The 144179-nt window shown below is 37.9% G+C and overlaps 2 protein-coding genes, 1 non-coding gene and 1 pseudogene across 6 annotated transcripts; 3 read left to right on the plus strand and 1 right to left on the minus strand.

Annotated features, from left to right (window-relative positions):
* The first annotated feature begins 3973 nt into the window (after positions 1-3973).
* Positions 3974-41675, plus strand: Usp14 (ubiquitin specific peptidase 14). 3 transcript variants are annotated; one of them, XM_026388020.2, is made up of 16 exons: positions 3981-4240; positions 9837-9982; positions 12632-12664; positions 17290-17394; positions 18754-18857; positions 21705-21763; positions 24930-25060; positions 26155-26235; positions 26654-26739; positions 27771-27885; positions 30032-30097; positions 30247-30339; positions 31647-31775; positions 37568-37628; positions 37964-38071; positions 38706-41675. In XM_026388020.2, exons 1-16 carry the CDS (start codon positions 4225-4227, stop codon positions 38855-38857), a joined length of 1485 nt encoding a protein of 494 aa, XP_026243805.1. In that variant the 5' UTR covers positions 3981-4224; the 3' UTR covers positions 38858-41675. The 3 variants fall into 3 exon arrangements, with proteins under 3 accessions (XP_077648287.1, XP_026243805.1, XP_026243806.1); XM_026388021.2 differs by lacking the exon at positions 17290-17394 and having other exon boundaries at positions 3983-4240; positions 38706-41674; XM_077792161.1 differs by lacking the exons at positions 37568-37628; positions 37964-38071; positions 38706-41675 and adding an exon at positions 31853-31921 and having other exon boundaries at positions 3974-4240.
* Positions 26796-26902, plus strand: LOC113182261 (U6 spliceosomal RNA). Its single transcript, XR_003300704.2, has one exon. It is a non-coding gene; the product is annotated as a U6 spliceosomal RNA (small nuclear RNA).
* Positions 40761-89216, minus strand: Thoc1 (THO complex subunit 1). Of its 2 annotated transcripts, none has more exons than XM_077792160.1 (21): positions 89135-89216; positions 86823-86896; positions 86671-86731; positions 85394-85460; positions 81642-81760; positions 81163-81211; positions 80548-80643; positions 78821-78903; positions 77295-77368; positions 72303-72411; positions 70081-70212; positions 55475-55575; positions 54248-54314; positions 53999-54049; positions 53835-53905; positions 53201-53296; positions 52420-52485; positions 46608-46691; positions 43608-43755; positions 42602-42626; positions 40761-42026 (listed from the first exon to the last, which is right to left on the minus strand). In XM_077792160.1, exons 1-21 carry the CDS (start codon positions 89186-89188, stop codon positions 41731-41733), a joined length of 1923 nt encoding a protein of 640 aa, XP_077648286.1. In that variant the 5' UTR covers positions 89189-89216; the 3' UTR covers positions 40761-41730. The 2 variants fall into 2 exon arrangements, with proteins under 2 accessions (XP_077648286.1, XP_026243804.1); XM_026388019.2 differs by having other exon boundaries at positions 42551-42626.
* A 53574-nt stretch (positions 89217-142790) lies between these two features.
* On the plus strand, positions 142791-143388 carry LOC113182229 (SREBP regulating gene protein pseudogene; annotated as a pseudogene).
* The last annotated feature ends 791 nt before the right edge of the window (positions 143389-144179 follow it).

The following is a 144179-nucleotide window of genomic DNA, read 5'->3' on the forward strand; positions in this document are numbered from 1 at the left end:
TATTGTTCTAGGCCATCTCCCTCTCCCCCCTTCATGTATATACGTGTGTATATATGTATACACACAAATATGGAGGATCCTAAATTACTTAAGGCTGGGCTTTTTTTTCCTAGAAAGACATAACTTAATAGACAGCAACATCAGAACATTAGAATGATACATGATAAAAAAGTCTAGTGGATGTTTACTATTTTTATTTATGATTGTCTCTAGTAGACAGAATAATACTTCTGAAAATACACCCATGTCCTAATCTCTTGAACCTGTGAATGTTACCTTCCAAAAGAGACTTGGTGATGTGGTTAAGATGAGAAGATTATCTTGGATTATCCAGGTGGGACCGATGTAATTACAAGGGACCTTATAAAGAGAGAGGCAGTGGTCAGAGAAGTAACTGCTGAAGTTGGAGAGATGGCATTGCAGGGACAGAGTTGAAGATATAGACAGCTTCTGGAGTCTGGAGAAGGTAAGGGACAGATTCTCTAGAGCCTCCACAAAGGCTATAGACTCAACCCATTAAGGTTAAGACCATTCTTGGATGTCTCTTCACCAAAGCTGTAGGATGATAAATTTGTACTGTTTTAAGCCACTAAGTTTATGGTAGCTGGTTATAGTAGCCAGGGAAAATTAATACATGGCCTTTTTTTTCTTCTCCATTTGAATAGTCCATGCCCCATCCCTCAATGTGTCTGGATGGGAAGCTGAGCCTGAAATTCATTTCATTATAGGCTTAGAGGGTAAGGGAACATTGGCCAATTACATATTCTTTCTCAGGGCACAATGTTGAGGGAGTGATATAAACACAAGATTCGAAATGTTCCAGGGTGACTGGAGTGGGCAGGCTATTTGTATGACATGATCTTGCCTTTGCTCCCTGCTGTCCAACTCTCTTGATTCCTAATCCATTTTTTCTGTGCTGCTTTCCTGGTTTTCTTGTTGATGATGATATCTACCCTACATAATTTTCGTATGTGTGTGTGTGTGTGTGTGTGTGTGTGTGAATGTGTGTATGTTGTTGCTGGGATTGACTGTACAGTGCTCTACCACCAAGTACATTCCCAACCCTTTAAAAAAAATTTTTAAGTTGTAGATGGACACAATACTTGTATTTTTATGTGGTGTTGAAGATCAAACCCTGGGCCTCACAAGTGCCAGGCAAGTGCTCTACCACCGAGCTATAACCCCAGCCCTCTTTTAAAAAATTTGAGACAGGGTCTTGCTAAAATAACCCAGGCTGGCCTTGAACTTGTGATTCTTCTGCCTCAGCCTCTTGAGTGGCTGAGATCACAGGTGTGTGCTATCATGCTGGGCTGCTACACTATATTATACCAACCAATTATCTAGTTTCTCCTGTTTCCAGTTAGGTGCTCCAATTAAGGAAAAAAGTTATGGAGCTAATATGTGCATGTTTTAACATTCCTATACATACTTTGTTCTATTTGGACGAGACCTTTATTTAATTCATTTTGCACCCATAACTTCTATTTTACATGTCCGGGTCACTACATGCTAGTTGAATAAAAGAAGAAAATAGCTAATAATGTAAGACTATTTGATAGGCAGGAAGGGGCAATCATGGGAGTAGGCTTCAAGTTTTATCTGAAAGATTTAGCAATAAACAGAGACTTTAAAGTTGGACAGAATTTCTTTTAGCAAGATGAGCACAGGGTATTCTAATCAATAAACCACAGGTAGTTAGTTCACTATATATTTTAATAGCCTTGTTTATTTATTCATAAACATGCTTGTTGAGATCTTACCAATATATTCATTATTTAAAGAAGTCCACCTTACAAAGAGGAGTCTATCCATTAAATATAGGTAGAACAGGGCTTATTGCGGCTATCTACAACCCTCTTTGACACAATGGAAGGCTAATTCTGCAAATTTCCTTTTTTTTTTTTTTTTTTGGTACCAAGGATTGAACCGAGAGGGGCTTAACCACTGAGCCACATCCCCAGCCCTTTTTTTATTTTTTATTTTGATACAGTGTCTTGCTAAGTTCCTTAGGGCCTTACTAAATTGCTGAGGCTGGCCTGGAACTAGCTATCCTCCTGCCTTAGCCTCTTAACCCCCTGGGATTACAGGCATACATCAAGGCACTTAGCTCTGCAAATTTCCTTTTATGCTCCCTTTCAGTTGCTAGAATGGTTTCACAGCTCCTATCTATTTTAAATTTAGCTCAACAGATCACCAGAGAGGCTGAAAGAAGTTAGCTATACCAAAGGAGACATTGTGGTGCTGAAAACAAACTTGATCTAGAAGGTCATGTATAGAAAAACTGAGCTTAAAGTGAAGCCAGAATTAGACAAGCAGTCTGTATAGATAGGTAAATCAAGTCAGGTTGGATCAAGGAGGCCAATTTGAGTGAGTTCAGAAAATTGGAGAGGGATTGAAATGCTAATGCCTTCAGCGCCCTTCCTCCACCCTTATCCAGATAACCTGCCCCTGCTCCAACCAGTTGCTATGATAACCTGTCCAAGGGATTGTCCCTCCTCACCTGCCAAGATCATGCCACCTTGGCCCCTCTGGCCCATTTGCTTCTCACCTTTTGGTGATCTCACTGAGCATCTCCTGGGCAGGAAAGAGACAGATAAGGGAAGAGAGCAGGAGAACAAAGGAAGCCTAAGACATATAAAAAGGCAGGTCACCCTCACTTCTTGAGATACCAGGATACCAGCCATGGCCCTCTACTCCCTCCCAGGAGAAGTCTATGTTACCCCTTTCAAATAAACCCTGCTTTATATGTTTGCCTCAGTGTGCTTCTCTAATGTTATAATTCAACATGTGAGGAAGCAGGACTTGTCACTGGTAATGGGTGGTATCTAAAGTATGTTGCTTTCATATCCAATTCTCATAGCATCAAATAATGCCCAAGTACCTAACAGCCAAGATTCATGTCTATAATGATGAGGAAAACCACATTGAGAAGTGTGATCAGAGTTACTAAGGGAACATTTGGGTGCAATGGGAGTGCAGTTTAGAGAATGATTTGCACTTGCACCCTTACATCTTTAGGTCTCCCTATCAACTTCAACAAGTGGCAGCAAAGACTTTTCCATAAATGACCTATGCAGTATATATTCCACGTCATTCCCCACAACCTTAGGGGCTAAATCCCGGGACCCCTACTGCTGAGCTCCATCCCTAGCCCTTTTCATTTTTATTTTGAGACAGTCACTACCTAAGTTGCCCAGGCTGGCCTTGAACTTACATTCTCCTGCTTTAGCCTCCTGAGTAGCTGGGATTACAGGCCTGCACCACCACTCCAGACATATGCACTGTTTTTAAAGATCTATTTTAGAGAACTATATTACCAGACATTTGCAAAACAGGCAATAAAGCTACCCATAGCCTGCTTCTGTAACCATGCCCTACGAACCCCCTTGCAAGTCTTTACTGTTATAATAACAACTATACATTATCTAATAAGTGATATAATAGTTATTATTTATTTCATACTGTGCTAAGTACCTTCTTTACATAACCTAATTTAATCTCCAAAACAATCAGAATGTAGACACTATCATTTCCATTATATAGATAAACTATGGCTCTGAGTCCTACAGCTAGTAAGAGCTGGGATTTAGAATAAGTCCTTGTATGATCACTAATTTTATGTAGGTACAATCACGATGCTCAATACATTTTAATCCCCTTAATAAATGTGACATAGAGCAAGGCCCCTCAACTCCCAGCTCCCTAGCTGGGTACGTGAAAAACAAAAAATCTCTGGTTGCAATGACCCACCATTTTTGAAAACAGGGAAAAGTCCCTTTTTAAAATCAGACAGCCAGGGGTAAGGCAGGTTCCCATTCAACCAGCGGGGCGGGCGGGGCCTCGTGGACCACGCGGTCAGTCAGCCCGAGCGGGCGTCCAGTGCGCAGGCGCGCACCTGTTCCGGCGGCTGGGGCCGCGTGCCCACGGCCCGCCCCTGCCTCGCTCCGCCTGTCCGTCTCCCGCCTCCGCCCGGCTCCAGCCACCCTGCAGGCTCCGCCCCTGCCCTCTTGGCCGCGTCTCCTCCCTGCAGTCTCTCTCTGTGGGCGAACTGCGTGCTGCTGCGTCATCGCCAGTGGCCGGTTTGAATGAGACTCGTCGCACCCGAGCCGCCACCACCGTGCTTCCACCTCGGCCGCCTCCACAAGCTTCTTCTGGTCCCTTTCCCTGCGCGGTCTTTGCCAGGACCAGCCTTCCTACGCCACCACCTCCCTGCGCACCCCCGCCATGCCACTGTACTCCGGTGAGCTCCCTCCTCGCCTCTTATCTCTCTCGGGGCGGACGCTTAGGCCTCCACGTAGGCCTAGCCTGCAGAGGCGGGCGCGGGGCATGGACTGGGGGAGCGCCAGGGTGGGGTGCGCTGGGTGGCTGCAGAGCGGGGACGACCCTGGCACTTTCCCCTCCCTGTTGCGACGGAGACTTGCCACGCGTGGGAGCCGCCTGCTGGGTGGGATGGGAGCCGGAGTAGAGATGGGGAAGCTGCTCCGAGTCATGACTCTGCAGAATAGTTTGTCGCTGTCCTAGTGTGCTGTGGAAGGTGAGGGTGTGTCCTGGGGTGCCAGGGACCAGGCTGCAGGTGCAGTGCTAGTCCTTTGGGCTTCTTGGTGGCAGCTGCGGAAGGAAGTGGGGAAAGAGGGTAGGGATGGAGGGACTCAGGGGTGTTAAGAGTGGCCTTCATCCTCCTTGGGGTTGATAGCTGCCCTTTGCTGCCTTTTGGCTCAGCTGCCCCCTTTATGCCCATTTCAGTTCTATTCCGAGGCAGATTGAAAAACCTGTGTATTTACTTATTCGTTTTCATTTCATCATATATTGTATTGGACTTCTGTAACCAAAGTGTTGTGTTAGCTTTGAGAGGTAGACGAATGTAAATATCCGCCAGCGTGTTTTTTTTAATATATATACTTATTTTCTAGCTTTAGGTGGACACAACATCTTTATTTTATTTTTATGTGGTGCGGAGGATCGAACCCAGCGCCCCACGCATGCCAGAGGAGCGCTACTACTTGAGCCATATTCCTAGCCCTCCGCCCTCGTTTTTGTTTGGCATTTGACAGGACTGGTTTGCTTTATGGCTGCCTAACATGTTTGTTGACCAGGAATCACATTTTTATTTACTTAATGGACCTACTGTTTTCCAGTCTTATTCAAAATGGCACCTAACATGTGTATAATGGCCCTAATTAGGTATGGATATGTGATTTATTGACTGTCCCTTACCCGACTGTGTCATATTTCCTTTAAGGTTCAGGATTTTCAGTGAATCAAGAGTACTGTTTAATCTCTAGCTGGATTCTTGATGGTCTAGAATTTTGAATCCAAGCTTTAATAATAATTACCCAACCCTTTTCTAAAGCCACAGCTTGAAATATCCTATCTTGAAATGGGATATGCAGTATTAAATTGAGGGGGCATTAATTAAATAATGGTTGATAAAGAAGACTACCTACTAACACATTGGTAGGTTTATAAACATACAACAAAACCAATCTTTCTCTTTATTCTTGCAAAAAATGCCACAATAGATTCTAACTTAAAAATTTAGTTCTGTGTTAAATATTTAATCAGATCTTTTTCTCATTCCCAACATGTAGGTATTGAAGTAAATTTCAAAGGTCCCTTCCATTGACATCTCCATGTTGAGAGTCTGTATTTTCAAGATCAGCAAAAAGCCTTATATTAAAATGAAGAGAACATTTTAAGTACCATTTCTTAAGTTTTACTATCTAGATTCTTAAATGATTAAAGATAAGTATGATAAAGATTATTGAACACCCAATGTAAGCTGGATTTTTTTTTTTTTTTTTTTTTTTTTTGTACCCAGGGATTGAACCCAGGGGCACTCAAACACTGAGCCATATCCCCAGACCTTTTTTTAAAAAAATTTATTTAGAGACAGGGTTTCATTAAGTTGGTTAGGACCTTTCTAAGTTAAAAAAAAAAAAATATATATATATATATATATATACATATATATATATATATATATATATATATATATATATATATATATAAAATTTAGTTTTAGGTGGACACAATATCTTTATTTTATGTGGTGCTGAGGATCGAACCCAGTGCCTCACACATGCCAGGTGAGCGCGCTACCACTTGAGACACATCCCGAGCCCCCTTTCTAAGTTTTTGAGGTTGGCTTCTGAGCTGCTGGGATTACAGGCATGGGCCACAGTGCCACGCCATGTGAGCTGGGGTTTTATATGCTTTGCCTTGTTTTAATCTTTAACATAATCCTGTGTTACTGGTATGATTTTTCCTTTTTGGATAAGCAAAAAGTTTAAGAAGGCCATCCATGGCTGGTGACACAGCTAAATAAATTTTAAATAGGTTTCTCTGGTTCGTCCCTCTCTATGTCAACTGTCTCTCAACTAGGCAAGCACTCTGCCATTGAGCTAAACCTTCAGCACTTTTTTTTTTTTTTTTTTTCCTGGCCTGGCCTGGAACTTGAGATCCTCTTGCCTCAGCTTACAGGCATGTGCTGTAGGACTGGCAATTTCTAATATTATTTTGATTTAATCTTATATCATCTTTAGCTTGGCTTATTTTTATACCCTCCCTCCTCGCCAACTGAACCCAGGGCTAGGGAAGTGTTCCACTACTAAACTACGTCCCCAGCCCTTTCTTTTAGACAGAGTCTTGCTAAATTACCTGGTCTGGCCTCAAACTTGAATCCTTCTGCTTCAGCTTCCCACGTATCTTGGGATTATAGGCATGTACCACTGCATCTGACTGTATGTTTCTTAATTTTTTTTTTTCTGTTGTTAGGGAACAAACCCAGGGCCCAGAACATCCTAAGCAGGCTCTCCAATTCAGAGCTACATCTCTAGCCCCCTATTATTGTATTTCTATTTTCTTAGTGATTACAGTTATACCACCTGCAAATTGATTTTACCTGCTACTGCTAAAGTAATCCAATACTATTCAAAACCAGACCAAGATATCCTTTATGAAAGTCTTTCAGGGATTACACATAGCCTACAACATAGAACTCACATGTGTGTTCTAGTTTGACTTACATATCTTCCTGACTTGATCCTTAGCTTCAGTTTGATTTGCTATTTCCCCTTCACTTTGGGGATTTTTTACATTTTGGAAAGCACCATATTGTTCTATGCTATTGAATATTTATCTCATCTTTTTTTTTAATGTTTATTTTTTAGTTTTAAGTGGACACAATATATTTTTTTTATGTGGTGCTGAGAATCAAACCCAGTGCCTCACGCATGCTAGGTGAGCGCGCTACCACTTGAGCCACATCCGCAGCCCCTATCTCATCTTTTAGCAAAACTTTTTTATTCTTTGGCTAGCTCTGAATTTTTTTCTGATGGCCAGCCAGTTATGGTGGCATATACCTGTATCCCAGAGACTCTGGATGCTAGGCAGGAGGATCATGAGTTCAAAGTCAGCCTTAGCAACTTATCAAGGCTGGGGATGTGGCTCAGTGTGGTTAAGTGCCCCTGGGTTCAATCCCCAGTAACAAAAACAACAACAAAAACAACAACAACAACAACAACAAAAGTTGATGGTCATAATTCCAAAGTTAGCAGTTCTTATAAAAAAATCCTTTCTTGTTCATGAAGCATTCCTCTGTATTCCATACCTTTATAATATATAATAACATTATTGTGTAATTTATATAGTAAGTATATATAGGTTCTGTGCTTGTCAATTAAAGTGAGTGCTTGATATAGTCAATTAACTGATGGTAGAACTGGAAGCAGGTTTTCAAATTCTGATTTCAGAAGTTTGAAATCAGAGAACTATTAGTTGTGAGATTCTCATTTTTAAAGATATAAAATTTTCAATGGAAACAATGTGTATCCTTGAGTTTATTATTACTTGTTTTAAAAGTTAGCTGTTTTATGAGGCTGACCAAGATTATATATATATTTTAGTTATGTCTTTATTTTACTTTATGTGGTGCTGAGGATCAAACCCTGACCAAGATATTTTTATTGGAGTAAAATATATGTAACAAAATTTACCATCTTAACTGGCTGTTGCCCTTCTCTGACAGCTTCGTAAGTTGCCAAGACTACAGGCATCAGCCACAGCACCCAGCAACTGTCTTAACTGTTTTTTTATGAATAGTTTGATATCAGTATATTCACATTTTTCTACAACCATTGTTATTGTCTCTCTCTAGAAATTTTATATTCTAAAAGTGAAATTCTGTACCCATTAAATAAAACTCCCCATTTCTTCTTACCCTACTTGATGACAGGGGATGTTCTCTTCTTGTCTTTATGAATTTGATTACTCAGGGTACCTCATATATGTGGAACCATATAGTATTTGTCTTTTTAAAAAAATATTTATTTTTTAGTTGTAGTTGGACACAATACCTTTATTTTATTTATTTATTTTTATGTGGTGCTGAGGATAGAACCCAGAGCCTTGCATGAGCTTAGCTAGTGCTCTACTGCTGAGCCACAACCCCAGCCCAGTTTTGTCTTTTTAGGACTAGCTTATTTCACATAACACAGTGTCTCCAAGATTAATCCATGTTGTAGTATATGTAAAAATTTCATAAGGCTGAATACTGTTCCATTGTGGGTTGTTGTGAATAATGCTGCTATGAACATGTTGAATATCTTAATTCTGAGTTTATTTTTTTTGAAGAAATGCCAGATTGTTTCCCACAGTGGCTGCCATTTTATATTTACATTAGCAGTGTACATGCGTTCCAGTTTTTTCCATACACTCATTAGCACTTGTTCTGTTTTTTAAACAAACAATTTTTAAAAAACCAGTAGTACTAGCCATCCTAATAAATGTGATATGGGATTTTTATATATTTTTTTTAGTGATTAGGTATATCTATAGATTCTTAATATTTGAGCATTTCTTGCTCAGGAACAACACCTATAATCCTTGGCCTATTCTCAGTATACTTTATTCCAAGATTTTCTTGTCTCCTGATAAACTGTATAACCTTTCTCTCCTCCTTTTGTTCCAACAGTATGTATTGATTCAAATAATTCTTTGGATAAACACTTCACGAAGGCTGTGAACCTCTTTATTCTGGGAAATTGTTCAGTTTGAGTGTGATGAGAAATCCACTTCAGTCTGCAGAGATTTCTGGAGTAGGATTTAGAAGACTTTGATATTTCTTGTAGTTGTTGCTGCAGAATTGAGTATTGAACCTAAGGGTGCCCTAGCACTGAGCTACATCCCCAACCCTTATTTTTTATTTTGAGACAAGATCTCCCTAAGTCTCCCAGGTAGGCCTTGAACATGGGATCTTTCTGATTCAGCCTGTCAAGCAGCCAAGATTACAGTCATGTGCTATTGCTGTTGTGCCTGGCAAAACTTGTATATTAATTAATTAATAATTAACTAATTTTGTGATATTAGTCAATTCAAGTCTCATGTTCCAATATTTATATAATGAATGAGAAGTTAGAGTCAGTAAAATTTTATTCAGGTCAGACTGCGTGCATATATTTCTTGATCAGGTAGATATTATGAGCATAAAAAGATGAAAGGGCATAGTTTGACTTTCAAGAACTAGCTCAGTGGGTGATCCCAGAGGGTTTTCTAAATCTGAAATCTTTTGTTTTTGGTACCAGGGATTGAACTCAGGGGTGTGTAACCACTGAACCAAGTCCCCAGACCCCTTCCTCCCTTTAAAAAAAATATTTTATTTAGAGGTGGGTTCCCCCTGAGTTGCTTAGGGTTTTGCTTAAATGCTGAGGCAGGATTTGAACTCAAGATTCTCCTTCCTCAGCCTCCCGAGCTGCTGGGATCACAGGCGTGTGCCACTGCAACTGGCTTAAATCTGAAATCTTATAAATGAAAAAGAATTTTTTTTTTTTAATTTACAGTTACTGTAAAATGGGGAAAGGAGAAATTTGAAGGTGTGGAATTGAATACTGATGAACCTCCAATGGTGTTCAAAGCTCAGCTTTTTGCACTGACTGGAGTCCAGCCAGCCAGACAGAAAGTTATGGTGAAAGGAGGAACCTTGAAGGTAAAATTTAGTTGAGATTTTCTTTATATAATTAGTGAAAATAATTAATACTAAGAAATCTGTTTAGTGTTAATATACCATTTATAGTACTTTTTTACTCACTGAAAATATATAATTTTATGGGTTTAAAGTTCTGTTCGTATTTATGTTGCGTATGGGAGGAACGTTGTGCCTATTTCAAAACATAAAAGTATCACTTTAGATTTTATTTTGCAATTAGATGTCTTTGAATGTTAGGGGAGTGGGATATTTTATAATTATTGGTATTAGTATTATTCGACTTGCTTTCCTATGAATACTTATTAAAAGTATTTAATTTTGTTTGACCAATATAAAATTTATTTCTGTAGTAATTTTAAGTTAATAGAGATGGAAAATTTTCTCTCTTAAAAACATGCAACAATATGATTAGATTTGTTTTCTTTTTAAAATAGTAAAAAATGTATTGTACATGAACTTAAATGTTAAAATTTAAAGTTCTTAAACATCTCTTCCAAAACTCTGATTCTGGAATACTAGAAGCTTAAAATTTTTTTCCCTTTTTTCTTTTTTATGTCTTACACATTGAAGAAAAGCCTTTTGTCTCTTGAGCAATTGCTATCACCTATCTAAAAGATGAGAGTCAAATTTTTCAAAAAGCAAGGGGACCTAAGTTTTCATTTAATTTCTTTGGCATGATCACAGTGACTCTAGCATATATCTGCTTCATTGATGAAGGGCCACAAAAAAGATGAGAAAGTATTTTTTTTTTTTTTAAATAAGCAATCGTGTATGGCTCAGTGGCAAAGTGCTTGCCTAGCATGCACAAGATCTTGGATTCAGTCCCCAAAATGTACCATTTCTTATGATTAAAGGCAATAGTTCTTAACTGAAAAAGACCTTTAGGAAGTTATTGTTCCAGTTTTAAACAAGAGTGTCCAAAGAGATGATTAGTCATACTGATGAAGGGGAGACACATATTGAATATCTGCTACCGTCTGTGAAAAGAAGAGTGGGCTGTAAATATAGGTCAGTGGTAGAATCCTTGCCTGGCACATGAGGCCCTGGGTTTGATCCCCAGCACCATAAAATTTTTAAAAAACTAAAAAGGAAAAGGAGTAATGTGGGACTGACTTAATCTTATGAGGGGAAGGGCTTAGCTGTAGTAAGTTACTACATCTGTGGAACAGGGATGGCATTAAAAAAACAAAATCTTGCTTTAACACATGAAGCAAAAGTTTTTGTAAATTGCTTCATAGATGTGAGATTTAGGACTCAAAACATTTGTGGACATGCAGATACTGCTGAGAGTTTGTCTTGATCAGTTTGGTTCACTTTCCTAGTATATTTTTAGTTGTTTTGTTTTTTGTTTTGATGGGAATTGAATGCCAGAGCCTTGTTCATACTATGCAATTTCTTTATCACTGAGCTACATCCCCAGCTCCCTCCTTGTATAATTTATTTTATAATTTTAAAACTTATTGTTTGTTGAGGTACTAGGGATTAAAACTAGGGCCTTACATGTGCTAGGCTAGTAACAATTGATTACCTCTTTGTCTCTTTTTATTTTTTATTTTGAGACAAGTTCTCATTACGTTGCCCAGGCTGGCTTTGAACCTGTGATTCTTATGCCTTAGCATTCTGAATAGCTGGGATTATAGGTGGGTGCCATCACTCCTGGCCTGGTATCATTTTTTTTTTAATATTTATTTTTTAAGTGTAGATGGACACAACACAATGTCTTTTTTAAGAGAGAGAGGAGAGAGAGAATTTTTAAAAATATTTATTTTTCAGTTTTCGGTGGACACAACATCTTTATTTTATTTTTATGTGGTGCTGAGGATGGAACCCAGCGGCCTGCGCATGCCAGGCGAGCGCATTACCGCTTGGGGCACATCCCCAGCCCCAACATATAATGTCTTTATTTTTATGTGGTGCTGAGGATCGAACCTGGGTCCCGCCTGTGCTAGGTGAGTGCTCTTCCACTGAGCCACAATCCCAGCCCCTGGTATAATTTTTAATAGCACTTATGTTCTCAAGAGCCTCCTGGTTTGGATGATAAATTATATGGTCACATTAGTTACCTATGCCTTATTTTATAAATTAGTCTTCATATTCTTGTCATATAACCTAGTTACTAATTCGCTCTCTTGCTTCTAAACTTGCAAAACATTAGGATCTGTCATTTGTCATCAAATATTTAGTACTTGCTAAGTATACTTAAATGTGTTTTAGTTCTTGGTGCTGTCCTGTACTTAGATTGTGTCACTGTATGCAATTTAAGCAATTGTTAGACTTCCTGGCTTTTAGGTTGTATGTGTTTTGAAACCTTTTTTTTTTTGGTTACAAGGGATTCAACCCGGTTACTTTACCACTGAGCCATATCCCCAACCCCTATTTATATTTTATTTAGAACAGGGTTTTGCTGAGTTGTTAAGGGCATTGCTAAGTACTAAGGCTAGCTTTGAGCTTGTGATCCTCATGCCTTAACCTCTTGAGCTGCTGGGATTACAGATGTGTGCCACAGTGTCCGGCTCCAAATATTTTTTTTTTGATTGAATTAATTTTGAATAGAATCCATAAGCAGGATAAATTTTATTTGAGGAAGCTTTTAAAACTTAGTACTTGTGCAGAGATGGTTAAATTTTCTTTTGTTTGTCTTTGAAACAGGATGATGATTGGGGAAACATCAAAATAAAAAATGTAAGTATTAAGAACACTTCCTACAATGCAATATCATAATTATTACACCAAAAATAAATTCCAAATAACTTTTTTTTTATAATGTATATCCATGTGTTCCAGTACCATTTATTGAATACTTTTCTTTTTCCATTGAATTGTGTTAGTTTTTCTTGAAAATCAATTGTCGGTCTAATTTTGGATTGTTGTTTCATTGATCTAGTTGATTAAAGTTATACTACTACCACATGGTCTTGATTATTAAAGCTTTATATTAAAAGTCTTAAAAATTTCCAACTTTTTCTCCTTTTAAAAGACGACTTTAGCTCTTATGTATTTGCTTATAATTTTAGAATAAGTATGTTAATTTATTTTTTTTTATAATTTTTTAAAAATACTTTTCTCTTAGCTGTTGATAGATCTTTATTTTATTTATTTATACATAGTGCTGAGACTTGAACCCAGTGCCTCACACATGCAAGGCAAGTGCACTACCACTGAGCCACAGTCCCAGCCCAAGTATGTTAATTTCTACAAATTGACTACTAGGATTTTGCTTGAAACTTCATCAAATCTAAACTCAATTTTGGGAGAATTTAATGTCTATTAAAATCCTTAAATAGTCGGATGTGGTGGCACACACCTATAATCCCAGCAATTTGGGAGGCTGAGGTAGGAGGATTGCAAGTTCAAGGCCAACCTCAGTAACTTAGGATGATCTTGTCTCAAAATAAATCAAAAGGCCTGGATATGTAGCTCAGTGGTAAACCACCCTTGGGTTCAGTCTCTAGCACCAAAAAATAAGTAAATGAATAAATAAATAAATTCTTAAGTTTATTTAGGTCTTTATTTTGTCTTTGGGTTGTAGGTTTTTCGTTTAGAATCTTTTATGGTTGTTGTTAGATTCTTAGAACAAGGTTTCTTTGCTGTTGAATGATATTTTATAAAATGTGTTTTTCAGCATTTATTGCTAGAATGTAAAAAAATATGATTGATTTTCCTAAGTTTGTTTTCATCCTGAGATCTCATAATTAATTCATTTAATAGTTCCAATAACTTTTTGGATTTAGATTTGATGTTTTCTGTGTACATAGGCATATTATCTGAAAATAATGAGTTTTACTTTTTCCTTTCTTTTTTACTTCTTTTTAAAATTATTGTTGACATAATTGATAAACAAATGACTTCTAATTTCATTTTCTTTTATAACTTCTTGCTAGGACTTCTAATACATTAATATTGAATAGAAAGTGATGAGAGTAGACATCTTTTCCTACTTCACTAAGATTTAAATTATGAATGGCTATTGAATGAAGCACTTTTTCTGCTTCTGGTTAAAATGATCACATGATTTTTCTTTTGGTAATTTGGTTATCCCCCATATACCCTTTTACACTGGGGTCTTATCCCAGGGCTGGTGCCTGCTAGGCAAGCACTTCAAACTGGGTTCAAATGATCCTCATGCCTCAGCCTCCTGAATAGCTGGTATTATAGGTGTGTGTCATTGGGCCCAGCAATTTTTAATTGGTAAACCTTTGCATTTCTGGAATGTGCAGTTCTCAAACCCCTTTGCATACTTTATGGATCGAAAACTCCAAAGAGTTTTGTATATATCCATTGATATTTATCATATTAGATGTTAAAGCTGATACATTTTAAAATATTCATTCATTTAAAAATAGTAACGGGACTGTGGATACAGCTCAGTGGTAGAATGTGTCCTTAATATCTGCAAGGCCTGGGGTTCAATCTACAGCACCATAAGTAAGTACATACATATATCTAAAACTGAATTAACAAACTAAACATCTAAAACCTAATATAATCAATGGATTGTTCATTTCATATTTAAAAAATATTTTTCAACACAAAAATGTAGTAAAGGAACTGGCATTGTTATAAATATTTGCAAATCGTGTGTGTGTGTGTGTGTGTGTGTGTGTGCGCGCGTGCGCGCGGGGGGCATTTTAGGAATTTCACCTGAGGCACTCTACCATTGAGCTACACTTCCATTTCTTGATTATTTTTATTTTGAGACAGGCAGGTTGTTGAGGCTGGCCATGAAATTGTGATACTCTTGCCTCGGAGTCCTGAGTTGCTGGGATTATAGGTGTGCGCCACTGTGCCAGGCAATTTTTGACTTGTTTCATAGAAAACAGTTAAATTCTGTACTTTCTTTTATATTGAATCTGTTGTGATGTGTTGCTTTAGTTTATGCCTCACGTAGTCATACAGGTGGAAAATGAAGTGTCTTTTCAGAAAAAATTATAGGTATCCTTTCACAGAATACCAAAATTCAACACATAGTAGTTTATTTAAAAAAATTTTTTTGAAGATGGAGTCTTGTTATGTTGCCACTGAGCTATATTCCCAGTCTTTTTTATTTTTGTTTTTGAGACAAAAAAATGCCCTGGCAGACCTCAAATTTGTGATCCTCCTGCTTAGCCTCCCAAGTAAGTGAGATTATCACCATGCCTATAAATGAGATGTTTTTGCTTGTTGTGTTTTGATCAGTGTGCTAAGGATTTATCAGTAAACCTTTCCAGTTCTTGATTTTGTTGATTTATATTATTGCCCAATTGATATCTACTCTGAAAACTATTTTTTCCTAAGATTTAAATTTATTAACTTCTCTTCTAGTTGCATACATAAGTTTTTTATATATTGTATTTTTATTATCATATAGCAAAGAACATTTTCTAATTTACCTTATGATTTCCTTTTTGTCCCTTGGGTTGTTTAGAATCAGGTTAATTTCCAGTCATTTGAAACTTTTCCTAGATATGTGCTATTGATTTCTAATTTCTTGTGGTCAGATAACATGCCCACTGTTATTATAGTCTTCTAAAGTTTATTGTTACTTGTTTATATCTAATTATTTGTATGTGTTCTCGGTTGTCAGATAAAATGTTCTATAAACTATAAATGTCAGTTAGGTCCTGTTGGTTTATATTGTTCAAGTCCTCTATATCGTTATTGCTTTTTTTTGTTTGTTTACTTGTTTTGTCTACTTGTTTAGCAAGTGCATTCAAATCTCCAGCTATAATTGTGGATTTGATTATTTCTCCTTTTAGTTCTGTCACCTTTTGCTTCATAGATTTTGATATTTTCTTATTAGATACACAACATAGGATTGTTATGTCTTCATGAACTGATCTTATTTAATTATGAAATGTTCTTTATTTCTGCTAAATTTCTTGTTCTGAGATTTACTTTGTCTTTTTTTTATATGACCACTAACTGTTTTTTAAATCATTGTTTTCATTTTCCTTTTGCTTTTAGTCTGTTTCTTTATATTTAAAGTTAATTTTTAAAATATAGCATCTAGTTGGGTCTGGCTTTTTTATTCAATCTAGAATCTTTTCCTTTTAATTGGAGTATTAGATCATTTATGTTCAATGTAATTATTGATATGTTTGGGTTTACGATTACCATCTTGCTATTTTTTTTTTTTGCTGCTGTTGTTTTTTTGTTGTTTCAGAGATTGAACCTAGGGGCACTTAACCACTGAGCAGCATCCCCAGCCCCTTTTTATATTTTATTAGAGACAGGGTCTTGCTGAGTTGCCTCACTAATTTTCTGAGGTTGGCTTAGAACTTGCAATCCTCCTGCCTCAGCCTCCTGAGCCACTGGGATTATAGGTGTGCACCACCGCATCCAACTTAAATGTGTTCTTTAAGTTAACATTAAGTGGGTAGAGTATATTTAAATGAATAAATAAATGAATAAATTTCTCAGGTTTAATTTTTTAAAAAATATATTTATTTTTTAGTTTTAGATCGATACAATATCTTTATTTTACATTCTTGTGGTGCTGAGGATCGAGCCCAGTGCCTCGTTTATGCTTTGCGAGCACTCTACCACTGAGCCACATCCCCAGCCCTCAGGTTTAATTTTTTTTTTAGAGAGAGGGAGAGAGAGATAATTTTTTAATATTTATTTTTTTAGTTTTCGGTGGACACAACATCTTTATTTTATTTTTATGTGATGCTGAGAATTGAACCCAGCGCCCCGCACATGCCAGGCAAGCGCACTACTGCTTGAGCCACATCCCAATCCCAGGTTTAATTTTTAATGTGATAAATATTGATAGATAAAATCCACATAACCAAAGCTCTTTGAAATCTTTTTATTACTTCACAGTGAAGCAGGGATCATCGAATTATGAATTGCAGTCTAGAAATGTCCTGTAGCCTATTTTTTTCATTCTGAAAGTTAAGAATGGGTTTTTGAATTTCAAACAATTGGGAAAAATAACAAGAATATGCAACTGTGTGACTCACCAAGTCTCAAATATGTATCATATAGTCCTACTGGGGAAAGTTTGTTAATTCCTGATATTGAGCGGTCTTAAACAGTATCTTCAAATTGTTACTATAAGGGTGGGTGTGTGTGTGTGTGTGTGTGTGTGTGTGTGTGTGTGTATCTTCAAATAACAAATGACTTTGGTCTGTTATAAACTATTTTACTACATAATCAACAGATTTTATGCTAAATTTTTTGCAAAAAATGTGAGATAATTGCTGGGACGCCTGTAATCAGTCAGTAGAATAATTTAATATGTGTTCTTTTGTTTCTTTTTACTGGATGTAAACATTACCAACTTTTAGGCTTTTCATGAAATTATTATTATTTTTTTTAAATAGGGAATTACTCTACTAATGATGGGGTCAGCAGATGCTCTTCCGGAGGAACCCTCATCTAAAACTGTCTTCGTAGAAGACATGACAGAAGAGCAGTTAGCATCTGCTGTAAGATATGATCACATTTTGCATTTCTTCACTACTTTTGGAAAGACAATTATTAAAATGTCTTTCAGAAAGTAGCACCTAAACAATTTAATCATTAATATCAAGATGTGATTTTGGCAGTAAATAAGAGTTATTATTATTATTAAATATTTATTTTTTAGTTATAGGTAGACACAATGTCTTTTACTTTATGTTGTGCTGAGGATTGAACCCGGTGCCTCATGCATGCTAGGTGCACGCTCTACCTCTTAAGCCACAACCCCAGCCCAAGAATGTTGTTATTTTTGAAATTAGCTTATAATAAATCATACAATTAGATTTTTTAAAAATACTTATTTTGTAGTTATAGGTGGCCACAATATCTTTTGAAATAGTCATTACACCTTGATTGTTATTGCTTTCTTTTTTTAAAATTTTTTTGGTAGTTGTAGATGGACATCATGCCTTTATTTTATTTGTTTATTTTTTTATGTGGTGCTAAAGTTTGAACCCAGTATTTCACATGTGGTAGGCAAGCGCTCTGCCACTGAGCTACAGCCTCAGCCCTGTTATTGCCTTTCTAACTTGCAAATGAATTTATTTAGGCTTTACTTCCATTTAACTTTAAAAATAAAGTTAATAAGTTAGGGCTTATGCTTGTAAGCCTCAAAACTATGAGGTTTTAAGGACTGTAACTTTACAGATAAGAGTTGTAGGATGTACATAAAGTTATAAAGTAAATTAATATCTGCAATAAATATCTGGCAGATAGCACTGTTTAAATACTGTTTACTATTATCTTAATGAGAAAACAGATTCAGAGAGTACTTTAAATGCTAGGGTCTTTAAATTCTCAAGTGCTCCACCATGTTAAATTATCTAATTACCCTGAAGCTTCTTTTTTTTTTCATTTACAGTGCTGGGAATCAAACCCAGTGCTTTGCTTGCTTTTTGTGCTCTACCAGTGAGCTATGACCCAGCCCATATCTTGAATATAAATGCAGAATTAGTGTAAAACTGGCCAATACATATGAGTCAATATTTTTTTTAACATGTACCATTTAGTCACATCATTCTTTTTTTTGTTGTTGTTGTTAGTTTTTTGGGTGTTTTTGCATTGCTTTTATGCATATTTTGCTTCCCTAGTCTGTTTATAAGCTTGCAAAGGAGGTAGGACGGATATGGTAGTTCGTATTCTCAAGAAAGGAATTAAAACAGAATTAATGCCAGCATGATGCAAATAAAATTTCTTTGTTGGTTGAAGGTGCAATATAAGTTGTTAGGCACTGGTAAATGGTACTTGATTTGATGTGTGAACTTTAGTGATTTATATATGCCATGTCATTTTATAAATATGAATTAATTCTCTTTTAAAATCAGATGGAATTACCATGTGGGTTGACAAATCTTGGTAACACTTGTTACATGAATGCTACAGTTCAATGTATTCGATCTGTGCCTGAACTCAAAGATGCCCTTAAGAGGTAAGACTAAAGAGAAATGGTTTAAATTCTGGATGAGGAAGGTTCACATTTGGGTGGATAGTAGTATTATTTTGTTTTTTAGCATCTTTATTGAGATATTCATTTATCATACCAATGCTTTTTTCAAGTGTTCAGTGGTTTTTATTATATTTATAAGGTTGTGCAGCTCACTGCAGTCTAATTTTAGAATCCATCCCTCCAAAAGGAAACTTATTACTTGTTGCCAATTACTTCTTAATATTCTTCCACCCACCTCTAGTGCCAGGTGACCATTAATCCACTTTCTGTCTTATGAATTTGCCCATTCTGGGCATTTCTTTCTTTCTTTCTTTTTAGTTTTTTTTTTTAGTTGTAGGTGGACACAATACCTTTATTTTTAATTTATTCATATGTGGTGCTGAGGATTGAACTCGGCACCTCACATGCACTAGGTAGGCACTATACCACTGAGCAACAGCCTTAGTCCTGGGCATTTCTTACATGTAAATGGAATCATACACTGTGTGGCTTTTGGAACCAGCTTCTTTTTCACTTAGCATAATAATTTCAAGGTTTATTCATGTTGTAGGATATGTCAACATGTCATTCCTTTTAAAATATTTTATTGTATATGTTTATAAAATTTTGTTTACCCATTTGTTTTGTTGATGGGCATTTGGATTGTGTCTACTTCTGGGCTGTTGTGAGTAGTGTTGCTATGAACAGATATTTATAAATTTTTGCGTGGACAAATTGTTTTCATTTCTCTTGGTTATATACCAGAGTGGATTGCTCAGACGTATGTTAACTCTGTTTAACATTTTGAGGAACTGTCAAACTATTAAGTAGCTGCACCATTGTACATTCTCACTAGAAATATAAGAATGTTATAATTTCTACACATCTATACCAATAGTTATTGTCATGATAAATAAGCAGTGGGGAAAAAAAAAACCTGACATACAAATCAGTAAAATGTTGAGGCATTCTCCAGGGCACAATATATAAATCTTTCTTGAAAACATGGAGAAAAAATTAGACATGAAATATAGTTCTAGAGGGCTGGGGCTGTGGCTCAGTGGTAGAGCACTCACCTAGCACATGCGAGGCCCTGGGTTCCATCCTCAGCACCCCATAAGAATAAATAAATAAAATAAAGATATTGTGTCCAACTAAAAAATAAATATTAAAAAAATATAGTTCTAGAAATGTTAATATTTATAGTATAAGAAGTAGCTAGTCTTGTGTGCATACGGCCCTGGGTTCAATCCCCAGCACACCAAAAAAAAGAAGTAGCTAGATAGAGGACAGGTAATATCTAAAAGTTTCCAATGAGTACTAGGATAAGTTAAAAGAAACCCCATGCTTATATTTTTAGAAAATTTTGAAAAACAAAAATAGCCCTAAAAACTACAAACAGGGGCTTTGGGGTTGTGGTTCAGTGATAGAGTGCTTGCCTAGCACTTGTGGAGGCACTGGGTTTGATCCCTACTACCACGTTAAAACAAACAAAATAAAACAAAAAAACTAAATAAAACTACTAACAGAAAAGAATCAGAATCAAGACTGATATAGGTCCTCATCAGTGAGCATAAACACATGAAATTAGTGGAAAAATACCTATGAACCACCAAGGAAAAATAACTGTCAACGGGTTTTGTTGTTGTTGCTGATGTTCTTGTTCTTTTTCTCCCCCCTCTCCTCCTCCTCTTCCCTCTCCTCTTCCTCCTCCTCCTCCCCCCACTCTATTCTCTCTTTGGTTGTAAATCCTGCTTTCATTTCTCTGAAATTTGGAAGTATTCTTACTTTTTTTTTTTTTTCTATTTGATCCTTTAAGTGCAGAATGCTTTGCATTTTTTTTAAATCATGGCAGTTTCAAAAGGATGTAAACAAACATGAAAATAAAAAACACTTCAGTTGGATATAGTTTAACATATTTTTTTTCTGTGATCTCTTTCATTCTACTTATGTTAGCACAGAGTTTTGCTTTTTTAAAATTGAGACATAACAGATCTAGAGAAATGTATATACCTTAAGTACTCAGTGTGGCCAGTTTTTTTGTTCTTTGAGTTTTACATTTGCTCTGTAATCTGTTTCCTATCAGAATATAGAACATTTCAGGCATCCTAGAAAGTTTTCTTATGCTTTTTTTCAGTGAATCCTCATCCTTTCTACTCACCTTTAGCAACTTTTGATTTCATTTTATTCTGCACATTCTGGAAATTAAAATAAATGGAATCATACAGGTTGTACTTTTTTTTTTTTAAGTCTGACTTGTTTCAGCAAAAAGTTTTTGAGATTTGTTCACATCATTGATTGTATTAGTAGTTTGTCCATTCTTATCAGCGTTGGGTTTTATTGATCTTTTTCCTTTTAGTCTCTATAGTGGTGTGTAGCACATAAGCATGGTTTTCATCACCGTGAATGTATGGTTGCTCTCCTTCCTCGGTGTTTGTTATGAATGATAGTTTCTGATCCTTTGTTATAAGATACTATATGAATAATGATTGGTTTATTTCCTTTGGATGATTATTCTATTGTACTATTGTAAATTAACTTGGCATCATAAATCTGAAAAATGAATTTAAAATTCCTTTAATAGAAACTCTTTATTGATGAGCAAACTGACTTGAAACTTAAATGACATCTTTAATATTATATAGGAAGTTAATGCTGAATGTAGTCATATGATTTTTTGACTTAAGCATTTTTTTAACCATATAATGCTTAAATGAGCGAGACAAGAAGAGAAAAAATACTCTTGAGAATCAGTTGAAGGGTGTCATCAGTTCTTTTAATTGATTTCTTCTCATTTGAGTTTCAAGATGAGTTTCATCTTATTGTTTAATTCTGTCATAACTTTCCTAGGTATGCAGGTGCCTTGAGAGCTTCAGGGGAAATGGCTTCAGCACAGTATATTACTGCAGGTCAGTATGATAAATAGACTACTTATAATATTCAATCAATGTTACTTTTCTCTTATTTTTCAGCTACCTTTTCAATTTACAAAATGTATTTTGTACATTACTTCATTAAAATTTGGAGTACTTTTATATTTCACATTAAATAACTTGAAACTTATTAAACAAATTATAAACCAGTGATTTTTTTTTTAAAATAATATTTGGATCTTTTTGGATTGAATTATTATTTTGATTTCAGGTTCTATTAGATACATTTATGTTTGGGAATGACTTTGGGGATAGCCAGAAATAAGTTTTATCATGGTTGATGTGATCATTATGAAAGTCTTAGTGGTTGTTAGTATAAAGAAGTTATGTGTATGAAGAGAAATAGAAAAGAAAAAATTTTAATTTTATTTTTTTTGGTCGTGCTAGGGATAGAATCAAAGGGCTTCATGTGTGTTGAGCATGAACTCTACCATTGAGCTATACAGCCCTAGAAATTCTTAAAGGGTAGAAATACCTTGTTTCTTTTTTATATGAGAATAATTTTGGATCTTTTTATACGTGAGTACTCTCTGAAATAATTGGAATAGATTGATAGGGTTTTGCAGCCATGCTTTTTTCCCCCAACACCTTTATTGCAATATAATTCACATACCATACATTCACCCATTGAAGTGTACTATTCATTATTTTCTAATATATTCACAGTATTGTCTGAATGTCACCACAGATAATTTTATAACATTTTTATTACTTCAAGATAAACAAACCCCTCTGTAATGCAATTCCATAACACTGAGCAGTCATCTTCCCCCCTCTAATCTGCTTTTAGTCTTACAGATTTGCCTATTCTGGACATTTTCTGTAAATTATATAGACTATTGCAGTGTAATCTTTTCCTTTAGTTCATATGATGTTGTCAAAGATAATCCACATTGTAGCATTTATCAGTACTTCATTCTTTTTATTGCTAAATAAGCTTCTATTGTATGGACATGTCACATTTCATTTATTCATCATCTGTGGACATTTGGATTGTTTCTCCTTTTTGACTTATGAATATGGCTAATGTTGGTGTGTTAATATTTGTGTGAATACGTGTTTTCATTTATCCTGGGTATATAAATAGGAGTGGGATTTGTGGATCATAAGGTAACTTAATATTTAACCTTTTGAGGAAACTGCCAGACTGTTCCCCAAAGGATCTGTACCGTTTTACATGCCCTGTAGTGATATAGTAGGGTTTTGATTTTTCCACATCCTTGTGAACATTTAGTATTATGACTTTTTTACTTTAGCCATCCCAGGGGTGCAAGGTGGTGTCTCATTGTTGTCAACCATTAATTTTTAGTACTATAAACAGTAGGGTTTTTTTGCATCATTTCGAGTTAAATTTTAACCTGAACTTCTATATTTGTTTTATTTCTTAAGTTTTCAGTGACAAAGTTGATCATTTATATCTAGTTCATTTGATTTTTTTCTTTTTGTATATTTAATAAGAGTAATTCAGAATTTCAGCAACTTGTCCTGCATCTTATAGTAGGTTTATAGTATTGGTGGGTGAAAGTACTATTTTTTACATTTTTGCTTGTGTGTGTGTGTGTGTGAGTGTGTGTGTGTGTGTGATAGAGCATCCCGAGTTCAATCCCCACTATCACTGAGCTCCCAGACCCCCTGTCTTTTTAAAATTAGGGTCTTGTTAAGTTGCCAAGGTTGGCCTTGAACTTGAAGTTTTCCTACCTTCCAAATATTTTTGCTTTTTGCCTTTAAAATTTTTATTTTGAAATTTAAATTTACAGAATTTAAGTATATATGAATTTTCCAGTTACTTTTTATCACATCTATTTAGTTTCTTGTTTCTCTGTACTGCTTGCAGTTTTCTTCTGACTCATTTTAGAATAAGGTACCAGACATGTCTTTTATTCTTGAATATTAATTATTTCCTAAGAATAAGGATGTTATTTATAACTGTAAAATAGTGATCCATTTTCAGAATCTGGGAGTTTAACACTTTACTGTTCGATGTTTAAAAATACAGACTTCACTCATTGCCACTGTCCCACTGTTTTTCATTACAATGTTTTTATCAGCTTCAGGATCACACATTGCATTTAGTTACTGTTGTCATTTACTGCCATACACCTTGAATGTGCCAGTCTCATCTGGCCTTGGAAGTTTTGTTGTCATGTCTTATTAGTCTTTCAATCTGTGTTGTGTGGTTTTTTTTCTTTCTTTTTTTTTTTTGGTAGTCCTGGGAATTGAACCACCCAGGGACATTTTTCCACTGAACTGTACCCTCTGCCCTTTTTATTTTGAAACAGGTTTGCTAAGTGGCTGAGGCTCGCCTTCAACTTACAATGCTGCCTTAGCCTCCTGAGTTGCTGGGTAATCCCAGAATGCCTATCTTCTTAATATTTTAGTTTAATATTTTTTAAACATCCAGTTTAATTTTTTTATTCAAGAACAATTTATTGAGCCTCTGCAATTATGACAGATGAATGACATTTTACATCTTAGATGTTAATAAAACAATACAAGATAAAATTGGTCCGAGTTTTGCAATACATGAAGAAAAGGTGAGGTGTGATAGATATGAAGTCAGCAGAGGAAAGGTATTCTGAATTAGCATAGCTAATTTCAAGACTGAGGTTTAAGGCTGGTAGGTGAGGATTAGTGGGGAAAGGTTTTGAAGAAGGTTTTGGTTCTTAGATGTTTGATGGAGTAAAGAAATGTATAAGGATTCATATTTCAATATTCAAGAGTTCATTAGATAGGAACCAACTGTGTGTTTAAAGGAAGGTAATTTGAAAGTGGTGATCTCATGGCCTAATAATGGCAGAATGGCAGAACAGTGATGATATGCTTGTTTGATTCTTAGACAGAGGTTATGTGTTCTCTGTATTGAGTTAATACACCCTGCTTTGTTTGGGGAAGACAAAGGCTGGCAAGGAGAAAGAGCAGCAGGGCTCAGAAGTTGTTTATAGCTAGTGATTGCATTGTAAAGACATCTGGTGAATTCTTCAAGATTTAAAAATGAGTATCTTAGTAGTAGTACAACAATTATGAAAGAATAGATATACTTAAATATAGTTGAGCAGGGTTTTTTAAATTTAAGAATTAAGAATTTATTAAATATGTATTAAATATGTTATTATACTAAGGCAATATTTGCTTTGTTTTTAAGCCCTTAGAGATTTGTTTGATTCCATGGATAAAACTTCTTCTAGTATTCCACCTATTATTCTACTGCAGTTTTTGCACATGGCTTTCCCACAGTTTGCGGAGAAGGGTGAACAAGGACAATATCTTCAACAGGTAATTAGGGCAAAATTTTTTTCATTAAATGTAAACTTAGGTTTCCTATATTTATTACTTAATATATTTGGAAATACAAATATCAGTCTGCTCTTTTTTTATAAAGGTTTTTTTTTAAAGATGGACACAATATCTTTATTTATTTATGTATGTATGTATGTATGTATGTATGTGGTGCGGATCGAACCCAGTACCTCACAGGTGCGAGGCAAGTGCTCTACCGCTGAGCTATAACCCCAGCCCTTCAGTCTGCTCTTATTCATAACAAAATATTCTCTTGCCTAGAGTTGGGTAGTAGCCTGTCAGTTCTCACCTTGCTTGTGCTTTTGCTCCTGGTGGTGTTTTTCCATATAGCTCCTAGTCCTTATAAAAATGTAAATAGGACTGGGGATTTGGGTCAGTGGCAGAGCACGTGCATATCATAGGTAAGGCCCTGAGTTCTGTCCCCAGCACAAACTCAAAAAGAATAGATTCCTGTTGGGTCTTTATTTAGTACCCGGTAATGATTTTTCTACCATAGTCCTAAATCACACTAGCTTCCTGCTGCCTCTCTGAGCTTATCAGTACTACTCCTTTCCTTGCTTAACCTCTCTCCAGCCAAATGACTTCATTGGCCTTCTTTAAACCCTTCTCTTCCAGTAGTGTCTTTTTTTCTTGTTCCCTTTGCTGACAGATGTGTGTGTGCCTGGCCCCCTCAGGTCTCACACCTGGAGTGTCTTAACATTCTAACGTCCTTCCCTTCCCACAGTCACTTTCTGCTCCCATACTGCTTTTTTTTTTTTTCCTCATAGACCTTGTTTCTACCTGAATTATATTTTGTGTATCTGTGATTGCCACTGGGACTACTACTTCTTCTTCTTCTTCTTCTTCACTATGTATTTTAGATATCTATAATAGTAGCACAAGTACCAGCAAGTAGGAGCTCAATAAATATTTGCTGAATGAATAACCATTCTGGAACTTTTTTTTAAAGATCTTATCAAATTTTTAAGAAATCACTTTTCCCCTTTGGAAATAGTAATTATTTTGGAAGGATTTATTGACCAACCACTGTCACTGCTTGGATTACTGTGTTGTTTCTTTAAAAATTACAGGATGCTAATGAATGTTGGATACAAATGATGCGAGTATTACAACAAAAATTGGAAGCCATAGATGATGATTCTGTTAAAGAGGTACTTAATGCATTTGTGATTATAGACTTTCATTATATCATTCACTGTTGGTTTTTATTTTATCCCCCAAAAGATTAAAAATAAATTTATCTTAATAAGTAGATATGCATTTGAATGCTTTTAGATGGTCAACCTGTGGTTGATAGATTGAATCTGATATTTAATTTAGTGCATTTTTATTAAGCTTAATTTATTAATATTGATGTAATGTTAATATTGTATTATATTGTAATCTTAATTTTAATATTGTATCTGTAATCTTTTGGTAATATTTGTGAATCAGAAGGAGTTTACAGAATTGGACTACATTTAAAAACATCTTAAATATGTATTGCTAAACTGGCTTGTGTAAAAGGAAAAATACATTAATATCTATACAAAGTAAAACTGGAATTTTAATTTCATTTTAATTTTGCAGTCAGATTCTTCATCTGCATCAGCAGTGACACCTTCTAAAAAGAAAAGTTTAATTGATCAGTTCTTCGGTGTTGAATTTGAAACAACGTATCCTTATGAGCCAAGATTTGTATAGACTATAACTTAAGAAAAAGTAAATTGGTATGTTTGCTTAGGTAGCATATAAACTAAAATTGGAACCATACAGAGACAATTAGCATAGCCCCTACACAAGAATAACATGCAAATTTGTGAAGTGTCCCATATTTTCTTTGAAATATTTTAATTTATTAATAGTCCATAGTTACTATCTTATGAAAATATATTTTGCTACATTTTTTTAAATAAAAAGGTAAATTGACATAAATAGCATAGTTGGTTGATTGGTATGGTGGATAGCATAGAAAAAAATTCTTCAGAGGTTTTCTTTTTTTTTTCCTTTTTAAATAAATTTTTAAAAATATATATTTATTTTTATGTGGTGTTGAGGATCAAACCCAGTGCCTCACACATGATAGGCAAGTACTCTACCACTGAGCTACAGCTACAACCCCCTTCAGAGGTTTTCATGCCTAAAAAATACAATGGAAATAAGAAATTTATAAAAATATATATATATTAGAGTGATCTTGAAGTTTAGATAAATGTATTTACTGTAATAATAGGACTTTTCCCTAAGAGCATCTTGAACATCTTTTCTAGAATCTCCATCATTATCTCATAGAGAATTTTTAATGTATGAAATGAAGTGTTTTAATTACATTATGTAAACAAGATGGATCCAGTTTATAAACATGAATTCAAGAAAGGATTATTTTCTAGTTTATGGGTAGAAACTTAGAAAAGATTTGTTTATTTTTGGGTTATTAAGGCCATTTTAAGATCATAGTAAATACCAACATATTTGTTGATTTTATTGCAATTTATATTTAATATAATCATTACTTATAAAGTCATTGGTAGGCTTATGAACATTTGAAGTATAGTGAAGTGAAACTATTGGGAGACCAATACCTTTTAAATGATTATTAATTTAATCAGTGAATGATTATTAATTTAATAGCATTAGGATAATTTAGTATATTTAAGATTAAAACAAATCGAATACCTTTTGGCATTCCTTATCTTATTTTGCAAAGCATGAAATGTACAGAATCTGACGAAGAAGAAGTTACCAAAGGAAAGGAAAATCAACTTCAGCTTAGCTGTTTTATCAATCAGGAAGTCAAGTACCTTTTTACAGGACTTAAATTGGTAAGAACAGTCAAGGTCAATTCTCATTCTTTACAGATTCTGTGTTTGTAAAAATGCCTGCTTGCTAAAATTTATTTGTAACCCCAAAGACAATACTCATTGTGCTTAATAATGACTTGCAGACACACTGTAGAACAACACAAATTTTCAGTTGCCTGACACATTCAGTCCCAGCCAAGGTCTAACAAGGAAATATTCTGCCTTCATTTTTCAATTTGCATACTATATGCAAGTATCCTTTTTTTAATAATAATTTTTTTGGTGATTTCAATGTCTAATATGATCTCTAAGCATAGTGCTGAAGTGCTGTCTGTGTCTTAAATGTGGGATGGCTGTGATGTACTGGAGAAAATACATATATTAGAGGAGTATCATTTGCACGTTAGTTATGTTGCAGTTGGCTATAAGTTCAGTGTTAATTGAATTGACGCTATATATGAAATAAGGTGTCTTTAAACTCAGTTGCACATAAAACAAGGTTATGTGTTGATTGATTGATGGAAAGATTGTGACCAGAGGCTTGCAGGAACCTAACTGAGTTTTTGCTAGGGACAGTGGTTTGGTATTTACAATTTAGTGCTTATGGTGACAGTGTAAACATGAGCACTGTGAATAACAAGAATCAATGGTAAATTCAGAAATCAAACCCTCAGGATTTCATTTCACAGGCAAAAGCACTATTGACATGGTTGCTTAAATCATGACATACAAGTTCAGGGCATCAAATAATGAAATACAAGTGTTAATTTGAGAGTTCGGAATGTAATGCTTGGACAAGGACTCTTCAAGATGACATTTTCTTCATAATTTTGTAAAATTATAGAAAAATACACTTGGAAGTTCTGTAGGAAGGCTGGTTGGTGATAATAGGTTAGCTTGATTGATGATTGTCAACACACCAGCAATGCTATCTTGAAAAACATGTATTTTTGAGGTGTATTTATTTATAATTTTTAAGGTTTTTGTCATTAAAGTGATTAATAATTTTTAAAAATAAAACTTAAAAAAATTAATACATATATCATGCTTAAGTATAAGTTGTGTTTTAAAAATATTTATTTATTTACTTTTTTAGTTATAGTTGGACACAATACCTTTATTCCATTCATTTATTTTTATGTGGTGCTGAGGATCAAACCCAGGGCCCCGTGCATGCTAGGTGAGCGCTCTACCACTGAGCCACAATCCCAGCCCCAAGTATAAGTTGTTTTTAATTCAGATTTCTTTTTTTGTTTAGTAGTGCTAAATTTTACTACAAATTATTGAGGCTAAGTTTTTAATTTATAACATTGGAAGTAATAGCTGATCCTTATTGAATATATAGTATATGCCAAGAAGTTTCCCAGGTTTTCTGTGTGTACTAACTTGTGTACTTCTAACAGCAGCACTATAATGTGTTTCATTATTACCTTTAACAAGTGATAACCCAGAGGGGATTAATATCTTGCCTAAAGTTACATAGGCTGTCAAAAGTGGAAAGGTGATTGTGCTAGTTGAAATATGCATAGTGGCTAAAACTTCCTCACATCCTATAGATTAACAGAGATTTCTGTGTTATTCTCAGATTCAGAAATACACGATTGATGTTGGAAGGTTTTGTATATAAAGCATAAAGAACAAGGATTCCTACAGTCTCTTAATTTTTCTGAGTTTTTTGATAATAATAGAGGAATGACAGAAGACTTTGTTATATAAAATATAATATTCTCTGAAACTGAGCAATATTTGGATCATAAGTTAAAAACTTGAAACATTTTATATTCAGGAGTTCTCAACAGTATAAATTATTTGAAGCCTTAAACAATATCTAAATGTCTTCTATCACATTGTTTTTTCTAATGATGTAAATTCATTGACATACTATGTTGTCTATTAAGTAATGCTATTTTTTATTTAAATTTTTTTTAATTGTAGACGGACACAACATCTTTATTTATCTATCTATCTATCTATCTATCTATCTATTTATTTATTTATTTGTATGCGGTGCTGAGGATTGAACCCAGTGCCTCATACATGCTAAGCAAGCACTCTACCATGGAACCACAACCCCAGCCCCCTAGTGCTGTTTTTTTAAAAAAAAGAATTAAAGATGTGATTCTATGTTGCAGATAGAAGTCATTTTAAAACTTTTTTTTTTTTATAGCGGCTTCAGGAAGAAATCACCAAACAGTCTCCGACATTGCAAAGAAATGCTTTATATATCAAATCTGTAAGTTGTACATTTCCTTTTGAAATTGAATTTCATTTTATTGAGAAGTTTCCAGTTTTACCCAATCTTTGTTTCTACCACCAAAGAGTTAAAAACTTGTATGGTATTCATCTATATAAAGGATTTCTTTCTATTTTTTTTCTCCTCAGTCCAAGATCAGCCGGCTACCTGCTTACTTAACTATTCAGATGGTTCGATTTTTTTATAAAGAGAAAGAATCTGTGAATGCCAAAGTTCTTAAGGTTAGTAGTGAACTTTAGTTTTGCTATAAAACAAAATTCTTTGAAGGTAACTCCTAACTTATAATAGGCTTATTTTTTTCTTTAGGGATAGGTGAGCTTTTTTTTTGAAACATTTAGGGGAGTTATTAACATTAGACATGTGGTTCTAAACAAAGAATGTGTATTAGAATTTTCTTTTGTCCTTTTTATTTTTTTTATTTATTTATTCAATTTTTTTTGGTCCCAGGGGCTCTCAACCATTGAGCCATATCCCCAACCCTTTTTTTCTTTTTCTTTTGAGACAGGGTCTTACTAAGTTGGTGAGGCTGGCTTTAAATTTGCAATCCTCTGGCGTCAGCCTCCCAAACTGCTGGAATTACAGGCATGTGCCATGGTGCTCAGTCCCTGTCTTTTTTATTCTTAATTATATAAATAACTGGCTTCTCCCTCTAGCCCCAAACATCTAATTTAAATTTTGGGTGAAACCTGGGTCTTATATTTATCAAAAGAGTCACAGATAATTCTGATGGATCTCCTGTATTCCCCAGAATCAGATCAGATCTTTCTTTCACTTTTTAGGTACCAATTCAGTAGGTTTGGGATGAGAGTGAGAAAGGAGACCGTAAAGCACACTGCATTATGTTTTAGGTAGTTCCTTTCCTTCAGGTAAAAGGAAAGCAAAATCACTAGTGCTGAAAGAATATTTAAATGATAATCTCATGCTTCTGGAGCCAGCCTTATGATTTCACTGTGTTGAACTGTGGCTCTGCTACAAGTCCACAGAATTCCTGCTCCTTCTGAGAGGTATATAATTCTAGCCTTTTGAGCTGAAAACAGTACATTTTCTTCTTAGCCTTAGTGTTATAAGAGGTTAAATGTAGGTTAAGTATCTAGTGTTTGTCAATATATTTTAATGTAAGTCATTGAACTAACTATTAGTATTGTTTCTAGGTAAAATTGTTTTCAAATTTAAAGAAAGCTGTGATTTAACTCCAGTGTTGGAGATCCATTATTTTCCCAGCAACTAGTCTAATAATTAATTGTGAATTGCTGCTTCTGTCATGAATTTTGGTACCTCTTCTGTGGTCAGTTTCATAAGCTAGCATGTCATGATAAGACATACTTGGAAAGTTTTACCTTAAAGTTAGAAACCGATGGAGAATAAATTCTAAGAGGCCTTATTCAACTGCAGAGTCTTCTGTATGATTTTTACAGATTTCATTTGTAGCTTTATTGAAATTATGAAAACATGACTTTGTTCTTTTAAATATCTATTATATTTTCAGTCTATTTATGTCTTTAATTTTTTTTTTGTTGTTGGTATATAGGATGTTAAATTTCCTCTTATGTTGGATGTATATGAACTGTGTACACCAGAACTTCAAGAGAAAATGATCTCTTTTCGATCAAAATTCAAGGATCTAGAAGATAAAAAAGTGAATCAACAGCCAAATACAGTAGGTTCTTATTGCTGAATTTCTTTCTTTCTTTTTTTTTTTTAAAGAGAGAGAGAATTTTAATATTTATTTTTTAGTTTTCAGTGGACACAACATTTGTTTGTATGTGGTGCTGAGGATCGAACCCGGGCCGCACGCATGCCAGGCGAGTGCGCCACTGCTTGAGCCACATCCCCAGCCCTATTGCTGAATTTCTAATGTTATTATTTTAATCTTAAATCACTGCTCAGCAGTTATTATTTGGACTATTAACCTATAATAAAAATGGAATGAACCTACTTTTCACTTATGACATACATACATTCTACATGTAGTGGTGTAAGCTTTGAAGTTTTTTAAAGATATATTTTAGTTATACATGGACATAATATCTGTATTTTGTTCATGCACCCCAGCCCTCCTTTGAAATTTTTTTTTTTTAAAGAGAGAGAGAGGAGAGAGAGAGAGAGAGAGAGAGAGAGAGAGAGAGAGAGAGAGAGAGAATTTTTTTAATATTTATTTTTTAGTTCTCGGCGGACACAACATCTTTGTTGGTATGTGGTGCTGAGGATCGAACCCAGGCCACACGCATGCCAGGCGAGCGCGCTACCGCTTGAGCCACATCCCCAGCCCCCTGAAATTTTAAGTGTAAAAATAACACTGGCATAAGAAACAGGAACCCTACCTCTGGTAAACCAGTCCTTTGGGGTAGAATAAGCTTTTTCCTTTATAATGTGCAGCTTCTTTCCTTTTATATTTATCTCCTCATGGCACTTCACATAAAATTTTACTTAGAATTTTTGGTATAATTATTTTCCATATAAGATAAATATCCTTTTTTCTTTTTTAGATGGAATGAGAGGTGCACAATATTGGTTTATAGATATGCACTGATAACTAAGTCAATTTTTAGTAGATGGTACTGGTTTGCCTGGAAATACTAAAATAATTTTGAGGCCAGCCTCAGAAACAGTGAGACCTTGTCTCAAAAAAAAAAAAAAAAAAAGTTATAGCTCAGTGGTAAAGTGCTCCTGGGTTCAATCCCAAGTACCAAAAAAAAAAAAAAAAAAAAGTGGTATGAATGAAATCAGAACTTACATTTTTAAATGTAATCTTTGGGATTGATTTTTCTCAGTACAAGTCTCTGGAGATTGATACAGGTTGTTGTGTATATCAGTAGTTCTTTTTTTTTACTCCCAAGTAATATTTCTCTATGTGATAAACGCATAGTTTTGCTTAACTACTTACCTATTAAAGGATGTTGGGGTTGTTTCCATTTTTTGTCTGTTATGAAGAAAGCTGGTACTAACGTTCATGTATAGATTTTATTGTGAACATAGTCTTTTATTTTCCTGGAATGAATGCCCAGGAGTGCAAGGTAGTTACACATGTAGTTTTTCAAGAAATTGCCAGATGTTTTGTAGAGCAGCTATCCCATTTTATATTCCCATTAACAGTAAGTGAGACTCACCCAGTTTTCCACAAATACATTGTTTGGTGGTGTCACTGTTTTTATTCTAGTGAATGGATAGCTTTGTGGTGATGTCTTGTGTTATCTTTGTCTTTCTCTAGTGGCTAGTGATATTGAACATATCTTTATGTGTTTATTTGCTGAAATGACTCTTTGTTTTCTAATTGGGTTGGTTATATTTTTACTCTTGGGTTTTGAGACTTCTTTTTTATTCTAGATACTATTTTGTAAATATTTTGTCCAAGTCTGTAGTTTGCTTTTCACCCCCTTAACATAGAAATCTTTTGCAGGAAAAGTTTTCAAAAATTTTGATGAAATTAGATTCATTTTTTTTTTAATAGTTGCTTGTGCCTTTGGTATCTCATCTAAGAAACCAATATGTTATTCAACCATGAAAGTTATACCCATGATTTCTTTAAAGTGTTTTTTAGTTTTGAGTTCTTCCATTAGGTATTGGTCTAGTCTGGATTGATTTACATGGTGTGATGTTCAGATTCAATCTTTTACGTGTCTCATCATCTCAGCTCCTATTTATTAGTCTGTGTCCAATGAATGATCTTAGCACCTTTATAGAGAATTGGTTGACCATAGATGCATGAGTTTTTTCTGGACTCTTGAGTTTATTTCATGGTCTGTCATCATTATGAAGTGTGACCCTTCAAAAGTTGTAATTTTTGCAAATTGTTTGAGGTGTTTTTTGTTTTTGTATTTTTTTTGGTACCTAGGTTTGAACCTAGGGGCACTTAATCCCACTGAGCCACATCCTCATTCCATTTTATATTTTATTTGAAGACAGGGTCTCACTAAGTTGCTTAGGGACTTGCTAAGTTGCTGAGGCAGGCTTTGAATTTGCACTCCTCCTGCCTCAGCCTCTGAGTCACTGGGATTACATGCATATTCCAGCTGTTTTGAGTCCCTTATATTCCCAAGTGTATTTACAGTTACTTTTTTTCATTTCTTCAAAAAAAAAAAAAAAGTTGGAATTTAGGTAGGGATCACATGGACTCTGCAAATTTGAGAATATTGCCATCTCAATATAGTATTTGATACTGATAATGATTTTGTATATAATAGGTCTTAATTTTTTTCAAAATTGTTTTATAATTTTCACTGTACAAGTCTTACATATCTTTGGTTAAGTTTATTCCTAAATATTCTTTTTTTTTCATTTTTTTATTTTTTTGTAGTTGTAGATGGACAGCATGCCTTTTGTTTATCTTTATGTGGTGCTGAGGATCGAACCCAGTGCCTCATGCGTGCAAGGCAAGTGTTCTGCCACTGAGCTGTAGCCCCAGCCCTAGTCCCAGTATTGTATTCTTTTTGAGGTGCTCTCCCTCTGTCCCTCCTTTGTCTCACTATGTTGCCCAAACAGGTTCATAAATTCCTGGGCTCAAGTGATCTTCTTGTCTCAGTCTCCTGAGTAGCTGAGATTACAAACATATACCAATGTGCCTGGCTTGCTTTCTTAATTTTATTGTCAAATGTTTCTAGCTAGTATATAGAAATATAATCAATTTTTGTATATTGAGCTTATACCTCAACTTTGCTGACTTCATTTATTATCTCATTTCCCCCTTACACTTATTTTTTGAAAGAGTTTGTCTAGAATTTGTGTTAATGGTATAATTGTTAAAATCCATGTCTGCAGATTTCTTTTTCAAGAGTTTATAAATCACAGACTTAATATAATCATAGTTCTATGGTTAGTCAAATGATGTATTTCATGTTAGGTTTGTTTTGGTAGGTTTTGTTTTTATAGAATTGATCAATTTCATTCAGCTTATCAAATCTGTCTACAAAGTTGTTCCTGTTATTTATTTATTTAGTTTTGGGTATTGGGAATTGAATTCAGGGGAGTTCTACCACTGAGCTACATCCCAGCCTTTTTTATTTTTCATTTCTGAGACAGGGAGAGTCTCACTAAGTTGCCAGGCTGGTCTTGAACTTGAGATCCTCTTGCTTCAGTCTCTCAAGGAGCTGGGATTATAGGTTTGCACCACTATATCTGGCCCTGGTATTTTTACTGTCCTTTTAATTTCTGCAGGGTGTGCAGTGATCTAACCTGTTTCATTCCTAATATTATTAATTTGTGTAATTTTTTTCCCCAATTGAGCATTGCTAATTTCATTGATCTTTCAAAAAGCTGGCTCTGTTTTGCTGATTTTCTGTTTTTTTTTTAATCTGATTTTTTTCAGCCCTTTTTTCTTTTCTTCACCTTGCTTTATTTTATTTTTTTTTTACATTTTTCAGGTGGTGACCTACATTATTAATTTTAAACTTTCCATCAAAAAATCACACCCACTTTGTACTATGTATCTTTTAACAGTGGTTTCACTGTGTCCCACAAATTTCAATTTCATTTAAATTATCTTTCTTGTATTTTCAAAAATTATCTCAAGTCTTACTCTTTGATCATGGATTATTTAGAAATGTCTCAGAAGATCTGGGGCTGTAGCTTAGTGGTAGAGCGCTTGCCTAGCATGTGTGAGTCACTGAGTTTGATCTTAGTATCACATAACAATAAATAAATAAAGGCATTATGTCCATCTACAACAACAAAAGGAAATGTCTGAGAAATTTTCCTGTTATGTCTTGTTGATTCTAGTTTTCCACTGTGTAAGAGAACACAGGTGATTTAGATTCTGTTAAATTCTGTTGGTATAGTTAGATCATTTACATTTCATGCAGCTGTTGCCTCTTTTGATGTTAGGATTTAAATCTATTTTGTTTTTGCTGTTTTTCTTTTTTTGCTTTCTTTTGGGTTACTTAAACAATTTTAGAATTCTGTTTTATCTACAATGTTTTTAAATGTATTTTTTAAAAATTACCATTAATTTTATATTTTGTAAAAGACAAGCTTACATAAAGATTTCTAAAATAAATTCTGAGCACTAAAATATGTACTTTTATGAAATATAGAATTAAAACAAAAAGAACTTTCACTTTACTGAAAAAAGGATAATAAACTGTCATCATTAAGAAAAGCAGTTCATAAGGGAGAGTATTGAGCTAGAAACTTGAAATAAATATTAAGAAATGTCAAGTCTGGTTTAACAGTGGAAAGAGAAAATAACAGATTTTTCTACATAAGAAGTCTATGATTTGGGGATTTCAAAATGTGCATTTCACATGTTACAAGAAGCAAGGACCTTTGTTCCTCATTAAATCATATTTAAGTACATTTGTTAAAAATATAAAAAATTAAAATGTAGGTTATAAGGTGACAGAAAATAGAAAAATTAATTATTAAATAAAGATAACACAATTGGAAAAAAAAAAAAACGATAAGCAGTTCAGTTCTGATCTGCACAGAAAATGCACAGTGGTTCCAAATTGTGAATCAGTATGCTGTCTTATCTTAAATTGAATGTATACTTTTTTTTTTTTTTTAAAGAGAGAGAATTTTAATATTTATTTTTTAGTTTTCGGCAGACACAACATCTTTGTATGTGGTGCTGAGGATCGAACCCGGGCCTCATGCATGCCAGGCGAGCTTGCTACCGCTTGAGCCACATCCCCAGCCCTGAATGTATTCTTGTATAGCTTTTTTAGTGGTTATTCTTGGTTGGTATTTGCTCTAAAAAAGGATTAGGTGACCTAATTGCCATTTTTTTGGTTGTGGGATCCCTTGAATTCTAGCCACTCTGTCTTATAGTTCAAGAACTTATAGTTTTATAAGTTCCCATTATATGTGTTATATATAACACATTATATGTGTTTCATTATATGTCTTAGTTTCCATTATAGTTTTCAAGAACTTTGTTAACTAGGCCTGGATAGATTAATTTCTTTCATACACTAAAATGAGTCGAGGCAGTGAGTTCCCACTAAAGCACCTTGCTTATATAGTAATCATAACTCTTTTAGCATAGGTAAATTTTTGATCAGTAAATATTTAAGTTAATCTGAACTAAAGTGGAAGGTAGCCATGGCTTAGTAGACTTCATCTAAGTTGCAGTAATTTGAATTTGTTTGTGTGTTTTCAGGTAGTTCTCTACCCCCTCCCTCTCCATATGGTTTGATAGTATTTTGGGGGAAATTACAGAATTGGGTTTTCCTTTTCTACCCTAGAACAGTGTTTAAGTACACTGCTAGATTTACTGGAATGTTCTAGCATTAGTGGCTAACCACTGGTCAGAAATTCAGGGAGTCTGTTATTGTATTTTAACAAGATTATATATTGTTAACAACAGGACCTCTGGCTTTAACAGCTGTATATTAACTGTAGTTATATTAGTAGTTTGTAAGGTAAACCATCATTTTGTCTTAGTGAACACTGAACAAGAGTTTAAGCTTTTATTTCCAAATGATTTTATCTGAAACATTTTTTTTCCACCTTCAGGGTGACAAGAAGAGTAGTCCTCATAAAGAAGTTAAATATGAACCCTTTTCATTTGCGGATGGTAAGTGAAATTTCATTTTAATTGTGTGTATTTATGTTTTAAGGTAAAATTATTTGTCTTGCCATATGTGTTCAATTTTTTTAAGCCAGGTTTCTTAAAGAATAATTTGCCTTCATATGACAGTAAAATCACTTTTTTAGTGTATACTTGTGGGTGATACACTTTTTAAAACATCACTAATGAAGTCTCAACTCTGGACAGTGACATTTACTGGGTTCTAATAAAGTAGTACTTCTTTAATCTGAACTTGAGTTATTGTTGAATTATTATAACCTTGCTTGAGAAAAGCACATGTCTGTTCATTGTTTGATAATACTGGATTCATCTCTCTTTAGATATTGGCTCCAATAATTGTGGATACTATGACTTACAAGCAGTGCTAACGCATCAGGGAAGGTCTAGTTCTTCAGGTCATTATGTGTCATGGGTGAAAAGGAAACAAGGTAAAAAGTCTATTGTTTCTTCAACTGTTGAATACTACTTTGCTTATTATAAGTTTTATAGCACTGTGGGGTTCTCTTTTGGGTTTTTTTTTTTTTTTTTTTTAGTCTTTTTTTACATTTGTAACTGTAGAAGCCCTGGACTTTTGTTTATGAGGTTTTACCTATTCATATTTTCAACATTAGCAATTAAAGCTGAGAAATTTAAAATTGACAGTAATAAACCCACTTCATATTAATAGAAATAACGTTGTAATACCGACATTTTCCAAAACAAAGAAATGTTATTTATAGTTTTTGTCTGTCTGCTGTCTTAATAGAAGACACTGGATTCTCACCTAGTTCTACATTCAGTCTTCTCTTGCACTATCACACATCATGTGGCCTCTGGAAACTCCAAAGTACACTTGAGAGAATGAGGATGGAAAAGGGAAATAATGCATTAGTGGTAGTATTAAAATAGTTGTGACATCATGGAATCCCTCAAGTAGTCTTGATCCTGGGTGGTCCCTGGACACTTGAGGGAGGTGTTGGCAGGCGGGGAGAGTACTGCTATGCATCAGGTTGGTACTATTTTTGCAGTGGGATGCTGAAGAGAATTGGGTATGATACTATTTTTCTTTTTCTTGTTATTTAGATGAATGGATTAAATTTGATGATGATAAAGTCAGCATTGTAACACCAGAAGATATCTTGCGGCTTTCTGGTGGTGGAGACTGGCATATTGCTTATGTTTTACTCTACGGGCCTCGCAGAGTTGAAATAATGGAAGAGGAAAGTGAACAGTAATCTTCAGTTTAGCTATTTATGCCTAGGTGTGAAATAAATGTTTTTTGTTGATCATTTCTATAATCCAGAGCTTTAGCAGAAGACATTTAGGTGGTTTTATCTGTTCCCCCTTCATGTGGAATAAGAGGGGGCAGAAACAGACCACTTGTGCATCAACCTAAAATTACAGAAAAGAAAATTACCCTTGGATTGTGCTGCCCTGTGTAAAGGTGGCTGGAAGACATTCTTTAAAAGTTATTTCTTGCATTAATTAAAAAAAAAATTATTAGTTGAAATGCCTTTCACCCATTACCTCCTGCAGTTTTTCTTCTTGCTCTCTCAGCCCAAGATTGAACAATTTATTGCACACCCATTACCTATTCTTTGTTGTTCTTGCATGGTTCATATCGCCATTCAGTAGCTGCCCATCCTTTGCCTTATCTAACAAACATTTTTCCAGGAAGGTGGAAAAGGAAGTGTTGCTCTCATTGTGTAACTCAGTGCTGCTGTCCACGTCCCATGGAAACATGGGTGCAATCAAGTATTGTCCAGCCTGACTGTTGCTGGCTTTTCATAACTTTAAAATAAATTGTGATCAATAATAGTACATTTGATTATACATTTATTATTGTGTCTCTCTCTGATGTACTATGGTTTGTACATTTAACTTTGCAATGGTTTTGTAGTAATCAACCTTAAAAAAAATGTTGACAAGCTCTGGTTGCTTATTTTTAGAAAATGAGGATATTTAATAAAAAAAAAAAGGAGGGATTAACAGCTTTTGACCTCAAGTCTTTTGTCCTTTGAGTATTGGGAGTTTGGCTGAAGATTCAAATGTTTAATAATATATAATTTCTGAAAATGGTTAATATTCCTGTGCTGTTAAGCATCCATTTAAAGTACTTTTCTTGGGCTGAGGATGTAGCTTAGTGGTAGAACACTTGTCTAGCATGTGCTACCCCAAACCAAATAAGACTTTGCCCATATTCCCTTTAAAAAGCAATACAAAGTTATAAGAGTAATGGAATTCTTTGCATGCTGAATGCAATGATGTTACCAGATTCATTCCTTGGCTCATTGGTATTTGTTTTTAACTCTCATTAATTCCCAAAGTCTTAATGTCCTTCTTGAAATTTAACATTAGTGATTTTTTAAGTTAATGGAAGAAAACACCAAGAGTATGGGGTATTTGAAGATCAGTTTCTTAAATTTTAATAGTTTAATTAGTTTCAGGAATCTTGATTGACTGCTAAGGAAATGATAAAGGATAGAATATGAACATAATCGTCTGATTTTGAGTCAGATATTTATAATAAAGTTTGAGGATTATCATGATCTCTCATTTTTTGCCTATGTTGTTTTAATGCTCTGCAGGGCAGAACATTGGTAACCATTAAGGTTCCTAGAGCATAATGGCCATTTTTCTCAAATCTGAGCAATGTGATGTAACCTAATACTAGGGTACAAAATAAGCATTTCAGGGATACTTATTTGTAGTTTCCTCACCTAACTTCTTGACTATTGGCAATCAATACCTTCTATTTTGGCTGGGGGAGGGGTGGTGAAGAATAAGGGTGAGGATCTTAAGAATTGTTATGTTGTATGATGCCTGTGACTTTGAAGTTTTTTTTAAAATTCACTGTCGCATTTGGTCAGAACAAATTTGGAAAGAATAAATTTAATGGTTATAATTAAAATTTCTCACCTGTTGGATACTGAAACTACTAGACCAGGTGAGGTAGATTTACCTTGTATAGATAGTTTTTAAAATTCTAATACATTCTATGTCCTTGTTATTATAAAAAGCTTGATTGCATTTTATTTGATCTAAAAAAGCATAATTCCAAAAGTATTCTTTAAGTAGGAATTGAATTCATACCAATGTTGATTTGTTTTAACTAGTAAGACTATTTTAGAATTCTGCCTTGCACATAAGGGAGAGTGTGGAAAAAATTATCTTGTTTCTTGAATGTGCCTTATTTTCTATGCCACTGTAACACGGAGGCCATTTCACTATTAGAGCTGTGCTTGAATAGCTAATGGAGGCTCAAGTAATAGCATTTCCAGGAGTCTGCGCTCAGTAGCCCTTCTTTAGAATCAACAGTGATGACCTGATCTTGGAGCCCTCAAGAGATGCTTATGTGGGAATAGTAAAAACAGATGTAGTAAAAACATCTTTAGCCATTACTACCTAGTGCTTTCACATACATCTCATTTGAACTCACAGTAATCCTTCAGATAATATAAAGACTTAAGAGGTCAAATGATTTTTGTAAGGGCAAAAGAGTAAAGTTTTAGACTTCATTTATTTTAAAGTTGGGGGCTTGCAAGCATTTTCTCTAATAGGTCAGATAGTAAATACTATAGGCTTTGCAGGCCAGAAGCTGTCTGTTGCAACTACTATGCTGTTGTAGTGTGACAAGTGCCACAGACACTAGAAGTGAGCATGGCTGGACACCAATAAAATTCCAGTTATAACGCTTAGTGAGCAGACCATTGTTTGCTGATCCTCTGCTTTAAAATAAATATGATAAATGAAAATAAGGAGGGTCTTGAAATTGTCATCCTGGGATTTTAGAATAACTAAATTTTATAACTACTAGCATGCAGGAAACTAATTTCACTTCATTATATTTACCCTAACAAAAAAGAGTTTGTGATCCAGAATTCTGTCCATTTTCCCATCCCTCCCTTCCATCCTTCCCATCCTTCCCCTCACTTCAAGCCCTGAGCCAATGTGTGTGCTATTGATATTGGAGCACCAGCCAACTGTACAACAACTGTTATAAAAATGTTTATTGTTTACCAAAAACAGTGGACCTCTTATCAAATGCTGCTTGGTAACAAAATCTTATCACAGTTTTAATAAAAAAGAAAAGAAAAGAAGAAAGAAGCTAACTATTTGTCTCATTGTCATTAGTTAGACTTTCGGCAAGGTCACTTAATCCAGACTTGTTCAATGCATTAATCAGGTTATCAGGTGTTGCATGTATTCCCTCTTGATCTTGCCAGGCAACCAGGAGCTGCTTAGCTCTCATCTTCATGTCTTCACTGTCACACTCAATCTGCCTAATTTCTGAGTCTTTCATTTCCAAGTAGGGAGCCAGAATCTTCCATTGCTCACCCAGCTTATTGGCAAATACCTCTATTTGTTCTCCTGTTACAGGTTTATCTCGCCGAACATCAGGACCTAGAAAACACAGAAAATATAAACTATGTACAAAGTACAATGACATGTGCAATACTAAATATATAAAAGAACTGGAAAGCTCAGGGGTCACTGAGTTATTACCTTTAGTAAGCTTTACTTTAAAATGATAATTTTTAAATTTTTTCCATGGGTTGAATACCCATTACAATCATGATCATTTGATCAATAATCAAATCTGAAGCTGTTACCTCTATTGTAATGATGACTTTCTTTGAAATAACTGCTGCTCTCCTTCAGTTCTTAAGGAGGTATGGTTTTGCTTGAAATGTAAGTATTTTGCCTTAAAATGTTAAGAATCTTCTGTCCCTTAAAAAATCACTTCCAAAACTTATTGCATAAAATTATTTTAAAGTAAGTGATATTTTAAATTCCTTACTAAAGTCAGAAGCAGAGCTAACTTTGTAAAAGTTGAGAAGTAGATCAAATCAAATAACGTACCTCTCAACCAAGAACCCCAATCTTTTCCAATTTTGTAAAATTAGCCAAGAAAATTCAATTCTTACTTTCATTTTCCTTCAGTAAAGCATCATTATCTTCCTCATCTTCATCCTCACCTGTTTTTATTTCTTCAGAAGGTGGCTAAAAATGAGAAAGAAGAACATTTAAAAGAATGCCAACTTCTGAAGTAAGTACAGATGCTTTGGGTAAAAGTGGTTGTGAGAATTAAGAATACTGGGCTTCAAAGCCTTCCTCCTGAGAAAGCATTAAATGTGAATGTCAGGTAAGTTCAGTGGGACATTCCTCACCTGCAGAAGGAGTGAACTCAGGCAAAAACCTAATAGTTGGAAAAGGGATCCCCTAACCCCCGTTTTCAATGTGGGCAGAAGGGAAGTGGTGCAAAGCATGGTAAGCTGATCTGAAAATACCTGAGGTTTAGTAAGTGTGGAGCAACAACTGTCCTTGACATTGAGTAATTTTATTAAATTATAGGCACACAGTATCATTATTACTGTATTTATTGTAATAATCCATTAGAAAACTATATAGAAAAGAGAACAGATCAGAAAGATAGGCCAAGTTATTTATTTATTTGGTATTGGGGATTAAACTCAGGGGCACCTGACCACTGAGCCGTAATCCCCCAGCCCTGTTTTGTATTTTATTTAGAGACAGGGTCTCACTGAGTTTCTCAGCACCTTGCCATTGTTGAGGCTGGCTTTGAACTCAGATCCTCCTGTCTCCGTCTCCCGAGCTGCATGTGCCACCACACCTGGCAAGGCTAAGTTCTAAGTTCCCTACTGCTACTCCCTGGATCCTGTCTTTGATAAAAGAGAATAGGCTGGAAAACAGGAGAAATTCATATCTGAGTTTACAGTTGAATAAAGTTTATCCAAAGTATTAAGAAATTGCTTTAAATTACATGCTGCACAGAAAATTATGAGTTTATGTATTTCCAGTAAACATGTATACTCTTGCATTTTTATTTCATTCTAAATTAAATAGTTTGTGGATCAAAATTTTTATCATATGATAAATTTAGTTCTTTGCTCAAATAGAGAGTTTTAAAAGAAGATAATGTCAACTAAGAGGTATGCAAAGAAAATGATCCATGTTACTTACTGGTAATTCCTTGGCTAGCTTTATTACCATGTTTTCAAGATATTCTGGCAAACTTTTAAACTGCTGATTGGTTGGCTGGAAAAAGTGAGGGCTTCTCCGTGCTAGTAGTCTCAGGGCTCTCCAACCATAATTCGAATTATTCACAGCTCTATAAAAAGAGATGTCATTTCTATAATTTATAGCTTTTTTATTTCTGTATTCCCTTCTACTTAACTCTTAAGTAATGCTCAAAGTATCATTCTTTTCATTCTAAAGGACCTCTTAGTGTACATTACACATATAAATAACAAACTAACAATCTGGAGAGGCAGGCTCATGGGCAACAAACAGATTTTCAAAGTTTACATACATTTTACTTTTTAAAAAGAAGTCTGAGTGACTTGTTGGGTACCCAATACTGGCTAGGTTATGGGTTGGACAGGACAGGAATTATCCCTAAGTTATTTGGAAAAAAAGTAAATTTATAATAGGTAAAGTCACCTACAGATGCAAGTTTAGAATATTTTCTAAAATCAACACTGAGTTTTGATGTTGATTTAGCTAATACAGGTTGAAACGCCCCAAATCTGAAAATTTTCAAGTGCCTCAAAAGATTAAACTGGTAAAGTGTATTCCAATTTTGAAAAACTCTGAAACCTGAAGCACTACTAGAAGGTCTCAAATGTTTTGGATAAAGGATACTCGAGCTAGATTTGTTTTTTTTTAATTTATGTAACAACTAAACTTCTAATTCACATATTGCCCACCTCAATAAATAAAAATGGCTCAAAATACTAAAAAAGAGAAATAACCAGTAGCTAACAAAATAAGTAATGACATAAAAATCATGAACCGCTTCCCAATGAATCAGCAAGAAGTGGTTCACAATGAGGTAAGAAACAGAAACCTCTAAGAAATTCTAAAGTAAATGCTCCAGAAATGGGCAAAGCTACTGAAAAATCGAAAGCACAAATTCCCTTTGAGTTTTTGGAAGTCTTCCCTCCCCCATCTCCTAACTTCACAGATTAGCAATCTGGTTATTTGGTCATCTTTTATGAATGAACCTTTGGGATGTTCTTATCACTGAAGACTGGCAAAACTACCCCTAGATGGTGCACTCTTCCCAGGTTAACACCAATTATGCTTTGCCTTCCTCTGACACACCTGTTAAGCCATTTGATTCTTTTAAGTACTTTCAAAATTCCTTGTGAATTATACACAAAAGTTTCATTTTTTTCTCCACAATCTAACCATTCAAGTTCTTAAGTCAATCCTAGAGAACTACCTGCCACTTTAAGAATGAATATGCTTCATCCTATATAAATAGATATTCTTTTTTAAAAAATTTTTTTAGTTATTGATAGACCTTTATTTATTTATTAATTTATATGTGGTGCTAAGAATCAAACCCAGTGCCTCACACATGCTAGGCAAGCACTCTACCTCTGAGCCACAACCTCAGCCCTTAAATTAATATTCTTTTAATCAACAAATCCTTATTGAGCCAGGTACTCAGGAGCTGTGGAGACAGGTCATTTGTGTGTATCCTGAGTACTTGGGCAGAATAACACTGTAGAGAAGAGCAGGACCTGGATACCAGAATGACTTCCTTGGTTCTGCCTTTCACTAGCTGAGAACTTCAATAAAAAAATTTACCTTCAGAGCCTTAGGCAGTTACTTAGCACCTGCACACAGAAATGTGGGATGTGTTGGCAAGCATATTATTCATAAACACATAAAGTATAGGACAATTTTAGATAGAGATGAGGATGGGAAACAAAGAGGAGAAGGAGAATTTTGGAGAGTGGTTTAAGTGCTGTGAACTTAACATGGGAATGCCAACAGGGACACTGTTAAGGAGGTGTACCTCTGTGAGCTGCTGTTGAGGAAAAGAGGTTCAAGCAAACAAGATGGTAGGTATATGCAAAGTCCAAAGGGAAAGACCTTAGAGGTGAAGAAGAGACAGGGCTGGTGTGGTTAAAAGCAGAGGAAAAAAGGAACAAAGATACAGTTGGAGAGGCAGGTATGAGGCAGATCAAGGAGGCCTAAAGGCCAGGAAAGGAGTTTGGTTAAGATCTTAAACATGAGATTGAAGTGGTGAACTTATTTAAAAGATCACTGATGCATGGAGAACTCACTACAAACCAGTTAAGTGGTCATAGTAACTAAAAAAATTATCACAAGGTCACAGCAGTTATGAATTTTGAGTGCTAAGTACATGCCATACATGGTTCAAAGTGAAAATATAATCCTAAGAATAAACCTGTGAAATGAGGACTATTACTACTTAACTGAAAGGAGGATAAAGGTTATTAAATTTACCTCAAGTTGTCTAAGCAGCCAGGGACAGAGGGGATGGGAACCTACACATTCTGACAAGAGGGCCCTGGCCCTTAAATCACAACTCTACAACACTCAGACCATGTGGACCCGAAGTTATTCCAATGGAAAAAGAGCCAGCAATGGAGACTGAGGTGGAGGGGCAGTGAGATAAAAGTAGCAGACTGGTTTCCTGGATGCCCCAAGACGGAAACAGCTGAGGCAGGTCTAATGGCAGCTGCTGCTGAGAGAGCAAACAGAGAAGAGGTGACCCTGATGGGAGTATTTCAGTGGTGTGACTGGGAAGACAGCCCTGTTGGAGTGACCAGAGAACAGGCGGTGAGGCAGTGAAGGCAAGAATTACATCAGCTGCTGGAACAGAGATGGCAGCTGGAGGGACACATGGGATTGGGCTAGATTTCTAATATTTTGTAACAAGGGTGGTTCCAAATCATGTTTGATGGTCAACAGGAATAATCCTTGGCTGGAGGTACAGCCCAGTGGTAGAGCATTTGCCTGTGAGGCTCTGGGTTCAATCCCCAGGACCCCCCACAGAACAATCCTTAAAATAAGGATGAGTAGTCATGTGAAACTGGCACATTAATTCACCTAACAGAGAAAGTGTTACTCTATAGATTAATAAAGCTTCTAAGAAAAAAATTTATAGGAAATTAAAATTAGCTGATGAGAATCATTACTTACTTATATTCATTTTCAACCATATTTTCAGGGTCTGCTTGTTCAATGGCTTCTTCAAAGAACTCCTCCAAAGTTGGCATGTATTCCCTGGGCATTACAATGTAACTAGTGAGGACCATGCATTAATAATACTAATAAAATGGTGGCAATAAAAGATTCTAAAAGAATATGTTATAGTTATGAACTGAAATTTAGGGACTCCGATTTTTTTTTAAAAAACAATGCTGCTGAATGATTTTTTTTTTTAATCTTTATATATTTATATATTTATTTATTTTTATGTGGTGCTGAGGATCGAACCCAGGGCATCACACATGCTAGGCAAGGGCTCTACCACTGAGCCACAACGCCACCCCAGGACTCAAATTTTTAAGGAGGTAAAAAAGACTCAAAATTTAACTCTCAGAGGGGACAATAAAGGGATGGTCTGATAACTATACAATATTTCATATTACTATGTATTATAAATGATAAAACATAGAATATATTATACACTAACATTAATATGCTGCTATTCTGAGGGTGGACAGGGTAGCATTTAGATTTTGCCAGCAAATACCATATTTTCCTATCACGTGCTCATTCACTGATAATTTATCCTTTAAAAATTTCAAGAGTTTGAGCTCTTATTTCAAAAGTTACCATGGTGAAATGGTGATTTTTAATTACCTTTCTTGAGTTTGTTTTTAGAAATAACATTTTTTAAAAAATATTTATTTTTTTAGTAATAGCTGCACACAATATCTTTAATTTATTTTTTTATGTGGGGCTGAGGATCAAACCCAGTGCCTCACACATGCGAGGTGAGCACTCTCCTTCTGAGCCACAATCCCAGCCCCTAGAAATAACATTTTGGTAGAGTCAAGCAAAGAAATCTTAAGATCACAGCAAATGTTCTACATTGTTGATTAAAACTAAAAACAGGGCTTGTTAAAGAAAGCTCAGGCATCAGACCTTATGGCTAATGTTTCATTACAATGACATGCTTCCTAATCAACAAACATCACAGGTCTATAAAGTTTCTTGGGGGTTTACCCTTACTTTTTAAACGTTTGTTTTTTTTAGATATACATGACAGTACAGTGTATTTTGACATATCATACATACATGAGTATAACTTACTTAGGAACATATTCTTGTGGTTGTACATGTGATGTGGAGTCTCACTGGTCACATATTCATATATGAACATAGCAAAGTTATGTCCAATTCATTCTACTCTCTTTCCTATTCCCATTTCCCCTCCCTTCCCTTCATTCCCCTTTGACTAATCTAATGAACTTCTATTCTTTACTGCTCCCCCTTATTGTGTGTTAGCATCTGCATATCAGAAAGAATATTTGGCCATCTATTTACCAGCAAAAGTCATAAAGTCATTCTTTTTTATGGCTGAGTAATGTTCCACAGTGTATATATACTACATTTTCTTTATCCATTCATCTGTTGAAGGGCACCTAGGTTGGTTCCATAACTTAGCTATTATTAATTAAGCTGCTATAAACATTGATGTGGTTGTATCACTGTAGTATGCTGATTTTAAGTCCTTTGGGTATATACCGAGGAGTGGGATAACTGGGTCAAATAGTGTTTCCATTCTAAGTTTTCTAAGGTATCTCTATACTGCTTTCTAGGTTGGCTGCATCAATCTGCAGTCCCACTAGCAATGTATGAGTGTACCCTTTTCCCCACATCCTCACCAACATTTTTTGTTACTTGTATTCTTGATAATTGCCATTCTGTCTGGAGTGAGATGGAATCTCAGTATATAGTTTTAATTTGCATTTCTCTATTAGCTAGAGATGTTGAACATTTCTTCATATATTTATTGATCATCATAATTCTGTGAAGTATCGGTTCAGTTCCTTAGTCCATTGATTGATTATCTGTTTTTTCTTCTTTTTTTGTGTGTGTTAAGTTTTTTGAGTTCTTTATATATTTTGGAGATTAATGTTCTATCTGAGGTGCAGGTAGCAAAGACTTTCCCCCATTCTGTAGGCTCTCCCTTCAGGCTTTCCTTGACTGTGAAGAAGTTTTTTATTTGATACCATCCCATTTATTGATTCTTGATTTTACTACTTGTGCTTTAGGAGTCTTGGTGAGGAAGTTGGTTCCTAAGCTGACATGTATCATCACTTTTCTTTTACATGAAACACAAGACAAAATGGAAGATCCACAATAGTACTCAACCAGAGCTGAGTATCATTCACAAATATTTTGGAACCGTCTGCTAGTTTTCAAATTATATACTTCAAACAGTCAAGACTAATGTAACAAACATGTCTGTATGTATAACCCAGGCTTTTGCCATATTTGCTTCAGATTTTTAAAATTCTACAAATACAACTGAGGCTTCCTGTGCTTCCTCCATAATTTCATTCCCTCACCCCAGAGGTAGCCATTATTCAGAATTTGGTGTGCTTTACAATGGAAAAACTCAAATATATATTTTGAGTCTTTTCAAACTTTCAAGTGATGGAACCCTGCTTGTGTTCTTAAACACCTTGATTTTTCTAAAGTATGAAGTATGACCGAGTCAAGGCAGTTCTCATTCATCAATTTTGTTACTAGGTATATAGTATTCCACTTTATGACCATGCCACAAGTTACCCTTGACCTACTGATAGGTATTTTGCTGGTTTTCTTACTTTCTCAACAATTCTATGCAAACATTCTTGTACATGTCTCCACATGTGGATAAACTTAGTTTTCTTCAGGCACCAAGGCTTTCAAACTTCTACTGTCATCTACAGTAGGAAATTTATTTTATGTCATCACCCAATATACATATAGTATACACAAGTATGCGTATCATATATGAATAAAGCTAACATAAAAGAATGTTTTCTCTTTCATTAAAAAAAATGGTGGAAATCAGTAAATTGACTTCACAAGTAACCAATGATTCTCAATGTGAAGTAAAAAACACTGTTAATATACCTAGCTAGCATTGGAAGAGCTACATCTTAGGGTGTACACTTTAACTTTCAAATATTGCTAGTTGTCTTTCCAAGTGGCTTTACCATTTAGACTTCAAACAGCAGAAATGATAAATTACTTTCATCTATGATTTTTAGAAAATTTTAGTATTTAAAGTTATTGAATCTCTTGGCTATGAAATTGCTAATGAGTGTACTTCCAGTTACTAGTGAAGTTGGGAATCTTTTCAGAGATTTATTAAGGTTGCTATTTCCCACAGTATTCCTTTACTACTTCTAATGGGTTGACTTATTCTCATAGATTTGGCAGGAATCTAATTTTATTCATTAATCTTGCTAGAAGTTTATTTCCCTCAAAAATATCTTTTGGTTTTGTTGATCTTCTATTTGCTATCTTACTAATTTCTAATCATTTTACTTTCTACTTTGGATTTACTCTGTTCTAGTGCTGGATTCTTGCTTAGCTCAGTTAGTTTTCAGGTTCTTTTTAAAAACCATGAACATGCCAGGTGCAGTGGAGTATGCCTGTAATCACTGCAGCCTGGGAGGCTAAGGCAGGAGGATCATGAGTTCAAAACCATCTTCAGCAACTCAGTGAAGCCGTAAGCAACTCGGCGAGACCCTGTCTCTAAAATATAAAAAGTGCTGTGGATGTGGCTCAGAGGTTATGCGCCCTTGGGTTAGATCCCTGGACCAAAAAACAAAAACAAAAAACACGATTTAAGGCTCTAAATTTCCTCTTGTGTTTTATTAAGTTAGATCCAAAGTCTGAAAATACAGTATTTTCATTATCATTTAGTTATGTTTTCAAATTTTCATTATAACTCTCCCTTCCTTTCCCTTGGAGACAAGGTCTCACTATGTTGTTGGCTGGCCTCTAGCTATCCTCCTGCCTCAGCCTCCTGAGCAGGTGGGAAAAAGCTATGAACTTTTTCACATGGCTCATTTCTTCTTTGATTCAGGGGCTATTTGGAAGTGTTTAAAAAATTTCTAGAAACTTTTATAACATTTTGTTATTCATGTTTAATTTTAATCTCTGGTAAGACCAAGCCTGTTAATTATCTTCTTAAATCCTCAATGTATTTGCTCTGATAGCTTTTTTTGGGTACCAGGGATTGAACCCAGAGACACTTAATCACTGAGCCACATGCTCAGCCCTTTTTAAGACTCTGTCTCACTAAGCTGCTGAGATTGTCTTTGAACTTTTGATCATTCTGTCTTAGCCTCCCAAGCTGCAAGGATTACAGATGTGAATCATATGCCTGGTTCTATGATAGATTTTTTTAGTAGGAACAATGATAATATTTTGAAAATAACTAGTTTTCAATCACTCAACTGTATACAATTGTTTAGCTTGTTACAGAATTCTCTCATCCCACTGTCTTTTAATTATCTTGTGTTCTTGAAGCCAGAGGTTAGCTTAAATTTGTTCTTTTACAGGTTCTTTTTTTTTTTTTTCTGATTACTTTATTTTCATGCATTGAGACAGGGATTTATTCAGTTTATCTTGCTTAAGGCCTTTCCCTCTTGAACTAAGTATTCATGCCTATTCTCAGTCATTATCTGGATTAATACCGCTTTCCCATTCTCTTTTCTGTCATTAGATGTTTGTTGGACCTACTCAGTCAGTTCTTAACTCGTATTTTCTTACTTCTGTTAAGTACTCCTTGCTTTTTCAAATTTGCCTGGTCCTTTTTTATAGTGTCATGATCCTTCCTTTTGTTTCAACTTCCCATTATCTGTCCTTAATTATCTGAAATATATTTATTTTACAGTTTTTATCTGTTCTTGATTTTTAAAAAAAATCAGAAGTGGCTAATTCACGTTTGCTTTTTCTGTGTGTCTATTCTTCCTCATGGTGAATTGCTTCCTTCACAGTTTATAAATTTGGATGGTGAACTTACCTTTAGACTTCTATCCATGGGAAATCTTGTGTGGCTTGGTTTTTCTGATTACATGACGACTTCCAGATAGAGTTTACATAGCTCAATGTCTAAGCTTAGGGATATTCCTTTATGCTGCTGTATAAGACTACATGACAGCAGGCTTGTCATTTTTATTTCTCAGAGAATACCTTTCCTTTTCATACACACCCCATTAGAAAAAGACAAACTTCAGTTTCCTGTGCCAATAAGCATGTTTTTCCCTTTACTCCACTCTTCATTTCCAGATGACATAAGCTTCCACATTCTCAGCTTTACTCCAATAACACTTGCTTACGAATTTGTGCAGGCCTAAGGCCTCATCTTCTTAATCTGTTGTGATGACTCAAGTTCCCTGTTTTCCTGAACTGGAAATTACTGCACTGCTCCCCAGCTCAATGTTACCACATCAATTTATAGGTTTTGTTACTCTTCTGGTGTTTAGTTATTCATTATTTCTTATTTTGATCTGTAACATTCTTTAATTCTGATTTTTCCTTCCTGTCTTACATATTACCTTTAAATCGAGTATATTAGTTCCACCTTTTTTTGTATGTTTGTGGTACTGGGGATTGAACCTGGAGGCACTCTACCATTGAGCGACATGCCCAGTCCTCCTCTTTTTTTTTTTTGTGGTACTGGAGGTTGAACTCAGGGGCACTTGACCACTAAGCCACATCCCCAGTCCTATTTTGTATTTTATTTAGAGACAGGGTCTCACTGAGTTGCTTAACCCCTCGTTTTTGCTTCAATTTCTTCTGTCATATTTATTTTGTGATTCCTAAAATTATTTTATCAGCATTTTTAGGTGTTTTATAGCAGGAAGCCACATTCTGTTATATTAAAAGTCAACCACAAAACAAACTTAAATTTCTATTGAGCTCTAATCATAGTTGAGAAAAGGCTTCGTTCTACTCAACGTTTCAAAAAAGTAACATTTGAAAATGTTAAACTTACCTTGTCTCTGACTTACAAGCTTCCATGTTATCAGGACAGAGATTCCAAAGCCTTGTTAACTCCTCACTACAAAACAAACATAATTTTTTATGGATACCATCCTCATATGTGTTAAAACTAATCATAAAAACAACACAATGTAAACAGTGCATATTTGGGTGAGAGTATGAGTTTCTCCTCCATAAATTTTGGGTATTTAACAAATTTTAAATATGGATTTAACATATTTAATGATAATCATATAATCATTTTTTTCTGAAAATATTCAAGCACAATGAAAAGCAATGACTAGTTAACTGGAAGATAAGAGAACTCAAGTATTAGGGTTTTTTGCAACAACTAGAAATGAGCTGCATTCATCCAAACAATTCTATTTTCTGTGACAGGGAAATAATGGCATGGTCTAGAGCCAAGAAGTTTGGAAGATGGAGACAAAATAAAGGCTTAGTTAGTATGTGAACACACACATAATGGTTATTCTACAGAATGACAGGGTCTGGTTTGCTTTAGTCATCTACATGACTAAATTCATATTATATTTGGATGCAACAAATTGGAAAGTTCTTGTAATAATATTTTCAAAATATAAAAATAATTAAGAACACTCCATGGGTTGGGGATATAGTTCAGTTGGTAGAATGCTTGCTTTGCATGCACAAGGCATGCACGAGGCCCTGGGTTCAATCCCCAGCACCACACACACACACACACACACACACACAAATTAATAAAAATAAAAAATAAAAAAGAATACTCCATATGTGAAAACAAATTAACCTACTTTCCCATCAGAATTTTCTTATTGGGTCCTTTCCCTAGAAAGTCCTCTGGGGCTGTTCTTTTCCGTACCACTCTCATGGGCTTGGTATCTGTTGTTCTGCGATAAGAAAACATACACTGTTTTTGGAATTACAATTAGATGGTAGAAGTGGAACTCTAACATAAAAGGAAATTTAGGACTGGGAGTTTGCCTCAGGAGTATAGTGCTTACCTAGTATGCACAAGACCCTGTGTTCAATTGCAAGCAACACACACACACACACACACAAACAACAAGAAAATTAAGTCGTTTTTCTTCTAAACAAAACGAAAATTTGTGTTATGATAGAACACATTCATCAGACACAACAAAAATGCCATGCAACAGGACAAATTACAAGAAGGAGATACATATGGCATTTTTTCATATTTAATGAAGATCAATTTGTTCTGAGAATTTAAGAAATAAAGCAAAACAGACTGTATTCTATCTATAGAATATATTTTTATATGAAATACATATATACCTACCCTACATGATATACTACAATTATTTCAAATGCCTTTCTCATAATTCTTGTGTGTGTGTGTGTGTATGTGTATATATATATATATATATATATATATATATATATATAATTTATTTATTTATTTACCTTTCTTTCACAAAACTTGGGCAGCCTTCATTTTTCCATGAGTTCCAATTTTCTTCAGTGTTTAAAATATGCTGGGAAAAACAAGGAAATTATATTTATGTAATAGAATCATTTGAAATCATATTTGGCGCAAAAAAAATCCTATATAAATATAAAACACATACCTCTACCATCTTTGAAAATCTTTCTCCATCGGGGGGGTTTTCAGATAGTAGCTGTGATTAGAAAGAATATACTAAGCTTTCAACAACTTTCTGCATCAGAGAAGTGGTTTGTAGGCAGAGAACCAAGAAGTGTTTGTGGTCTTGTACCTGAGCTTAACTTTATCCTTATTTTCCTATTTGGGGCTGAAACAAAGAAAATTCTAAATTTCCATTTTTTTCAATCATGAGTTTTTTGCGTGTTGGACTTACTTGATAGACTGATTTTGTAGTATCTTCAATCCAGAGTGATTGCTCATCAGTTAAAACATAGTTTGAACTAGGGAACAAAACAATAAAAGCATGCTTGAGTTATATAGCAAAGTATATATACAATTTTAGTCTTGTTTATGGTCTTGAAAAAAAAAACACATGGTGTGTATTCATTTAATCATATTGTAAACAGTGTCAAAAATTATAAAAATAAGAAGTGACATAAGAGAAAATTCTTACACTTCAGTCTCAAGAGGACTAGAATTGAAGACATGAAGGTATATAAGAAAGAATAAAATTAACAGATCGGATTAGAAAACCTGAGGCAATATAACGTAATCCTACATATGATGGACATTCATGTAGGCATGCCATTTCAAATTCACTCAAAATAAAATGAATAAAAGAAAACCTTAGAAAAGATTTCAGGCAAACACAAATTGTTAACAACTGCCATTTACTGAGCTCTTACTGTACACTAGGTGCTCTATAGTCATCTAAGTAATATTGATTGAGTGCTTGCACCAAAGCTTGAATTAAAACCTAGACCTGATCTTTCTATATTATATCAAACCTCCAAAATAGAAGGGTAAGAAATAATATTTTTGAGTATCTACTATGTGTGACCTTAAAATTACAATTCTGAAAGTGCTACACTGAAGCTAGCAAGTGATGTTATGTCTTTTATGCAATGAATACCACACTGCTTTGTATATTTAACAAGTGGGTTCCACTTCAGTTACAAACAGAACAAGAGGAAACAGTCTGCCCTGGATGAAGGGCTTTAGACAGGAGAAATCCTTATGAGGCTTTGTGAAACCCCCCAAAAATTGGAACTCCTCTTTGCTTCAAGACTTTGTTTCTTTCAGGTCTAATGTGAGAGAGGTCTTCCTGGCTTAGATTGCAAATTAGCTTGGGACGAGTTCTGAGTTCTGAGAGAGAGGGAGACTTGGAAGTCTAGAGAGAGACCTCTACCTTCTAAAACCTCCTGGGAAGGCATGAAACTTGGCACAAGAGACTACATGAACAGCAGATATATTTAGTACCTATTCTTCAAAAGAATATCCTACATATAAAAGCTCCCAACTGGTTGTATATCTGCTGCAACAGACATGTTTAAGGGATATAGCCTTCATGCATAGGACACAACACATATGAAAAATACTATAAGCAGGTTCTTTTCTAAGCTGCTTTTTTATAAATCCTTTACTACCCTTATAAACTTACCTTTTGAATTTGACCTGTCCCTTGAGATACTGGAATAAAATGAGATACTGCAACAGGATATGTCGTCGAAAGTTACTGTCACTCAGTTGTAAATCCATCAACTACTCAAAAAACAAGCACACACACAAAACAACACATTAAAATCAAGTTTTCCCCAAAAGTATAGGCTTTGTGACTATAGAAATGGAAGATTCCAATTCAATTAAAAATATTTCTTGTGAACTCAGTTTGTGTGAGGTGTTACTGCATAAGCCCAAGACATAACAAAGTTTCATTTAGATTTTTTGATCATTTTATGCTATGAGAGACTCATGCTGGTGAATAACAATATTCTATTGGTGACCCTGGCATCAGGATAAAATATGGCAGAAATATAAAGTAAAAGAGTGGCTGCACATATAAGAAATAATGGCTAAAGGGGAGGCTTATATGGGTAAACAGCATAATATCAAGGGCACCACTCATTTTTGCAGCCCTACAAAGTACCTGAACCAGAGGTGGTACTCAGTCATAAGCAGGAAGGAATTAGAGGTGAAAATCATCTGTGGATTAAATGGGCTTTTTTAGATTTTAGACAAAATTGCTTCATACTTAGATTTTCACAGAATGCAGACCAGAAAGGACTCGAAGGTCATTAATGAGGAAACTCTTCTTCAACAACCCTGCCACCTAGCTGGTTCTACTGCAAAAATTACCTCCAGTGGTGAAGAAAAGTTATTCTGATTATGTCCTTACAGCACTGAAGGAAGCTGAAGACTATCTAGAAAATCACGTCAATTCTGCCTTTCTGACCCACAGTAACAATGAATAACCAGAAGACAGCTGAAAGCCTGAGTGACTGTTTTCCAGTTCAATGTCTCCCATTCACTGGCTAAGCTTCACATGGTATGTTTCCATCTGTTAATGCAGCCCATCATGTACTAGCCTTTTACTTACTAGCCCATGTCTTCAACAACAACAATGTGTGTGTGTGTGTGTGTGTGTGATCAGCCTTCTAATCAGCTTTCCCTCACTTTAGGAACTGAATTTGTTTGTTGTTTATCATATTGACTCTTCCATCCCAAACAGGCAAATGTGAATGGTGTGCCATCAGCTTTCCTTTCTTTCTAATCCTGGGTGACTTTACTCTCTTCAAGACTGGTTCTTAGTTCCTGGACCTCAACCCTCAACCCCACTGACAGGCCACAAGTTAGACCTGGTCATCACTCACAGCTGCCCCAGCTCAAAAATCTTGGTTTCACAATCCTGTCTCATTACAACTTCCTGTCCTTCCCATCTCTTTCACTCAGCAGCTCACAATATATCTTATTGAGACCTAAGTCCATCGAGCTATTCCCTATCTGTAAGTCCCATCCTATTTTTTTAAATACCTTTATTTATTTTTATGTGGTGCTGAGAATCGAACCCAGTGCCTTACATATGCTAGGCAAGTACTCTACCACTGAGCTACAACCCCAGTTCCTCATCCAATTTTTATTATAATGCAATTTTAGAGTAGATAATTATTCCTAAAGGGCTAAATAGTAACTATTTTTATGCTTTCTGGGCCAAGAAGCATATTATATATATAAACATATAAAACATACAAAAAGAAAGAAAAACAATCAGTGGCCAGATCTGGCTGTGAGATGTTAGTGTGCCAAAACTTCATGATTTCTTTCTTCACCATTTCCTGCCAACTTCCTCAACATTCCTATCCCACAGTTCTTCAGTGACATCTGCTGAGCACACAACAAACTTGGATAAACCAACTGTGGGTCACCTTCTCTATACTAACCCTAAGGGAAGGAGCCTGAGAGAAGATACCATATCATGTCACTCTGCAGAAAGTGCTGCTGCTCTGTTGTCTCCAACTTCAACGTCTTGTCTCTCCTCAGTCTGTCTTTATTCTATAAGGCTATTCTCTCTCGTTTTTCACGGCAACTATTTTAAATCTTTCTAGTTACCAAAAACACTTACTACCCTTCATCTTTTAGTAGATAACAACTTCTGCTTTCAATGAGTAGAAAAATTCATTAAATTGAAAGTTATTTAATTTCTTGGCCCCAAAACTACATATCTACTATAACCACACCTTTGTTCCCTCATTTCTTTCTGTCACATCTTCATGGCTAAGGCAATCCCTTCATTCCAATGGTAAGAACTGAGTTCCATTATTGTAAACTACCCTGCTTGATGTATTTCCTGCCCATCCGTTCCAAGGACTCCTTTTCATTAAACAGCTTCCAGGATACCCACACTTTCACTGTGCCCTCCTTTTAACAGAAAACCTTCTTGAAAAACAAAACAAAACAAAAAAACCAGCTACACTATTTCCAACCTGCTCCCCATCCCCTGAAAGTGTTTCTGCCAAGATCACCAATGACTTATTTCACTTACAGTCCTCATCCTACTGGGTATGCTTGGCTTCCATTGAGTTCATGATTTTCTATTTTTTTCCTCTGCTCTCACTGGCTACTGTTCACAGTTGTCTTCTCTTGAGACTCTCCTCCTTTCCTTCTCCATTAAATGCCAGTTTTCTTCTTTGGTTTAATGCTTTCTTTCTTCTCTTTCTGATCTACACTCTCCTCCCTCACTGATCTCATGTACTCTACAGCTTTAATTACTACTTTGAATTATAAAATCTATATCTCAACCTAGATCCCCTTCCAGATTAGTATACTTAATAAGCTACACCTCTACTTGAATGTTCAGTTGATCAAATTTCCACTTGAATGTTCAATTGATCAAATTTCATGAACAAAATAAAACACATCAATTCTGCTCACAAAGCCTGTTCTCCTACAGGGTTCATTCAATGATAGGCATCACTAGGAAGGCTTCCTGGAGGAGACAGCATCTAAACTACAAACAGTAGCAGCAAACCTAAAGCTGGAGTGTATGTGGGAAGAAAGAAACAAGAGGAAGGAGAAAACAGATGCCAAGGCAAGGGCAACACTGGCCCAACTGAAGAACCTAAGCAGTTCAGTAGTCTGGAGGGAAGATGTGAACTCCTTGGCTCGAGGAGATGAACCAAAGTGGCTAGGCACTGTTTACTGTCTACCTTTGTCTTGAAGTCCCCTCTACCATATTTATATTTCATTTTGGAAGATACTTTTTCTTGATGGAAACAGTGGATTAAAAATCACGGATCAGAAAAGACACTAAATCAGGTCTTGAATGTCTTAGCTCAGGCCTCAGCCTTCCTGATATTATTCTAAGCCTAAAAAGACCTATGCTATTAGTTTTGGTCATTCTTACAGTTTGTCAATTTTACATGTCAACAATACTCCTGGTCAAATTAAAGCCAAGTATGAAATCTCCCATTTCTATTAATCTAACACAAAATATTTTAAAAATCTATGCCAGAAAAATATTTAGAGCATTTCATATTAAAATCTGCTATCATTAATGTATCATCTGAAATCACTTAATTTTTTTAAATTATAAAATGTTGAAAAGGTTTCAAATATTTCAAATGCTCAATAAAAGATATAGTTAAGTAATTCAACACTCATATACCATTACCCAGTTAGATATCAAAACTTAACATTTTACTTGTTGCTCATTCGTTTAAGAAAGAGATTACAGAAACCATCGACACTCTATAACCTCCCTGCTTAATATTTCCCTCCCTTCCTCTACTATGGTAACCACTACATCATGTATTTGGTGGTTAGGATTCTTATGCATATTTTATATTAGGTATACAGATGTTAGCATCTATAAAAATATATAAGTGTATTTTGCATGTTTTCAAACTCTATACTACATCTGTGATACTACAATTTGCTGTTTCCACAATATTAGGTTTGAAATTTAATCACATTAATACATATAGCTCTAGTTCAGGGATTAGCAAGTTTTTTCCATTAAAGATCAATTAGTAAATGGTTTAAGTTTTGTGGACTGTATGGTTTCTGTCACAACTATTCACCTCTGTTCATAGTGCAAAAGCAGGCACAATATGTAAATGATGAGCAAAATCATGTTTCAAAAAGACTTATTTAAAAATAAGTCAGATTTGCCAATTACTGTTCTAGTTCACCCATTTTCAGTACTTTATAGCATTGAAATGTATAAATTTATTACCTAGTCTCCTGCTATGAACATTTAGGTTGTTCCAAAATTTTCAGTTACAAATACATCATTTACCTACAATGGTAGTGAGTTTTATGTATTTCTTTGTGTATGTGTTTGATTCTCAAGTAGTTGTTAACTAGGAACAAAAGTTTTAACTTCACTAGTTATTATGAAGTTGCTATGCAAATGTTTGACTCAATTTACACTTCAACAGCAGATGAAAGATCTCATTTTCCTATAACTTTGCCAATAGCACTGATTATTAGGCTGTTCTTAATGGTTGCCAATTTGGTAAGTTTGAAATGATTATCTAATTATTTATTTCCACTACAAAAGTTTAGCATCTCTCATAAGCTTATTAGTTATTCAAATAATTTTTATACCTGTAAATTGCTTATTCATATCTTTCCAGTTTTCCATTTGGTTGTATTCTGTTTATCAATGGGCTATTATGAATATTAATCTTTTTCAGTTATTTAGGTGGCAAATCTCTCCCCCTTGTCTGGCTATCTGCACTCTGTATGGTATTTTATACTCTTGAATATTAAATTGATCTTCTCCCTATGATCTGTGCTTTTTGTAGCTCAAGAAGTATTTCCCTACTCTAAACTTGCACGTTTCATATTTCCTAATAAATATTTGTTTCTCTCATTCAGACATCAAGTAACCTGGAATTGGTCTTCCTGCATATATTAAGTTATGGACTGAATTTTTCCTGAAGAATAATGAGTTGTCAAGCAACATTATTCATCCTTTCTTCATTCATTTATAATGTTATCTCTTTTGTGTATCAAGTTTTTCTATAATTTGGGCTTTCTACTGTTCCAGTTTTATTTTTTCTTATTTATAGCTCTGAATAATTACCTTATTGTCTTAGTTAACTATTGCTTTATGGGCCTTAAAATGACAGGGCATGTGTTCCCACCTTATTCAACTTTTTCTTACTCTTGGCTCTTTGCTTCTCCATGAAAACTTTTAAGATCAACTTCTTGAATTCCCTGGGGAAATCCCTTTGGGTAGTGATCCAAAATACATTGAGTTTATGGATAAATCGGGGAAAAGCAGCATTTCTATATACAAATGTAGTTATATCTTTCCATATTTCTGATTTCTCTATGAAGATTACTTTTAGGTATTGGCTTTCACTGCTCTTTTGAATAACATTTTTGTAAGTGATTACTGTTTTATAGGAATAGTACTGATTTTTCTCTTGTAACCTTGCCCAAGTCTTGTTAGTCATTACAGTTTGTTGGTTCTCTTGAATTTTCTCTGTAGACAATTACATTGTCTTCAAATAGGGACAGTTTGGTTTTATTCCTTTCAAATCCTTACATGTTTAAGTCCAATCCTTACAACTTTTATTTCTTTCTTGATTTTTCTTATTAAAATGGCTAGGTCCTCCAGTATAAAGTGCTGAACAGAAATATGATTAGTAAGTCTCCATCTCTTGTTCTTGAATTTAGTGGAAACATTTAAAAAATGTTCATTATTATGTATGATGTTTGCCATAAAGTTTTTAATCAATCTCATTATCAACTTCAAGAAAATTCCCTTCCACTTCTTAGTTGTGTCATGAATGTTAGATTTTATTCAATTTCCTTGGCTTTTAACTGAGATTATCATATAGCCCTTTAAAATCTTTAATTTTTTGTTAATTTGGTATCACAGTGATCTTTCTAATACTGAACCCAAACTTCATAGTCTTAGGATAAATCTCTGTAGTCCCATTTGAACAAAACACAAAAACCCAATTACTTCACTTGATTTGTTGAGTTTTAAAAAACTTCCTTTCTTCACTCTATAAATGGGTTGACATGTACACTTTTTTCTTATTTGGTCCTTATTGGGGTTTTAAAAGTTAAAATCATAAAATAAACTAGGTCATTTCTCTTGTTTTTCAAATTTCTGAAAATTTTAATATATAATAAGAGTTACTTATTCTTTGAAGTGCTGATAATATGTGCCTAAAAACTTCTGGGCCTGGTATCATTTAAAAGGTGCCATTTTAGCTGGGCACAGTGGTACATGCCTATAATCCCAGTGGCTCAGGAGGCTGAGGCAGGAGGATCGTGAGTTCAAAGCCAGCCTTGGCAACTTAGCAATGCCCTAAGCAACTCAGTGAGACCCTGTCTCTACATAAAATACAAAAAAAAAAAAAAAAAAAAAAAAAGGTGGGGGGAGTGGGGGTGTGGCTCAGTGGTTAAGTGCCCCTGGGTTCAATCCTAGGTATCAAAAAAAAAAAGCCATTTTTACAATTATTCTTTAATGATTATTCACTTGTTCAAGTTTCTATATGAGTTTGGTGATACATTTTATAGTTTCTTTGTTCTATCATTAATTTATGCTCTTATTATGATATTGTTTTATTGTTTATTCTGTGCTTTCTCTTAGTTTCTTTTAAACTTCAGAGTTTTACAGTATTGCACTAAAGGAACAGCAGGATGGTCATACAATTTTTCTCTCTCATTCAGTTTTGAAAATCTGAAGTACTTACAAATTCTTAAGAATACCTTTACCACCAGATTAAAACCGTAAGCATAATATAACCAATTTCTTAATAAGTAATGTCTTACAAATAAAAACACATTTAAAATAGCTTTAAAGGCATTCTTCACAAGTAATTCAGTATTATATCTTTTTATCATGTTCACTTATGCTTAAGAATTAAAGCAAGGGGGCTGGGATTGTGGCTTAGCGATAGAGTGCTTGCCCAGCATGTGTGAGGCCCTGAATTCGATCCTAGGCACCACATAAAAATAAGTAAATAAATGGACTAAGGACAGTCAGTAATTAATACAATCATTTGGAAGATTATGGCTGTTCCTTAAGGAGCCAAGTTTAAACCTTTCAACACCAAAGGTAATCATTTTATATAATTTATACATAATTCCATTTAAATTCTTTATTCAAATATAACATACGAATGAAAACAGTCTTTCCACAAGCAAAAATGTGGAAACATTTAAAAAACAAGGAATCATTTTTTAAAGTAACTTATCAGATTTCATAGGCTATTCTTGGAACAGGATCTTGCTGGATAGAATCCCCTCATTTGGTGGCTGTTGCATGCACTTAACTGGACCATCTAGTGTCTTGATTTGAATACCTGATTTGTCACTCCTTCATGAAATAATTTCCCCTTTATATTTCATTTTATTTGTAACCCTCATATCTGATGTATAATACTTTCCTGTACTTATAATTTTGGTAAACATTTATAATAGATACAGAGTTTATATTGAGTTAATTCCTAGGGAATAGTTTTGTTTCCATATTTGTCTCTTTTAAACTATTTTTTAATAGCCTTAATTTTAAGTTCTAATTTAAGTTACACTGTGGCCAAAGAATGTGTCTCATGTGCTTTGTAATCTTTAAAATTTGCTGAAACTTCCTTTATAACCTAGTCCATAGTCAAATTTTGTGAAAATTCCATATATACAAAAAGAAAGTGTTAACTCTAATTGCTTTTGTATAGGTTTCCACATATACTATATCACACTTATTACTTTTATTGTGTAAATCTTTGATATACCAAACTAATCTTTAGTATCCCTGATTCATTAGTTTGTGATGGAAGCCCTTAAGACATTCTACTAAAACTGTGAATGTCAGTGTCTCATAACTTTACAGCTTTTTGCTTAATATGCTTCCAGGATATATTTTTAAAGTATATATAAATTCACTATATCTTCTTGGTCATGCATTTTTTTATTATGTAGCTTTTTAATTCTATTTATGCTTTTTGCTATACATTCTTCTTTGGTATTTAGGTAGCTCTCTTTTTAAATAGTATTAATTAGCTTGGCATGGCTCTTTCCCACCTGCTATTTCAATTTTTTAATAACTTCTTAGGTATATATTTCTTGTGGATGCAAATTATCACATGCTTTATATCGCATTTATTGAATTTCTCTTGCATTTTCTTTTCCACATTAATTTTAAGGTTCTAAGTATGTTTTTCTTCCTTTTTAGCGCAAACCAGTGGAATTACAGAGCTCAGCTATGCACTGCAAATGAACTAGGATTAGATAAGCTTCTAAGATGTAAAACACATTAAAAAGGAAACTACTTTCTGGAAGACAAATATACTGATGGCAATCTGGTGAATGAGAAGCTCAGAGCATCTATATAAATGACAATCTGGGGATGTTTGAGAAATTTTTAGAAAAGTATAAAACTCAAATGTGCTGGATTTTCTTTTCAAATTGTTTAAAAGCATCACTAAGTATTTCTGTAATCCTGGATAAAGGTGTTAAAAAAATCTCCTCAGACAAGAAATCAACCACAAACTCCAAATGCTTTGAACGTGCCCATTACCTCTTCAGATCAGAAGAAAATGCAGGCTGGACAGTCATTATGTTTACAAAAGAGAACTATGTTGGGGCACAGTGGTGCATATCTGTAATAGCAGTGATTTGGGAGGCTGACATATCGAGACCTGCCTCACCAACTTGGCGAGGCCCTGTCTCAAAGTAAAAAATAAAAAAGGCTGGGGATGTAGCTCAGTCGCTAAGCCTCTCTGGGGTCAATCCCAGTACCAAAAAACAAACAAACAAAAAACCCCTCCAAAACAGAGAATGATTTAAACTTTTAACTTTCAAAAATTAATTAAATACTAAATTAGGTTTTATAGGACTAAACTATAAAAATATTTTCAATTGGTAATAGGTACATTCCTTATATCTTATTCAACTCTTGTCTCTGATGAAGAGAAAAAAAAGTCCATTAAGGGAAGAAACCATCATGTCTCCATCTTTTTCTTTAATAAAAGGTAACAAAGTCACAAATTAAAAGGTTTTAAGAAACCTTCTGTACTAATATTTAAAAAATTGTTTTTAGAACAATAGAACACAAATCTTTATTTTGTTTTTATTTATTTTTATGTGGTGCTGGGGATTGAACCCAGTGCCTCACACATGCTAAGCAAGCCTCTACCCCTGAGCCACAACCCTGGCCCTGCTGTACTAATATTTTTAAGGAGACTTAGAGGACTATAATATTCCTTAGTAAAATAAATGAAAATTTACATGCCTGCAATCTCAGCTATTTGGGAGGCTGAGGCAGGAGGATATTAAGTTTGAGGTCAGCCTCAGCAATTTAGTGAGATCCAATCTCAAAATAAAAAAGACTGGGGATGTACCTCAGTGGTAAAACATCCCTAGGTTCAATCTCCAGTACCCACACCCCCCAAAATAAATAAAAATCTGCAATCTTAAAGAAATCAAAATATAGATATAGAAAAATCAGATAAATTTTTTAGATATATAAAATTTAGATATAGAAAAACAAAAAGCACTTAACCATTATTAATATAAGCTTTTAATCTAAGTATCTTTGGCCATTATGTTTATATACAATTATTCTTCATAAAATTCAAATTAAAGTGAGGAAATCTGTTAATGTATCCATATTATACATGCTTGATAGAATTCCTTTAAAAATAGAACTAACAGCTTTAAATAACATTGCTATTAAACATTGTTTAATCTATTAAAACAGACATCAAAGCATATTTAAAGTTAATAAACACTTGTGTATAATAGAAAACAAATTTTCTTTTTGTCTCTTCTCAAGGGTCAAATAACGTTTTTTTGCCCTCACTACACTCTGTCCAAAACTCAGCTTTAGCAATTATCATACTACTCATAGAACATTTTCTTGTCAAAGGTCTTTTTCTCTTCAGTACTGAGGAGTAAACCTATGGGGACTTTACCACTGAGCTACACCCCCAGGCCTATTTATCTATCTATCAATCAATCAATCAATCAATCAACAGGGTTTTACTAAGTTGCTAAGGCTGGCCTTGAACTTGCAATCCTCCTGCTTAAGCCTCCCGAGCTGAGGCAACTACAGGCATGTGCCACCCATGGCCAGTTTGTCAGACATCTTTTAACATTTATAAATATATCAACTTCATTCTCCTTTTGTGTAAATCATGACTATGTAATGGTTGAAAAAATGATGAGAGTTCTCATTTCTAGAGGAGTTAAAATTTTTAACTCCATGGCTACTGTAACTAATAACATATATGTCAAGTTTGGACTAGTTTTTATTCTCTTTGCTTTTATCTTATCAAACAACCAGTCTCTTCTGCCAAGGCTTTTCAGCTTTCGTTCTTATCTTTCTCCCAAATTAGGCTCCAAATTCAGAGCTTACATTGGCAGGGGATCTTTTGTACCTTAAGAAGTCTTCAGTCTTTCCTAGATGGCTGTTGCTAATTTACTCTTATATCTTGCTTGTATGAGAGATTCTAAAATAATTAAGAATGATAATTATGCTCTAAACTCAATATGTTTAATGATATTTAAGAAGCTGCTCTGTCAGGTCCACAGAGGACAGCTTTTGCATTTTGCCTCAAGGACCATTTCAGGTCAATTTTATTTAAATAAAAAACTGTCAACCATATGGAGAGGTTGCAGTAACTGTATTTACCATTTCAGGGTGGGTGGAAATACACCCAGATGCCAAAACTGACACAACTGTCAGCAAAAGATTTTTAGAAGACTTCAAAGGATAACGTTTGTAAAGTCCTTCATTTGGATTCAGCAAAGATAGTCAAACATTTAATTAGAATGAAAAATAATTAGAGTTAGTTAGAATAAAATTTAATTAGAATGAAAAATAAACCAACCCTAGAATTTAGACTAATTCAACTAAAGTGGTTGGATGGATTGCCTACATAGCTCATATGACAATCTTATGAAATCTATAATAAACAACAGACTCGGTTTTTCTCCTCAAGACACACTAAGAGAATGTTAATAAGGTTTCTGCTACTTCCCAGTGGCCATCCATAGAACAGTGATGTGCTAGATAAGATAACACTGTGTTAGAGAAAATCAAGTCAAATCATTTTCATCAAAGCTCTGAGAAGCTCTACCATTGATGCAGATGAGTGGCCCATTTCCAACCAAAAAGGTGTCATCTGTGCCATGCATCATTTCCTAACTCTCTCATGAAGAGTCTGACAGCATCCATACAACAAAATACAATGCTGAGTAATAACATCCCCCTGGATGGGGTCATAAGCTCTATTAAAGCAATGAAAGATCTAATCGTGCAATGCCAAACTACAACCAAACACATGCCTCATATTCTCTTTAGTACAATTCTCTGTGCTTTTTTCCCCCCTTCATATTTTAAGTTTAAAGTTTTTCAAAGTTGCATTTTACCCACCTCATGGTATTAACTAATGGAATTCCAGTGCTTATCCCTGAAAGGTCATGCTTTCCTAATTGCTGGTGACAGCCTGCCTTACAAAGCTTCAGAAAAGCACAACTATTAGAAAAGTTAGGTCTCATAAAGTGAATGAGAATGACACAAAAGCATCAACCCGACATGGAGATGTCTCTGGAAATATTTATTTAACCCTGCTGTTTTTTTCTTTTTTTGTGGTGTTGGGGATTGAACCCAGGGCCTTGTACATGCTACCAACCCTGCTGTTTTCTACCATTAAAATGTTCTTAGAAATGTTATCTGTAACTACAACAAAAATCTTTTGACATACAGAGTTTTGAATTGGCTGGTATGTCCTAAGAAATGTAACTTGTAACTCTTCAAAGTACATAATTCTTGGCTGTTTTATAACTTTTTTTGCACTGATAATATTATTTAATGCTACAGGTACCCTACCCCCTTTTCTACCAATGATGAGGATTGAACCCAGAATCTCACACACTCTAGGCAAGCACTCTACCGCTGAACTGTATCCCCAGTCCTTTCTGAAAGGTAAGTTTCTTTGAGAAGGTTCTTTGTTAAGCAAGGAGAAGAGTTTTGGGGGTTTTCTTTTCCTCTTCTACTAAGGGTAAAATAAGTTTTGAGTTCTTAATTTAACTTAATTTATAGATTTGTTTCATTAAATTAATAAATAGAGCTGTGTGTTTGTGTGTGTGTACCAGGGATTGAACCCAAGGGCGTTTAACCACTGAGCCACACCCTCACACCATTTTTATATTTTTTATTTTGAGACAAAAGTCTTTACTAAGTTGCTTAGGGCCTCACTAAATTGCTGAGGCTGGCTTCAAACCTTCGATTCTCCTTCCTCAGCCTCCTGAGCCACTAGGCATGCATCACCACACCTAGCTGTGTGTATATTTTTGACTTGCAAAATTTTATTTTTTTTTCAGAGCTGGAGTTCAAAATTCAATCTTATCATCTGTCCTATTAGGTAAATAAATCGGTTTAAATTTCTTATTATTGATACAGTTAGACTTATTTCTACCTTAGTTTCTGCTCCTTTTGTCCTCCCTTACTACCATCTATTAGGTTTATAAGATAAATCTATATTCCTCAGTGCCCTCTTTTTAATTTCTGTGCTGTTTCAGAGTGACAGGTTGTTTTTCTTTTGGTAGTTACCCTCTTAACAAATGTTCAAAGCCTAAGTTATTCAGTATTCCTTTCCTCCTCCTGAAGATACATGAATTTCAGTAAGTTTAATCACTACGTATTTCTGCTTTCCCTTCTCTTATTACTATTGTCATTAAGTTCCACATTAATTTAAAAAATCAATTGTTATGACTTTTTTGTTTTTATAGTCAATAGTAAATTTACTGTCACATTTTTCAATTTTTGTGCTCACCATTGTTTTCTGTATCCCACTTCTTTCTTATGGGTTCAATTTCCTTCTTCCTGAAGGGCATCTTTTAGTAGTATTTTGAAAATGAGGACTGCTGAGTGGTAAGTTTTCCCAGTCTTTGAATAAAAATGTCTTTTTCTCATCCAGTCTGGAGGGCATTTAGCTGGGTATGAAATTCTAGAATCATAGCTATTTTTTTTCCTTAGCACTTATTTCTCCACTGTCTTCTAGTGTTGGTGGCTGATAAAAATAAGAAATCTGCTACAGTCAAATAACTGTTTCTTCACAGTGTATCTTTCTTTCTTTCAGTGGCAGTTTTTTTTTTTTTTTTTAATTTCCTTACAGTTACAACATGGTATACAGAAGTATGGATTTATCTTTCTTTCTTCTGCTGGATTAATTGTAGCACATTTTTAATCTGGGGACTTGGACTTCCTTCAATTCTTTTCAATAATTTCTATGCCATTCCTTCCATTTTGTTCTTTGGAAATCTTATTAGACAAATGTTGGTATTTCTCACTCTGTTCCAAGGTTTAACTGCTCTTTTCCTTAAAAAACAAAATCTGTTACACTGTGCTATATTCTGGATAAGAACATCACTATCTTCAATGCACTAGTTCTCTTTTCATCTATGTCCAGTCTATACTTTAATTTTGTGTTGTACTTTGATTATAGTTTTCATTTCCAAGGCTCCCAATTAGGTGTCATCTTCAATAGTCTCACTGCATCTGCCTGTCTCTGTTTCCCAATTTGTTATTCTTTTTCAATGAACAAGAAAATCAGTTATCTCTGAGTATCCAAAACATTTATTAAGTCTTGGTCAGGTTGTATATTTCATCTGGAATAAATATATGCATATTTCAACAGGTGATTTTGCTGGTGATCTTTCAACTGGATTCTTTATAGTTTTGAAATTCTAAATAATCAGCGAGTTTTGAATGAGCAGTTTTTCTTCTGTTAGCTTCTTTTTCCTATGTACAACCTCTCCTGTCTAGTGATTTTGCATTTGCTTCTACCAAGGCTCCAGGCCCAAGTCTGGAAACAGTTTTAATGATGACTTTTTGGAGCAGAATTTCAGGAGGTTTCATACATCCAGTCACCAACCAAGCAGATGAACACAAAAGTATATCTTTGTTATCCTTAGGCCCATAACTTCCTGTAAGACCATAGGCCTTGGTAAAAGATTACTAATATTTTTTCTTAATTTCTTTTCAAAAGTAGATAAAATTCTACCCCAGCCCCCAGCTTCCAGCAGTGAATCTCGCTCTGGTTCCTGGTCTCACACTGAGCACATCTGGTCTCTGTTTGCAGTCAAATTCCTGGTGCCACCACCTGCTTTAGATAGAGTCCAATAGACTAAAGCTTCAGTTTCACTCATTACTTGGCATTTCTGGTCCATGACGATACTTATCTTGTTTCTGGAAGCCCCACTGTGTCTTTTTGGCATTCTCTTTTTATATTTTACCTGTCATTGCTATGTGCTTGGAGCAAAGGGAGTGAGTTGAAACATAAACTCAATGTGCATTTTGACTAGAAAAAGTTACATAACCCCTTAGCATTGTATTTGAACAAAATTACTCATTAAGAAGTATAAATAGATTAACAGGAAACATTAAAACCCCTTATTTGTACCTAATGATAAACTAATTACAAAACATTATTTTCATGAATGCATATTAAATCCTAACTTAAGGTTTAAAATGCATACACTTTAAAGCAATTAAGCTTCATTTACTCTAAAATAAGTCTACAAAACAGACTTAATGGAGAACCCCTTTCAGCTTTGAAATTAGTCCTATGTGTCCAAGGCAGAAATGAGACTTTTAAACTAATATTTGTCAGCTTTAACTAAAAGCAAGATAAGAAACAGTTCTATAGAACTTAAAAATGACTATCAGCTAGGAGGAGGGAAAAAAAAAGAAAACAAGAGTATTTATAATTATTTCAGTGAAAAAGAAAAGATTTATACCTTTTCACTTGTTAAAAATTTTGCAAAATACACATGTTCGCCTCCTGTTTTCAATTCTTCCATCTTTTTCCTGGAGGCCTGAGTATCATCTAATTTATAACTCTTGAAAACAGCTAAAACTTCTTCAGAATACTGAAAAGTAAAAATATCAGTTAGTTTTATTGGGCATTGTTATCAAAAATTTGTCTAGTGCTTTTCTGTATAAAATACTTAGAATTTATTTCCAGTAAACCAGATATGTATAATGTTAGGCACACTCTATAAGAAAAATTATGATAGCAAAATCATGGTAAAGACCATTTTGTATGAGATTTCACTATACTGTCAAAGTAGCGAAGAAGTTTCTCTTCCTGAAAAAATATGATTTCTTACAGTTTGAGAGAAAGGATGCTTTGAGAGTACAGTAGTCTCCTGGGATCCATTCATGGGTCTGTAACTAAATCTCAGGATGCTCCAGTTACTTATATAAAATAGTGAACTATTTGCATATAACCTATGAATACTTCCTGTATACTTAAATCATGTCTAAATTTCTTATAATGCCTAATACAATGTAAATGCTATGAAAATATTCATTATAGTATATTGTTTAGGTAATGACAAGAAAAAAGTCTGTATGTGTTCAATACAGGTGCAATTTTCCCCCAAGTCTTTTCAATCTATAGTTGGTTGAATTCATAGATGTGAAACCTACTGATCTGAAGGGGTTGACTGTACACAGAAATTTACCAGTGAAATTAATTGTTTAACCAGCTATGGAAATTCTCAAGCATTTCTTGTGCTAAGACTGTAACCAAACAAAACAATGATGTCAAGTTCTATCCAGCTAGAAGACAATTCCTTAATAATTTCTCGCTAACCACTTAATCTGAATTTGGATGGTACTATCCCCTCTAAATTATATTAAAAAATGAAAACTATTTTTAAAAAACTATTCAAAACACAGAACACACTCTGCTACTTTCAGAGCTACCTTCATATCCTGGATTTTGATTAGAACAAAAAAGGACAACTAATCTTTAGCAAACCTTTTCTGTAAAGGACTGAACAGTAATTAGGATAGGCTTCGTGGCCCATGATAGTGTTAGTTGCAACTACTCAGTTCTGCCAGTATAGTGCAAAAACCACCACAGATAAATGAGTGGTCATGGCTGCATTCCAACAAACCTTTGTTTCTAAAGCAGTTGGCTGATTTGGCCCTAGGCTGTAGTTTAAAGACCCCTTTTTAAATCGGATAGCTAAAATAATTTTGTGCAAAGACCAAATGTATTCTGAAAATGAAATAAACAATTTACGTTGATAATAATCATTATACAAAAAAAAAACCTTCAAAATTTTCATTACTAACTTTTATATTCCCAAGTCACTTTTAAGCCACTCCAAAAATCGGCAATTTAAATATTAATTTACAATTTACCTTCTGTATATTATATAATAGGCATAAAAATATTAGAGGCAAATTCTATAATCAAAAGTATGCCAGACAAGATTAAGTTTTATCTCAGCCATTAGATGTAAAGTAATGGGCTTTTGACAATATGGAGATTCCTTGGAAAACTGGGAATGGAACCACCATTTGACCCAGCTATCCCACCTCTTGGTTTATATGCAAAGGGCTTAAAAGCAGCATACTACAGTGACACGGCCACATTAATGTTTACAGCTGCACAATTCACAATAGCAAAATTGTGGAACCAACCTAGAAGCCTTTCAGTAGATGAATGGATAAAGAAAATGTGGTATATATACACAATGGAATATTACTGCATTTGCAGGTAAATGGATAGAAGAATATAATACAGGAGAATATAATGCTAAGTGAAGTAAGCCAATCCAAAAAAAACAAATACTGAATGTTTTCTCTGAAATAAGGATGTTGATTCATAATGGGGATGGGGGAGTGGAACATGGGAGGAACAGGCCAACTTTAGATAGGGCAAAGGGGAGGGAGGGGGCATGGGGGTAGGAAAGATGGTGGAATGCGATGGACATCATTACCCTAAGTACATGTATGAAGACACGAATGGTGTGACTCTACTTTGTATACAACCAGAGACATGAAAAATTGTGCTCTATATGTGTACTATGTGCATTGAATTCTGCGGTCATATAACAAATTAGAATACATACAATAAAAAAAATAAAATCTCCAATACTACTAAAAAAAAGAGAGAGAGAAAAAAAAATAATGGCCTTTTGATAATCTGTGACTAGCAACTTACCTTGAGAAAAGTTTTCCATGAAATCTTCTCATAGCATTGCACTGGGTTCCTGAAGTAATCCTGAAGTGACCAGAATTTTCTATATAGGTTGTAATCGATTGGAATGGAACTAATAAAATAAATGTTACATTAAATCATTTAAATTATTTTACAAATATGTCAATGTTTTTAACTCTACTTGTGTCACAAATTCTATGCAGAAGCTCATGAAAGCCATGGCCTCTTTCCTCAGAAATGTGCACGTTCACAAATAATTATATACACTTTTGTCAGGGATGGTTACTGGGAAGTGAACCCAGAGGTGCTCTACCATTGAACTACATCTGCATCTCTTTTTATTTTGTACACTGAAGAAGGGTCTCGTTAAGTTGCCGAGGCTGTCCTTGAACTTGCAATCTTCTTGCTTTAGCATCTTGAGTAGGTGGAATTAATTTGAACACACCGGTATTCTGAACACTATGTTTTCTGCTTCTCTTGCTGCTAAGGGAAAAATCAGTTGGGAGGACCCACATGGGCAACTTTTGAGCCACATTTTACCATCTGCCTTTTCTGCTTCCTTAAGACTCAAATGAGATGTAAAGGTGCCATGTTGTAATATATAAAAAAAGGCAAACACCAAAGTGTGGTAGAACAAGAAATTAGAAGACATTTGGGTTTCTAGACAACTTAAGTACTGCCCTCCAAGTCCTGAACTGCCTGGAATTTGGACATGGGAAAGAAATCTCTATATTGTTTAAATGAATGTTAATTACTTTGAACCTATGTTAAACACTACAGGCATTATATCTTAATGTACTAAATTAATAAGTCCTAATGAGTCAAACACAGAAGATATACATCAAGATAGTAACATAAAAATAAGCCCTTTCCCGGTGACTTTATGGCATTATTAAGTCACATCTCATCAGGCTGTACAAATCTTTGGTGGTGAAAGATGTTTTTTTAATTTTTAAATTTACAATCAATCAATACATTATAAAATGTTTTAATCTTTAATGTTGAACAAAGCTTTCAGACTTTTTAACCCAAGAAATTATTTTTAGTAAAATCCTCTGTATCACTCAAAACAATCAATGAAATTTTTTTGTATTACTCATATCAAAAATGGCTTCTGGTATCATCATTGTATAATGGATGAGGAATCATGTATTTCATATTCTCAAATAGTCACAAAATTTTCCAACATTATTTCTACAGAATTAATTATCTATACGAACAGTTATGGACTATTTTATTCCATTCTTTCAAAATAAACTTAAATAAGCTGAATCTATTTCACTCAGCTTCATGTCCACAAAAATATTCCAAGTTAAGATTATAATTTTGTATGGGAAACAAAGTTGGTTTAGTCATCTACAACAGAATCATTATGTTAAGAACTGCGTTCTTGATTCTGACCAATAAAAGGAAGTAAATTCATCCCCTAGTCTTCATCTTTTGGAAAGATACACTTAAAATTACTTTTTCAGATATTAGGGGCACATGAGGGGAAATATTATAGTGCTTTTAAAAGATTATGCTAAATAACAGCATGCCAGGCCACAGTGGCACATGCCTGTAATCTCAGTAGCTCAGGAGGCTGAGGCAGGAGGATTTTGAGTTTAAATCCAGCCTCACAATTTAGCAAGGCCCTAAGTAACTCAGTGAGATCCTGTCTCTAAAGAAAATATAAACAAGAACTGGGGATGTGGCTCAGTGTCCCTGGGTTCAAACCCTGGTGATGTGCGCACATGCGCAAGCACGTACGTACGTACACACACACACACACACACACACACCAGCATAATTTTTACCACATACTTATTAACACATTTTTTGGGTGCGGGGCGGGGTTAATGTTTGAAAGACTATAAAATGCTTTAGTTTTTTTTTTTTTTGTATATAAATAAGGAGATTAGAATAGAAATGTATAAAACCACTATAAGCCTAAAATTAGTTTTCTACAAAAGTTTGAAAAGATAGGGCAAGAAATAGTGGTCACAAAGTTCATGCACTTAACTGATTTACAACAATAAGATTATACCTCTGAGTTTTCTATGGGTAGAAGAGACACAGCAAAAACAATTTCCAAAACATGAAAGGAAATTGGAAAATGAAAAAGCATTATACAAATTATTTGTATCCATGAAATACCAAGAACCAATATTTGTATACATTTAATAATGAATATTTTTTAAGAGAGAGTGAGAGAGGGAGAGAGAGAGAGAGAGAGAGAGAGAGAGAGAGAGAGAGAGAGAGAATTTTTAAAATTTATTTTTTAGTTCTCGGCGGACACAACATCTTTGTTGGTATGTGGTGCTGAGGATTGAACCCGGGCCGCACGCATGCCAGGCGAGCGCGCTACCGCTTGAGCCACATCCCCAGCCCAAATAATGAATATTTTTTAAACAAAACTGCTTTTAGAGATTATATCTCTATGTGTGTATATATGTATGTATATATATATATACTCAGAGATTACTCAGAGATTAAGACAGAATATAATAAATACATCTTGAAATAAAATATGAGGAAAGTCTGAAGAAAAATGAAAGGCAACCTCTTATAGAGAGAATCACATGGCAACCTCTTACAGAGAGAATCACATAACCATTTTGTCACTTTTTTGTCTCAACTGGTAGAAGTTCACATCTAATTTAATGCTTGACAACAATAACAATCTTATTTCAAGCTGCTAATCAATTTACTTGTAAAGATTTCTGATTTATCCCTTTATCTTTAATTGGCTTGGTATGTATTTGAAGTTCCATAGAATCTATTTTATTTTTTATTTTTTGAGCTGCTGGTGATCCAACTCTCAGGCCCTTCTGTATGCTAGACAAGGGCTCTACTACCAATCTATAACTCCAGCCTCAGAATCAATTTTAAGGTAGTACTAATATATTAATATGCTACTAATTATTAGTATTATGCTAATAGTATGCTATTAGTATTAGCATACTAATATATTCATATATATTAATACATATTCCTTATATATATTAATATATTAGGAAATTTTCATAACTGAGATGCTAATATATTTTTTAATCCCCTCTCCCATTGATAGCTATATTTCCTGTTAGATGCCTTCCTCTTTTCCTTCATGGATAGATAAGTTTTTTCAAAGAGTTGTCTAAACTCTGTTACCACTTTACCACTTTTCATTCATTCCTCAACCCACTGCAATTTCTTTCACCTTTACCATTCCACAAAAATTTTTGGATTTTCTTATCCACATCAAGAATATGTAGCTATTATACTTGTAAACAGTAACAAATTAGAAGTGACAGTTACTATCTAAAACTGAATGTCTAAAGCTGGGCACAGTGAAATGCAATTGTAGTTCCAACTGCTGAGGAAGCTGAGGCAGGAGGATCACTTGAGCCTAGGAGTAGCCTGGGTAACACACCTCAAAAGAAAAAAAAGAAAAACAGGAAGAAAGAAAAAAGGCATAGCTATTTTACCAAAAATAAAACTTGATTAAAAAAATTATTGAGCTATTTTATAGGACTTTACATGTTGGAATTTTAATACAAAAATTTTTATTGATGTCTTTTTGAGTCAAATGTGAAACAGACCTCATGTTGTAGATGTCCTGCTTTGTAAATCATAGTGCTTAATACCATATACTGATATACCCACTAAGTAATTCCCCACACACTTTGCTCATTCAAAAAGTAGTTGACTGCAATAGACAGATGGGAAGGGGTGTGCTGGGTCCTCTCTAAGGGATTCTTCTGTAGCTGGCACTAATCTATGACCTTAACTAATAGAGTTGAATTGTCTCCACAGGCCTAGGCAGCATCCAACCAGCTGTGTCTTGGGGCCCTGTTTACTCTGGTCCACCCTATTATCCATAATGCACATGAACAAATAGGTTTCTAAAAAACTACTACAGCTGCTAGGTGTGGTGATGTACATGTGAATCCCAACAATGCTGGAGACTGAGGCAGAAAGATTGCAAGTTTGAAGCCAGATCAAAGACCATGTCTCAAAAAAGGGGCTGGGAATGTAGCTCTGTAGTAGAGCATCCCTGGGTTCAATTCCCATGTCCCCCAAAACAAACATCATCAACAACAAAAAACTGTAGTTAATAGCTAGCTACACAACACTGGATGGACACTGTTCTAAGTGCATTATATTTTCCACTTTACATAATGTCAACAATTACAGTAATAACAATAACCTAGTGCCTTAGCAGGCCTTTTCTGATCATCAGCTTATTTAATACTCTCAACAACTACAGTGAGTTGGTGGCATTATAATATTTTAAAGATACGGAAATTTGAGTTGTAGGGAGATTAAGTAATTTGCTCAAGGAAATTGGGAAGTATTGCAGTTAAGCCTGGAACTACACTACTTCTAGATATTGCTGTTGGGTTTGTGTCTGAATTTGAAATTTGGGATGCCAGGAATACGTATCTTTCTGTGCAGATAAAGCAGTTCCCTCTTCATCATCTTGATGATAACAATGCAGATTTTTTCAATTACAACTACTGATAATTTCCATTGCCTCAGATACCTAGATGAGTGCTAGTGAAAGTAAGTTTTCCTACATAGTTTCCTTTTTCTCTTCCTCACTGTTTCTAACTAGCCACAGTGAAGAAATTATTTGAAAGAAAGGCTCAAGGATACAGGGATGAGAAAAGACATAGTAATAAGAGACAGAAGGGGAGAGAAGATGTTATTGTCTCTTCCATTTCATAAAACATCAGTGTAATACCCACAGGTATCAGGTCTTCAAGTTGAATGGAAAGGGACATGCTCTTAGGTTGCCACTGACTGGCTTTTCAAATGCTGGGAATAAACATAAAGTAGGCACAATTCCAAAATCAATTGATACATCCCATTACTGATTTAGGATTTAAGCCATATATATGAAAGTTACATATAAAACAAATCTATAAGCATAATTCCCTTCCTCCTGGTTTATATCCTCACTCTAGTACTTGGTAAATCATTAAGGAATTATCTTTTTCAAATCAAGAAATCTTGAGCTTAAAAACTCACCATGTTGTTGGAGCTTCATCATCTCCCATTTCACCTTCTTCTACATCCATCCCTTCTTCTCTATCCTCAGTGTGCTAAATTTAAAAAAATGGACAGCCTGTCATGAAGTAGTTATCAGGCAGAAGATAAATACTAGAAATAATAAGTCACATACATACTGACAGACAATCATTATTAGAGAATTCTGATTGTAGTAACATCCCAACATACAATCTTTAAGACAATGGGAATTTTATGTGACAGGAATCCAAAAACTAAAGAACACTATGAAAATGACATAACATAGGTCTGAAGACATAGTAAAAATATTTAAGCCAGTTTTTTTTCTCAAAATAGGTCAACAGGTTCTCTGGAAAAAAATGGTTTATAGCTAAATTTTTTGTAAATACATACAATGACAAAAACAATTCAACAGTGAAATGGGCAAGTTGTATGAAGAAGCAATTCTTAGAAGAAAAATAAATTCCAGTTCTTCAACTCTAATAATAATAATCAAAGAAATATAAATTAATACAAAGAAGATATTTATATCAAGTAAGCAAAGATTTTGAAAAATCAAAAATTCCCAGTGTTGGTGTGGTTGGGAAAATGGGAAGACATTCTCCACTTGTCATTGATGGCGGTATAAAACTGGTATAATCTTTTTGAGAAGTAACTGGGCAATAGCTATAAAAATTTGAAAGTTGTATAGATTTTGACCCAGCAATTTTACTCGCCTAAGGAGACACCTTATGCAATACTGTTCACTGTAATGCTATTAGTAGTTTTTACAATATTTGAGATTACCTAAACGTCTAATGATGTGGAATTATGATATACCCATTTAAAGACTTTTCATGAACCATTTGATAATGATGCAGAAATACATCAAAAGAATAAAATAATTTAAGAGCAGTATGTGTTATATAACCTAATTTGGGAAAAACACAACATAAGTTTGTGTATATATATAAAAAGTCCTATAAGGTTACATGGAGAATATTCTGAATGATTGTAGAAATAATGTGTATTCTGTGTAAAACAATTCAAATAAGGGGCTGGGGTTGTGGCTCAGTGGTAGAGTGCTTGTCTGGCATGTGTGAGGCACTGGGTTTCATCCTCAGGCCCACAAAAAAAATTTTTTTTAATTAAAAAAAAAAAGGGTATTGGATCCATACACAACTAAAAAATAATTTTAAAAGCCCTCAAATAATGTTTAAAATAGAAGTGTAGCTACTCCATAGTCAACCTTAGACTTAGATTATGTAGTAGATATAGTAGTAATTTAAATTACTACTATTAAATATAGCCACTGTATAAATCCACTGCAACAGAAAAACAGATATTCTATAATCTACCTTAAATTACAGATTAGCTATACTTTCTATTTTAAATATTGTTTGAATTTTTTAACACAAATACGTATTATTTTTATAAATTAGAAATAAAGGTTTTCAAATTTTTGATGACTTAAAAGTCTTGTTCATATGAATTATTTTAACAACAAACTTATAGAGATGTTCTGTGAGGTTTTATATTAGTCTCACCTTTTGACCCAGCGTGCTTTCTTGCTCATTGGTATTAAAAACAGTGACATTTTCCAGATTAAATTGACTCTGCAAGTTAAGACCTATTAAAAAAAAAAAATTAAGATTTTCAAAGCAAATCCACTGACAACTAAACTTGTGTAAGAATATAACTCATGTCAAAGAACCAAAACACATAAAATGCTAAATCTATAATTAAGCAAAAGATCAAGTCAGAAATAAAACCATGTCAGACCCACTGACAATCTGTAATTCCTGCTACAGCAGAGATGCTTAAGAAAGACACACATACACACATGCATTCAGTAGAAAATGAGCACCGTGTTTACTTTTTTCTCTCCTTCTTTTATACAGCATTGTTAATTAAAACAAGGGGAAAGAAAAAACATCCTTTCGTCAGCTTAATCCTTACAAGCATGGATAAACACTCTCAGGAAAACTTTGTTTATGGTCACAGTGCTCCATATTTCTTAACTAACTTGTGGTTAGTTATTCCCAGGCAAACATATATATATAAATTTTACACTTGGCGGAACCTTCTTTTCTCCTATCTTCTTAAGACAGCAACAAGGACACAGTTCAAGGAGTTCATACTTTCTCACAGAACTCCTTGTTTTGCTAAGCACAGCAAAACTTAACTGTTTGTGTGCATGAGCTCACAAAACCACACTTGGTTTTCACATACATACTTTCTAAAACTCTTATTTTGGGGGTGGGGGGTAGGGAGAGACAGAGTTTCACTATGGTACCCAGGCTAGTCCTGAACTTCTGAGCCCAAGTGATCCTCCCACCTCAGTCTATAGGGACTATAGGCATGTGCTACTATACCTGCTGTCTAAAACTCACATCTTAAAGATTCCCCTAGGATTCACAGGGAATTTAGTGAGACAATATAATGGATATTTAATCAAAAATACAAAAAGAGATACAAAGAGGCATATAGAATATCTGAAGCAACACTGGATAAAATTTTTATAAGTGGGAAAAAAACACTAATGTACAGATTTTAAAGATGCCCACAAATCCCGTGCAGGATAAATAAAGAAGAAACTGATACATCATTGTAATACTGAAGAAAACCAAAGAAAAAGAAAATATTAAGATCAGAGAAAAAAAATCTATATTATAATCCCAAAAGTTAGATATCTGATTTGTCTATAGAACAATGAAAGACATGAGATAAAAATCAAGGCTATTTCCCATGAGATGAAATCTTACATCTAGGGCTAACCTAGAATCTGAAATCATATACAACTATTCTATAGGAATAAAGGAGAGCCAGGAGTGGTGGAACACGCCTATAATACTAGTAACACTGTTGGCTGAGACTGGAGGATCAAAGTTTGAAGCCAGCTTCAGTAACTTAGCTAGACCCAGTCTTCAAACAAACAAACAAAAAAAAGACTGGGGATTTAGCTCAGTGGTTCCCTAGTACCACACACACACACACACACACACACACACACACCAAAAAAAAAAAAAAAAAGGAAAAGAAACACAGCACGATGGTACACATCTACATACTTTAGCGTGATTCAATGGCATATTATTAATAAGTTGAAGAATCTACGATTGGTATAACTGTTTACAAGTAAAAGAAAATACAATAACAATTTTCTATACTATTTTTTAACTTTTTAGAACCAGTATTATTATTATAATAAATTCAATCCAGTAGAAACTAGACAATTTCCTACAAATAAGTTATTTACTATATAAAAACTTACCTGATTTCTCAGACAAAGGAAAAAGTCTGGCCAAAAAGAGTTGAATTCGTCCACAGAAAACTGTATTCTGAGATTTAGATAATCTTCTTAGAAGATCTAACAATACAAAGAAATGAATGTTACACAGAATGTGTCTAACACCAATATCTAACTTTCTTAACCAGTTTGTTATGAATGTTTTTCTAAAGAAATGATTCTCAAAATGGGGAAGAAACCATTGTCACAAAAAGTACTATAAGCAACAAAACAAATTCAGCATGGATAAGATAACTTTAGTACATTTTTCTGACCTTCATAGTTTGCATCTAGAAAAGAGCTTCAAGTTAATGATCAGTTTTAATAAATCAGAGACTGTTTCCTAAAAAGGAAGATACTAATGTCTATCTTTAAAATGTTATCACTGAAGGGGAACTGGGAAACAAAAACTGACCAAATTATGAATATGCAACAACAAACCCACTATTATATATAATTATAATGCATCAATTAAAAAAATAGCAAACAACAACAACAACAAAAGACACCAATGTTATCACTGGTATGTAATTCAACTACACATTTTTGTGACCACATTTACATTTTTAAAAATAATCTTTTTTTCAATTAATTACTTACCATTGCACATCCGCAATAAATAATTCTTCCCAGCAGAATAGAATGTACTCTGGAATTAAGACAGAAATTATTAATTTTTCTTAAGAAGATGTCATATCCCCTTCAATAATAAGTCATAGGAAGTAAAATATTAATGAACACTGAGAATGTACTGTGCTGTCATTTTTGTCAAGCTAATAACATTTTCAGAGAAATAAAAATATTTTCAGGTATATAAAATAACACTGAGTATCTGCTATAAACATCCAAAAGTATCTTTAAGTTAATTTTTACTACTCAATCAAGTTTTACACTCAAATTTTTCTCCATATGGTTCTTAGTTGGCTCTCTCAAAAAAGTACAGTATATAATTCTTTCATAGGGACAAACTTTTGGCAATAAACAATATTAGAAATAGAAGCAAAAAAAAAAAACTATTCTCAGAAATTGGGATCTATTCAGAGATAATGTTAACAGGGAAAAGAAACTAAAGCACTTACTGATTTCCATGTAGCAACATTTTTTTCCACAAAAGTGAATATTGTGTCACATTGATCCAAAGGAAGACAATCCAAAACATCTCCCAGCAATACAAAAGGTGTAGATGCAGTACATATACCTTCAAGTGGAACACAAACCAATTTAAAAGTTTGCCTCAAGCATGAGCCACAATCCCAGCCCAACACATCAAAGTTTTATAGGGACAAGAAACAAAAAGCAACCTAAAGTCCAAAATAGACATACTTAAGTAATTTTTAATATGTGCACTCTGTGATACAGTAGTTTTTTCCAATAACATCTAGAGCATTTACAATGGCAGGCACACTAAGAGCTTTAAATTTGCTAACATTTAATTCTTATAACCTTATGAGATGATTCACATTATCTTCATTTTATAGAATGGGAAAACTGAGACAAAAAAAAGCTAAATAACTTGTTCAGGATCTCAGAGCCAATAAATGGTAGAGCTGGGATAGGCAGTCTGGCTCCACATTCTGTTCTCTTCACCACTAAGCTATTTGAGAGAATATAATGCAATTAAAAACAATGGTTATAATGACAACAATAATTTGGAAAAGTGCTTTAAGTGAAAAAGGTAGGATTCAAAATCGTATGAGTGTATCACAATAAATGTTTTTAAAAGACCAGAAAAACTATAACCACGTACCAAAATAAATGGTAACTTTTAAAAGGAGAATTAGGACTAGGATTTTCCCTTTTTCCTCATCTGAATGTTTTGTAATGTTGCTAAATTATCTTTGATTTAAAAAGATTATCTTCAAAAAAAAAGATGAAAAGGTGTGATTTAGTTTCAACTATGATTTAACATTTTAAATAACAGTATTGTTTCAAGGAAAAGTGATTTTAAAAAGTTAGTTTGTCTCTAAAGACAATGTTAAAGCTTTAAAGATTTTTCTTAACAGTTCAGACTATCTAAAAATACTTTTATATCCCTACTCATTCTATTTTCTATTTTAAGATAATGGTACTAACACTGTGTTTTAAAAACGTACATTTACACATGAGAGGGGAAAAAAAAAATCTAGGGGCATAGTAAGCCCAAAACACTGCATCAATAAAATATATCCAGAAAAAGGAAGTAATATTTCGACCTCTACTCTGTACTACTATGGCATCAGGAATGCAATGTGAGAATACTGCCTAGAACCAGTGGGTGGCTTAAGGCAGCATATTTCAACTCATCACAAGGGTTGAAGTAATAAGAACTAACAGAACACCATCAATGTGTGGTTTAAGAGAAGCTATACAACCACCTATCAGGGAAGTTATAGTAGGGAGGCAGAGTAAGCCAGAGATAAGAGATTAGATTAGATGACATTAAAATCTTAATGAAACTTGGACTCTGTGATACTGTAGATCCAAGGGGAATATTCTCTTCCCTTTGCACAGTGTAGTCTGTAACACAAGCAATAATTATAGAACTTAGGAAAATTATCTGTATTCTACTGTCAAAAAATATAAGTCAACAGAACTAAGCAAGGGCTTGGGAATTTAATTTAAAAATAGAGAATGGCTCATGGTGATTCTGATGAGCTGGCAGGCATGGGAACCACTGGGTTATATGATCTCTCAGAACTTTCATAGCCTGTATCCCAGCTTCCAGGCCAATCTCTCTGATTATCTTAACACTGGCCACAGATACCCCTCTCTAGTTTCTAAATGTTCACATTCCCATGGTTTTGCTTATCATTTTTTCTGCCTAAACAGTCTTCCTTCTCTTTATTATGAAGCAAATTTTGACTCTACCTTTCAAAGCATATAGTAGATGTTAGCTCATCTAAAAGACTCCCTCGTATCTTTAAGCAGACTAACTCATTGATGCTTCTGAAGCATACCGTACATAAATCTCCTATAAGATATCCAAACTAATAACCTTTGCAAAAGATCTAACTTTTAAAGGGTAGGCATTTTGTATGTTTGCACTAGTAAATATCTGATACGGAAGAAGCTCAATAAATATCCATTGAATTGAATTAAATTTATTTATGAACAATCTTAAAATATGTCACATAAATAATACTCTCTCAAGAAGAAATGTCCCCTTCAAATAAAATAAAAATGCACCTGAGACTTTATAGTTTAAATTCTTAAGTCCTCACCTTTCCCAATTAAAGTTCTAAGTACAGGCACTGTATAACTTCAAGTGTAAAAGTATCACCAGTCTCACAAGAGTAATACAATAAGTTAATAAATAAACTAAACACACACTATAAACTGTTTGATAAAAAAATAGGCAAGGAACACTGCACTGTGAAACTCATTTAAGTATGTCTAATGAATGAATAAATTTTAGGCACTCTGTATAAAAAGTTTGACTGGTAAAAGTAGAACTTATAGACTTAAGTTCACAAAATAGCTTGCTGTAACACTGGAAGGCCACTTTTACCATGCATGTTCCAGTTTTTGTAGAAATAGATATTAATATGTGATATGTATAATGCTTTCTATATTAAAAACCAGTTTTCACATGTTATCTGAATAAATCAAATAAGTATTTTAGCCAAATGGTTAAAGAATGCTAATAAACTATTTTTCATTTCTTTTTTCTGAAGATATTTAATTATTATGTTCATAGTATTAGTTCCTTAATAGAAGCTATATGTATTAGGCACTGTGTACTTATTATGCACTTTGTTTACCTAAGGGTTCTTTTTTTGAGGGTGGGGAAAGTACCAGGGATTGAACCCAGGGGTGCTTAACCACTGAGCCTCATCCCCAGCCCTTTTTTATATTTTATTTAGAGAAAAGGTCTTGCTGAGTTACTGAGGTTGGCTTTGAACTTGCCATCTTCCTGCCTCAGCCCCAAGCCACTGGGGTTATAGGCATGCACCACCAGGCCTGGTTTACTTAAGATTTCTAAAAACTATCTTATACCATTTACTGCCCTATTTTAATAATCTCCTGTCGGCATTCTCTCTCAATCCAATTATTCTTCTCCAGCTGCTCTTCAATATGGCATACAAAGTCCTTTACAAATGACCTTAATCCACCATTCCTGCTTTTTTCCTTATCATTCTCACTATCTTCTCACCCTCCTACTCCACACAGTTCTCTAGCCATGTTGAACTTGGCTCTTTCCTGTTTCTGATGAACTCATCATCTATTACATTTCAGCTAGAATGTTAGTTTCCATTCTAAAACCTTTCCTGATTCCTTTAGATTCTAAAATTTAGGTAGGCTTGGTGGCACATGCCTGAAATCCCAGAAGGTGGAGGTAGAAAAGGTAGAAAGTTTGAGGCCAGCCTGGGCAACTTAGAAAGACCTGTCTCCCCAGTAGCAAAAAAAAAAAAAAAAAAGGAAAAACAATCTGAAATTTAAAGTTACTCTTACTTTATTCCCTCCAACGACACTTCATTCCCAGTCAACCACAGTACTTACATCACAGTAAGATATTTACACAGCTGTTTCCTCCATTACTCACTAGTTCCATATAGGTGGGGCATATATGTTATTCACCACTGAGTCTCCAAATCCTAAATTAGTACCAGGCACATAGTAGATGCTCAATAAATATTTATGGAATGAATGAAACAAATGGAGAATAAAAAAAGTGCCAAAATTTGTACTGTAGAGATGAGAAACAAGTGTGGATTAATTTGATTGGGACAAATTTTTGGCAATAGTGGGTGTGAGGCAAAATTTGAAGAATGAACAAAATCAGACACAGAGGTATGAGGAAAACATGTCATGTCCAATATAACTTTGAAAAACAAAACAAAACCATACTTACCTTCAGTTACTCCCCCAATAGCAAGAGAAATAATAGCTAAAACGTTTTCACATGATGAATGATTTATCTACCAACAGAGGAGAAACAATTTAATTTAGGGACAAGAGTTCAGACTAACTAATTTGATAACAATAAAAACATGTCCTCTGATATTACATTGATTATCACAAATATAGAACAAAATATTCCATATAGGAGATAAAAATGTTTTCTAAGATGAAAATTCAAAACATGAACAGTCCTATATAGAATTAATAATTCTAGCAAAATGTCAACTAAGTAATAAGCAAGTGACTCACTAAAAGTCCAATGGTCTCAGAAAATGGTTACATTACTATGACTAAGACCATAAGCTAACCAAACACAGAAATGCTAAGGCTAAAACTCAATCAAAGGCAAAAGCAGGGCTAGGAGAATAGTAATACTTGTGCACTGTACGTCTGAGGAAGGGTTTAATAGTATGTAGTACTTGGGGACTATATTACTTGGGGACTTTAAAATCATAATAGCCAGCATTTACTGACTGTTCACTGTGTTGTTTTACACAACACTGAAAGAATAGTATTTTTCCTCTTACAAACGAAACTGAAGCTCCAAAAGGGAAGTAACTTTCCCAATGTCTCATAATGAAAAAGTGAGTCAGTCTGAAGAACAGGAAAGAATCAATTTGATGCAGAACTGTCTGAGAAAAAGGGATCCTATATTATGAACACTAAAAGAGAATCAAGCTCTTTGTGATTCAACCTTTGCTTGATCAAGAATATGCCACTCAAATTTTTTATTTCATTTAGAAGACTCACTAACAGCAAATAAATTCAGGTTCTCCGTGGTTAAATTAAATTTCTTTATTGAGAGAAAAGCCTTAGTTATGTACATAAGCTTACTGACAGGGAGGATGTCAGAAGAAAATGAGGACATGAAATTCTAGTTCTTAAGCTGAATATCCTTAGACAAGACCTTTCATGTCACAACAGAATGTGCTACTATTCATACAGCAGTGAGACAATCCTACCTCCAACCACTCTAGTTCTAGCTCACCATGACAGCATGTCAACCTTTGCATCATCAAACCCTTAAAATGTACCAGCGCTATCAAAATCCTTCATCATGACAATACTCTTATTCTATCAAGTCAGCTTTCACAGGCAGTAAGCCCACACTAGGGGAAAAAAGTCCTGTATAAATATCCATTCTAAGGATAAAAGCAATTTTCTAATAGCATTTTAAAAAGTTTGCCAGTAAAATTTTAACAATGAATAAAAGAAAAGCATACTTACAATTTCTTCTTCTAGAACACCTCTGAAAGCTTGGTCAAGTGTACATTTTTTTTCATTTTCACTATTAAAAACAAAAAAAACTTGTTTTTTACATAATGCAGCATAAGTATAAATATTCAGGCAAGACTTTTTCATGGACAATAATGCCTTACCTGCCAGGTAACTGGCTGAAGGTACATAATAATGGCTTGATATTTTTGTTGTTCAAGGCCTCTCTGGTAGATTTCTAGAAAAACAGAAATGGCAAATAATTGGAAATATTTTTCTTATTATTTATTGAAAAATACATTATTCATCAACAGTATGTCTTTCTAACAAAGACAGATTTGTACCTGGGAAAAATTGCTTACCAGTCATTTTCTTAGTAGTTTTTCTTTTCTTTTTTTTTTTAATGTTTTTTTTAGATGTTGATGAACCTTTATTTTATTCATTTATTTATATGAGGTGTTGAGAATTGAACCCAGTGCCTCCCACATGCTAGGCAAATGCTCTGCCACTGAGCCCTGTAGTCTTTATTTCAAATGTCACTTCATGATACAGGGTCCTCATGATTTTAAATCTGGTAAGAGCTTCCAGCTAGACTTTTTCTTTGTGAGTTTTCCCTCCTCTTCCTTTTATTTTTCTTTCTTTTCTTTTTGGATGCAGAATCTGGCTATGTTGCCCAGGTTGGCTAGACCCTGTGGGCTCAAGCAGTCTTATAGCATCAGCCTCCCAAGTAGCTGGTACTATAGGTGCCCACCACCTCACTGGGCTCCTTCTTACTCTCTCTTTAAATATCACACTCATGAGCATATGCTTTTCTTTTTTTTTTTTTTAATTACATATGGTTCCTTATTTACATTTTGGATTTGAAGTTTCATAACTCCCTCAAGATCCTTGATAATACTATCCTATCCAGTCCACCCAACCTTATATCCCACTACTTTCTATGACATACTCTCCACTAAAGTCTGGCTACTTTTTCATTATTTCCTGTCAAGCTCATTCTAGTGTTACACATCCATGCTGTTCTTCCCACCTGCTTATGCAAATTCTATCCATTCTTCCAGACCTATCTTAAGTCCTACCTCCTCTAGGTACTTCACTCAGCTCAGTCTCAAGATACATAGTAAGCAACTGATCATAATTTAGAGACAAAAATATTGCAAAGCCTTTCTTCTGTGTAAATTCATATGTATTTGGAAAGTCATTGTATTACCTCATAGGGAGCTGGATTTATACTTTAAATGCCCATCCCGGGCTCTTACACTAACCAGCTGAGTAACTTCAGGCATATCCCTTTATCTCCCTGTGCTCCCTTTTCCTCACCAGTAACATAAAAGGGTTGTTGTCCTTACTATCATCACCAGCTTGTTAGAAATGCAGCTGTCCCCACTCCAGCCTTACTAAATCAAGATCAATTTAATATTTTCAAGTGATATCACTCAATTAAGCTGGAAAAGCACGGGATAGATCATTCAATTAAATGGTCCCTTTCAGGGTTAATGTGACTGAAGTTAAATGATTCTGATGACATAAACCATAATTCATAAAAACAAAATACACTGTTATGGGGGGGAAATCTTGCAAACATAAAAACTACTGACTACAAAGATTCTTCTTTCTTTCACATAATTTTCAACCTGGCAATATTACGATTACCAAAGCACAAAATATCTGAGTAGTTGAATTATGCCTTGAAATATTGGTAATACAGCGAAATGACCTGGAACAACGATCTTAACACATATATTTATTTCTGTGATGGGCAATATAAAAAGGACAGTAGATCCTGAATTTAGAAAAATCTGAGAAGTCACCTAACTTTTTGGAGGATCTCGGTTTCTATATCATGTACCAGAAATAATAAAAATAACCCATTTAGTGTTATCTATCAGTTAAATGAAGTAACCTGAAAGCGTTACTTTTCGAAATGCTCAAACTACCTTTTCTCACTGGGCAAGACTAGAGGAGCAGCTGGTAACCTTTCCCAAAGGTGATATGTTTGCCTTTTCCCGCTTGGGAGTTCCTTTTCCACCTCTTAAGGTGAGATACTAAGGGTCAAAAGGTGGTGAACGACTGCTGCGACATCTGGCCATTTAGGAGGCGGAGCGGGAACCCTGTCACTGGGATTAAACCAGTCCCGCCCTTCCCCTTCACCAGTTCCTTTTCTGGAGACACCTGCCAGGTTAACCAACAGAGAAACTGAACTTGACCGCAGGCACTATGCAGCTGAGCTCTCGGCGCCTGTCATTAAGGCATCCAGATAATCAGGTCCACTTACGCGCCGGCGAAGAAGCCGAGGCGGACAGCAGAGGACCCACGGAAGGGGAAGGTAGTGCGCCTTTTCCTACCTTCCCGGCGCCGGCGGGGCCGGGAATGGACACCGCGGCTTACACCCCACTGTCTCGCTTTATCCCAGGGAAAATTCGAGAAATTTCAGGAAAAGGCAGGGAAAGAATAGTGTCGCGTCAGGACAGCTCACCGTAAACCGCATCCGCGCTTCGGGCAAACTGAAGAGCGGCGGCGTCGGAGACATCTTCTCGATTGCGCGTGCAAGCCGCCGATCTGCGGCGCTGGGTGATGACGTCAAGTCGGGAGCAACGAGATTGCCGGCTCCCAACCTGGCTAGAGTGGCCTCTGAACAGAGGTGCCAGCCAGCCCGCCGCTGCGCGCTTAGGGGCTGCCTGAATCCCGGTGGTCGTAGGACTTTAGAGTCAGCCACACAGTGCCTAGTCCGAGTTCTAGGGTAGCCCATAGGCTGAGGGGACTTGAGTAGCCTCGCTCTGTAAATCCGGACACACACCAGATCCTTGTGGTTTTCCTGGTTTGGGAAGGGCGGGTGAAGGGCGGCTGTTTGCGGCTCAGATGGCCGCACAGGGAGGGAACGCTGCCTGGGAATCCCGGGCAGGTGGGTTATCTGGGGGACTCCAGGCTAGGGAGTTGTGGCCGTGGACTGCCGGGCCGCTGTCTTCCCCGAAGCTGAAGTTCGGCGTGAAGACACGCTGCGGATTTGTGAATCAAGTCCTGGGACTCAGTGGGTCCTGTAGTTCATGGAGCACGCTTTCCTCTTTTTTTTTTTTAACCTGTCGAGATTTTATTAGCAGGACCTTAGCGGCCAGTTGCAGAAGAGAAGGGGGTCGAGAGAGAAGAGAAGAGAAGGAGGGAAGAGAGAGAGAAGAGAGAGGGGGAAGGAGAGGGGGAGAGTAAGAGAGAGAGAGTAAGAACACTTTCCTCTTTTCTGAAATGAAAATTAACACTATTTTCAAGAGAGCGGTTGAAGAGAATGAAATAGCAACCGGGATCGTGGATTGTACAGCAATATAAGTTATATATATATATATATATATAAAATATTTTTATTTATTTATTTATTTTAACCTAGAATCAATTAAATTTGCATGTAGTTCTCCTCTGAAAGAGAAAAAGTAGGGAGGAATACAGTCCCCGTCGCGATTGGAATATCGGCTGTGCTGTAGCACATCCTGGGTGGAAGGGTCCCTTGTAAAATCGTGTCCCATTGCAATTTCCTCCCTTGCCACTTTTCCCCAGGAGAGGCTTCGCCAATGAGAAGCGGAGCAGCAGTAATCCTCAGTTGGAGTTATGCTATGGAAAAAGGATGCAAAGGAATTTTTGCTCTTACTCCATACATGTCCCTAAAGAAGAAGGCTAGGTGCATACTGCACCTTGTTCTCTCTAGTGATGGCCAGTAAGAACACAGGGAGCTAAGAAAAAGATAACTTTGCAGATTCTTGCCAGTAAGTGCAAATGTGAGTAATGATTATTGCCTGAATGATTACCGTCCCCCCTCCCCTTTTTTTTAAAGTCAAAAGAGTCATTGAGGTTTAATTGAAAACTCATGTAATTAATGTAATTTAAATGTAAATTAAACTTACAAATTGAGACCAAATTAGTGGAATATACTTTATCAATGTAATGGTAGGAGAAGAAATGAGCTTTTTTTTTTTTTTGCTGCTAAAATGAGTGAAGCAACAAAATATAGAGAAGAAAACAGCAAAAAGGTAGCAATCATCAGGTAATAGGGAGTGTTTAAGGGGTACAGATTTTCAGGGGTAATTTAAAAATTCTAGAGATGGATGGCAATGGTTACATAACAGTGCAGCTGTACTAATGCCACTAAATAGGACACTTACATTGGTCAAAATGCATAACTGTATGTATATCTTATCGAGGTAAACAATTTAAAAGCTATTTTTTAAAAAACAGTCCTTGGCTAAGTAACTAAATGGAAAAAATAATCACAGACAAGAATGATCTTGAACCCTCAAGATAAGGTTACATGCAATAAGGCAAAAAAGAAGGCAATTTTTTAAAAATCTGTCAGAGAAAAATCACAGTAAAATACATTAGTATTTAAGTTGTGAAACATTTTTATACTTCACAATGCACTTAATATGCTGTATCTCACTAGATGTTCTAATATTTTGAGCTAGATAATATAGCTGTTATGCTCATTTAACATAAAAAGAAGCAAACTCAAGAGAGGGTTCTTGATAGAAGTTATCAGCAAAAGTGAGACTAGCCAGGGGTTTTGAAGCCAAACTTTGTTCATTATACTGTTATATTGTCTTAAGTAATGACCATGTGTGTGTGTTTGTGTAATTTTTATGAGCCAGATGCTTTTTTTTTTTTTTTGCTATTGGGAATTGAATTCAGGGACACTCCACCACTGAGCCACATCCCCAGCCCTATTTTGTATTTTATTTAAGGACAGGGTCTCACTGAGTTGCTTGGCACCTGCTTTTGCTGAGGCTTTGAACTCGTAATCCTCCTGTTTCAGCCTCCCCAGCCTCTAGGATTACAGGCATGCACCACTGTGCCCTGCAAGCCAGGCACTTTTTCTTGTATTATTTCTACTTCTTACAGCAATTTTGTACATATGTGTCAACAGGGAAACAGCTTCATTTACTCTAGGTCATGTGGACAGAGCAAGCTGAGATTGGGATCTGAGCCTAGATCTAATCCCAAAGTCTATATTTTTCTCAAGTCTTAACTCTTGAATCTTTACGAAGTTGGGCCCTGATCATTGTCTCATAAGTTATTTCCTTACAATTGGATAACAACAACAACATAGGCGTTTTTGAAAGATAATGAAACATAAAGAATTTTAAAAAGATATTAATAAACATTTTTAAAAAGGACTGACATCCAATGACAAGTAACATTTTCACTTAGAATTATTGAGCATCTGTTTTTCTTCATATGCTGGCTTTCAAGGTAAGATAAAGTGTACTGGGGACTGCCTCTGTTAAGAAATGACCGTCTGTGTTTGATCCTCAGCACCACATACAAACAAAGATGTTATGTCTGCCGAAAACTAAAAAATAAATATTAAAAAAATTCTCTCTCTCTCTTTAAAAAAAAAAAAAAAGAAATGACCTTCCATGGGAAACTCTAGGTGTGTGGTTTAGAGCAGTTCCAGGTAGTCTTCATTCCCCCTCTTTCCTCTTGGGCACTATTGAGTTTCACTTATGACTAGGATGGTAAGATCTAGGAAAAAAAGGAACAAGGGGGCAGCTAAGTCTGCTTTACTTTTAGACCCTATCCTTCCTATTGCCTAGGCAAAAGGAAACCTGCTCCATACTCCCACCAATCAACTACATTATAATGCTGGATTGCAGATTTGACTAGTTCAAGATCTAGGTCCTAGCTATTCCCTTACTCTCATGCAGTTTAAGTGGATTGAAATATTTCTAGGCAAAATTTGGCCAAAAAAATTAAAAAGCGAGGGTGGCTCCTGCACTTGGAAGGGAATGGGACAGAGAGTAAAAAGTAGAAGAGGGATGGCACTTTGCATGTATTTTGGGACTCACATGTTTTTTTTGTGGAGGAAAAGGAATTTACATGAAAACTATAACTATGCTATATCCGTTATAGGATGGAGGCAGTTTTCACCCAGTTTATATTGATATTTTGCTCTTTATGCAACACAAATTCCTTTTTGTTTATTTAGTTTTTGCAGTGCTGGGGATTTAAATCAGGGTCTTAGTCATGCAACACAAGCACTCTGTTGCTGAGCTGTATTCCTAGGCCTCAACACAAATTTCTTAAGAGCTTATGCTCTGTCAGGCTCAAGAAAAATATTATTGGATTATGTAGTATTATCAAATCATTATGACAGGTACTGTATTGCTGTAGATTCAATATGTTTGTTTCCCTCTGAAACTCAAGTTGAAATTTGCCATTACAATGGTGTTGGAAGAGCACTTGATGGGAGATATTTGGGTCAGGGCAGCAGAGTCTGCATGAATGGATTACTGCCTTTCTCTCTTATTGATTTTTGCACATTTATCTCCAGCTAAGTCTGACCTTCAGCACCATGGACAGTGACCCAACACTCCCAGAATGCTGCTGACCTGAACTGAGTCCATTAGTAGACAATATTGAGTCTTGATCTTTCCCCATTTGTGGGTTCTGGGGACATGCAGGGTACAGAGTCTGGGCTTCCCAGATCTATGTTCCTGTGGGGTTGCCAAACACTGCTGCTGCTGCTGCTGCCACCAAAAATCTCCCTCGAGCTGCCTGTGAATCCCTAGCTCTCACACCTTGCTCATTGAAGCTTGAGTCTCTGAGAAGGAAGTGTGGGGAGGCCACATGGAGGGGAGGAGAGGATTATGTGAAGGCTCACCCAAGCCCTTCCACCATTTGCCTCCATCTTGCTCCCCACCCTCTCTCTTCCCCCAACCCCTCTTCCTTTATCCCATCTGAAATGGGCAGTGGCTTTCCTAAAAAGGGGCTGAGGATATAGGTCATATAGAGCACCTGCCTAGCATGTATGAGACCTGTTTTAGATTGGCAAGAACAATATTAGAGGAGGAAAAGTTTGTGGGTTCACGGTTTTAGAGGTCTTAGTTCATAGAAGACCGGTTCCACTTCTCAGAGCTCAAGGTGAGGCAGAACATCATGACAGGAAAGTGTGGTGGAGGGAAGCAGCTCACATGATGATCAGAAAACAGAGAGACTCCACTTGCCAGATACAAACTATATACCATACCTCAAGGCCACACCCCCAGGGACCCACCTTCTCCACCCACACCCTACCTGCCTTCAGTTACCACTCAGTTAATGCCCATCAGGGAATTAATTCAATGTTGGGTTAAGGCTTTATAATCCAATCATTTCTCCTCTAAACCTTCTTACATTGTCTCACACATGAGTTTGGGGGGGACACCTCACATCCAAACCATAACAAGACCCTTGATGCAACCCCCAGTCCTGGGGAAAATAAAGGTATCATGATTATTGTATGACAAGGAATAGCTCATGTTAACATAAGATCTAGATAATTATTATAGAAAATAGACAATCCAAAAGAAAAGTAACTGCTGAGTCCAGGGTGTTCACCAAGTTAGTGCCCAGAAATCTGTAAGCACAGTGTCTATTTGCCAACCTTACTGAGAGGATGTGGTTGAAGTGTTAGGGGAATACCTCCTACCAGGATTGTTTCCCCCAGTTTATAGCACCATTTTGTTAAGTCAACTTGATGTTAAAACCTAGACAGATTTAATTAGAGCCAAAACTGTTTCCAACTATTAATTCATTAATGAATTACATCAATACTTAATATTTTATCTTATTCTCCATCAGATATTTACTAGTTATTAATTAAAGCAGAAAGATTTATTCACAGTACTTTAAAATATTATTATAGTTCTATGGTGAATCAGCATAAGCTAATTTTGAACAGTTATCTGTCAAAGGGATAGATAAGTACAATTATTTGTTGCAGTTTTTAGGAATCCTATTTGTTGGAAGATAAATATTCCTAGGATTAAATTGTGACTATATTCAAAATGATCAACAACATAAACCAAAGTGTCAGTTAATTCATAAACTAAATAGAATAAATGTCTAAAGCTCAGTATTATTTAATATGCAGTATGAGTAGAAGAGTGTAGCTTCAGAAGACAACAGTATACTTTTGAATATAGATTTGAAGGTTAAGCAGTTGAATTATTGAAAAATAAACATGCCCAGTTTACCATCCACCCAAAACCTTTTTTCCTAAAGTGTATTGACCTGAATTTAACTGACCCATAAGCTTGATAAAAATTATTTGAACAAGCTAAGTGGGATGGCTCATGCCTATAATCTCAGTGGCTCTGGAGGCTGAGGCAGAAAGATCCTGAGTTCAAAGCTAACTTCAGCAACTTAGTAAGGCCCTAAATAACTGTGCGAGACCTTGTCTCTAAATAAAATATAGAAAAAGGCTGTGGATGTGACTCAGTGGTTAAGCACTCTTGGGTTCAATCCCTGGTATCAAGAAAAAAATTTATTTGAACATAAATATCAAGTGCTCTATAAGTATTGGGATTCGTATAGCTTTGATCTGTTGTCTAAGTAAGTAGGCTGAGAATTTTTTTTAGATCAAAAGGGGTGTTTGGGTGGCTGGGGCTGTGGTTCAGTGGTAGAGAGCCCGCCTTGCACGTGTTCGATCCTCAGCACCACATAAAAACAAAGATATTGTGTGTAAAACAAAACAAAACAAAACAAAACCCAAAAGGGTGTTTGTGGGGGTCTTTGGCCGAGCTGTCCTTTCGCGACACTGTCTCTGCTGCATTCCCCAAGCCCTGGCCATCGCGCCAGCCCCTCCGCCCCAGCAGTGCGTCTGGGCTTCCTGCAGCCTCTTGCAACTGAGGCAGCTCGCTGAACACGAAAGAAGACCAAGCTTTTGTTGCATTGCTGACGGATAAAATTAATGAAGAAGGGGTTGGGGTTGTGGCTCATCGCTAGAGCGCTCGCCTAGCACGTGCGAGACACTGGGTTGGATCCTCAGCACCACATTAAAAAAAAATAAATAAAATAAAGGTATCGTGTCCAACTACAACTAAAAAAATATTTTTTAAAAAAATTAAGGAAGAAAAGAAAATCCAGAAGCACAAGTCCCTACCCAAGATGTCTGGTGGTTGGGAACTGGAAGTAACAGGACAGAAGCTAAATTAGTGTGAAAAGTTGATGGTGAAAAGATCACTGTCACTTTCAACATTAGCATCTCACCAAAATTATGGTGAGGAGGAGCCCTCAGAAGGGCAGAAGGTTAAGAACAGGAGCCTGAACTGACATCTACTCCCAATTTCATGGTTGAAGTTACGAAGAGTGATGGCAAGAAGGCTGCTGTACTGGGCTGTCATTATCCAGATGGGACAAGAAAAGGAAGCGGAGAGTGACATTTTCTCTATTAAAGAAGTTAGCTTTCAGATTGGGAGCCATCTCATCACAAAGGCATGAAAAGTTAATTTCTGGTCAAGAAAAGGGCCTAGATGGAGTGAATCCGCCACGACTTCAGCTCGAGCAGTAAGGCTGCAGCCCCCGAGCTGCCGGGCTCCCTGGGCCCCTTCTCACTCCCCTCTCCGCCTCTCCACTTCGCTTCTCCCCCGCCATCTCTCCTCCCACGCTCACTCCCTAAATCTAGATCTCAATCTCTTTCCCCCACCCCACCCGCTCTCTCGCGTGCCCAGTACCCAGCCTGCGCGGGCCCCGAGGTGCTGCCTCCCCTCCCCCAGCCCGCACCCCCTCCACGGGGGTCCCGAAGGCCACAGCTTTGCCGCCGCCGCTGCCGCTGCAGCCACCGCCGCTGCCGCCACCGCTTTCCGCGGAGCACCTTAGAACAGACTCTTAACCGAGTAAAATGGAACAGCTGATAAGATGAGTGACAATTTAAAATCTAAATGATCCAACATGGCGGCGGACGCGGAGAGATCAAGTCTCTAACCCCTTCAGCTGCACGGGCATAGGGAGAAGGAAACTGTCAAAATACTGTTCGCTCAGGACCACTAGGCACGGTTGAGCTGAAGTGGACCCCGGGCGAACGGTCTAGCCTTCTCAGAATACACCGAGCCCGAATTGGCTGCATTCTAGCTCAGGTTCGCCTGCTTCATGGACTCAACACTAATGATCCCACTGAAATAACTAGTCGGCCCGCCTGAACTCAAAGAGGTAAAAGCCAACTGAGCACCACAGCCAGACCCAGGGAATCAGGAGTGACGCAGGACTAGCGGCGCAGGACTCCCAGCTATTGCTATCACCAGTGCTGACAACAGGTCCCTTGCACCAGCTATCAGGGGAGTTGCTGCTACCTGAGGGCAAACAAATTCGCTGGGGGCCCTCAGCCCCAAGCCCTACAAACTTAGGGTCTGAGGGAGGCAAACAGAAAGGGTGTGCCCAGGCACCCATGAAAACAGGGCTCCCAGGAGCAGCAGACCTGGCGTGTAGTCAGTATTGTGGTGAGTGTCACAGGTGAGCGGGGCCTGGCTTGAGGAACCACAAGAGAAGGCCCTAGGCACTCAAGATTAGAGACCCACACAGTCTGGGAAGAAGAGCTGAGGCACAGTGATTGGTTCCCACCTATCAAGAAGAAAAGCCTGGCCCAGTGGGCATAGCTCCACCAACTGGATGAGAAGTTAATCGAGCTATATGACTGCATGTATTATTATTATTTTTTTTTAAATGATTATTATTAGTATTTTTTTTAATTTTATTTTCACTTTTTGTTGTTGATGTAGTTGTTGTTCTTTAACGTTCCTATTAATGGTTTCAATTTTTTTAAATTCTTTTTATTTTATTAGTATTACTATTATTTTTTAAACTTTAATTTCCATTTTTTTACTATCATTATAAAATTTTTTCTTTTTTTCTTTTTTTTTTGTTGGTTTTAAATTTTTATTTTTTTTCGTTTCTTCTTTCTTTCTTTTCACTTTTTTTTTCTTTTGTCTTCTCACTTCTTTCAATTTTCCTATTCCACCTTCCTTGAATTCTACCTGCCTACACTCATTCTCTTTAGTGACTTCTTCCCTCCCCTTCTAATATCTCTCCTCCCCAGTATCACACTAATTGGAGGAGGATCACAGCCACTACCTGCCCTGAAAGGGTGACTTTTCAACTATACAAGAGCAATATAATTAAATAGAGGGGGAAAATATCAAAGACACAACAATTTCACCAAGCAGAAAGAAACACCAGCAGTATGAAATGACAAGGAAAGAAAGGACCACAGGCAATGCAGGTCAACTCAACTTTAGAAGAGGTAATAGCTGCAACAGATGGAATGTCAGATAGAGAGCTCAGGACATACATGCTTCAGATGATCTGGAGTCTCAAGGAAGACATTAGACAGCAAAATCAGACAATGAAAGATCATATTGACAAACAAATCCAGGAAATAAAAGATCAATTTCACAGGGAGATAGAGGTAATAAAAAACAAACAAATAGAAATACTAGAGATGCAGGAATCAATAAACCAACTTAAAAACTCAATTGAGAATACTACCAGCAGAGTTGATCACTTAGAAGATAGAACATCAGACAATGAAGACAGAATATTTCAACTTGAAAAGAACATAGATAGCTCAGCAAGTCTACTAAGAAACCATGAGCAGAACATTCAAGAACTATGGGATAATATCAAAAGACCAAACTTAAGAGTCATTGGGATACAGGAAGGCACAGAGCTCCAAACCAAAGGATTAAGCAATCTATTCAGTGAAATAATACAAGAAAACTTCCCAGACTTGAAGAATGAGACAGAATCCCAAATCCTAGAAGCCTACAGGACGCCGAATGTGCAAAATCATAAGAGATCCACACCTAGACACATTATAATGAAGATGTCCAACATACAGAATAAGGAGAGAATTTTAAAAGCTACAAGGGAAAGGAAGCAGATTACATTTAGGGGTAAACCAATCAGGATAACAGCTGATCTCTCAACACAGACTCTAAAAGCTAGAAGATCCTGGAATAACATATTTCAAACGCTTAAAGAAAATGGATTCCAACCAAGAATCGTGTATCCGGCGAAATTAAGCTTCAGATTAGAAGATGAAATGAAAACCTTCCACGATAAACAAAAGTTAAAAGAATTCGCAGCTAGAAAACCATCTCTTCAAAAAATCCTTGGCAAAACATTACAGGAAGAGGAAATGGAAAATAACATTGATAACCAACAATGGGAGGTAGGACAGTAAAGGGGGGAAAGTAGTCAAAGAGGATAACAAATCAGGTATAGTAACATCAATAAACAAATATGGATAGAAGAACAAACCATATCTCAATAATAACCCTAAATGTTAATGGCTTAAACTCACCAATTAAGAGACACAGGCTAGTAGAATGGATCACAAAACAAGACCCAACAATATGCTGTCTACAGGAGACGCATTTGATAGGAAAAGATGTACATAGACTGAAGGTGAAAGGTTGGGAAAAATCATATCACTCATATGGACCACGGAAACAAGCAGGAGTGTCCATACTCATATCTAATAAAATAGATTTCAAGCCAAAGCTAATCAAAAGGGATAAAGAAGGACACTTCATACTGCTCAAGGGAACCATACACCAACAAGACATAACAATCATAAATATATATGCCCCAAATAATGGTGCAGCCGTGTTTATCAAGCAAACTCTTCTCAAGTTCAAGAGTCTAATAGACCACCATACAATAATCATGGGAGACTTTAACACACCTCTCTCACCACTGGACAGATCTTCCAAACAAAAGTTAAATAAGGAAACTATAGAACTCAATAACACAATTAACAACCTAGACTTAATTGACATATATAGACTATACCACCCAACATCAAGTTGCTACACTTTTTTCTCAGCAGCACATGGAACCTTCTCAAAAATAGACCATATACTATGTCACAGGGCAACTCTTAGACAATACAAAGAGGTAGAGATAATACCATGCATCTTGTCTGATCATAATGGAATGAAACTGAAAATCAATGATAAAAGAAGAAAGGAAAAATCAAGCATCACCTGGAGAATGAACAATAGGTTGCTGAGTGATCAATGGGTTTTAGAAGACATCAAGGAGGAAATTAAAAAATTCCTAGAGTTAAATGAAAACACAGACACAACATATCAGAATCTATGGGACACATTGAAAGCAGTTCTAAGAGGAAAATTCATTGCTTGGAGTTCATTCCTCAAAAAAAGAAAAAAACAACAAATAAATGATCTCATACTTCATCTCAAAATCCTAGAAAAAGAAGAGCAAAACAACAGCAAAAGAAGTAGAAGGCAAGAAATAATTAAAATCAGAGCTGAAATTAATGAAATTGAAACAAAAGAAACAATTGAAAAAATTGACAAAACTAAAAGCTGGTTCTTTGAAAAAATAAATAAAATTGACAGACCCTTAGCCATGCTAACGAAGAGAAGAAGAGAGAGAACCCAAATTACTAGCATACGGGATGAAAAAGGCAATATCACAACAGACACTTCAGAAATACAGAAGATAATAAGAAAGTACTTTGAATCCTTATACTCCAATAAAATAGAAGATAGTGAAGGCATTGATAAATTCCTTGAGTCCTATGATCTGCCCAGATTGAGCCAGGAGGATATAGACAACCTAAACAGACCAATAACAATAGAGGAAATAGAAGAAACCATCAAAAGACTACCAACTAAGAAAAGCCCAGGACCGGATGGGTATACAGCAGAGTTTTACAAAACCTTTAAAGAGGAACTAACACCAATACTTTTCAAGCTATTTCAGGAAATAGAAAAAGAGGGAGAACTTCCAAATTCATTCTACGAGGCCAACATCACCCTGATTCCGAAACCAGACAAAGACACTTCAAAGAAAGAAAACTACAGACCAATATCTCTAATGAACCTTGATGCAAAAATCCTCAATAAAATTCTGGCGAATCGGATTCAAATACATATCAAAAAAATTATACACCATGATCAAGTAGGATTCATCCCTGGTATGCAAGGTTGGTTCAATATACGGAAATCAATAAATGTTATCCACCACATCAATAGACTTAAAAACAAGAACCATATGATCATCTCGATAGATGCAGAAAAAGCTTTCGACAAAGTACAGCATCCCTTTATGTTCAAAACTCTAGAAAAATTAGGGATAACTGGATCATACCTCAACATTGTAAAAGCAATCTATGATAAGCCACAGGCCAGCATCATTCTGAATGGAGAAAAATTGAAAGCATTCCCTCTAAGATCTGGTACAAGACAGGGATGCCCTCTCTCGCCACTTCTGTTCAACATAGTCCTCGAAACACTGGCCAGAGCAATTAGGCAGACGAAAGAAATTAAAGGCATAAAAATAGGAAAAGAAGAACTTAAATTATCACTATTTGCAGATGATATGATTCTATACCTAGCAGACCCAAAAGGGTCCACAAAGAAGCTATTAGAGCTAATAAATGAATTCAGCAAAGTGGCAGGATATAAGATCAACACGCATAAATCAAAGGCATTCCTGTATATGAGCGACAAATCCTCTGAAACGGAAATGAGGACAACTACTCCATTCACAATATCCCCCCAAAAAATAAAATACTTGGGAATCAACCTAACAAAAGAGGTGAAAGATTTATACAATGAAAATTACAGAACCCTAAAGAAAGACATAGAAGAAGACCTTAGAAGATGGAAAAATATACCCTGCTCATGGATAGGCAGAACTAACATCATCAAAATGGCGATATTACCAAAAGTCCTATATAAGTTCAATGCAATGCCAATCAAAATCCCAACAGCATATCTTATAGAAATCGATAAAAGAATCATGAAATTCATATGGAATAATAAAAGACCCAGAATAGCAAAAACAATACTAAGCAGGAAGTGTGAATCAGGTGGTATAGCGATACCAGACTTCAAACTATACTACAGAGCAATAGTAACAAAAACAGCATGGTACTGGTACCAAAACAGGCGGGTGGACCAATGGTACAGAATAGAGGACACAGTAACCAATCCACAAAACTACAACTATCTTATTTTTGATAAAGGGGCTAAAAGCATGCAATGGAGGAAGGATAGCATCTTCAACAAATGGTGCTGGGAAAACTGGAAATCCATTTGCACCAAAATGAATCTGAATCCCTATCTCTTGCCGTGCACAAAAGTTAACTCAAAATGGATCAAGGAGCTTGATATTAAATCAGAGACATGGCATCTGATAGAAGAAAAAGTTGGTTATGATCTACACGCTGTGGGATCGGGCTCCAAATTCCTCAATAGGACACCCATAGCGCTAGAGTTAACAAATAGAATCAACAAATGGGACTTACTCAAACTAAAAAGTTTTTTCTCAGCAAAAGAAACAATAAGAGAGATAAACAGGGAGCCTACATCCTGGGAACAAATCTTTACTCCACACACTTCAGATAGAGCCCTAATAACCAGAATATACAAAGAACTCAAAAAATTAGACAATAAGATAACAAATAACCCAATCAATAAATGGGCCAAGGACCTGAACAGACACTTCTCAGAGGAGGACATACAATCAATCAATAAGTACATGAAAAAATGCTCACCATCGCTAGCAGTCAGAGAAATGCAAATCAAAACTACCCTAAGATACCATCTCACTCCAGTAAGACTGGCAGCCATTAGGAAGTCAAACAACAATAAGTGCTGGAGAGGATGTGGGGAAAAGGGCACTCTTGTTCATTGCTGGTGGGACTGCAAATTGGTGCAGCCAATTTGGAAAGCAGTATGGAGATTTCTCGGAAAGCTGGGAATGGAACCACCATTCGACCCAGCTATTCCCCTTCTCGGTCTATTCCCTAAAGCCCTAACAAGAGCATGCTACAGGGACACTGCTACATCGATGTTCATAGCAGCTCAATTCACGATAGCAAGACTGTGGAACCAGCCTAGATGCCCTTCAATAGATGAATGGATAAAAAAAATGTGGCATTTATATACTATGGAGTATTATTCTGCATTAAAAAATGACAAAATCATAGAATTTGGAGGGAAATGGATGGCATTAGAGCAGATTATGCTAAGTGAAGCTAGTCAATCTTTAAAAAACAAATACCAAATGACTCCTTTGATATAAGGGGAGTAAACAAGGACAGGGTAGGGACGAAGAGCTTGAGAAGAAGATTTACATTAAACAGGGATGAGAGGTGGGAGGGAAAGGGAGTGAGAAGGGAAATTGCATGGAAATGGAAGGCGATCCTCAGGGATATACAAAATGTCATACAAGAGGAAAGGAGGGGTAAGACAAGATAATACAAATGGAAGAAATGATTTACAGTAGAAGGGGTAGAGAGAGAAAAGGGGAGGGGAGGGGAGGGGAGGGGAGGGGAGGGGAGGGGGGATAGTAGAGAATAGGACAGACATCAGAATACATCAGACACTAGAAAGGCAATATGTCAATCAATGGAAGGGAAACTGATGTGATACAGCAATTTGTATACGGGGTAAAAGGGGGAGTTCATAATCCACGTGAATCAAACCGTGTAATATGATGTATTAAGAACTATGTAATGTTATGAACGACCAATAAAAAAAAAAAAAAAGAAAAAAAAAAAAAGAAGTTAGCTTTCAGGCCATTGGAGGGTCTGAATGGAAGGACGCTAATTACACACTAAACACAGATTTCCTGGACTGGCCCTTGTATGGCCACCCAATGGATTTCCTTGCCGACAAGGGGTGGACAAACTTTTGCAGATGAGTTGGTGGAATTCAGCACAGCTCTGGAGCACCAGGAGTACATTACTTTTCTTGAGGACCTCAAAAGTTTCAAGGGATTGGAGTTCAGGCTCAGTGGTAGAGCGCTTGCCTAGTGCGTGTGAGGCACTGGGTTCGATCCTCAGCACTACATAAAAATAAATTACAAACAAGTGTATAGTGTTCATCTACAACTAAAAGTATTATATATATATATATATATATATATATATATATATATATATATATAATACTTTTATATATATAAAGTTTCATAAAGATCCAGTGGAGCAATCAGAGACCCTGAAGGCCTTAATTTTATAGTGAGTTTTGACCAGTGAACAAAAACTACCCGACGTCAGACTGTGTACTTTGACACGGTTATGATCCTAACATCATGGGGGGAAAAATAAGCAAATTTAAATTATTCCTATTATGCTCTCATTTACTGTTCATTTGCGAGTTTTCCTGTACAAATCTATTATTTCTAGATTTTTTTATAACATAATGATGGACAATAAAATTATTTTATCTCCTCCAAAAAGAAAAAAAAAAGATCAAATAGGGCCAGGCACAGTGTTGCACACTTGTAATTCCCAGCTGCTAGGGAGGCTGAGGCAGGAGGATCCTGAGTTCAAAGCCAACCTCAGCAACCTCAAGGTACTAAGCAACTCAGTGTGACCTTGTCTCTAATAAAATACAAAAAAAGGGCTGGGGATGTGCTCAATGGTTGAATGCTCCTGAGTTCAAAGGGGGATTGAACTCTCTCTCCCCACAAAAAATCAAATAGGTTCAAGATCATCTAAGAGATCAATTAACTAGAGAAATTACTTCTGTCATGGGGTGTTCATAATTCTTTTTCTCCTTGATTGCTTTCATATTGAGCTATTTAAATTTTATAGGCATATAAAAATATCGTGTGTGAATTTCTTTTTTGAGACAGTTTCACTAAGTTGTGTAGGTCAACCCTGAACTTTTTATCCTCCTGCTTCAGCTTCAAGAGAAGCTGGTAGTGAAAGATTATATATGTGCATGCCACCTCACCCAGATGAAACGAGATTTTTTAAAATGAGAATTACACTAAAATATCTTTCATTCTGAACTATGTCATATATAGATATCGAGTTTTGAAAATATTAAACTAAAAACCCCTTTTCCCCTTATGGTGCTGAGAATTGAGCCCAGAGCCTCCAGTACACTAAGCAAATGCTTTACTCCTTGAGTTTTATCCACAGCCTTCAACTTTAATTTTCTATATATCATTATCTATACTGTAGGCTTTTCCTAAAAAATAGGTCCAAGAAGTACTCCTCATTGTGAAGTTCCTTATGTAAGGGTCCGGTGAACGTCGGAGGAAGAGACCACCAAGAGACCGGCTCATGCAACAGCAAAAGGGGATTTATTGAGGATCCAATCCAGCGCGCTGGGGCTCCAGGCTCACTCAACAAGGGAGAGCAGCCAAGAGCCCCGAGCAAGGGTTGAGCAGTGGTTGAGCAGTGCTTAAGTACACTTTTTTAGGGAGGGCAGGGGCTTTACATACATCACAGTCTCCTTTAACAAATCACCATACACTGCAGGAAAATCAAACAACAATTCCCAAACAAGATTAGTACATTCATTGGCGGGAACAGGTCGGGCAGGAGTAATAGGTCACTCCTAAGGAGGGGATACGTTCAAACTGATTGGTTTGGGCCCCGAATGCCTACGTGCCAAACTGCACAGGGTCCAGGTTATTTAACAACTAAATGGTCAGTACCGGGCATCGTCTTAACTGCCTCAGGAATTTCAGGTTCTGTGTGCAGTTCAGAAACTTTACAATACCTAGTCCTTTACATTTTAACTCAGGCTTTGCAGCTTAGAAACTTTACCCTTTCACTTATTCATACTTTTCACAATACTTTTACTTAACAGTGTATTTATTTTGCTCATTATATTCAAACCAATGTTAATCATATTTCAGTTATTGCCAACTTCAATTTTATTTTGCATTGATTCCAAATGTTATATCATAAGATATTAACAGTCCTAAAATTATATTTTTTCTAAAATAATTTATGTAGATCATGTGTGCTACTCATTTTTTTAAAGTTTTATTTGTCATGTTATATTAAATTAGACTCTGCCTGAGGATTCCGCCACCACACCTGGGTCCTTGGGTTACAAACTGCAAATTATGTTAGTGCTTAAACTAACTGAAAGCCTGGTGCAGAAGGACACTCTAGGAACACAGCTGAGGTGCAGCCAATGACAGCAGCTGAGCCTGTCAATTGCAGAGTCCTAGGAATCAGGCTCTGTAACCTGGGAAATCTGTGTTCACCCTTCATTTGCTCCTGTTTATAAATGCGGCCCTGCCACATTGGAAGTTCTTTGAAGCTATTCAAAGCCTGGGGGCTGCCAAGTAAGTGTCTCGTTCTTTATTCTCTTTTTCCTCCCATTTCCTTACTTAAATCAACTCCGCTAAATTTAACGTGTCTAAGGGTTTTTCCTTTAACTGTTAAGTATGGGATAAAAAGTAAAAGTTTATTGTCATGTAATTATGAGCTTATAATATTTAAGACACATTTATCTTTAAGAAATCTAATATTTAAAATGGTGTTTCTTATTAATATTTGTGAAGAAGCATGTTATGTTTTTTTAGATTTTGCCTGTCAAACTTTTAATAAAATTAAAAAGAAAAATGAAAATAAAAATGTAATGGTTGGCATACCTACATACATAAAGAGTGAGCTTCAGGGAAATAAAATTTGCACAATGATCTAACCCAAATTATACTTAAGATAGAAATTGCCCCAGTCTGGCTGGGCACAAATAACCGAGCTGCCACAAACCCTTGTAGGTTCAAACAGCAACTCTTTATTCCCCAACTCTCACTGGCACTGCACACACACTACACAGGAACATACACCCTCCACCGGGCTCTGTGCACCCAATCTCCCCGAACCCCCCCCCCCCACACACACACACACCTTGGAGAACTCATGGGAACTCCAAAGTAGCAGGCGACCAAGGCAGATTCCCAGAGCCGCCCTATTCCCGGAGCAGGGTCCATATACAACTCAATCCAGCATTACAGCAATTATATACAGCTTAACTCAAATCATCATCTCAATGGTTTGCTGGCGGCACCTTTCAACCATTCCCTCTGGCAATATGCCAGGCTTCATTCTGACTCGGCTGTGGCTCTCAACAAGAAATCACACTATTTGTTGTTAAACATTTTGAGGGAAAAAGTGACCAGGAAGCAACAAAATGAAGGGAAAAAAGTTCACAATGGTTTTGAGTTCTCAAGGCCCTTTTCCTTATTTTGATATAGAGAGAGCAGCATTTGTGCCAAGGAGATTATCCTGGTAGAAATGAACAGAAAGTTCTGGGCAGAAATATGGATAGGTGGTCACCACCCAGAGACCAGCAGGTGCAGGGTACAGAGGCAGTCAACCTTGTTGAAGGCCCAGGGTGGGCTTTGAGTAGCGTTCTAGGAGGGAGAATCCCTTCAGGATCTTCAGGAGGTTTACAAGGGAGACCAACCTACAGGGGCCCAGTCCATTGGCTACCTTCTCCTCCCTGTCCCAGCCCAAACCCATCCCCAGCCACAAGGGAGTCAAGTCATAAAACCCAATCCAGTCTTTTCACCAGAAGAAAGGGAGTCCAGAGAGTCAGAGCTCATACCCATGTATTAAATGACTGATTGATACAGTAATGGATTAGGGCAGAATGTGTTGCTATGCATCCTGGGATGGCATCCTGGGAAACAAACTGTGGCAGCCCCCTGCCTGGGGCTATGCACTGAGGTAACTAAAACTATTTTTAATTCAGTGGGTTTGGGCCATGGGCCAGCCTGGGAGGACACGTGCTTGGCTAGAGTAGAGAACTAGCATACCATATGACAGAAGTGCTCATCTGTCCTGTGGACACACGGGTGGGCATAAGGGCTTCTTCCCATAAGGTCCAGAGACACTCCAGCTTCTGGAAGCACACGGTGCAAATGGAGTTGTAGGGATGCAACACTGCACAGTGAGCTGGGAAGGGTGGAGCAAACAGCCAGTCCCTGGGGGGCTTTCAGGGGTTGTCATCCTAAAGTGCAAGTGAGCTAGGTCTGGCAGAAGAATTGGGCCCAGGCCTCACTTTCTCCCTCTCTGGCTCCCTTTGGCTCTTGACCTCCCTGGGTTTGCCTGCTACAGGTTAAGAACCCTTGCCAAATGACAGTGGATCCTGAAGCCACCTGCCATAAGGGTAAGGGGACTCAGACACCCCTGCAGGGTCTGTAGGATGGTACCTATTGCTTATTGGCTCCATCATGTGCCAGGCTGTGTTCTCCTGGGAACTGATTTGCCAGGCTCCACCCCTGGCAGGTGGAATATGTCCCCTACCTGCAGTGCCCCAGAATGATGAGCCAGCTCAGACATGAGCATCAGCTCCTCACATCCTCCTTTCTCACAATTCTAAGTAGGGATCCACACACATGGGGACCCCAGCCTGGCTCTCCATGCTGAGACCTAGTAAGCGGGTTCATGATCCCCTGTAGCAGGACATGGAGGCAGTTGAGCTTCATATGTGCCACAGGCAGTTGCCTAGTAAGTGTAACAGTGTGTCCCCATCCTACTGGGGTGCAGTCCCCTGCATTTCATGCATCAGATGAAAAGGCCACCCACATAGACACACACCTCCACCTGTAACGCGGACCTGTTCTCCCTCTGGGGAATTCTGGCTCAAAATGCAGGATTCGCCATAGCTAGTGCTCCAGGAAGTCGCCCTGACATCCAGGCTCTCACTGCTACCACCCTTGGGAGTCCCAGAAGACCTGAGTTGGGCAGAGGCCTGCACTCTCCTCCCCTGCACCTGTGTGGGTGCTCTCTATCTTTGGGGCACTGTCAAGGACTATAAGTATAGAGGAGGAATTGGAGCAGGGGTGAGAGGTATGCAAAATTGAGCAGTCTTGGTCAGATGTGCTCCTATTGATTGTTCTCTCAGTTCTGGTTCTGCTAGGTGGCTCCAGAGATGTCCTTATCACTTAAGGGGGCAATCTCCATTTGATGCCCGGGTATCTACTACCAGACATGGGATACTGGAAGATGGATTGATTGAATTGATTGATCCATGGATTGAATTGTCTTTCGAAAGAAGCACTTCAACTGCCATGAGACAGTTGCTCCTGCTTTGGCGAGTGGTCTCCGTCTCATCATTGTCCAGGGGTCCATTCCTTGCTTTGAATATAACCCTTGCTGCTGTGCCACTGCAGCTTATTTTAAAATGGACTTGTTTTTTACCCCTTCCTCTTTCCTCCCTTCCCCCCCAGCCATGAGGGGAGCAAGGTTGACTTTCTTGCCATCCAATCTATCTATCTTTCATTCATGGACCACAGGAATGAAGGAATCCAGACTTCAGGGCTGGAAGCTGCAGATCTAAAATACAGTCATCTCTCAAGGCTACAGAAATCTAACTCTTACCAGGGCACAGCTGGAATGGAGACTTTGTAAGCCCCCATTTTGTTTTGGGTGGGGGAACGGGTGATTGAACTCAGGGGCACTTGACCACTGAGCCACATCCCCAGCCCTATTTTGTATTTTATTTAGAGACAAGGTCTCGCTGAGTTGCTTAACATCTGCTTTTGCAGAGGCTGGCTTTGAACTTGTGATCTTCCTGCCTCAGCCTCCTGAGCTGCTGAGATTACAGGCGTGTGCCACCAAGCCCAGCTTTGTATGGGCTCTTGAAAAGCCCACTGTTACCCGGGCAGTTAGAATCACAGCCTCTGAGATAGGAGTCCATAGTATATTTTCCTTTGCTAGCAAAGTAACAAAAACTTTTGTTTGTTTATTTGTTTTTTCAAAACCTTGTTCTCGGGGCTGGGGTTGTGGCTCAGTGGTAGAAAGCTTGCCTTGCACACATGAGTCTCTGGGTTCGATCCTGAGCACCATGTAAAAATAAATAAAAAATAAAGATATTAAAAAACAAAACAAACAAACAAAAAAAACCTTGTCCTCATTGTTAGACTGGTACTAGGGACAAGGATGAAGTTTTTGATATTATTATGGAGTGGTTTTCTGGAAAGTGAGGACAAGGACAGACTTGTAGGTGCCACTCCAGGGATCTGAAACAGGATGAAGCACATATTGTCTCAGTCTTCCAAACAGACAGACAATCTAGGTTAGATAGATTTAGGGTTAATAAGTCGCACATTGCCAGTTTTTAGATGAGCACTCCTTAATTAATATGCCTATGTGCACAGCTAAGCAGTATCACAAAATTTAAGGTAACAAAGTGGGCAGACACAAAATGATGGCAGAGATGCCAAGATTTATCCTGTTTTTAATTGCCCACTGAGCATCTGCAGGCCTAAGTGAAGAGTCACTGCTTTTAGCCAAGGCAGCTTCTCTAAGGTCCTATTATACCTTTCTTAGCATCTCATTGTAGATGGAATTTGCATTTACCTAATGATGAATACTGTTGGTACCTTTTCATGTATTTATTTGCCATCTATATGTTTGGAAGTGTCTTTTTTTAGCTATTTTAAAAAATTAGTTTGTTGGGTTAGCTCTTCATTGTTATGACAAAATACCTGAGAAAGTTTCCATAAAGGAGGAAAGATTTATTTTTGCTCATGGTTCCGGAGGATTCAGTCAATTGTTGGCTGGCTCCATTAATTCCAGAGGATTCAGGATGTGGCAGAGAAAAGCTGCTCAGCTCATGGCAGCTGAGAAACAGCAAGGAAGGGACCAGGGGCAAGATATATCCTTCCAGTGCACACACCCAGTGACTTACTTCCCCCAACTAGGCCCCACCTTCTACAGTTTCCACCACTTCTCAGTAATGTCCTCAAATTATGTTTCTGTAATGGATTAATCCACTGATGAGATCAGAGCCCTCATGATCCAATGACTTTCTAAAAGAACCCACCTCGGAACACTGCTGCATTGGGGACCAAGCCTTCAATCAACACATGAACCTTTGGGGGGACATTCCCGGTTCCAATCATAACAGCTGTCTTCTTACTGGTCTGTAAAAAGTATTGTGTCTGACACATATTTTGCAAAAACTCTTCCCCCTGGCTTGCCCTTTCCTTAATTACCTTTTTTAAAAAATTTATTTTTTAGTTTTAGGTGGACACAATATCTTTATTTCACATTTATGTGGTGCTGAAGATCAAACCCAGTGCCTCGTGATGCATGCTAGGCAAGCACTCTACAACTGAGCCACAACCCCAGCCCTCCTTAATTGTCTTTAAATGCAATTTTTTGAGGTTGATTAAGTGCAGGTTTTTTTCTTTTATAGCCCGTGATTTTTTGAACTGTATATGAAAAATCTCAGCCATTCTAGGTCATGTTGATGTTCTTCTATGTTTTCTTTTAGGAGATTTATAGATCTAACTCATAATTTAGATCTATGATGAACTCCATGCTAGTTTGGCATATGTTGTGAGGTAAAGTTTGAGAATAATGGTGCTGGGAATGTGGCTAAATGGAACAGTATTTGCCCAGCATACTTGAGGCCTTGGGTTTCATTGCCAATATAAGAAAGAAAGAAAGAAAGAAAGAAAGAAAGAAAGAAAGAAAGAAAGAAAGAAAGAAAGAAAGAAAGAAAGAAAGAAGGAAGGAAGGAAGGAAGGAAGGAAGGAAGGAAGGAAGGAAGGAAGGAAGAAAGGAAAGGAAAGGAAAGGAAAGGAAAGGAAAGGAAAGGAAAGGAAAGGAAAGGAAAGGAAAGGAAAGGAAAGGAAAGGAAAGGAAAGGAAAAGAAAAGAAAAAAGAAAGAAAGGAAGGAAGGAAGGAAGAAAGAGAGTTCAAACCAAAGAACAAAGTTTGTAGGTAATTTTGGGGGGCATATGTCCTTCTTATTGTTCTGGTGACATTTGTTGGGAACACAATCCCTTTCCCCATTGAACTAACTTGACATCTATGTTGAAATCAGTTGTCCACTTCTGTGCCTAATTCTGACTTTTTCTTTTTTGTTGTTGTTCCATTGATTGTTTACACAAATATTATATTGTTTGCTGAGGTTTTCTTAAAATATATACTTTTAGTTGTCGATGGACCTTTATTTTATTGATTTATATGCGGTGCTGAGAATCGAACCCAGGGCTTCACACATGTTAGGCAAGCACTCTACCACTGAGTCACAACCCCAGCTCCATTTGCTGAGTTTTGTTACAAGGCTGGAATCAGATAGTGATTAGTGTTCCAAATCTGTTCTTTTCTAAAGTGAATTTTGACTCCTGTTTTTAAGCAGCAGGGCTTTACAATCAGCTCTTCAGTGTCTACAAGAAGCCTTCTGGTATGATGACAGGGATTATAGTAAACTCATGTCAGTGTGAGAGAGGATTGAGATTAATAACCTCATGCATAGCTCTCCACTTATCGAGGTCTTCATTTCTCTCAGCAAAATTCTGTGTATGTGGGTTTTAGTACATGAGCTTTAAGTAATTTGTGTCAAAAGTTTATTGACAGTTCATCACATTCTCCATAAAGTATTTTGATGGCTTATCCAACTTACCCATAGTACTTACAATTTTTTAATGTAGATGATATAATTTTAAATTGTTCATTTCTGACTATTCATTACTAACGCATATTGATCAAATTGATTTGTTAAAGTTTATTTTTACAATGATGCAAAATTTCAGTTTTACTGTGTTGTATGTTCCTATTAAAGTTTCTCTTCTAACCTACATTGTAATGTCATTGATAAAACAATTATTACAGATTTAGGAAACAGACAAGAGGGAAGAGAATTACTTACCATAGTTTTATGGCTGAAAATCTGTGGCTGGACTCAAAGTAGAGGTGTCTCCCACTTAAAATAATGACATTTAATAATGACAGTGTTCATCTAAAAAACTGTTTATTTTGAGATAAATGTAAATTCACATGTATTTGTAAGAAATAAACCAAAATGGTCTGTACTCAACACCTGGTTTCTCCCAGTAGTAATATCTGGCACAATGGCAGTGTAATATTACAACCAGGAAGTTGACCTCGGAACAGTCCAGTGGCCTTATTCAGATTTTTCCACGTTCCATGCTCTGGGGTGTGTGTTTATTGTGCAGTTTCATCACATGTATAGATGCATGTGCCCGCCCTTACAGTCAGCATGCTGCACAGTATCATAAAGATACATGTCATGCTGACTCTTTAGGCCCAGACCACTCTTGCCTTCCTCCCATCAGCCTCTTGTAGCCTTTGGATAATTTTGCCCTTTCAAGCATGTTCTCTTAATGGAACTATACTAGTCTACACAGGTTTTGGAATTGGCTCTTTTTCCTCCGCACAATTCTCCACACAAGTTGCTACATGCATCAATAGTTTCTTCCTTCTTGTTGCTCAATAGTATTCTATGGTCTAGAGGCACCAGTTTGTTGACTGCTCACACCTTAAAGCATTTTGGGGCCGTTTCCAGTTTGGGGGTGCTTTTGAAGAAAACTGTCATACACATTTGTGTACAGGTGTATTTTGTTTCCTACTGAGTTACTCAGGTTGGTCTCAAACTCCTGGGCTCAACTGATCCTCCCACCCCAGCCTCCTAAGTGCTGAGCTCACAGGCATGTGACATCACACCTTGGTTTGTGCACAGGTTTTTGGATGAATCTGAATTTTCATTTCTCTGAGATGAACGTCCAAGGATGCCACTGCTGGGGCCTGTGGGGCTTCCGGTTTAATTTTCTAAAAAACTGCTATTGCTTTTCCAAGTGCCGTACCATTTTACCTTCCCACTGGTGTATCTAAATGATATGGTTTCTCTGCCTTTTCACCAGGATTCCATGTTGTTGCTGTTTTGTGTTTCAGCCCGTGAGGTGTGGATTACTATCTCAGGGAAGTTTCTTTTATGGCTGTTGTTGTTTGTGACACAGGGTTTCAACCCAGGGGTGCTCTACCACTGAGCTACATCTCCAGCCCTTTTTATTTATTTTTATTTTGAGACAGTGACTGGTTTAGTTGCCAGGATGGCTTGTGTCCTTCTGCCTCTGTCTCCTGAGTAGCCGGGATTATAGGCATGTGCCACCTTGCCTGGCATTTTTTTTCTCTCTGCCTTTTCATTTTTAGAAGTTTTTCTTGATATATCCTCAAGCTTCCCATTCCTTCCTTTAATCATGTGTGGTCTACAAACAATCCCATCAAAGGCATTCTGCATCTCTGTTAGTGTTTTCAATGTCTTCTATTTCTTTTTGCTTTTTCTTTGAATATCCACATTAATACTTCTATTATCCAACTGTTCTTGCATGTTGTCTTCTTTTCCTTTAGTGTCTTTACTAAATAGATCAGAGGGGTTTTAAATTCCTGGTTTGCTCGTTCTAGCATCCCTGCAATATCTGAGTCTGGTTCTGACACTGCCTCTTCAAGCTAGGCGTGCCTGTCAATACTCAGGATAGCCACACAGGACCTACTCATGAAGGGACTGAGGCACAGAGGAGTGGGGTGAGGGAGGTAGCGCACACTGCAGCGACAATGTCTCGGGCTTTTAGTGACCCCATGTCACCAAGTTTGTCTGTTAAAAGAAGTTCTGCATTTCTCTCTCCCTTAAGTGGGACAGGAAGGACTGAGTGGTCTGAACTGGGCATTTCCTTCTTCCAGGTTGGTGTCTAACTGATTAAATCCAGTTGGATGGGGTCTGGAAAAATAGATTTTCTTCCTGTAAGCCTCCTGCAGGAAGGAAAGAATGCTCTCAGATGATTTAAAAGTGGTATTTCCCTTGCTCTGCAAGGATCATCTGGGATTTCCCTCCATTTTTCAGTGGAACGTGGAAGTCTCCTAGAGATGACCTGTAAAGGTGTGGGACCTCCCCCAAGAGTGAGCAGCCTGGAGGTTTTAACTCTAGGACTCATCATCTTTGAGACTCGATGCATAGAGACTTGGCAGAGATCCTTGCAAACCAGATGACCCACTTTTTATCACCAAAGGGACAGGTTCCACTAAAAGGTCAGTGATAAAGAGGATGAGGCAAATATTCAGTAGCTTCATCACAGAGGGGTAAAAGAAAGGGAAATTATAAAGAGTTCAAACTTGCCTAATGATGGACCAGCCTGCATCACAGAAGAGGTGCTCAAGCTCAGCAGAAATGATACTCATGGCCTCGTGCTAGACAAGCCTCTGGGGCACAGGCTTGGACTTCATTCTTGGGAGGGATCACAGGCCAAGGCACTCCATGCACAGCAGGGCCCAAAGATGAATATATCTGGGACTGCAGGACTCATTCCTTTGAGCAAAGGGCAGTGATCAGTTCATATTCTTCAGGCAACCACCACCCTTAAAGATGTTGTCATGGATGGGAGGGTTCTAACCACACTCTGTTCTACCCCCACTTAACTCTGGTAACATCAGTTCTGAATTTGATCCCATCGGATCAAATGATGCCACCAGGAATCATCTTGGCTCTCCTGTTTCCTGATAGTGTCCTGCATCAATTGGTTACTGCATGTGGTATTCTTGGTAGCCCTCCAGACCAGACAGAGGGTCTCATTGTCCATAATCTGGTTGCAAGCTATGGTCTAGATTTGCTGGACATGGTCACATGGCATCTTACTACCAGATGCAGAAACAAAGGGAGTGAAATGCACTCATGGGCTGGAGCTAGGCTATGTACTCCCACTGTGATCCTGGTGTCACAGAGGCATGAGGACCCCTCAAACCACATGGATGGGAAAAGGCTGGGTGGGGAGAGGCCTCAAAGGGAAAAGAGGTGATATGGGCCTAAGGTGAGCAGAGAAGGCAGGCAAGAAGCATAGTCACAGATGTACACTGCTTCAGCTGGGACACCAGAGCCTCCCACTTTGTGAAGGGATAGCTCACCCCCAGCTGGTCCCCCTAACTGTACAGAAGGGTTTTTGCCACCTTCCCATAGCACCTTACATTTATTGAAATAGTGCTGGTTGCCCTTCCAAATGTGTCTGGTGATTCCAGCCTGGCTCCTGGCCAATGTTTGTGACTCTGGATGGTTCTTCCATCTGGAACACACACTTTCCTCCGTGCTGCATGCCTCTACCTTTCTCAGAGACCCCAATATGACTGCCTCCCTAAAGGTTTGAGAGGAGCTGGGATGATGAGCCTGGCTGTGCTCTATGGCATTTTGTCCCTGGCTTTTGATATCCTAGTTTCTTCTTTGAGTCCTAGTGACTTGAGCACTCCTCCTATAATCCAGGGCAGAGTCAGGTGTCCATGAAAGGTGGGAAGAGTCTCCTGTGTGTGTGTGTTTTTTTTAATATTTGTTTTTTAGTTTTAGATGGACACAATATCTTTATTTTATTTATTTATTTTTAATGTGATGCTGAGGATCCAACCCAGTGCCTCACGCATGCCAGGCCAGCGTTCTGCCACTTGAGCCTCATCCCGAGCCCGAGTCTCCTGTGTTTTGAGTGGGGTATCAGATGGGCACAGAGCAGATCCTGCCTGGTATCCCTGGGCTAGATTCATCTTGGTTGTCTGTGGGAGTCCTGGGCAGATACCCTGCACAGAACAGATCAGTAATAAATTTCATTGAATTTAAGACCAATCACTGTTTTCAGGCCATAATCTGGAAGGAAAAGAGAAAAGTGTTTCCTCCTCAGCGGAGAACCCCTTGAACACATAATAAACCCTCACTGTTTACTGTACCTGGTCACGGTATCTGGCTGTGTTTCTGTTGAATGAACCTAGTCACAAGTATCTGGCTAATATTTCTGATTGTTCTACCTGGTCATGGAATCTGGCTAATGTATATTGCACGAATTGCATGTTGGTATCTGGCTATTGTCTGGTTACTATACTGGGTCACATGGTATCTGGTAACTACGGGGTCCCAGTATCTGCCTGTTGCCTCTGGTTATTGTTCCTGGTCACAGTATCTGGTTGATGACTCTGATTACTGTCCTGGTTAACCATATCAAGGTATTGTCTCTGGTTACTGTATCTGGGTCATGTTATCTGGTCCATGTCTCTGGTTACTGAACCAGGTCTTGGTATCTGGGTACTGTCTCTGCTTACTGTACTGGTTATTGTCTTCGCTTGTGTATCTAGTCTCTGGTTCCTGTTTCAGGTCATGGTATTTGTTAATGTCTCTGATTACCTTACGGGGTCATAGTATCTGCCTATTATCTCTATTTACTACCCCTATTGGTTTTTCCTCTGGCCAGTTAGAACATGATGGCAGGCAGCAGATCACTACCTTAGGATGACCAGGAAGCAGATAGAAAGAGGAAGTGAGAAGAGGAGCCTGGGATAGAATTACAATAGTCCCCACTAAGGGCATTCCCCAGGGGCTTATATCCTCCAACAAGGCCCAACCTCCTAATGTTCCCCCACCTACCAAAAACCAAATGTGTTATTAATCCATTATGAATCTGATAATGCATTTAATTTAAGAAATAAGAGCCCTTTTGATCCTGTCAACAGCCTAGGGCCCCATCTCTGAGCACTACTGCTTTGGGGGGACATTTAAGATCCAACACAGAACATTCTGCCCACAGCCCTCAAAGTCTGATGTCCACCTGACAATGGAAACTGTGTTTGCTCCAATTCCAAGTGTTCCCATCCTCAATAGTTTCATGGTCCAAATATCCAAATTTAAACTCTCCTCTGAGATTCAAGGCAAACCCTTTGATGTGAATCACTATATAAATTCAAAGACAAGGTATATACTCCCAAGGTATATTGCACAGTGTAAATATTCCCAATCCTAAACGAAGGGAGGGAAACGGTAAGGAGGAATTGTCCAAAGAAACACCTGAACCTTGGCAGGGGATGCCGCAGGCTGCCCGGCCCCGGGTCGGCTGAGTTCCGCTCCTGCCGCCTCTATCGCCGAGCCCTGCCTGCCGCACCCCTGCTGAGCGATTCCCTGTTGAGCTGTCAGTGCACGCGGGCTTGCAATCTTACAACCCGGTTGGGCACAAAAACACAAACCAGTCAAACTGAGACAAAGTTTTATTTAGAGAGAGGCTGTGTGCGTCCCCTAACAAGTGGGTCCACCACACCTGTGTCCTCTACCTGAGCCGGGGGGGCTTCCACTTCCCCCGGAACACCCTCCTACCATCCTTTTCCAACCAATGGGAACTCTCCCATTACAAGAGTGACATGAGTAACCTGAGTCCTGAAATGGGCCCAGCTAAACAGCATGAGTCCAATTACCATATGAATGTGAATTGCTGGCTGGCAGTCATTAAATCCAAAGGTGCCTATATCAATATTTTTGCTGTGGCTCCTAACAAGGGGAAACATTAATTCCTGTAGCTCTATGTTCAGCATCCGTGGCATGACATGGGCTCCAAAGGGCATGGGAAACTCTCATCCCTATTTCCCTGAAAGACCACTCTCTTGGGCTGGCTCTACTAACTTCCTGCAGCTCCCCTTGACAGATACTTCACATTCCAGGCATCTCTAACTCCTTGGGTCTCCATGCAGCTTGAATGTCCCTCTCACTGCTTTTTGAATAGCCTTCTATAGTCTGTCCACAAGGATTCTGTCCATGCAATGCACTACCTAGCCTCCAAGGCTTCTTTTCAAATCTTGGTGGAAGCTTGCAGGACCTTGTAAATATAGCTTCCTGTAACCCTGTAAGACAAACACCATGCAGAAGATGCCAGGGCCTTCCATCGGCAGGAGCAATAGCCAGGCCCACTAGGAATGTGGCCAAAGTGAACTCCGAGTGCCTGCACAGCTGGTCCGTGGGAAAGCAATCCTGGGGAGACAAGTCTGCACACTACCCTGTGCTAACAGGGTGCCCTGAGGATTCTTCTAACATTGTTATTTTTATTTATCTATTTATTTACCTTTACTCTAATTTGTTATATATGACAGCAGAATGCATTACATAACAATGTTCTTTCAAACAAGTTTACATTTTAAACTTGAGTGGGATGAAGGGGTGTGGCTAATTCCTGAGAAGTCCTCGAAGCATCTTTCTTTTAGTTCCTGTGCAAAGCACTTGGCTTCTCTTCGTGGCATTCATGGCACTTATCTCTTCACCAGCCACACCTTCTTTGGTCTCAACTGTATACCTTCTACTTTTCTGGTCCAACTGCCAGTTTTTAGAAATCTTTCTGCTGTTTTTTCTCCTATCTCTCACTGCCAACCTGGCTAAAGCAGCCAGCAATACCCACATCAAACCCTGAATTCTGGACTGCTTAGAAGTTTGCTCCACCAGATTCATTATTCTGTCACCTTTCAACTCAGCCTCAGTCAGTGTCTCAATGTTTGAACAAAACATAAATGAGTTCTTCGCCAGAACACAACAGGGATCACCTTAATTCCAATTGCTGAGTTCTAGTTTCCAGTGGAAATCTCATCGACACAGTCTTCACTCCTGCATTCCTATCAGGATTCTTTCCCATGAGCCATCACCAGAGTCACTAGTAGGCTCCACTTATAAAATTGTCTGCTTTTTTTTAGTCTTCTCCAACTGTTGCCAAATTCTTCCTGAAAAAATGCTCCAAAGGCTTTAGAACCATTTGATCAGACACAGCCATAACAATGATCCCATTTCTTGATACCAAGTTTCCACGTTAATTAGTTTTGTGTTGCTGTGACAAACACTTGTGGAAAACAAGTTAAAAGGAAGAAATATTTATTTGGCTCCTGATTTCAATGCATGGGTTTTGGATCCCATCCTTTGGGCCTCTTTTAAGGCAGAACATCACGGCAGGGAACTGGAAATGGAGGAAAACTAACCATCTTCTGTGGCCAGAAAAAGAGAGATAAAAAGATAGACAAGAAAAGAATTTGGCTGTTAGCAGGAGAATAAAAGAGAGAAAAAAATAAGAGAAACAAACAAAAATAAAATAAACAAAACCCCAAAACCCTAACCCTCAAAGACAAGGAAGAATAACTACATTTAAAAACTGGTAAAAATTAGGAAAAAAGAAATATATATATCCATGAACTGATCAACACAGCAAGAACACACACACACACACACACACACACACACACGAAAGAGGAAAAAGATTTTTAAAAATGAAGGAATCGTCTCCATGGAGGTGGTCAAAATGGTTGATGAGAAAGGATGGTCACTGCTTATGCCCAACTGTCCATGCCCGGCTGTCCTTCTTTCCATTTTCTTATTGGACTATGTACTGAGAGAGACAGAGCGAGTGAATGAGCAGGGGCTGGGGATTGTTAAACTCTTCCTCCTTTTGTGTTGGTCACCTAGCTGCAGCTGGAGTGATCTGAAACTGAAGCTATTTGACACAGCTCTCAGCTTCCCTTCTCATTAGCAGGTGATAGGATGGAATGAGAAGCACTGTCTTTGGAGTTTGAGCTGCATAAAAGAAATCCACGCACTCCCAGGGTGGGGCCACTGCAGAGTTCCACGTGGAGAGTTCCTGTGGCTGGGGCTTAGATCTAATCAGGGTTCAGGGCCTTTGTTTTGCAGTAGCTGCTCTGGAGAGATTAGATCAACACACCCCTAGGGCCCAGCAATTGTCAATCTCTGTCAGGAGTCTGGATCTCAGGAGTCTCCCAAGAATTCTACTCCTGGGGCAGAGGAGCCAATCCTCCACACACTCTGCTGTCCCTGAGCACAGCCTTCCTAGAGTTTAGTCCCCGAGTGTGTTCACACCCACCTGTTCAAATTCCTGCCCCACTCTAGCTGGTTGCATGAGCCTCCAGACTCAAAGGAAAAGCAAGTTGGACTCCTCTTCACTTTTCTGACTTGAATCCCGCTGAGTACAATCTTCTCTGACCTGTTTCACTCATGTTCTGCTAAGTACATTCTAAGCCACAATTTAGGCCCTTGCCAGGACAGGGTGGCAATGTCTGCTGTGATCTTCTGGCTCCATAGTAGCAGCTGCAGTGTGGCCTCCTCGAGATGGCTCCCCACTCAGCTCTACTGCCAGTTGAGAAACACAGCACTTTTCAGACACCAGTTCACAGCAGCCTCTGGAACCCTGAACCAATCAGCACACACACACACACACGAAAAAGAAAAAAGATTCTTTTTTTTTAATATTTATTTTTTAATTGTAGTTGGACACAATACATTTATTTTATTTACTTATTTTTATGTGGTACTGAGGATTGAACCCAGGGCCTCACACATGCGAGGCAAGCGCTCTGCCATTCAGCCCCAGCCCCAGCCCCAGAAAAAAGATTCTTAAAAATGAAGGAATCGTCTCCATGGAGGTGGTCAAAATGGTTGATGAAAAAGGATGGTCTTTTTTTTTTAATTTTTAAAATTTATTTGTTTGTTTGATTTGTTCTTTTTAGTTAAACATGACAGTAGAATGTATTATAGATACATGGAGTGTAACTTCCCATTTTTGTGGTTGTACCTGGTGTGGAGTTACACTGGTCATGTATTCATATGTGAACATAGGAAAGTAATGTCTGATTAATTCCACTGTCTTTCCTATTCCCATACCCCTCCCTTCCTTTTATTCCCCTTTGTCTAATCCACTGAATTTCTATTCTTCCCTCCCCCGCTTATTGTGAGTTAGCAGCCACATATCAGAGAGAACATTCAGCCTTTGGTTTTGGGGGATTGGCTTATTTCACTTAGCCTGATAGTCTCCAGTAATATCCATCTATTGGCAAATGCTATAATTTCATTTTTTCTTTATGGCTGAGTAATATTCCATTGTGTCCATATATCATGTTTTCTTTGTCCATTCATCTGTTGAAGGGCACCTAGGTTGGTTCCATAGCTTATCTATTTTGAACTGAGCTGCTATAAACATTGATGTGGCCTCATCACTATAGTGTGCTGATTTTAAGTCCTTTGGGTATATTGCTGAGGAGTGGGATAACTGGATCAAAAGGCTGCTTTTCTGATCTCAGTTTTTCTGTACTGAACCTGTTTTTTTTTTTTTCTCTTTGGTTTCTCCCTCCCTCTGTGGTGAACCATAACTGCCATTGTCACAACGGCTTGGTTCCATTGTATTCTTCATTCTCTATTCAATGCACCCAAATGTCTGAGTCTCTAAGACCCTCTGACTGTTCAATATTGAATTTGAGTGAAATCCCTTTCTCACCCACCTCACTGAGAAGCAGTTCTCTTGCTGCCTGAATCCTGAGCCACAGAGCAACTAGGTATGCAGCCTTCCTCTAACCTGCCATTTGAATCTCCTAAAAGTAGATCTTAATGACTCACTGCATACACACAGGAGAGGTAACTATGTGCAGAGATTGATGTTTCAATCAGCTAGACTGAGTTTTGAGTACACTATGTGTGATATATACCAAAACAACACATTGCACACTTCAAATAAATACAATCTTTAATAAAAATGTAAAAATAAAGTAATACAAACCAAATTAGTGAACATAAAATAGCATACAATTCAAATTGTCAGCATCAATAGTTAGGAACAATAAGTTGTTAGTGTTGGTTGGAAGTTTCTGCAGCAGCTCCAATGCATCATTGCTCCAGAACACCATTTTCTAGAAAAATGGACGTTAGACTTTTCAGTGACATTGTAGATATTGAGTAAATCACTTAAAAATTTAATTTTAAGAAGCTATAGGTGGTTATAAAGTTAAATATAGCTTGAGGGCTACAAAAATATTTATAAATGCACCTAGTAATTTGTTGTTGCAAATATATTGCAATTCTTCAATAGGGGTTTATATTTAAAAGTCACCCAAGTTCATTACCTCTTCATGTTGCTCTCCCATTAATTTCACACAATATGCCATGTTCATCAGCCAACTTCAACTATACATTTAACTTAGTTGCTGCTGAGGGCCATTGCCAAGCAGGAATGACGCATCGAAATTTCCTTGCCAGCGTACCCCATGTTAAATGGACTTGCCTTGGACATTGCATGTGTCTTTGAGAAAGGTGACCCTGCTCAAGGACCAGGGTGGATCCAGGATTAGGGTGTATCCTGCATGTTTTAGGAAGTATCCGGGTTTAAGATAATTTGGGTTTAAGGCGTTCCCATTTAAGACACTGTGGTTTTAGGGCAGTTCCAGGTTTAAGTTTATTGCTGCTGGGAATAGGGCGTTCCTGCTGCCTGAGTTCCCGTTGAGTTCTCGTGGAATTGAGAAAGTATTTGGGACATGAATTGTGCGGGCAGAACTGAGATTTCCCCTGAACGTGTGTGGAGGCCTGTGTGAGTTCGGGAATAAAGAATTGCTGTTTGAATCTACAAAGCTGTGAGTGGCTCGTGATCTTGTGCCCAGCCAAGACTGCAGCAAGTTGAGGAATGAGTGCTTATTATAATCTTTAAATTATGGATGTTTTATAAATGACAAAAGGGTTATGATTTTTTTCATTACTAAAAATTTTGAAAAAAGCTATTGTATCTAAAAACGGAAAAAGAAAAATTAATTTTGAAATTTGATGTTTGGTCATACATTCTGAGATGTGTAATCCAAATGAATCTTCTTCCTTCTTTTTCAGGTGTTTTTCTACAGTTGAGAAGTTAATTTCAGTGTCAGTAAACTGTGATTCGTTTTGCCCTAAATACTATATTAAGAATATCATTGCTTCATTTTTCTTCAAAGAATTTATTAATCCCTTTGATACTTTCATGTGCATTATAGTACATTCAATTTTTGTTCTGATTAGAGGTGCATTTCTATAATCCCAGCAGCTCAGGAGGCTGAAGTAGGAGGATTGTGGTTCAAAGCCAGCCTCAGTAACTTAAGAGGCCCTCAGCAGCTAAGTGAGACCTTGTCTCCAAATAAAAAATAAAAAGGGCTGGGGAAGTGGCTCAGTGGTTGAGCTCCCCTGGGTCCAATTCCCAGTACCAAAAAGAAAAGAAAATCTGTTCATGCATCATTTTCTACTTAAAATATGATTACAAATTATTACCAAGTAAATTCAGGTGAAGGTAAATATCTAAAAATGATATATTTGGCTTACATTCTAGAATGTGTCTTAATTTATATTTTCCAAATGGGTTAATCTGAGAAGTGATGGCACTAAGCTTACTTTCCCAATGATTTTCAACCACAGTTTCCATTGAATTCTTGGCAAATGTGTTCTCTTTTTTTCTTATTTTTTTTTGTAGTTGTAAATGAATAGAATGCCTTTATTTTATTTGTTTATTTTTATGTGGTACTGACGATTGAATCCAGTGCCTCACGCATGCTAGGCAAGCGCTCTGCCACTGAGCTAAAGCCCCAGCCCAAATGTGTTCTTTTTTTTCAAGTTGTTGATAGACATTTATTTATTTATTTATTTACTTACTTATTTATTTATATGTGGTGCTGAGAATTGAACCCAGGGCCTCACACATGCCAGGCAAGTGCTCTCCCACTGAGCCCCAATCCCAACCCCCAAATGTGTTCTTAATACATTTTAATATTTATTGAAAGAGGGGGCTGGGGTTGTGGCTCAGTGGTAGAGCACTTGCCTTGCACATGTGAGGTACTCAGCATCACATAAAAATGAATAAATAAAGATATAAAAATATTTATTGAAACAGCAAAGTAGCTATATCATTCTAGGATATGAACAAAAAGTTCCATGTCATCAAAAGTGTTTTTTCTGTAGTGTTCACTAGCATGTTTGAAAGTGTGCAAAACAAGGAAGATAGGAAGCCCTAGAATTTTTTTCACAACAAATCCAAACAAGTTTTCTACTGGAAATCTAATGATTAAAAATATGAATTTTCATGTTCTGTCACAAAGTTGAATTAGTCTTTTACAAACATTGCCTCCTTAAAGAAACCTTCAAACAGGCTAAATTTCAAGCCTGCTATAAATTCATGCCGAATATAATATAATATTTCTTTTCTGCAAAGAAAAATAAGATGATTCAGTCCATGAGTAGACAGAAAAGTGCATTGGAGTTTGGCATTCATGTGGACTATAAACAAAATCATAAAATTAATGTGTGGTAAGGGATTGGCCTTTATGACTACATATAAGGAAATGCACTAGTAAGAAATTTGCTCAGATGGCAAATTCGCTCAGATGGTGGTACACGTCTGTAATCCTAGTGGCTGGGGAGGCTGAGGCAGGAGGATCGAGAGTTCAAAGCCAGCCTCAGCAAAAGCAAGGCGCTAAGCAACTGAGTGAGACTGTATCTTTAAATAAAATACAAAATAAGGCTGGGGATGTGGCTCGGTGGTCAAGTGCCCCTGAGTTCAATCCCAGGTAACAACAACAACAACAACAAAAATTTGCTCAAAGGATAAAGTATTTTTCCTGCCTACTGCTCATCTGGCTGTCACCTTGAAATGAATATTTATCAAGAGAATCAAATTAAAGCATTCTAAATCTACTTGAGGATTATATTTAAATATATTTAATGACAAAAACATAAAAGATTACAGGATGGACTGGATTTTTTAAATTTATAGAATAAATCACATTCTTCAAAAAGAGTGTGTTTGGATCATGTTTTTGACATCTAATAGTTCTTCTTAAATCAAGACGTGAATCAGTGAAATGGGATCTCTGCCCTACTTCTGGGGAACCTTCAATCAGATACTACTTCATATTCATTAGAATGGCAATCATAAACAAAGAGACAAAACAAAACAAAACAAAAACAAATAGTAAATAGAGGAGGAGTTAGAACCCTTGTGTATTGCTGATGAGGACGTAAAACAACACAGCCACTATGGAAAACAATATGGTGGGTCTTCCAAAAGTGAAACATAAAATTACCACGTGACCCAGAAATTCTACTGCTAGGATATACCCCAAAGAGTTGAAAGCAGGGGATCAAAAAAAATGTTTGTACGTCAATATTCATGGTAGCATTATTCACCATAGCCAAGAGATGGAAGAATGGATAAATAGAATGTAATGTACATACTCAATGGAATATTATTTAGTCTTAAAAAGGAATGAAATTCTGATACATCCTACAATATAAATGAACCTTGAGGGCATCACGCTAATTGAAATAAGCCAGACAACAAATGGACAAATACTGCATGATTGTACTTATATGAATGAAATAGAATAGTCCAATTTTATGGAGACAAAAGATAAAACAGAGGTTACCAGGGCCTCAGGGGAGGAGAAATTGTTTTGTAATGGATATAGTTTTAGTTTGGGATAATGAAAATGTTCTGGAGATTGTTGGTGGTGGTGTTTGTACAACAGTGTGAATGTACTTAACACCACTGAATTGTATGCTTGAAATGGCTAAAATGGTAAATTTAATGTTACTTATATTTTACCACCTTCCCCCAAATAACAATGTTTCTCAAGGAAAATCTATAGAAAGAGAAAGTATATTAGTGGTTGCCTCGATGGGGTGGGAATAGGGACTAATAGTTAATGGGCAGGAGGATTTATCTCATGGGGTGGATGGAAAGTCCTAAAACTGATTTATGTTCATGATTGCACAGCTGGAAATGATATGCAAAATATGCTTCAATAAAGTTGAAAAAATCCCCAATAGCATATCTAGAAATATTTCTTTGAAAAATCCCACTTCTATAATGCAAATAGGAGTTCCTCAAAAGAGGAGCTGTATGGTCCAGTGTGTTTGGGAAACACTGTCCATCTACCTTCCACAGGGGGACTGACCAGCCACACGAGAACATCTAGGTCTGAAAAGACAGGTGGTCAAGAAAGGTGCTCATTCTAACCTTCCATCCATCCCCCCAGTGCATTAAGAGGCATCCTTCCCCGCTTCACACAGTTGTTACTCACATCCCTCTGAACTCAGGTTCCATAGAACATGCTTTAGTGAATGCTAACTGGAAGTTCTGTGGAATTCACTTCAGTGGGCAGGCAGCTGCATAGGATCTTTTAAGTTGTTTTTTTCTGGATCTCTGAAGTTGTTTACTTGCCATTGCCATCCGTGTCATCAGAGGGGATTATTCAGCTCAGCAAGTGCAAAGAAGGCCCCAGTGCCACACCCGATGGTGTCTGTCTGCACCATAAAGCCAGGATTACCTGGAACATGGTGAGTCACTCTGAGCCCTCCACAGGGAGGTGTGGAAAGCAGGACACTGTCTTAGCTCCGGGCACCCCCAGGCACTGCCTGGCTTCACCACTCATTTCTCTTTCAGTTACATTAAAGCTCTTATTAGGAAAAGACAACTTCTCTTGGCAGACTGGTTGGTCCAAGGTAAAATCCTAGATAATGACTTCTAAAGAGTCTTTCAAAGCTCACTGGGAAGTATAAAGCATTTTTCCAACACCCACTGAATGCCAGCCACCACCCTAGATGAGTTTCTGTCATCTCATTTACTTCTCTCATGTGGCAGGTGACATTTTGCTCCTTTGAAGGTGGGGAATGTGAGACCCTGAGGTGAAGTAAGCAATGTGCTTGTCACCTTGGGTCACACAGCAAAGTGCAAATTCAAATCTCGGTTTGGCCTTCCCACAGCTTATGTTGTCTCTAATTTTCATCAAACACTGAAAATTTGGTGAAGTGCAGTCCAAGAAATTATGGCTAGTGGAAAATGAGGTGCCCCAGGGTGGTATCCATACGGCACAATTTGGCAGAACCTCCCAGGTAGTGATACGTGAATTACATTAACACCCACACCTCCACTGCATGGTGCAGAGTGTGACCAGGGGTCAGTAGCCTTAGACACAAAGGCAAGGACAAGGGCAGAGCACACAAGACTGAAGCTGGTGGCCTGTGAGCCAGGATACATCTGAACCAGGGCAAGTCTCCACTCTGAGCTGGGGAGAGGCTGAGGCAACTGCTGGTCTTATCTCTGGGCTCAGCAACTCAGAAGGCTATAATTCACAAAAGAGTCCAGAATGCCTGAATGGATGGCAGCACAGACTGATGTCAGCATGTCATGTACACAGGCCAGCAGTGCTTCAGCCAGGCCTGGGGAGGGTGGGGCTTCCTACTCTGTCCCCTAGCCAATCCAGATGCTCTGCAGGTCTACTGAGGCACTATCTGCTGTCCCCTCAGGAGGCCACATTCAAGGTGACCTTAGAGGCCTGAGGAGAAATTGTTCTTCCTATCTCCAGCTGGTAGAGGTGGCTGGGTTGAGAACCATTGTGGCTCCTGCTCAGTCATGGACCTGTGCTGGGACAGGGTCCCTGGGAATGTCCCCAGAGGATCATGCCATTATCACTGTCCTGTGACCCTCCGTAAATAATAGAGCCACTAACACATCCCAGGAGCTACTAAGTTAATAGAAACAGGTCTGAGAACTGAAAACGCACAGAGATCAAGCAACATGGCGGAGCCTCAGAGCTGAGTGGGCAGCTGACTCTAGGGCAGAGCAATAGCATGGGCTTTACTTCATCCCCATGTTGGCACAAGAGCCAAGTATGGAGATGAGAAGGCAGGTCTCCCTGTCTTGAGACCTGTCTACTTGCTTTCTCCTTCTGCACTGGCATTTCCCTTGTCACAAGACTGCTTTCTTTGCATGAGGTCCAGCCACTCCTAGCTGGCTTACCATGTCCTATGGCTGGGGCCTCTTCTTTGGTCTCTTATCTGAGACCCACATACAGTGATTGGCACATGGTACAGACATCCCTCAGTATCCATAGTGAACTCAGAACCTAAGAAGACCTAAAGTTACAGTCAGAATAGCAGAAGTGATGGTAAGTTTGAAGTGGCACCCCCTTTCTCCATAGAAAAGCCATCTTCACCATAGCTGATTTTAGGACTGCCAGCAAAAAAGTCTCTTCAAAAGAGTCCAATGTACATAAACTTCCTATTTTCGTGTCACCTTAAACACTTGGCCACTGGCCGAGAAGATACCAGCACTCCAGGTGCTGGACACCCCCTTACTAGTTTTCACAAACGTATCCAGTATAGTAACTTTGAAGAAATGTGCACACAAGGCCTCTGGCCTTGAGCTGGGCTTCACAGAGCTGTCTACATTTTTAAGATCAGTTACAATTGGGCTCCATGGTAACAGCTGGCAGGGGGAGGAAAAAAAGGGGAAAAGAAGCTCTCCCCTTCACAGGTGTTGTCCTTGAAGAGTTAACTTGCCAAGAACAGTGAAAGAAAAAGCTGTTTTTATGTGAACTTCTACAGACTGTGAACTTCTGAGCCCCTCCCCTTACATGCTGGGTATAAAACTCTGAAACTCCCTGAACTCGGGGTTCAGGGGATTGATTGATTACAGCAGAAGCTGTGCCCTCTGAGCCTGGCTGCAGCCAAATAAAACTATTTCTTGCTATCTTCGGTGCCTTGCCTTGTTAGTCCCTACAACAAGTTGGCAGAGCCAAGGGAACCCTAGGATGGCAGAGAACGAACAATGAGGAGTGGATGGGGTGCAGTTTCTGCCAAGCAAGTCACCAGCTGTCCTGTGCCAGAGTGATGAGCAGGAGGTGATGTCCCTCTTCTAGTGGCATGAATGCTGCACCATTACAAGGCGTCATGTTTACCTAGGTCACAGCCAGCAATGGGTCATTCATTAGTTCTGTGAACTTAGATAACCCCGAAGCCCTGCACCTGGGAATGAAAGGGTTGTACGAATAGCCATCAGTGTCCTTCCAGCTCTGTCACTCTGTTATTCTGTGAGTCTAGACAAGACTCTGTATCTTGCTGCACTTCAAAACCAGAGCCTTTCCTGGTGGCTAGAGCATCTGTGAATTAATGTCTTGCATTACCGAGGCCCTGGCTGGCCTAACACAGCCATTTGAAGTAGCAGTTCCTCTTTGCCATTCTCTCACCTTCCTTGCCTGCCTGTCCCTTTCCTCCTGACAGCCTTTATTCTCAGTGAAACTGCAGTGTTCAGGCTGTTTGTTGGCTGTCAGGGACCCCTGATTTCAGACACTCTTCTCCACACCTTCTGTGAACAGGAACTAATGTCAATGTCTCCTCTCCTCTTGCCTCCATTAAAACTCTGACTTCTTGGCATGACAAGGACCAGGCTGACTCTCTAGTGTATGTGTAGAGAACCAAACCACTGACCAGCAAACAACAGAGTATCCCCTTATGAGAAATAGACAAGGAAAAAGAAATCAGGAGAGGAGGTGACAATAGCAAAATTTTAGAAGCTAGGAAGTAGATGGAAAAGGGGTAACAAAGGCCAGAGGGAGCAGAGAACTCTGCTATCATTAGGGGTGCAAAGAAGCAGCAGGGAGCTCTCAGACATTGTTAGTACCCGGACCTTGGGAAACAGGTGCAAGTGGAGCCAAGAGCAGGGATGTTTGAAACTGTGCAGGAAAGGATGAGCCCTTCCCATTCCATAAGCAGACAAATGGAACTAGAGGAAATCTGGACTTGCAGACACCAGGAACAGCTGAACTCAGGGGTGTAGTACTAAATAGAGAGTGAGTAGATGTGAGAAATAGAAAGTCAAGTGGCCCATTTTCAGAATGTAGTACTTGCCCTTAGTTGGATCCAATTGTAATTATAGTCCCCACTCCACCCCAATTTTAAAATTAGCCAATGGCATAGATTGTCACCCCAAGCTCCTCCAATCAGAGCAAAGGGCAACACTGTGTTAGGGATTAAAGAAGGTGGACTGCCTGCCCAGGTGGCTTGCTAGCCCTTACAGCAGGAGTAAAATTTGCCTTGCCCATTCACCTCTGAGCACGTGTTTGATTTCTTGCTGTACCTCGATATTTCTAACGTAGATGACAGGCTAAGTCTACCTAATGGACAAGAACCCAAGGCCCTAAGGATGCTCACAGCCAAACTGACCTTTCCTGAGATTCTTCTTGAATCCCATGATTCAATCCTTGGGATTCCTGGGAGCCCTGGCTAAGAGAAAACAACCAAATGATGCTGAAGATTGAGGGTCAGTTTCTAGCTGTTTCTTCTCAAGTTCACTTTTAAGTATTTCACAAGCTTCGTACAGGTGAAAGTCATCTCCACATTGATCTCGTTGGGTTGGGGCTAGGGCCAGTCTGCCTTCGGAGGCGACATCCGGGCCGGTGCGGGCATTCCCCACCCTCTCTCCTGCACCTTCAGGAGGCAGTGCAGTGAGGGTCTCCCTGGGCAGACTGCTGGGCAGCGGGTGCTCTCGTGCGCCAGATCTCACCTCTGGAGGCTTCTCCGTCGGGCTTCCCTGCGGGGCGGACGCGTGCTCCTGCGCACTCCGGGTCTGGGGCGCTCTGGGCACCAAGGCGTCGCGATTCCTGGGGGCATTGTCTACGGCTGGGGTAACTCAGGTTCTCCTGCTGCACAGGCGACCTGTGGAGCCAAGCAACCTCGAGGAAGCAGTGGCCTCTGCGAACATCAGGAGAGGACGTGGAGGGGGCGGCCCGCAGGTCATCCCGCCAGGCGGTGGGGAGGTCTACTGCGAGCCCGAACCCTTCGCCAAGGCCAAGCCCAAGCGTTCCCGACACCAGCCCACCCAGAGACTGTCGCGCCTTCCGATCCCTCGCCTCGATTTCAGTTCCCAGAAAAAGCGATTGCCATTTTGTGATGGTCATGGAAAGAGAGACCCAAAGGTCTGCCCCTGCATGGGATTCGAATTCGGAAAAAAATATTGTCCTACTCCTGTCGCAGTCCCCCCCCCCCCCACGAAAGCCTCAGGCAGTCTCCATTCCGCTTGTAAACTGGAACACTAGAAGAATTGGGGTCTTTCAGGTCACTGGTAACGTACCCTTTCATCCCCTGTGCTCAAAGCCGGCCTTTGCCTGATGTCCTTAGTATTTTTAGTCTTCTGTCACGCTAATACATTGTGTCAGTCTAGGGCAGGGATGTTTCCATGCAGGTGATTTTGACAGCAATCACCATACCAAGCTATTGTGAAGTGGGATAGGACCGATAATACATAAGCCAGTTCTTGACACAGTGTCTTACAAGAAAACATCTGAGACCATCCGTAAGAGGCATTTTGATTCACACACTAAAAATATTTTGTGTTTGGTTGACATCTTTCAAAATGCTGAATGAGATAGGAGCATTTATCATTTTGTAGATATTTATCAATGTATTCACAAAAATCCCCATAGGAAGGAGGAGGGTTGTCTCTGATTCCTATTCTAGGATATAAACTGAGAACAGAGATGTTATCTGACCTCCTAAATAGTCCACAGTGAGTCAGTGGGAGAGCTTCATTTAGGAGACCAAACATTTTCTAAAACTGGGATAACTGGAAAAGTCTAATCCAAATCTGACTAAATGTTGTACACTGAATGTTATATAATAGCCAGAAACTGCATTTACATGGTCCAAATCCTGTGCTAGGCTAAACTGTGGGAATTAGTTCTTTGATCAACTTCATATATATTGACCCAAGATATGTTTTTCTTTTTCTTTATCTATCCATTCAGTACTTATTCACTATTTATTATAGATACTTCATTCCATTTTTCCACTGAATGTGATCTCTATAGACATTTAATAAATATCTGCAAAAATGTAACTAAAATATACATATTTTTCCTAGCTACAAAACTCGATGAATATTATTAGGAAAGAGTTAAAAACTGTGGATTTTTGTTTGTACAGATGGAAAATTGTATTAATTACCTTCAACTAAGTCAAGGGAATGAAATAAACTAGGAACCAGAAAGCTTTCTCAAAAAACAAAACAAAACAAAACAAAACAGACTTAAGATTCTGCAAAAGAGATGGAAACTAAGCACAGCACCCACTTCTGGTTGGAAAGTCAGTTTAAAAGAGGAGGTGACATTCGCAAGGGACTTCAAAGGTTTGGTGAGATTGGACAATAGAGACAAGGCAGAGAACATGGTGGTGAGCACTGAGGCATTCAGAAAAGATGGGGAGGCAGGAAAAGTGAAATACTCCCTAGCTACTTTTTATATGCGTAGGAGAAATATGGGTCAAAAGGGGGATTTCTGGGTGAGGTTGTGGAGGGTTTCATTACCTGCCAGGCTGGGAGCTTACACTTAACTCCTGAGGCCCTCTGCGGTGATGCATGTGAGCAGGCTGATGGTTAGGCAGAGCAGGAGGGAGCCTCTAGAAAGGTTAGGAGTAAGGCTGCTGGAGGGCCATTCCTTACTAACCCTGGGCTGCTTCTCACCTCAGAGTTCAGGTAAAGCCCAACACCTGGGAGGCTCCCAGAACACGCTGGTGATGATCAGGTCAGAATCAGCTGGGTTCCTGCTCAGTGTACATGAGAGATGACCTGTCTCATGATGTTAGTGTAGATACTTTCTGAGACCTTGTGTGAAGCAGCCCACAAGCTGTTACTGAGCTTGTCTAGGAGCAGAAGTCTAGATTAATTGTGCTAAGGGCTTACTCCATTTTAAATTTTGATTACATGAAAACTGTTGACTTTGCAAGATTCATTCTGATTTCCTAAGTTTCTTAAATCTATTTAAAAATATCATCTACCTACAAAAAAATTTTCTGACTTTGATGGCAACTAGTGGAGTGAATGCATGCAAATTTTAGTTTTGACTCAAGGATTGTTCATATTGTGACAAACCTGTCTCCTCCTTTGCTTTGTTGGTCAATGGCCGCTGTTTCCTTAATGTGACATAAATTCTGCAGCTTTTCCTACCTTCTCTGCTTTACTTTTCTCTTAGCACTCTTTGCTTTCAGATCTCTCTTAATCTAAGTTAAAAATAAGACCTTACCTACAGAGCGTCATCTTCCTACTCAGGAATGAACAGGGGCTGATGAGCTCACATTTCTTCTCAAGGCTCCTGTGGATATGTTCAGAGCCGTCATCATCAGAACCTTTGATATGGAAGTCCAAGGCTCCCATCAAGAGAATTCCCAGCAGCTCAGTTCAGGAACAATTCATTCTTGAGACATGCTTATGGAAATCTTTGGTTCAATATTTGTAAAGGTAGTTCAGAACTAAAAGTTTGTGAGGCAGATGAGCAAGTCTGAGTACTTAAGTCTTCAAAATTTAGGACATATTTGAAGACAGCCCATATTCAGATATTGTATGTGCCAAGGAGTAGGGGGGATATATGAGGTACCTGTTGCTCTCTGGAGCTTCCTGCTTCGTTGGGTGAGTAATTATAGCACAACCCAGCATGTCAGGACTACATGATGACCCTGGGGATGAGACCAGCTGTGTGATGTTTACCATGAGCCAGGCAACATTCAATGCACTTTTCAAATTTTAGCTTTAGTTTCTGTAAAAGAAAAATAAGCAATACTACAATTATCCATACTTCACAGATGAGGAAAGAGGGGCACTGGGAGGTGAAGTCTCTTCTCCAAGGTCATATAGCTAGTGAGTAGCAGAGCTGAGGCTTGCACTCTCTCAATTTCTTAGCTGCTACCCTGAGTAAGAGAAGGTGAGGATGGTACATGAGCAGAGGGATTCCTGAAAAGCAAGATCAAGCTGAGAGGATTTCAAAAGAACCAATTGCTTGCTAAGAAGAGGATATCACATTTGGTCATCTTGCTTGGTAACCAGAGATTCTAAATGGAGGTGAATTTTTCCTTTGTTTTGTTCTTATCTTTTGGGAATCTATTTCTTATAACATATTTCTACTTTTTTCTACATAACTAGGAAGTGAATTTGTCATTACGTATTAGCATCAATATTAATCTTGTTAGCTCTCAGCTTCAAAATAACATCTTAAGATTTAAAAAGGTTAATCAATACCAATAGGCATATTAATTAGTAAATGGAAGGGCAGCACAACAGCATTTCTAGTGTATCAGAAGCCTCTTTTCTTTCCTTTCCACTGTGTACATTTTGTAAAGTGTGTTCTACTACATCCATTCTAAAAGCTCCACATTCCTGTACAGTCAGTATGGGTGGGTTACTGAAATATCGGGATCACTTTGCTTTTTGCTTAAATCTGTGGACTCAGTATAAAGAGGTTGCATTGGTGCACTAGTCAGATATTGCATGACAGTTGATCGTGTGGTGACACTGTATTTTGGGGCTCCATTGACTGCCTTGGCCTTTCTTATATTTTATCTGACACCAGAGATAAGTGGGGCTTAAGGTATGGTGAGGGCAGGGGTGCTAACCTTCAGGAGCATGGAACCCTCCTCTCCCTGCAGGTGATAGGCAGGTCCCTCCTACCTGGCGATCTCAGTGTGAGCATCCTGCAGGTACTGGTAGGGATCACACTTGGCAAGTAGATGGCTGATCTGTAAAAAAATCCAAACAGTACATCTATTTGAGAAATGTTACCAAATTTTGCAGAATTATTAAGTAGTTCCAGCAATCTCTTGAAGCCAGATGCAATCCTATAGCCGACTAGAGTCAGTATGGCATATATGATGCTGGCCAGGCGTGGCATGATCATGGGCAGCACACATGGGAGCAAGACACTGGGGTGATCAAAGCCCTGGCTTCCAGGAAGGATGAGAGGGGCCAGGGGCTGCTATTGCCAACTGTCACCTACCCAGAAGCTCTAGCATCTGGGAAACATGTCCCGGTTAACACAGAATTTTTTAGGATTCTAAAGCTCAAGGAAACTTTGTTTTCAAAAGTTCAGTGATTTGATTCTGTGGAAGAAAAGTATTAACATTTAGGAATATTATTTCCTTTGGGATCTACAGAGTTGGATTAAGGAAATGGCAATGTCATAAATTCATTTCTGACTTGTCCTTTTCCTTCTTGTTTACATACTTATGATGCTAGTAAAGAAGTTTAACATTTACATATTTGGGAGGCCCTATGAGCTGAGGGGAAGAGCATGCTGGACAGACCACATATAAGGGTCCACACCAGAACAGAGGCCAGTGTTTGGTTATGAGGGGAGTTCTGACCAGAAGTTCATTTTTCTCTTAGAACATGAGCTATGTGCTGTGCCCTCCTCTTACCTTAGAGCTAGGTAGGGGTCTGCAGCCAGGCACCGCGTGTCTATTCACATCTACACTCACCAGCTCACTAAGGAGGGAGAACAGCCATGTGGGAAACCAAGTTGTAAGGGAAGAGCATTTGGGGTGATGGAGCCATGGATAATCTGCCAAACTTCCTTCTCTGAGTTCTCCATAGGAAAAATGGGTTACTCTTGTTTTGCCATTAAGTCCATTAAAAAGGAAAAGAATGTCAGGCTTGGTGGTGCATGCCTGCAATCCCAGCAACTCAGGAGCCGAGGCAGGATGATCCCAAGTTTGAGTCTAGCATCAGCAAGCTGAAGAGGTGCTAAGCAACTTAGCAAGACCCTGTCTCAAAGTACAAAATAAAAAGGACTGGGGATGTAGCTCAGTGGTAATTCGCCACTGACTTCAATCCCCAGTATCAAAACAAAATTAAAAAGAAAAAGAAACAAGGAAAAAAGAAAAGCAGGTGTAAATTGATTGGTAATTTACATGAAATCATTATTCATGGATTTCTAGAGGCAGATGAGATTTCCCTGGTCTCCCTTGACCCATTTTGACTACTTTACAGACAAAAGCTCTTCTTACTCTGCACTTGAGCGGATTCTATTTGCATATAAGCCCCCTTCCAGCTTTCTCTGTACCCTGTGGAGGAAAGGGCTCCTTTTCTTTTGATATTTTCCTACTATTTTAATTATAATACCTATAAATTGCTAACTATATGTAATGTACAGTCATAAACCATCATTTGGAGTTGTATCAGGACAAGGCTCTCATCTCTCCTCTGCCCCACCTGCAGGCTCAGGTGCACAGGCAGGCAGTCCCGCATGCTGGCCCCAAGGGAGGCCTGGCCTTGCCAGCACCCAGAAGCACCCTGGGGGGCAGAGATGGCTGTGCAGAGCTTTCCTGTGCACTGACCTTTAGAAATGCAAGCCCTTGCTCTTCTTGACACTGACCAAAACTATAGATAGAAACTTCCAGAGCCACTGGGAAACTCTGTTGTTCTGTGTACTGGGGTTGCCAGTGGCAGCAGTCAGTACAGGCGTCCAACCTGGCCAGGTGCAAAGGGTGAACTCACTCCGGAAGCCCTTGTGAGTGATAGAGCCAGGAGAAAATGACAACAGGAACAGACGTTGCTTTTAGTCAAGGGGCCTTGCCTTGTCATTCATTGCCTGGGTGTGGCTTTGGGAAGCTCCCAATTTATCTTTGTCTAAATTCCCAGTCTGTAAAATAGAGATAATAACGTACCCAAGCCTGAGCTTGCTGTGAGGACTGGAAGACTGACTATGTGGAGTGGTGTAGGGGGTCAGTGCAGGCCTGGCCAGGTGCTCCAACCCTGAGACATGGGAGGTGGAGGGACCAGCACATGCATGTCTACAACATTCCTGCAGTGCCTCTGGCAATGAGTATTGTTTGGCTACCACTTGGTGGCAGAAACTGCTGGGACATATTAGTAGCTAAATAGAGTACTACTATACAAGTTTTCAGCAGCACGCTATTAAAAAACAATTAGGTGAAAACATTTTGGATGAACATTGGCATACAGCAAATCAAGTGGGTCTACCAAGTCCAGTCCTTGATTGAGACGCCTGTGTTTCCTGTTAAATTCTTAGCTGCGATGATGTCAGTGGACAGAGCACCTCCTTATACCTGAACAGGGAATGCTGAGGTGGGCTCTGGTCGGCCACCCCATCCATGAAATGATCTTGAACTTGTATGACATCAGCAGTGTCTTTGTCCTCTCCCAACATGGGTGTTCTTTGACAGAGGAGTCAGGAGCTGGGCCTGCTCTAGGCTCTGAGTGAGTTAGGTGTAGGCTGCCAGCTGTACTTCTCTCCGGGTCCCCAGCAGGTTCTTCTCTCCCATAGAAGGATCCAAAACAGCTTGGTGTTTTCCAAGTGGAAAAAATTTCTCTGCTTAATTTCATTCTTTCCCACCCAAAGGTACTAAATAGAGAAAGTCGTCCCTAAACTGTCTTCTGTATGCTGGTCGTGTGGCTGCCTAGGTAGAATGTGGCCCTGTCCTCCAGGAGCTTTTGGCTGTGCTACTTGGAGGGAAAAGAGAGTCTCTGGGCAGATGTTTGTCCTAAAGATTTGCTGGGGTTCATGGGTGATATGGGGCTTCCCGGGGAAGGGGTAGAGGAGGGGCATTTGCACTCCCTAGCTCTCTGGTGTTTGCCAGATGAGTGACTGAACACTGACCCGGGGGGAGATTGCCCACAGGGACAGGGTACTGAGTAGAGGCACTTAGTGGGTGTTTAGAGGGGTCCTTACCACTTGCTCAATCCTGTAGTAAGGGGTTTAGAAAAGGGAAGAGAAATGGGAGTAGGGGATTTTAGATTCCTGCTATGAAGGTGCTTTTGGTGAAGCTTGGAGGAGGAAGGTCAGTGGCCCCCATGGAGTGGACAGTAGGGGAGCCAAGCCACAGCTCTGCCTCTTGGTGAATAGTCCTTTAGTAGAAGAAGGGCTGCTGGCCAGAGTTAGCAGAGGAGGCCTGTGGGTGGGAGGAGGTGGGCCTTGGCCTTGGACAGGGAACCAGGAGAAGAGAGTACATTCCAGACTGGAGCAAAGTCTGGAGGATGGAGTGAGTGTGGTTTTGCCGAAGGCAGAGGACCTTGACCTCTTTGGAGCCAGAAGGGACTATTGTAGAGAGAGAATGGAAGTCATGAGGAAGGAGGATGGTTAGGTCAGGCTGAGGCTGTTCCCCAAGTGGGTCACTTCCTCAGCAAGCCACAATGTGTGCACTCACTCTTTGCTGGTGCTGGGAACAGTCAAGTCACGCATTTTGTGGGGAAAGGGAAAGCAGAATTCAGGGTGCATCATGACAGGTCAGGTGGACTGCCTGTGCCGGGCATCACATATGCTGGCGGTAGGCCAGTGAGTCTTCAAGGTCACAGGGCAGTGCAGGGAAAGGCCAGGACCCAAGTGAGTCCCAAGCCTAAGGAGTCTCTGCAGTGTCAGCTCCCAGTTCCTCAGGAGCATGTGGGAGCCACACACACAGGGACAGGAAAGACCTTCTCGGTTCAAGCTTGTTTCTCTGCTGTCTGGAGGTCATAGTTTTAAATGCCAGATACAGAGTACCTGGGCTTTTGCCTGGCAAGAATTTAACCCTTCATGGTTTGTGTTGGGAAGAAGCCGACCCTCTGAATGTGAATTTTTGTTTTCTTCTTGGATTTCAGTGATGTGGAAGTAAATTGTTACACTGTTGGAGATACTGTTTTCTTTCTGCTCAGTAAAGGATGTAGTGAGACTGTGGCAACCTGGCTTCATGGGACTTGGTTGGTTTGGACCAGCAGGTGGGGGTGGACTGAGGGGCTGTGTATGGTTCTGCAGGGATGGAGAAATGGCAATGGAAGTCAGGAAGCAAACAGGGGTTCTAATGAGGGGTCCAGGACAGGGTAGAGGTGGACCAAGGTCAGGGGCCAGGCCATGGAAGGTACAGGGGTGAGGTTCCTGGAGGAACTGCAACTCCCCCTTCTCCCCTGTGGTGATTCCCTACCAGGTCATTGTCGCATCCCGAGACTAAACACTCAAGGTGACTCCAGGTGAACTGGGCTGGCGCAAAATAATGACACAGAGACAGAGATCTATCTTTTTCTTTGGGCTCTGCGACAGGTCATCGGACCTAAGGGTCCGTGGAAAGAGAGAGAGGAGCATGTGCTGAATCCTTTTGTGGGGAAGAAGTCATTCATTCAAATGAGGCAAGGAGTAGGATTACAAAAGAACAGGTGTGTGTAGCTCAACCCTTCTGGGTGACACCTACACCTGGAGCCATGCCTTGCTATCTGAGCTGGGACAATGCCCAAGTCACCACAAAACATAGAGTGATTGGTCAGAGCCTTGTGCTTTAAGACTGGAAGGTGTGGTCATACAGAGCAGCTCTCTACAGGTTGTTTTGGCTCTGTACCTGAAGGGTTGATGTGATGGGATGTCCCTGCCTCTTTTTTCTGTTACTCAAGGGATGCTTCTGCTGAGAGCTGCTGGTCTTCAGTGAGCATCTATGAACCTTGGGAAGAGAATCTTGCCATCCCAGTTTCAGCAAGAAGCCTGCTGTTCATCAGGTGCCTCCCTGTGCACAGGAGAGTGATGGGGGCAGGGGCTGGCCCTCCATAGCAGCCCTGGACCAAGCTCCTGCCATGTGCTGGGCAGTCAGCTGAGGGATGTGCAATGTGTGTGCTTCTGACTTGATGCTCCTGGAGGGATCTCCGGGCAGTGGCACACTGGCCTGGCCTATGCTGTCACCATGAGCATCCCCGTAGGGCATTGCTGGGCCTCCCTCTGCTTACAACACTCAAGCCTGCACTGAGGGCGCTGGGCACAAGAAACCTGGCCTATAGCCTCAGGGAGAGGTCAGCTCAAAACTAACTTCCTTCCTCTGTGCGTTATTTATTTCATGTGTTCGCTTTGGAATTAGAATCCAAAAATTGAAGTTTTGGGTATTTTAGCTAGCTTTTTTGCTGCTGTGGCTTAAGGATCCAACCAGAACAATTGCAGAGGAGGAAAAGTTTATTGGAGGGCTCACAGTTTCAGAGGTCTTAGTCCATAGAAGGCAGGCTCCATTCCTCAGGGTTCGAGGTGAACATCACGGCTGAAGAGTGTGGCAGAGGGCAGCAGCTCACATGATGATCAGGAAGGAGAAAGAGAGAGAGAGAGAGAGAGAGAGAGAGAGAGAGAGAGAGAGAGAGAGAGAGAGAGAGAGAGAGGTGTCTCTGTTAGTTGCAGAGCAGACTGAACAAATGTTGGCTTCAGGGTGGGCTGGACACTCCACCCTCACCCGTCTGGTTCCTTATCACTGGTTTGTGTCATGTCTGAACACTCAACCCACTCAAGGCTGAACACTCAACCCCCACCTGTTGACAGAAACCCACATTTGACCCCTGCTCCGCCTGCCTGAAGGCAGAAGATGACACCCTTAGCAACTACTGAATGATTCAATCACTGTATGCCAACAAGGCGGCTTACAAACCCAGAAACTCATTGGATTTTGGCTATAAAAACCCTCTCCTGCCGAGCCCCCCTCTCTTGCTCTTTCTTCTCTCGCTTTCACTCTCTCACTCTCTCTTTCTCTCGCACTTTGCCCTCCCTCCCTCTCTCTTGTACTTTCCTCTCTCTCTCTCTCTCTCTCTCTCTCTCTCTCTCTCTCTCTCCTCTTCCTCCTCCTTTCCTGTTAATCAGACACTGCCACAATAAAGATCTCTTGGTGGCTCTGAGTGTCGTGGTCATGTTCCTTTCAGTCTCCACTTGCCAGATACAAATGTATACCCCAAAGCCAAGCCCCCAGTTCCCACCTCCTCCAGCCCCACCCCACCACCTCAGACACCACTCTGTGAATCCCTATCAGGAGGTCAGTTCACCCATTGGTTAAGGCTCTCACAACCCAATCATTTCTCTGAACCTTCTTTCATTCCAAACCATAACAATGGGTTTCCATTTCATCTATTTTTTTAGTTTGACTTTTTGAACATTTTGATTGAAGGTGGATAATTTAATTGATCTTTAAAGTCATCGAAGGTGCGATTTGTGCTATTACACTATCAGAAAGCAAGGGGTGCCTTTGCAGGGTAGGGAGCCCCATTTTCTTTCCCCTTCCTGCTTGACCAACATCAGATCCAGGAACAGAGGATGGGGACAGTCACTGTGGTGTAGGAACTGAGCAACCGGAGCTGGAAGCTGAGCGAGGCCCTGAGAAGTGGCAGGTGTCGTGCTGGGTTGGTCTGGCCCAGGGCCTGCAGATCCATTCCAGTGGGCTGGACACTGAGGCTGTCAGTAAAACGATGGCAGCAGCAGGCCTGGGTCAGGAATGCCTGCCTCTGACCCATTATGCTTTGGTGTCTTTAAGCACACATGATAAGCTTCGCAACCCCAAGATCAGTTGTTACCCTATTTGGAAAGGAAGATTTAGAACAGGGGTTGGGATGGGTGGTTAGAAGGTTGCCTGAGATAGAGGTCCTGTGCTTATGGCAAGGGACACCCTCCAGGTGTACAGAGGATCCATTGTGAGAGGTAGTGAGGCTACAGGGATCATTTTTGGGAGAAGAGACTCAGTCCTCAGCCCTTTTGCTCTGTTTGGGACATGGGTAGGTCTTGGGGATAAACTAACTCAGGCCTGAACTTCACCAGAAGTTTTGTAGGCTGCAGCTAGGGGACAGTGAAGTCCTATAATCAGTGCTTAGGCTACTCCACCAGTTTTGTGACAGAAGGGGAGGGAGCTGCTCATCTGCCACCATGGAGCCACTATGAGGATACACTAAGAGTGGATTCTTTTGAACACTTGTGGGAAGAGTTCATGTGACTCAATGGATTGAAAACTTGAAAAGTAAAACCACAATTTATTTCATTGTCTGTGTCTCTGAGCTCTCAGCAACTGCTCAGTCCCCTCCTCTTCATATGGAATGGGAATCCCAGCTCCCAGCATATTTGGGCTCTGGGTAGATGTGATGAAGTTCTCTGTGTGTGCTGGGATGGAGAATGGTGAAGAATCAAGGTGCCAAACGCATTATTTTAGAACGTTGTATTGTGCGGCAGCACAGTCCACTCAAGGTGACAAGGGTGGGAAGACCTCAGAGGAGAGGCATTGTAGGGAGCTCAGGCTTCTGAGCTCCAATAAGTGTGTTGCTCACCCGGCCATAAATCCCATGAGGGGAGTAACAGTTTGTGCACATTACATCCCTGTGCCTCATGGATCCTGGGTACTCAGCAGGTGTTATTAAATCTTCGTGAGTGGCAGGAGATTGTTGCTGGACCCCCAGAAGTTGAGAGTTAGGAAAGTTTCAGTGGGGAACAGGCCAGCTGGTAGCACTGACAGACCTAGCTCAGTTTTAGATCCTGGAACTATGAAGGACTTTGAAGGTTCATCTCAGCCTCTGTCCTTTCTCTATGTGTGGAGAAGATGAAGAAATAGCCAGCAAGATGTAGGATCTTGTCAAGTGACGGCCAAGAGCTTGCTGATGGGGAAGAGGCCCGGCCTACAGTGCAAGCCCATCATACTCAGTGTATGTGGCTTTTACATGCTCAGTTTTGGCCCCCACCTTACAGCTGAAGGGACAGAAATGTGCAGACAAGAGACTTGTACAAGGTCCCACATATTTGGTTCAGGGCATTTCTGTGCAGCTCCCTTTGCGAGAGCTAGTGGTTGGCAGCTTCACTAAAGAGGACCAGGATGGCCCACAGATTTGAACAAGATATCCGAATCTCATTTAGCCCATTTCATTGCATCTGCAGGACTGTAATTAAGGTATCTCAAAAGGGTTTTCTTTCATTCTTGTCTTCCAAGCTGATAGAGAAGGTGCTGGAACTTCTTGGCCTCCTTTATCAGTTTTGGATAAAACATTCCATTGAGTCTGTGGCTTTCCCTGAAGGACACTGCCAGGAACCGCTCCTTCTGCTGGCTGGTGTGGCATGGCTGGCTCACTCTGGACCTTTCTCAGGAGGGTGTAAAGGGGCAGGTGGGTGCTTTTGCTTTCGGAGTCAAGGGTAAAGGGCCTGGCCATTCTGAGGGTAAAATCAAGGGCATCGTGGTAAGTGGTCCCAGTACTCTGTACATGTCTGGGGTCCTGGGATGGACCTGGTCGGCATATGGTGGAAAAAGAAATGGAGCCTGGGCACTGTTTTGTAGCTCTACATCCTCTCTGATTTAGACCTGAGGGGGCCACTGCAGGTGGACTCTGTCTCTGGCTGCATAGTCATTGGTGACTGCTCCTTTTCAAAACTGTTTCCTTTTCTGCAAAATAGAGACACTCATTTTACTCATTGGCTGGGATTGTCATAAAATGACAAGAGGTGACAGAGATAGAGCTGTAGGCACCCCACCTGGCAAAACTCAGTCAAGGCACCTCAGAATGTACTTTTTAGGGTCTTGAGTTACATGTGCATTAGATTTTAATTCTTAGTCATCTTATATTTGAATGAAGACCCAGGATGAAGGCCATCTCTACCTTTTTCACATACAAATAATTTTTTTACTGCCTTTTACATACAATTTATGAAGACACATTTAAAAGACCTAAGTTCATCGTCTTTTATAAACCTTAAGAAGCCAAGAATTCATAATCAACAATTGATGTTTCAATATTTTAATACAGGGGCTGGGCCAGATCTGGGGTCAAGGTTGCAGTAAGTGGTCAGGGTGCCCTGCACTTAGCAGCCATATCACAGGGTCCCCAGGCCTGCTTTGCTCTGCTTCCTGACTGCAACCTCCACTGTCCATGCCAGGATGATGAACCTGGCCGCCATGGTGTGGCTCAACCCCTGCGGAAGAGGTGGGTGCTCACCCTGGTCTCCTTCCTCAGCAGTACCTGGAAGCAGGAGGAGAGGGCAGTGAGAGATCAGACTCTCCTCCCGGCTCAGGACCATGACTAACCCATTTCGTGGAAAGTGCATTTCAACTGGGGCAATAGTAGCCGGACAAGCAATCAGTGCTTGAACTCCATTCAAGGGAAGCACCTTATCACGGATGAGCTGGGGTACATCTGTGAAAGGAAGGATCTGCTGACAAACGGCTGCTGTGATATCAGTGTCCCCAGCACAAAGCGGAACTGCTGCCGTGATGCCTGGCCAGTGGCTGCTGCAGCACCTGTGAGTACTGTGTGTCCTACTGCCTGCAGCCCAACAAACAACATCTCCTGGAGCGCTTCCTCATCCGGGCAGCTGTGGCATTCTAGAACCTCTTCTAGGCAGTGGAAGATCACTTGGGTTTGTGCTTGGCTAAGCGCAGGACCTCTTCCCAGAGTGTGCGGCCTGAGAACACCTATTGGAATCCCGAAGCCAAGGGCTGGTATGGAGAAAGCCCTCACCGGCTCTTCCTGGAGTGACAGCCTGCTGCAGCCTGGGCACTGAGACCCTGCCTGAGGACGCATCACTCAGAATCAGACATAAATATCCAGGCCAGTCCAGTGCAAGGAGACAAGGGGGCGTGGCGACAATATGACTGTGACCAGTTCCCCGTGCTGTCCACTGGCTCTGCCCACCACGTGTGCTGCACCCGGTGGAGCTCTTCTATAAAGCAGACTGGAACCACCAGCTGAGCTCAGGCAAGAAAAAACCACGGGCTGAGCTGGGAGTGGTGTTGGCCTTCCTGGGAGACTCAGCCTCACCACCCACAGGGACCTGTGACTTGACTTGTGTTCATCAGGCACAGGGTGTTCCCCCCTATTTTGTTCCTGGTTCTTCCCTGTAAAGTTACTTATTAGATTTCTTAGGAATACTGGGAAAAACCATAATATTTTATGTAGAAAATGCCTTAGCATTCTAGTTGAATATATTCAAGGGAATTTTTAAAAATAGCTTACAAATGACTCGGCTGTTTTCCTCTATTATATAGTTTTCAGATTTAAATTATAAGTATTTTTGTGAATATTTATCTTACATTTGATGTATTTTAAGAGTTGGTTGTAGATTACCCATAAAAATCAAGATGTCAGTCATTTTCAGTTGCTTCTTTGTGAGAGCAAACACTAAGAGTCATCATACCTGAAATACAGAAAACAATAGACATTGCATTCCTCAAACATCCAACAGAGATAAATACAGCCTTGGCTGGCCAGCTACCCAGGCGAAAATGTGTGCTAAGAATTCTGAAAACACCTTTATCTTTTTAGTACAA

The sequence above is a fragment of the Urocitellus parryii genome, chromosome 13, assembly GCF_045843805.1.
Source record: "Urocitellus parryii isolate mUroPar1 chromosome 13, mUroPar1.hap1, whole genome shotgun sequence".
Classification (NCBI taxonomy): domain Eukaryota; kingdom Metazoa; phylum Chordata; class Mammalia; order Rodentia; family Sciuridae; genus Urocitellus; species Urocitellus parryii.

Bases quoted from the DNA above. Each gene is read 5' to 3' on its own strand.
- Thoc1 (XM_026388019.2), bottom strand. From the start codon at position 89,188: ATGTCTCCGACGCCGCCGCTCTTCAGTTTGCCCGAAGCGCGGATGCGG. The intron at 78,904-80,547 runs GTAAGTTTTTAT...TTTTTTTAATAG, and splicing joins TCCTTTGTCTGAGAAATCAG to GTCTTAACTTGCAGAGTCAA. The intron at 54,315-55,474 runs GTAAGTTTATAA...TTTGTTCCCTAG, and splicing joins GGACAGGTCAAATTCAAAAG to TTCAAACTATGTTTTAACTG.
- Usp14 (XM_026388020.2), top strand. The intron at 25,061-26,154 runs GTAATTAGGGCA...TAAAAATTACAG, and splicing joins AAGGACAATATCTTCAACAG to GATGCTAATGAATGTTGGAT. The intron at 30,098-30,246 runs GTAAGTTGTACA...TTTTCTCCTCAG, and splicing joins ATGCTTTATATATCAAATCT to TCCAAGATCAGCCGGCTACC.